The sequence below is a fragment of the Megalobrama amblycephala genome, linkage group LG17 (assembly GCF_018812025.1).
Source record: "Megalobrama amblycephala isolate DHTTF-2021 linkage group LG17, ASM1881202v1, whole genome shotgun sequence".
NCBI lineage: Eukaryota > Metazoa > Chordata > Actinopteri > Cypriniformes > Xenocyprididae > Megalobrama > Megalobrama amblycephala.
Window position 1 is genome coordinate 32,261,534 of NC_063060.1, and position 121,896 is coordinate 32,383,429.

The 121,896-nt window shown below is 37.3% G+C and overlaps 3 protein-coding genes across 7 annotated transcripts; all 3 read left to right on the forward strand.

Annotated features, from left to right (window-relative positions):
* The first annotated feature begins 4,263 nt into the window (after window positions 1–4,263).
* On the forward strand, window positions 4,264–30,872 carry palm1b (paralemmin 1b). Of its 3 annotated transcripts, none has more exons than XM_048163961.1 (7): window positions 4,264–4,403; window positions 18,623–18,668; window positions 22,205–22,285; window positions 28,357–28,478; window positions 28,580–28,652; window positions 28,757–28,778; window positions 29,148–30,872. In XM_048163961.1, the coding sequence occupies exons 2-7, from the start codon at window positions 18,624–18,626 to the stop codon at window positions 29,552–29,554; spliced, it is 750 nt and encodes a 249-aa protein (XP_048019918.1). In that variant the 5' UTR covers window positions 4,264–4,403; window position 18,623; the 3' UTR covers window positions 29,555–30,872. The 3 variants fall into 3 exon arrangements, with proteins under 3 accessions (XP_048019918.1, XP_048019920.1, XP_048019917.1); XM_048163963.1 differs by lacking the exon at window positions 4,264–4,403 and adding an exon at window positions 11,166–11,764 and having other exon boundaries at window positions 29,151–30,872; XM_048163960.1 differs by lacking the exon at window positions 4,264–4,403 and adding an exon at window positions 11,169–11,764.
* A 1,425-nt stretch (window positions 30,873–32,297) lies between these two features.
* ptbp1a (polypyrimidine tract binding protein 1a) lies at window positions 32,298–42,815 on the forward strand. 2 transcript variants are annotated; one of them, XM_048162880.1, is made up of 16 exons: window positions 32,298–32,418; window positions 33,739–33,792; window positions 34,445–34,472; window positions 36,288–36,354; window positions 36,754–36,926; window positions 37,025–37,171; window positions 37,282–37,437; window positions 37,561–37,671; window positions 37,763–37,943; window positions 38,047–38,127; window positions 38,226–38,380; window positions 39,304–39,337; window positions 40,008–40,100; window positions 40,173–40,389; window positions 40,469–40,546; window positions 40,630–42,815. In XM_048162880.1, the coding sequence occupies exons 1-16, from the start codon at window positions 32,411–32,413 to the stop codon at window positions 40,760–40,762; spliced, it is 1,716 nt and encodes a 571-aa protein (XP_048018837.1). In that variant the 5' UTR covers window positions 32,298–32,410; the 3' UTR covers window positions 40,763–42,815. The 2 variants fall into 2 exon arrangements, with proteins under 2 accessions (XP_048018837.1, XP_048018836.1); XM_048162879.1 differs by having other exon boundaries at window positions 32,300–32,418; window positions 34,442–34,472.
* Window positions 42,816–45,793: 2,978 nt separating this feature from the next.
* efna2a (ephrin-A2a) lies at window positions 45,794–121,485 on the forward strand. 2 transcript variants are annotated; one of them, XM_048163893.1, is made up of 4 exons: window positions 45,794–47,010; window positions 111,142–111,434; window positions 117,155–117,220; window positions 120,088–121,485. In XM_048163893.1, the coding sequence occupies exons 1-4, from the start codon at window positions 46,901–46,903 to the stop codon at window positions 120,204–120,206; spliced, it is 588 nt and encodes a 195-aa protein (XP_048019850.1). In that variant the 5' UTR covers window positions 45,794–46,900; the 3' UTR covers window positions 120,207–121,485. The 2 variants fall into 2 exon arrangements, with proteins under 2 accessions (XP_048019850.1, XP_048019851.1); XM_048163894.1 differs by having other exon boundaries at window positions 45,811–47,010; window positions 120,091–121,485.
* The last annotated feature ends 411 nt before the right edge of the window (window positions 121,486–121,896 follow it).

Genomic DNA, 121,896 nt, shown 5'->3' on the forward strand with positions numbered 1-121,896 from the left:
GATGGTTGTAGTGGTTATTAAACGGCCATTGTTCTACACCCCTTCCAGAACCGAGGGTAACACAGCAGTTGTCCACTCACATGGTAGAACATTTTACTTCATTGTGCCACAAAGTACCTCACAGTATTCTGGGAAGAAGCATCTCTGTGACCAGGAAGAAGTTCTTGCAGGATGTGGGATAACCATTAATCTAAAGATTAATCCACAAATGGAGAAGCTGGCACAAATTATATGAGCACAGATGGAAAGGCAAGAACAAGTTGTACAGTCCCTCATTTTGCTTCAATAACAAAAGGCCTCACTCATTCGATGTTCACTGTACAAGTGTATGTGAGAAAACATCTGAGAAGTGTATAGTTTTAGCTTCTCAAATGCTTCTTCACATTCAATACTAGTATATCCACCATATCAATTTCCTATTTATTAAAAGTGCATTGTCTGCATACTTCATATGAGAAGGTGATGAGAAACCTCACACTGCTTTCACTTGCACTTGTTCTTCAGAACAAATGAATAAAAATGTATTTAGAAGTGACAAGTTCAACACAAAAACTGAAATTACCATAATTTGGAAAATGCAACTTGACTCGGCCTACTCTCATTTACAAGTGTGTGCCAACTTGCATCTCAGTCATAATGTGCAGTGTAGGTTGATCTGAAGGGTGATTTGAGCATGAGTGAAATGATTTGAATTTGCTTGCAGATGCATGAAGATTCTAAATGGTAACGTCGCTATGAGCATGCCCTGCAGGCTGACGCTCTGACACAGTTACACTGTTCTTACAACAGATAATTGGTAAGACTGTATGTTTGCTTGTTTATGTGTTTATATTGTGCATTCACAGGAAGATAGAAAGAGTCAGCATGTATAGTTTGTTAATGGCCTAAACATCACTTCCATTAATGCTGCTGCTCAGACTGCCTTGATTGTTTCATCTGTAGTGCTTATTTCATTTCAATCAATCCATCAGTTTGTAAAGAGTGAGATATGTGGCCACTACTGACTCATCTACAGACTCATCTCATCTCAAGATGAGCCAGTGGGTTTCATCTAAGAAAATATGCATGGTTTTTTTTGTTTATTCAAAATGTCATTAAGTGAGTCATATAGCTGACTTTTATGCTGAAAAAAGGTTTGCTTGTCAAAATACATTTTCTCACATAAAAAAAAAAACAAAACAAAACAAACAACAACAACAACAAAAAAACATGGCCAATTTATATATTTTTCTTCTGCATTTCATTTGTGGGTCTCTATAGAAACCCTACCTTTAAAATAGAACAAATAGATTTTCCATATTTCTATGGTTGTTTTTGATGTTTTCTTCAAGAAAAATTATCTAAAAATATGTTTCTTGCAGTAAAATCTAAATTAATTGATTTTATTCAAGTCAAAAATATTATTTAGCATTACTGAATCAACCAAAATAAATTAGGTTACACCAACAAAACTAAATTTAAAGTGTTAGTTCACCCCAAAATGAAAATTGTGTCATTAATTACTCACCTTCATGTCTTTCCACACCCGTAAGACCTTCGATCATCTTTGGAACACAAATTAAGATATTTTTGATGAAATCTGATGGCTCAGTGAGGCCTGCACTGACAGCAAGACAATTAACACTTTCAATGCCCAGAAAGCTACTAAAGACGTATTTAAAACAGTTCATGTGACTACAGTGGTTCAACCTTAATGTTATGAAGCGACGAGAATACTTTTTGTCCAAATAACGACTTTATTCAACAATATCTAGTGATGGGCGATTTCAAAACACTGCTTCATGAAGCTTTGAAGCTTTACGAATCTTTTGTTTCGAATCAGTGGTTCGAAGCACACTTCAAACTGCCAAAGTCACACCCCCCAGTGGTGAACTATTGAAATTTCGAAACACTTGACGTAACAAAGCCTCGTTTACTGAAATCATGTGACTTTGGCAGTTTGATACATGCTCCAAACCACTGATTTGAAACAAAAGATTCATAAAGCTTCAAAGCTTGTTTTTTGGTGTGCAAAAAGTATTCTCGTCGCTTCATAACATTAAGGTTGAACCACTGTAGTGTTTAGTAGCTTTCTGGGCACTGAAAGTGTTAATTGTCTTGCTGGCAATGGAGGCCTCACCGAGCCATCGGATTTCATCAAAAATATCTTAGTTTGTGTTCCAAAGATGAACGGAGGTCTTACATGTGTGGAACGACATGAGGGTGAGAAATTAATGACAGAATTTTCATTTTTGGGTGAACTAACCCTTTAAGGGTTCTATCAGGAAGAAATAGCTCCTTAAGGTAACAACTGCAAGTCCCCACTTTTTTTTTTTTTTTTTTTTACAGTGGAGATTCTTGTACTGTTGCATGCTCTTTGATTTTACTGTCCTAAAATCTGCTGTTAGGTCTCCACTGAATGATTCCTACCCTCTCCTAGCTCAAAACCCAGGTGGTTTGAGTGGCACAGATGCTCAGAACGAAAATAGCAGGAAGCTGGTGAAAAAAAAAATTCCTACAGAGGCCAACAGTTTGTGCTCTCTGCATGACACACCACTCATTTTCACCACGAATACAAGGACAGTAGCAAAGGATGTCACATGTATTCTCTATAGTCCAGTCTGAGTTACAGAAAAGAGAAGTGAAAGCCTCCAGACTACATGATACCAAAATATCTTTAATTACATTCAACTATTTGTGCAGGCCTTTCTGTTTTTATGCATTACAAAACAGCAGCTTCACAACTCCCTTAACAGTAATACATCAATTATCAACCAAAACTACCATTCAATACCCCTGAACATATCCTTCAGCAGAAAACAAATCTCTCACATCTTAAAAAAAAAACTTTGAGCATTAGATTTAACTCAATTTATTGAGTATTAGAGCAAAATGGCGCTTGTTTGATCTTTGCATGTGATAGCCCTATGGCAAACCCCTGCTGCTGCAGTACTAACAGGCTTGAGATTGAGTCTTCAGTTCCTTTTTCTTCTACCTCTACTCCTCCCTTCTTAGAGCGGACACTAAACGAATTGGCCTTGTACAGTGGAGCTTGAGCGTTGACCTTCAAATGTCAGAAACAGACTGGTTCATATTTAAGTTATGAGAGGGATAACAAACATCTTTATTTCCTTGCATTTATGCTGGCTCATAAAAACAAATATGCATGCAGAACCAGTCAAATGTGGGTTCCAACAGCTACACTAAGCCTTTATGAGTTATAGTCTCCCAGAAGAACACATTTAAGGTGCTGTTCATTCACGTTTTAGTTATATCTTCCAATGCTAATTAATACCATTTCATCAGCAGTGGCCAATGAACAGTGTGCATTCACAAAACTGGTTTGGTCTACATGTGCAGACTAAAGAAAATGCAATTCTGTCCTCAAAGGTAATTCATGTTGTTTCATTGGAATCTCCCTGATGCAAGTCGAAGAAATTGTTCTACAGAACCTTTGCCATTAAGGATGTATTACATTTATGCTAATACTATTGTTATTGCATTTAATTTCACCACTGTGAACTCCCAGCTGAGGATGTTTTCAACACCTTGCTTTTGATCTCTCTGCAGCTTACAAAATGTAGGGTATTTACTCAGGGATTTTCTAAAGATTCAAAAGTATAGGCTATATGTGAACTGATGCACTCTTCCAGTTGAGAAAATATGGGTTTCATGAATGGAGCCTTTACGCCCTCTACAGGAGATTAAGTCATTGGTAGGACATAAAAATATCTAGGCCTATGATTCAAGATTGTTTTGAGGATATAAAAGAGGGAGTGAGATATCACTATTTTACTTGAATTTATTACCACAAGACACAATAAACATTAAATATACAATATTTAAATGTTGAACTATACAACATTTGAATATTCTTTAGGGAGTGTGTGCTATTTTACGTAAACACACAAACTTAACAGGCATAAGTAATAGAATATGTAAAGAGCAGATACACAAAATTGGTTGGTGACTCAAACCAAACGTCAAAAAACAAGTATGTTTTATGATTAAAAAAATATATATTAAAACAATTCCAACAACACTCCAGCAACAATCCATTTATCTATCTACTCCGAATGCGAAAATGGTTATTTAAAATGTATATTCTACTCCGTATCTACTTTCATGTGAATGTGCGACTGTATTCATTAGCCGCTAAGGGTCGTGGCCAATAGAGGGCGCTAGGGCTCCCGGCCTGAACCATTAAAACCATAAAACACACACACACACACACACACACAGACACACAGAGCTCTAGGGCGATAGAAATTCACGATATAAACATATTCAAGATATGGCACAAAATTTAGCCAGTCAGGGTGCTCGAATCTAATCCGAAAAGCTGCCCCCGTAGACTGTGACAAGGGCGGGGTGTGTGCACCAGTGTCTCACTAGTAAAGTTTTGATGGATGACTATTGTCAAGGTAAGACACGAGCAGCCCATTTTAAAATTGTCGAGTCCTTTATAATGGAGTCTCGCGGAAAAAGCAATGTTTTGGAGGAGTTTGCGAGGGTCAGTGGCGTTTATGTAGCTACATAGCCTACTCCTACTGTATCAAACTCTCCAAGCACAGACACGAACACTTGCTCTGACAAAGGAAGTGTTCACTGATGCTGTCTACTCACCTTCATATCATTGCATTTAGCTGTGTTTGTAATTCTGAACGGATCCGTATAGTAGCTATATGTAGTCAGGTCAAGGCGGCTGATATAGTGGTCTTTTGGCATGTCCATGTGGTCCTCTTTGGTATCGCACATTGACTTGTAATTACCGTATATATAAAAAAGCTCTAAACAAATTTAACATTTATTTTTTCCTCGCAGTTTTTGCTGTTGCAGTGTGAACATACATGCAGTGTGAATTAGGAAAAGTAAAAATGATTTTTAATTTGAAAAGCTTGCAGAAAATACAGAAGTGAGAAGCATCCTCAAACTTAAAGGATTAGTTCACTTTCAAATTAAAATTTCCTGATAATTTACTTCACCCCCATGTCATCCAAGATGTTCATATCTTTTTTTCTTCAGTCGAAAAGAAATTAAGGGTTTTTGATGAGAATATTCCAGGACTTTTCTCCATATAGTGGACTTCAATGGAGCCCCAACAGTTGAAGATCAAAATTACAGTTTACAGCGATCCCAGACGAGAAATAAGGGTCTTATCTAGAGAAACCATTGCTCATTTTCTAATTTTTTATTATTTTTTTATTTTATGTTTTAACCATAAATGTTAATCTTGAACTAGCTCTCTTCTTCTTCTCTATTTGAATTCCAGCAGTGTATACACTTCTAAGTGTATTACTGCCCTCCACAGGTCAAAGTTTGAACTAAATTGTCATATACAATATGCTAGTGCAAGTATATAACAATTAGTTCAAATTTTGACCTGTGGAGGGCAGTAATACACTCAGCAGTGTTCACACTGACGGAATTCTAATAGAGAAGAAGAGAGCTAGTTCAAGATCAGCATTTATTGTTAAAATTTATATAATTTTTAATTATTTTTTTTTAGAAAATGAGCGATGGTTTCTCTAGATAAGACCCTTATTTCTCATCTGGGATCGTGTAGAATGCTTTGAAGCTGCAATGAAACTGTAATTTTGACCTTCAACTGTTTGGGCTCCACTGAAGTCCACTATATGGAGAAACAATCCTGGAATGTTTTCATCAAAAACCTTAATTTCTTTTCGACTGAAGAAGGAAAGACATGAACATCTTGGATGACATGGGGGTAAGGAAATTATCAGGAAATTTTAATTTGAAAGTGAACTAATCCTTTAATCCAGAACTTGATAAAACTTTTATCATTATTTCAAATGTTTCAAGCCTCTCAAAATCTATAGTCATATTTTCCCCTATGTCAACTGTTTCTTTAACTTTTGCTGTTTAGTGAATCATACTGGGATGTTTTCTGAAATTGTTCATACAGAGAGGAAGGTGCTGGACTATTCCCACCCCATTACATGTCCAGAAAGGAGGAGCTGCAGCCTTACCTCTAGAAAATTTTACACCAGCCTCCACTAGCTGCTATTGGTAAATAACCAGAAGAAAGTACAGTAAACACTAAAACTATTTGTGCTACAATGATACGATAGCTAATAAATTAAAAGGGTCCTATTATGCCCCTTTTTACAAGATGTAATATAGGCCTTAGTCTCAGGCATAGCTTGTCATTTGAGCTAGGGGGGGACCAGGCTCGCCGGTGGAAAATTAATAGAAATGACCATTCTTTCTAAAGAAAGTATATAAAAGTAGGCTAAAAATGTAATAAAAAACCTGGTTTGATTCAGTGTTAAAACAATATAATAAAGAAAACCAATAGGATTTTTCCATTGGCTTTTGAATTATTGCAAAAAAAAAAAAAACTTTATGATGCATGTTACAAATTTTGTCCATCAAGATAATTGTCACAGATGAAGTGGACTAGTGCTTAGGTCAGGGGTTCCCAAACACATTCCTGGAATCTCCCCAGCACTGACTGCACATTTTGCATGTCTCCTTTATCTGACACACCCATTTCAGGTCTTGGAGTCTCGACTAATGAGCTGATGATCTGAATCAGGTGTGTTTGATTAAGGAGACATGGAAAACATGCAGTGTTGGGGAGGCTCCAGGAATGTGTTTGGGAACCCCTGGTGTAGATCATTTGTGATTAATGTCCCCGACAATATCTGTAGTCCCATTTAGCAACCTGTTAGCAACCTCAGACACGTAAAAGCTTTAAAAAATAACGAGTGGGGTATTACTTGTGTGTTTTATGTCATAGAATAAAACTTGAAAATATATTGAGCTTGTGTTCACCATAGGCCTTATTTCAGGCTTTTAACCAAAATCCCATTAAAAAAAAAAAAAAAAAAAACTTGTTTCTAGGTTTTGGCCCACAATAATACATCATCCCTCCAGCACTGTATATGGCGACTCTCGTCCTGCAGCTAAAAGAGACAGTCAATTGTTTGTTCACTGTGGAATGTGAATGTGCAATAGCTGGCTTGAAAAAAAATATTATTGTATGATTTAAGCTAAAAAAGTATGTTGTATGATTTAAGCTTTTATTTTACATTGTTGTTGGGTTTTATTTGTGATTTGGAATATGTTACTTCAAAGTAATCTTCTTGACCAACAGTTTTGGATCTTTTGATGTTTAACCATTCAAGTAAATTGGAAATCCAAACAATTTGCAGTCACACTCACTGCGGACCATTCGGAAGGGCTCATTCCTATGCCCTAATCCCTTCAAAGGGTTTACCCTCCGGAATGAGAGCTTCGAAGGGATGAAGGAACGGAACAGACTTCTGCGTCATCTCAAAGGTGCCGTCTTTTCAAAAGATGTAAGTCTAAGGTGTCCCCTGAATGTGTCTGTGAAGTTTCAGATCAAAATACCCCATAGATTTTTTTTAATTAATTTTTTTAACTGCCTAATTTGGGCCATCATTAACTATGCGCCGATTCAGGCTGCGCGGCCCCTTTAAATCTCTCGCTCCCTGCCCTCCCGAGCTCTCGAATATAAGTGCGGTTATACAGTGCATAAACAAAGTTCACACAGCTAATATAACCCTCAAATGGATCTTTACAAGATGTTCGTAATTCACGCTGCATGCATGCATCAATTCCTGTGAGTATAGTATTTATTTGGATGTTTACATTTGATTCTGAATGAGTTTGAGGCTATATGCTCTGTGGCTAACGGGCTAATACTACACTGTTGGAGAGATTTATAAAGAATGAAGTTGTGTTTATGAATTATACAGACTGCAAGTGTTTAAAAATGAAAATAGCGACGGCTCTTGTCTCCGCGAATACAGTAATAAACGATGGTAACTTTAACCACATTTAACAGTACATTAGCAACATGCTAACGAAACATTTAGAAAGACAGTTTACAAATATCACTAAAAATATCATGTAATCATGGATCATGTCAGTTATTATCGCTCCATCTGCCATTTTTCGCTATTGTTCTTGCTTGCTTACCTAGTCTGATGATTCAGCTGTGCACAGATCCAGACGTTAATACTGGCTGCCCTTGTGTAATCCCTTGAACATGAGATGGCATATGCAAATATTGAGGGCGTACATATTAATGATCCCGACTGTTACGTAACAGTCGGTGTTATGTTGAGATTCGCCTGTTTTCCGGAGGTCTTTTAAACAAATGAGATTTACATAAGAAAGAGAAAGCAATGGTGTTTGAGACTCACTGTATGTCTTTTCCATGTACTGAACTCTTGTTATTCAACTATGCCGAGGTAAATTCAATTTTTGATTCTAGGGCACCTTTAACATGACAATCAAGGAAGCGTACGCTGGTTAACCCCCCAAAAAACACGCATTTTGTTTAATATTAGTTTATTTATTTATTTACGTTAAATATAATGTATACTGTGTCTATGTATTTGAAGCATTTGAATGGACTGATAAATTCCATTGAAGTACAATATAATTTTGACCATAATAATGTACCAAATCTAACTCGTATAAATATTACAGTAGTATAGAAAAATACTATACATACATTTATTGGTAAAATCGAACTCCGTACCCATCTGTGACATCAAACAACTTCCCTGTGCAAAGTATCATGGGGGCTTGAAGTGTCCTTCATTCCGAAGGGCCCTTTGAAGTGGCCAGTTTTGAGCTCTTCGGTTTGGAATGGCCCTTCAATATGGCGGCCATGATTGTTTTCACTCCGAAGTGCCCTTCGGAGGTCGATATATCCTGTTTGGAACGCACCAATAGTTTGGGTCTGCTTAAAGGTGCAGTAAACGATTTCTGAAAAAAGCTGTTGAAAGTGGATTGGACCAAGCACCACAACAAACTTGTAACCAGTCAGCAATAGGAGGCATATCTGCTGATGATGGGGAGGAGAGAGAGTGAGCAAGAGGGAGATTTGAAGAAAGACTGTTGAAATAGAGATGGCTCAGAGACATTACAAAAGACAAAAGGTCAGCGGAATATTAATGGAAAAAGAAGGGCAAGAGCTTTAGGACCTACGTTAATGTTAGAAAAGCTTTCCAACGCTGGAGAGACCTAAGCGGAAAGCGGACGTCAAGGTTGCGTTGTTTCTGCTTCACCCGTGAGTAACATTGGTTTTGAGTGCGAACTCTTGCTCTTATACTTGTGTACTGTATGTAAATTTTTTTGTTCTTCCTTGTCATGCGTTCATCATCTTTACTTTATCATAGCAGAAGCGAAGCAAAATAAAGCTTTGTGAAAAATAAAGAGATATCCACTCTTGCATTGCATGTTTGTGCATTTCAGGGGTGGAACAATGAAGGGAGGGGTGTGTTTGTTTGGGTTGATTTCAAAATATCAACAATGATTCTCAGAAATTGCTTACTAATACTGCACCTGGAAAAATCTAACCCTTAGCATTTCAGTTCATCTCAGTGGCAGTTGTTTGGCTAGCACATCAAAAATGTATGTAGGATATTTAGAATACAATTTTTTGAATAGGTGTCAATGGAGAAAACTGCTTTTCTTCACATTTGAAAAAAAAAACGTATTGTGCTGCACTTTTACCTGCATATTGCTAAAACTGTTAACAATGGACTCGAGATGAACTTGAATCTATCTGGTTGTTCTCCTCCTAACATTGGGCTTCTTCAGAAGGATAACTAGAGACCAACAGAAGCTACTCACAACAGGACCAGTACAAGGTTGGCTAAAATTTAATTCTTATTATTATTTCTTCTGGTGTTCATGACTAACAGTATCTAACATTTCATGTTGTTATTGATTCCTCATAACCACTTTAAACTGTGAATGTAGCACTTTACAATAAGTAGTTGACATTAGTTAATGCATTAACTATCAATGAGCAATACATTAGTTACAGTATCTTTGTTAAAGGGTTAGTTCACCCAAAAATGAAAATTCTGTCATTAATGACACCCTCATGTCGTTCCAAACCTGTAAGACCTCCATTATTCTTTGGAACACAGTTCAAGATATTTTAGATTTAGTCCGAGAGCTTTCTGTCCCTCCATTGAAAATGTATGTACGGTATACTGTCCATGTCCAGAAAGGTAATAAAAACATCATTAAAGTAGTCCATGTGACATCAGTGGGTTAGTTAGAATTTTTTGAAGCATCTAAAATACATTTTGGTCCAAAAATAACAAAAACTACGACTTTATTCAGCATTGTCTTCTCTTCCGGGTCTGTTGTATATCCGCTTTCACTCCACAGTGACGCTGCTTCTTCTTCTTCTTTCCTGTTTTACGGCGGTTGGCATCCAGCTTATTGGTGCATTACCGCCCCCTTCTGCTCCGGACAGTGACGCTGATGACGTGTTATCTAGTGCGCCCGAGCTTCATTTACAGTCTGAGGGAGACGCACGCTGTTTTCAAGCTATTCTACATTGTTTGTATTTTGGTATTGCTATATTTTTTAAAATGATGCGTAGGTGTGCATGTCGCGGATGTCCTAATCGTGTCACTGTCCGGAGCAGAAGGGGGCGGTAATGCACCAATAAGCTGGATGCCAACCGCCGTAAAACAGGAAAGAAGAAGAAGAAGAAGCAGCGTCACTGTGGAGTGAAAGCGGATATACAATAGACCCGGAAGAGAAGACAATGCTGAATAAAGTTGTAGTTTTTGTTATTTTTGGACCAAAATGTATTTTAGATGCTTCAAAAAATTCTAACTAACCCACTGATGTCACATGGACTACTTTGATGATGTTTTTATTACCTTTCTGGACATGGACAGTATACCGTACATACATTTTCAATGGAGGGACAGAAAGCTCTCGGACTAAATCTAAAATATCTTAAACTGTGTTCCGAAGATGAACAAAGGTCTTACGGGTTTGGAACGACATGAGGGTGAGTCATTAATGACAGAATTTTCATTTTTGGGTGAACTAACCCTTTAATGATAATAAATAAAAGTGCAACTATTATTGTATTAGTAAATGTGCAAATTAATATTAACTAAGAAAAAGAAATGCTTTAGAAGTATTTTCATTGTTAGTTCATGTTAACTATAGTTAACTAATGTTAACGAATGACTTAATTGTAAAGTGCCACTGAGGAAAAAAAAAATCTCTGAATGCTTTTGGTATAATTTCACTTTATTCCTTATTATAGTATAGCTAATAACATATTTGGAAATACTGAGAATTTCTAACCTAAATTTCCAACAATGTTAACATAAATAAAAGGTGTAAAATAATAATAGTTAAAAAAGGAGAACAGGTTTATGAACATTTAAATAGTAGTAGTCTGTGAGGTAAACATGACATGAGCAATAACAGGAAAAAAACATCCCCAATACAATAACTTAAAACTAGAATTTTGTTGTAAACCCTCCATCAATCTATGCTTCGAGTCTGTGTTTACATGGTTTATTCAGCCCTTCAAGTGTCCGGAGGGAGGCGTATCCAAGCATCTCTTCTCGCTCTCACTAGGAGGAGGAGATGCCAGACATTGCCCTTAACACGCTCGCGGAATAACTGTCGCGCGGGAAACAAAGGCTTGGCTGCTGTGGAGTCAACAGTCGCGCGCTCCATCCTGAAGCCATGTGAGAGATCTGCTGCTGCAAAGGGACACCAGAACACATTCACCGTCGGGTTGAGCGCCGCTCCCCGGAAAACAGACCACACGTCCCCGCCAACAGCCGTATCTGCAACACGAGAGAATAACCGAATTAATGCCCATCATCAGATAGTAGTAGCTCAGTCATATTGATCGCCTGTATCGTTTACGCCTCCGAGCGGGGGTTTGGTTTTTTCTGAGCGGGCGCGAGAGAAACATTCGCTGTCGAAAGGGAACGGGTCTGACCATTGAGTAAGTATTCATTTCAGAACAATTGTTATTTTCCTGCGGGTTTTATTGTCTTTCGTTTCCTGACATTATGTTTTGTTGTTATACTGTAGGCTTGGCATTGCAATGGCGCTTTAAATCGTCTGAATGTCTTGTTACATTGCAATAACCGCGAAAATAACAGGACTGAAATGTAGCAATGCGATATAAGTGACATTTACCTCTTCGAAGAAAGTACATATGGCTTGATAAAATATATAAAGGTTGCGTTTTTAACATATGTTTACATAAATTGTAGCACAAGCCCAATAACACGCTGGTGCGTTTTGCAGCGCATCCCCGCGTTAAAGCGGTACGTGCTCGGGTGTGGGAGAACCACATCTAGTAATATACTGATGAAAATGGGTGGGATGATCCAATATGGCCGTGCAGACCTGAATTTAGCAGTATATGTTAAATATATTGGTATTCAATTGGATTTTGGTCATTTAATAGTTCGGAAATCTGAAAATAATTCCCCCGCGCGCGAAATCAAATACGCTTCACGTTGAGCTTCTCTTCTGACAGGCTTATGATGCGTTTTTTTCCCTGTCAAATCTTCTCCACACCCACCGCGTCCATCGTGCGCTCATTCCCCAGCTGGAAACGCTTTATTTTCGCCAAGGGCAAGAATGAGAACTATGAAGTATTTTGTATTATACACATTACGTAAAATAGTTTGTTGTTTATCTTGAATAACTGTGAAATTTATCGTTTGGTGTGGAGAACAACAAGACGCACATGAAGAAAGAATGGAAGAGTGTTGTCAATCCTATTACAAATCCAATGCCAAAGCTTTGTCAGTCAACTTTACGCTTCCATGAACATTTGAGGCACTAGGTCATTGGAGCCACCAAAGCAGGCTCCTGACAAAAAGAAGAAGAAAAAATCAATGAGATGCTTTTGAAATTGGGGTAGGTGCTCTATAAAGTGCATTAGAAATTGTTGAGAATTAGTGAATTAGAATTCTCAAGCTCAATTCTCAAGGAATGTCTTATGAATAGTTTAGAATAGTTTAATTTATAATTAAAACAAGGTCTGTGGGTATTAACTTGCAGAAGCATTCACATTGTTGTTTAATAAGGTGAGAGGTATTTCTTTAATGTGAATATTGTCATAAGGACTTCAGCGCTGCAACCCCTTGAAACTTATTAAAAATATTAAAGCTGGCATGAAATGGAAATTCAGCCTATCTATTTTCTAAATAAACATTACATATCTTATTGTAAACAATTCATCCATGCATATGTCTCATTTTAAAAAGTTTTTGACCTTTTAATGCTTAATCAAAATGTCTTAACTGGACCTTCCGGCGAAAACGACTTCTATCTGGTGACGTATGCATGACTTCTCCAGTCATTTAGTCCAATTTAACCCAGCCCCTGAAAACTTGGGTGAGAATTTTACGTCATCGTTCATTCTGAATGCATTAGTTCAGAAGCCAGGCCTGCATCTATCTGTTATATAATTTACAGCATAAATTGCATGTAGTCATATTTTAAACATGATTTTTTTGAAGCTACTGATGTGTTTTATAAGAAAATGCTACTGAAAACTTAAGTGTTTCAACTTTGTCTATAATGTCTGTGCCAGTTTTCAAACACAGCAACCCTTATCTGCCTGGGTCCCCAGCCCACATTCCTTGCTGAGAAGCATTTATAATTAGAGGCTATTGGAAATAGCCTCTAATTCATTTAGATTTTTTTTTAAATTAATATAAAGTTTTCCCCATCAATATATACTCAGTGGCACAAGTGTATTAAAATACTTTACATGTTCCTTAAATTATGAAATCTGGTGTTACGCAAGTGGTTATATGGTCACATGGGATCTGTCACTTCATGGGTGTGGCCATCCAGCAGCAAGGACTCCTGACAGCTGCCGTGATTTGACACGGTTAAAATTGGACAGCTCTGGACTATCACTGATATTTTAACCTCTCACCTATATCTCTTCTTTTTCTATCAGAACTCTGTAGCAGATAATAGCCTGTAACAGACTCTCCTCATTTACTCAAGCCCTTCCTGCTCACTCCAGCCATAATGAAAATATCTTAATGACTGCTACTAAACATGAGTGCACACTTAATGACTCACTTTTTCACAATTGTCCAATTTAGAGGAGACTTTTTACAATAACTAATGTCCATTTAAACATTTTTGAAAGAGGGGACTCTGTTTGCATATGGAAATCCACTTAAATTTTATGAATGCAGTCATCTCTAACTGTTAACCAGAAGGTTCCAGTGAGAGAAACCACTGAAGTGTTACCAGCCATTAAGTGTGACCTACATTCTATATGCTTGAAATATATATGCATGCGCTAACAGCTGTAGGAGGTACCCTCCCTTCCTTTTTTTCTCCCCATGGTTGGTTGGGCCCTGGCTCATGGCATGTCTCAAAAAAAGGGAGTGCATGAAACTATTGGTACTGTCCTTTACCAGACAAGCTGGACCTTCTCAAAATCCTCATGCTGAAGTTTCTCAAGTCTCCCTCCCACATTCCTTGCAATCAAATAGCACTTAGTATGGAACAGTGTTTTTGTCAGTCCAAGAGTTAGTTCGGGTGGCCTTTTTAGCTCTTAGAGGATAAGTTTTTATTTCTTGAACATGCATAATTTTGTGACATTTATAAAAAATGCCAAATGTCCCCTAATTTGTTTCTTAACTGCTACCAGAAACAGTTTTTTTTACAACGTAAACAGCGTAGGAGAATGACGGTATAGAAGTAATTGTTGAATAAAGTCGTTTTTTTGTTTGTTTGTTTGTTTTTGCGCACAAAAAGTATACTCATAACTTCATAACATTAAGGTTGAACCACTGTAGTCACGTTGACTATTTTTGTCTTCACTACTTTTCTGAGCCTTGAATGACGGTAATTACGTTGCTTTCTATGGGGGATAAAAAAAACCTCTTGGATTTAATCAAAAATATCATAAAGACCCCCTGTAGTGAAAATCAAGTTTTTAATGTTGTTCATATGTCTATCTGGTGTTTTTAAAATGCTTTAAGACAAACCGTATATATATTAGTCAACACCATTGCTGAGTATTTTCGCTTTAAAACTGCAGTAAACCAAACACCGTCTCAAACCCGCGGTTTGAAATCGCTGGTGTTTCTGACGTCACAAACTACCTTGTAACCAATCATGTCAACGTGCCGGCGGGCTTTAGCATATCATTAACTGACCGCGCAAGGGAGTCTCAAATGAAGGTTATCCCAGTATATTTTTCTGTTGATATGAAAAATCGGCTAGATTTGGCAATATGGCGGGTATATGATGTATATTACCTTCTTATGATGAACTGTATGCCTCTCTCCACTGACGTTCTGAGTTGTTCAAAGCATTTCTAAGGATACCGATTGTTAGAAGGTAGCTGTCTGACTCGTGAATGTAAATATGGTTTGTATAACATTAGCAACACATTATTAGCTGTTTGATAACACAGTCAAGCAAAAGGCTAATCATATTAATTACCGTTTTGTGTCCGACGTAAAAAGCGATAGCATTGTGCAGCTTTTACACCAGTAAGTGGATCTCATCTGAGCTTGTGCAAGTGAGTGAAGGCAGGCTAATTAGCATATTTATAGATCCGTGTATATTAAATGAGGCGAGGGTGTAGAGTTACATTCAAGCTATTTTAAGGCATTTAAGAATTTTTTTACAGAGGAAAAAAAAAAAAACGTTTAAATATGTAATTTTGGTGATCAGAGATGAGTTTTAAGGGATAAAATTATTGACTACAGGGGGACTTTAATTTGTCTTCCGAATGTGTTACGGGTTTGGAACAACATGACAGAAATTTAATTTTTGGGTGAACTGACCCTTTAATTTGCATCATATAACCTATAATTGCCTTCCCCATTCAGACGGTGATACAAACGGACATGTCCACATTTAAGTATTTCAATGGAAAGTTTTCCCTCTTACAGCAGATTTAGTTCACAAATAACTGACAATCATGAACTAAATATGATTTCATTGACAATAGTCAATATTAATATTCGTAAGTAAATTACTTTTCGCCCAATCAGTTGCTCGCACATTCAAGCTCCACTGATATCCCTGTTCTTGGCTCATTTCGGATCACTGAATCAGTGAGTTTTTGACTCTCAAGAACAGTTGCAATTGGATCAGTCCAATTCGCAAATGAATTGTTCAGTGTTATTTGTGAACCAATTCAGCAGGTTCAGTGTAAAGAAGCAACTCGTTCACGAATCGGACGTCAATCTTGCATTTCAGAAGGGGTGTCGATTTCTTCAGTTCAAAATAATGAGGAACAATACTCTTTTATGGAATGTAGTGACGTAAAACGTATGATATTATGCTTTGAAATGAAGTAAAAATAAAAGTTTCCCGAAATAAAAATAATCTGATAAAGTACAGATATTTCAGATGTAGTTAAGTACAGTAACAAAGTAGAAATACCTTTTTTTACTGTCCAGCACTGTTCAGGTGGTATGATTTGCTCGGGCCTTAAAATTGAGTTATGTATCCTACAAGCCATTAAAATCTAGGACTCTCAGGAGATATTTACATCACCATTACTGCATCTGAGGAATGAAGAATTGTTATTGGAACCTAATGCATAAATGGGACCTGACATTTTTGTCACCCCAAAGTTTATTGCATATACACAAAAAGGAAGCCTTTGGTCAATGTTGAGGCATGTTTTTTATGCATTCGATTTTCTCTATAGAAATCTAGCCACGATTATCTATTGGCTGCTCTTTGTCACTTTTGGCATTTTAAACACTTTTGTTGGCCAGTGAGTGAACCAGTGAAAAGGTCACAGCATGGCTTCAATGTGTTGCCCAGCAGTTGACTAGAGAGGGGAAACAAGCTGTAAGATAAGTGCACCCACACTGGAGACTTCACAGATTGGATAAAGCTGGCCAGCGTTGTGTTTTTCCTGGACTCCCAAGTGCTTTTCCAATGCTGTCAATGAGATGTGGCGAAAGGAAATGGCTGCATGGTGTTGAAACTTTTCAAAGAGTTTCTCCTCATTCTTCCATTCCTAAGCCACTGATGCAGTGTTGTTCTAATTTGCATAGAGTTTTAGAACGAGTTAAATTTATTGCTGATGAGTTGTAAACCCAACTAAAGAGCTGGTAAGATTATGAGCAAGTTATTGAGTGGAAGAGGATTATGAAACAATACCAACACACTATTATAAATTTGTGAAAATAATCTGAAGTGGCCATAACATTTAAATACAGTCAAGTCCAAAGGTTATGGAAATGATTAAAAATACTGGATAAAAAGGTTTTTATTCAGTAATCAATCCCTGTAAAAGAAAAATGAATTTCACTGCTCAAATGGTAGGGACCCTGTTAGACCTTGAGCAAATGCTTATGCGTGTTTTGTCAACTGTTATCTCTGAATCATTTGCTTAAAGCTTTTGTTACAGTCCATGTTGCTCCACTTTTCATGAGTGGGTTTGCTCCATGAATCATCTTCGGCGTGAGCTCAAGTGCTGCACTTGTCACTATCTGCACTAGTGATTTAAAATGCAGGTGTTAATGCAACATTGTGCGTTTTACACTGAGTAGTGGGTCTGGGTTGAGCTTGAGTTCAACAGTTATTCCATCAGTCAGCAGTTAATTCTTTGGTCTGAATGTACAGAAGTGAATCAATTAAGCTATTGCTTCAATTTCATCTTGAACGATCAGTTCCATTGAGTGATTCTTTAGGTCTGAATTTAGAGAGAGATAACATATCGACAAACATTCCCTGTGAGGGAGTGAACATGTGACTGGCTCTGCTCGGAAGGGCCATTGAGATCACTAATCAGCTGGATGACTCTCCCCTACAGCCATTTTCAGGAGAGAAGCTCTTTCTCTGTGGACCAGCGCAAAACCCTGCAGTAAAACAGGCTTTGACAAAAGACATCATTGTGCCAGGTTCAGCATGGCCTTCCACTACCCATCTCCCCATTCCATGGTTGACCTCTTTTTTTTATCCATGTGTCCCTTTTCCTTTGATATTTTGTTTCTACGTTTCCTCAATCCATGCATTGTATGTTTTGGCTTCCTCTCACAGGATGCCTGTCAATGTAGCAATGTAGTATATAACCACAAATGGATGGTCATGTTTGGACTGCTTGTATTGATGTTTTTGCTCAACCTTGCCCCTATATTACAAATGCAAATAGGAGATTTGGTTTCTCATTTGCAGTATGCATACCCATGTTAAAGTCAAACTGAACTAGTGAGATTATAAAGCGTTTGCCTTATAATCTCTCCAGCAACGTTGGTCTTCCCTCAGCTTTATGTTGGAGTTCTGGAATCAATTTAGGGAGGAATGCAAAGGACTGTTAACAGTTTTGAAATTTGCATGCCATTCATAACTTCTCCCTTCATTGCTGTTGGACTGGTGTGCTGGACACTGCTGTGAAAATGATTTGCAATATATATCGGTGCATATCTGGAGATCGATTTCTGAGAAGAGAAAAAGTGCTGCCCGCTTCTTTTATCGATTTCTATCGATCTGCTTTCCCTCGAAGGAGAGAAGTGCAAAACACTATTGACAGGCTGGACTCATATTTTACATGAGCGCAGCATGCGTAGACATAAGACAGGGTCCATCTGTAATGCTTTGTGAAAGTGTACAAGATGTTAGTTCATTTTGCAGGGAAAGGAACACAGTCTTCAATAGGAAATGATGTGTGTCTAAAGATCAGGCAGGGATCTGGCCATGCATTATTGAACAAAAAATATTATATTGAATTCTTTGAAGAAAGGCTATGGTTTCCGGTAAATGGGAAGTGATCCTCATCACTCCATTACTCCTGTTGTGTCTGCTGTTTTATCAAAAATGTAATTTCACTGCATTTTTTTTGCAGGATGTCGGAAGATTTGTCACAGCAAGATAGACTGCGGGCCATTGCTGTAAGTAAATAATTACACTAATTCTAATTTATTTATATTAGGACAACTAATCAAAAGTAATTGATAATAAAAAATAATGAATTTCATTTTCGATTAGTCAGGTCTGTGCACTAGGCAAGGCGTGGAGAATAAGTGACAACATTTCTGTCTGAAAAATGCATTTAAAAATCACAGAACTGCTGTGGGAAAAGTGCACGACCAAGGTTGTAGTAAGCATTGAAACAGATGTAGAATAATGAATAATACTGAATTGAATATACACTGCTATTCGATAAGTTTTCTTTTATTCAGCAGGGATGCATTCATTGTTCAAAAGTGACATTAAAGACATTTATAATGTTACAAAAGATTTCTATTTTAAATAAATGCTGTTCTTTTTAACTTTCTGCTCATTAAAGGATCCTGAAATTCAGCTTTGCCACCACAGGAATACGTTACATTTTAATATTTTAAATTGTAATAAATTTTTCACAGTATTATTGTTTTATTGTATCTTGGACCAAATATAGGCAGCCTTGGTTAGAATAAGAGACTTTTTATATGCCAACTTTTGTCTCTTGGTTGGCATAAAATTTTTTTGCCAACCCCTAACATTTGAACGGTAGTGTATACCAAAAATATATCATAGTATTGTCAAAATAAATGAATAAGCCCTTATTTTTGTGAACAAAATTCCTCATTACACAGCTTGGTTGTGTACAAACCCGATTCCAAAAAAGTTGGGACACTGTACAAATTGTGAATAAAAAAGGAATGCAATAATTTACAAATCTCATAAACTTATATTTTATTCACAATAGAATATAGATAACATATCAAATGTTGAAAGTGAGACATTTTGAAATGTCATGCCAAATATTGGCTCATTTTGGATTTCATGAGAGCTACACATTCCAAAAAAGTTGGGACAGGTAGCAATAAGAGGCTGGAAAAGTTAAATGTACATATAAGGAACAGCTGGAGGACCAATTTGCAACTTATTAGGTCAATTGGCAACATGATTGGGTATAAAAAGAGCCTCTCAGAGTGCCAGTGTCTCTCAGAAGTCAAGATGGGCAGAGGATCACCAATTCCCCCAATGCTGTGGCGAAAAATAGTGGAGCAATATCAGAAAGGAGTTTCTCAGAGAAAAATTGCAAAGAGTTTGAAGTTATTATCATCTACCGTGCATAATATCATCCAAAGATTCAGAGAATCTGGAACAATCTCTGTGCGTAAGGGTCAAGGCCGGAAAACCATACTGGATGCCCGTGATTTTCGGGCCCTTAGACGGCACTGCATCACATACAGGAATGCTACTGTAATGGAAATCACAACATGGGCTCAGGAATACTTCCAGAAAACATTGTCGGTGAACACAATCCACCGTGCCATTCGCCGTTGCCGGCTAAAACTCTATAGGTCAAAGAAGAAGCCATATCTAAACATGATCCAGAAGCGCAGGTGTTTTCTCTGGGCCAAGGCTCATTTAAAATGGACTGTGGCAAAGTGGAAAACTGTTCTGTGGTCAGACGAATTAAAATTTGAAGTTCTTTTTGGAAAACTGGGATGCCATGTCATCCGGACTAAAGAGGACAAGGACAACCCAAGTTGTTATCAGCGTTCAGTTCAGAAGCCTGCATCTCTGATGGTATGGGGTTGCATGAGTGCGTGTGGCATGGGCAGCTTACACATCTGGAAAGGCACCATCAATGCTGAAAGGTATATCCAAGTTCTAGAACAACATATATTCCCATCCAGATGTCGTCTCTTTCAGGGAAGACCTTGCATTTTCCAACATGACAATGCCAGACCACATACTGCATCAGTTACAACATCATGGCTGCGTAGAAGAAGGATCCGGGTACTGAAATGGCCAGCCTGCAGTCCAGATCTTTCACCCATAGAAAATATTTAGCGCATCATAAAAAGAGGAAGATGCGACAAAGAAGACCTAAGACAGTTGAGCAACTAGAAGCCTGTATTAGACAAGAATGGGAATACATTCCTATTCCTAAACTTAAGCAACTTGTCTCCTCAGTCCCCAGACGTTTGCAGACTGTTATAAAAAGAAGAGGGGATGCCACACAGCTGTAAACATGGCCTTGTCCCAACTTTTTTGAGATGTGTTGATGCCATGAAATTTAAAATCAACTTATTTTTCCCTTAAAATGATACATTTTCTCAGTTTAAACATTTGATATGTCTATGTTGTATTCTGAATAAAATATTGAAAATTGAAATCATTGCATTCTGTTTTTATTCACAATTTGTACAGTGTCCCAACTTTTTTGGAATCGGGTTTGTAAATAGTATGAGGACAAATGTCAGGATACAGATCTGATGCACAGAAGGCCTAAATGATGTTAGTCTCTTGAGGCATTATGCTCCTACAGTATGTCAATGACCATCTATAAAGGCTAATGCATGTCTAGCCATCAGCACTAAAGCACTCCTGTGTGTTTAATTATTGATGGGCTTAGCATTGTTTTGTGAACAACCAGACTAATGTTGCCTTCAACTCTTCCTCTTCATCCATCTTCTGAGAAGTGGAGACTTCCTGGATGAATGTGCATTGTCAAGAGTTTTATTGGGAGTTCTGCTTTTCAGTTTAATGAAACTCTGGCTACAGTATGTTCACATAGGTTAGCAGAATACAGCAATCAGTTCTGTTTAAAAGCACTTAATACGGCTTTATGTCATTGGAAGCCACTGTCTTCCATCTGAGCTTCTTCTTTTGGTTTTGTTGCCTGTGCATCACCCAAAGGCTGCACTATACATTCAGTCAAAAAAATATTCTACGCCTCGATTGGACTTGTTAAATCTAAACGTTTTGATTAAGATAGAACTTTCTCTTGTTATGAAAGCCAAAATGTTTTATATTTACTTCATTCACTTTCACTATGGCTACTACAGGTGTTGTTTAGAGCTACTGTGAAAATAGAAAAGGCCTCTCCTGTAAGCTGTTGTATGAACAGGACAATTCGAATCAGACCTGTTAGTAAGTGTATTTAATAAATATTATATATTTATATTTTAATAAATATATATGTAGTCAAATTTATACATCTGCATTAGGTTTGTAACATGGTTATTATAGTTAACTAAAACTAAAACCATTTAAAAAACATTTTTGTTGCTTGAAATAAAATAAACGTTAACTAAAATAAAAGAACATAAAATATTAAATAACTTATTTTATTTTGATCTAGTTCCCAAACTATTTTATGTACTAAAATAACTAAAACTAGAATAAAATTAACAAAAACTATATAGACATATTAAAAAATAATAAAAATGACAAAAGCACAACAAAATTACTAAAACGTTAAATGAAATGAAAAAGAAAATTGTAGATATAAAAATAAAAACGAATTAAAAATATTAATAAAACTAGTAATATCTCATGATACTGAAACAACATGAATATAACTATAATCCTATAATAATGGATTCTTACCATTTCTTTAAATCAGTTTTGTTAACTGAGATTCGCACAGAAGTTATTTGACAAGTTTGATATCTTTCAGCAGTTTAATATTTTGTCTGTTTTTTAGGAGAAGAGAAAGAGGGATGCTGAGATTGAGAACAAAAGAAGACAATTGGAGGATGACCGTAGACAACTTCAGCATCTCAAGGTATCAAGACATAACAGCTGATATGTTTTCAAAGCCGAGCAGGTGTGTGTTTGCCATTGTCACTGTGTCATCATTCAGACTGCTGTCAGAGGCTTTCACCCAGATGTTAAGGGTCAGAGTGCCGTGGCGTGTCTTTCTTATGTAATTAAATTTACTGTCCGTCTAGTCCCACACTTCATATTTCTATTTAAAGCCCTGGTGTTGAAATTCATAAAGTAAGAAAATGAGAATTTTGTGAGATTTTGAAGTTGCTGAAAGGAGAGGGGGAAGTTTTAACAGCAGTTTCCTGTTTGAGGGGACAAGGGAAAAAATCTGTATCCTCCCTTTAAGTAAAGTTCTGCCTTGTTTTGGTAAGTCTAAGTTTGTCTCTTACAAATTTTCAGTTTTAAAAGACTCATGTACATTCATGAGAACCTTTTACTTTTTATTACCATTTTTAATTAATGTATTTAAATGAATCCATTCTACCACAAGGTAGTTGTAAACCCTAATAAGTTGAGTCCAAGGGCATAGGTTTGATTTTGACAAGGGAGGTGTCACACCAAGTTGCAGGAATACACAAAGAAGATAAACATCAGGTTCAAAGGCTTTAATAATCCACACTAGAAAACCCAAATAACAGCAGGTAGACAAATGCAACCATAAGCACAAACAAGACTGGATAACTGAGGAGTGAACAAACAGCAACTTAAGTACAAGGCAAATGAATGAAATAATGATAAACACCTGTGCAGATCAAATTAATCACCATGACAACTGATAAGTGGCGGGAAATTAGACAAAGAAATCAGGAAACGGAATAAAAACAAACTGAAAGTCCATGATAATGAAACAGAAAACAAGATAACTAAAAGTCTGTGACAGAGAGGACTTAAAAGATTTTTGACCGTAATTTCATGTCATCTAAAGCCACTCATTACATCTGATTCTGATTATGCAAACAACATTACAATTTTCTGTACTTCATGATAGAGCATGTAAACAAGCATACGTTCTTAACTGGAAAAAAAAGTATTTACCATTATTCAAGGATTGACATAACATTTTTTTAGTCTATATTGACTTCAATTAATCTATTCTGTAATGTTATAAGTTAAATGTAAGTAATGATGACAAGGTAGCAGTTTAACTTTAAAGGGTTTGCCATTCCTACACTATTTATGTTGTATAGACAGAGCAGTGCTTTCGGGTTCTACGTCAGAATGCCGACTTAGTGTTGGCCGACACCGTACATGTGAGCACCACGACGCATGCGTGTGATGCTGACGCAGGAGCCGGTCAATAATGAGTCTGCGTTCAGAAGGAGTATAGGAGAATGACAGGGGAGAGTAGAAATTGTTGAATAAAGTCGTTATTTTTGTCTTGTTTTTGCACGCAAAAAGTATTTTCGTCGCTTCATAACGTTAAGGTTGAGCCACTGTAGTCACATGGACTATTTTAACAATGTCTTTACTACCTTTCTGGACCTTGAATGTGGTAATTATGTTGCTTTCAATGGGGGATATAAAAAAAACCTCTCTGATTTCATCAAAAATATCTTAATTTGTGTTCTGAAGATGAGCTAAGGTCATACGGGTTTGGAACGACATGAGGGTGAGTAATTAATAACAGAAATTTCATTTTTGATTGAACTAACCCTTTAACTTTACTCTATCCATAGTGCAACCGTTAGCTACCACGTAAATTGTAATTGGCACGGTGCGAACTGCTGTGTTTTTTGGGGGTCAGAGTGCTCTTAATGATGCAGTACATCACTTTATTTAAATATTAAAAATTAATTGCTCTATACAGGATTGCACACATTGCTGCATATAGTTGGACTCGTACAAAAATAATACCACTCAATCATTACTTAAGATCCACTAGAAGTAACTCTCAGTATCTTTGCATCACCACAAGTAATATCAACTTATTCTACTAACCCTAATCTAACAGTCTTCTACAGTCTACTAATACTCTAATGAGGGTTAGCTGACATGTAGTGGGCCATCGAAATAAAGTGTAACCGATTATGCTGCCAAATAAGTTAAAGAAAATGATAATTCTGTCATTAATTACTCACCCTCATGTCATTCCAAACCCACAAATGAAGATCTTTTTGATGAAATCTGACTGCATTCTGTCCCTCCATAGACTTGCCTTCATGCCTTCACAACTAGAACTTTGACGCTTCAAAAAGTTCAAGAGATTCGTAAAATGAATCCATATGAAACAAGCGGTTTAGTCCAAATTTTCTGAAGAGACACAATCGCTTTATATAATGAGTGGATTGAATGAGGTTCATCCCCCACGTTTGAGCTTCCAGAAGAGGTTTGTACTTGCACGTCATTCTGGTTGGGTTGAGCTGTATATGTTCCCTGATGTGAATTTTGTATGAGGATTTTTATTATTTGACAGCAGCCAAACAATCAGGAGGTTATAAAAATAGTTCATTAATGAGTGTATGTATCGCATATGTCATTCTTTTCATGATTACACAATTATCTCTGGATGCCTGCATACAATATTACCCCAGTTATTTTCATCATTCATACCAAACTATGAAAACTGCAAAATTTATGCAAATCCTTAAGTTCCCAAGTCTGCTGCAGAGGATCCATGGTCAAAAATAGTTTGCCTGCGTGCCTATCCTCATCTCCCAAATATCCGGCAAGGCGATTGTTTCCCTTTTGTTATCTGTCACAACGTGATATTTTTTGTTTGTTAGTTTTATACCTGCCATTGTTTTTTGTGCATAAGGGATTTTGCTCAATAGGGAACAATGGAACAGGCCTTAGTTTCCTACTGAGCGAGACTCAGATCCTTTGTCCTACCCTCTGTGCTGGGATTGTATTGCGTGTGCATGTGGATGGGTGTGAACATGTGGTGATGTCAGCATATCTGTCACCATGCCAGAATTCGCGGTCACAAAGCCAGAGCGGAGGGTGGGGGCTGAGGGACGAGAACGAGAGCAGGAGAGGGTCAGTTTGGACTGTTTCGAATATGGACAGTTATGTCACAAGATATTATATGAAACTGAGAAATTGTTGCTAATTCTGTGTGAAGGATTACCCAGCTTCATAAGAAAAGGGAGTAGGTTAGAGTTTTAAGGAAGCATAACGAATTGTAAGATCTAATGTTAAAGGGTGTTTTTTCCATTTGGTAATTTTCAGACTGCACACAAAAATGTCAGTAAGTGCCTCAGTCTTTTTGAGTTCATGTGACAGCTTTTTCATGGCTCTTTCTTTTTCTTTTTTTCAGAGTCTGCGAATCTGTTTTTCTTGTGATGATCATGACAGTTTTAAATGTCCATTAAGTAATATTTTTAGTTAATTTGTCTTTTTTTGGCAACTAGGAAAGAAATGTCTTGAGTATAGTAGTGATAAAGCAGGTACCAGTAGGATGAAATTACTGTAGAGAGCAATGGTACATGTCCCAGTGGGCTGGTTGAAGAGAATAAGTTCCAACATCCTCAGACCGGCCCATTTACAATACAGTGATGGATACTGTGCTGCTTGTTTTTTTTTTTTTTTTTTTTTTTTTTCCTCTCCATTCGCTTCCTTCTTGTCTAGCTGATGAGGTCTTTTGTCTGTCCATTGACCTTTTTCCTTATGCTTTTGTTATTTTTGTGGTCTTGACCTCACCTTCCCCCTCTTCCTTTCATCCCACTCTACTTTTTTCTTTCTTTTCATTTTCTCCAGAGGCCTGTCTGAATGAATCTTTCAGATGTTCAGCCTTGCAGAGCTCAGACACTACTGTCTGTACAGTAGACAGTGTAAGAACGAAAGAAGGATGAAAAAGGGACATCAAACCTGACAACATCCTCATATAATTGTATAAGTTTGTGATCCAAACTTATATATTTATTCTCATATAATGTCATCTTCCTATTTTTTGCTCAACAGGTGTTATCAAGCACTCTGTGATGTTTCTCTTCGGTTTTGCCTTATCATTGGCCTTTGGTTCACTGTTTGATGTTCAGCAGATGTTTGTTTTTATCTGCTGCAGCTTTGCTGTCTTTGCTGCACTAGAATAGAAACAGCACTGTTTGTATGCTAAACTAGTTTGTCTTGAATAAGCTTAATCTTATGCCATTAATCATTGGTGCTCATTTGTTTTGTTTTGTTTACATTTTTGCTTTCTTAATGTGGCATTTCCTAATGAGACATGATATTGTATGAAAACAAATGTAGGGCAGTCTTTGTTTTTATCCATATGACAGGTGACTGGATGGAACGGGTTGAGATTTCTAAGAACTCAATAGACATCCAGTGTGCCAGAATGCCTTGCATTGCTAATTGTGGTCCAGTGCCATTTCTAGTGCCACCTCTGCTTGTACCCAAAATATCATCCTTCCCTGTGCCAGAAAAAGTTCTTTGTTTCTTACCAACATGGACTAGAAGCTCTGTCATGAAGCCCTGTTTTAGCAGGCGCCTGTCAAAATGTTTCACTATCCAGAAATGTGCATAGTGTGCATTAGCTGGCATGGAGAATGCCCTAAAGTGAAAAACTAATGGACAGCTAATGGTCATGTGCTACACTAACCTTAATGGTCCAGATATGTTTACGTCAGCACAATCAATCAGACTGACATAATCTCATTTTCAAGAGCTCATTTTGTTAATATTGTGCATTTATGGACCATTATATATATTTATAGATGTACTACTGTTCAAAAGTTTGGGGTCAGTATGATTTTTTTTTTTTTTAATGATTTTGAAATAAGTCATTTAAACTCACCAAGGCTGTATTTATACAAATACAGTAAAAATGGTAATATGAAAGTACAAATGCAATTTCAAACAACTGTTTTCTTTTTGAATATATTTTAAAGGGAACCTGTTATGCCCCTTTTCACAAGATGTAATACAAGTCTCTGGTGTACCCAGAATGTGTCTGTGACGTTTCAGCTCAAAATACCCCACAGATAATTTATTATAGCTTGTCAAATTTACACCCTATTTGGGTGTGAGCAAAATCATGCCATTTTGTGTGTGTCCCTTTAAATGCAAATGAGCTGCTGCTACTAGCCCCCTTTCCAGAAGAGGGCGGAGCTTTAACAGCTCACATTTCAGATACTCAATCTGAAACTCAATTCCCAAAACGGAATTGGACACAATGCAACTGGACGTTTCTGAATGGTTAATGGATAAATTTATGTAGTTATTGTGGAGTAAAGTTGATTCAACTCATCGACTAGCATGTACCGTCATAAATCCAGCGTTGAACTGACCCTCGTTTGTGATGCAGTCCTGCGTAATATGATTTGCGCAAATATATAACACTTTACCGACTTTATTTGGCACATTTCCTTCATAAATAAAAATTCAACCACAGTGTCCTCAGTAGCTCAGATGCCGAGAGTCTATGGAGACTCTTATGTTCATTTGGTATATCCAACAACAGAACATTTGTAATGTTTTTGGCGCAGACATTGTATATCTCCAGCTGCTACAGCAAGGAAACAGAAATGGGCGTGTCATGGGCGAGGCTTCCCCCTACTCTTACGTAAGAATAGGGGGAAATCTAGAACCGCTTGTTTGGAGAGACTGTTTATGATTTATGGGGATTATAAAATAAGGAGTGGGTGGATTTTTACCATCATAGGCTGGTTGTTTACACACACTGTGGACACACATCAGTGTTCAAACACCTTATAAAAGTGATGTTTGCATAATAATTCCTCTTTAAAATGTAATTTATTCCTGTGATGGCATAGCTGAATTTTCTGCATCATTACTCCAGTCTTCAGTGTCACATGATTCTTCAGAAATCATTCTAATATGGCGATTTGATGCTCAAGAAACATTTATTATTATTTACAATGTTGAAAACAGTTGTGCTGCTTAATATTTTTGTGGAAACCTTGATACATTTTAGGATTGTTGATGAATAGAACTATTTAAAACAAATCTTTTGTAACAGTTCAAATGTTTTACTGTCACTTTTGATCAATTTAATGCATGATTACTGAATAAAATTGTTCATTTTTTTATCTTACTGACCCCAAACTTTTGTGCAGTAGTGTGTTGTTTAAGTGATGTTAACTTCTCTAAAAAGAAATCTCTAAGCTAAATGGCCTCTTTTGACAGTCAAAGGCATTGAGAGAGAGATGGCTGTTGGACGGAGCGCCATCCAGTGGAGAGGACGAGGCACAGAAACAACTACAAGAGGATGAAGCCAAGACCAAACTACTGGAACAGACCATCCTCAGGTTAAGACCAGCCATTTAGCATTTTTATACCTTCCAGACAAAAATCTAGCACACATTGCTGCATATAGTTAATGTTTACGTATAATTTTTTTTATTAACAGACTAGAACAGGAGATTGATGAGCTTGAGAGTGGCGTCCCTTTGAATAAAGGAGATAAACAGGGCAATGAAAATGTAAGATATTAAGTTTGCTCAATGTTTTGCATATCTGTTAAGTTTAGCTAAGGTTTTAAAGCAAATGATAATACTGACTTTCTGTCATATGTCTTCTCTGCTAGGCACCTGATGGTCCAGTGAAGGGTGAGTGCCAAAATACTTTGTCTATTTCAATATTTTGAGTTCTCCGTCATCTCTGTTTTTACACGGTATTGCACAAAATGGAATTTGACAAAAAAGGATTGCCTTGTTTCAAACAGTTATCAGTTTGTTTGCAATTATGGTCACTGTGTAATTTCACTGTTGTCATGTGAAAGAGCCCCCGGGTCGAACAGAGTTCAGTGAACGTTCATATTATAAGCTTATTAATAAAATACAGAATAGCAGCTCCTGAAAAATAAAAACTCTTATATAAATATTTAATCTGAATGTCCGTTTAACCTCAATAACTGATTATTCACATTTGACATAAACAGCAGCGAAAGCTAAATGAGTCTCGTTCTCTGTCCCCAGCAGTTGAGAATGGCATACAGCAGCCCAGTCCTAATGCAGATCAAAATAGCAAGAAACAGATCACAGGCATTGAGGCAAAGCTGCAGTGCACCAATCCTGATGTAGCCATTGAGAATGCCAGCGCAGAGCATCCCGTCACCATGGTGTTCATGGGCTACAAGAATGTAGAGGATGAGGCTGAGACCAAGAAGGCACTGGGCATAGAGGAGACAGTCAAAGCTGAATTTGTGGTCATTGAGGACGGCGAGAACAAAGGTGGAAACGAAGGGGCCAAAGAGGACCAGGCCCCGCCAAACGGCAGTGCCTCCAGTCCTGACAAAGCTCAGGATGAGGCCAAGAAGGAGGAATCAAAAGAAGAGGGCAATTCGAAAGAAAAGCAGCCGTGCAAGTGCTGCACAGTCATGTGAGTGCGGCTGCTCACCCTGAAGTTTTGACTCTGGCGGAAAACTGACCCCCTGACCATAGCGCAACAATGAATGAGTATACCCCGTATACTTATAATTAACTTTTGTTGTCTAGTATGTATTTCTTTTTTTATTTCTATTAATATTTTTCTATATTTCTGTCTTGACATTTATATATCTATATATACATATATTTTCATTATGTAATGAAGTCCAGTATTTTACTTGTTGAAGAACAGAAAAATGAGGACCACAACAGACAACAACATAGTTAAAAGAACATCTTTGTGGCCCTCACCCTTATTTTGTTTTAAGAAAAATAAGATGAACATCTCAATATATGAACTAGCTATTTATCTCCCGTATACATTTGTGTTTCTAAGATATTACTTTATTATTGAGAAGAAATTACTATATTGATATTACAATGTTATGCTTTTAATATATATTTTGAGCCTTTTGTTTTGTTTTTATTATGTTTTGGGGTTTTTTTTTTTTTTTTTTTGCCAAATCATCTCAGACCACTGTGAACACTGGTACATAGAGTGTAGTCTTCGTCCACAGTCATACATTCTGCATTACACCTCATAGTAGGCCAATATGTTTGTAAATATGATCCATTTATTTATGACTGTTCATGCCATGATAGAATACATTTAATCATTTTGTTTTAAATAGGCTGCTGTAATTACCCCCAGATCTTGATTATATCCACAGCAGCTGCTTTAACAGTAAATCACGTTTTATAGGCCAAATAATATTTACAAGATAGCCCATTTTAAACTCATTCTCTTTTCTACATGAAGGATAACATTGTTAAATATAATTGTAATCAATATTCATTTTTGAAAATGTTATAACATTGCAATGCCTCATATTACATATATGTAGTCCATATTGTCAAAATGCATTCTTACTGTATGTAAAATATATCTTAATATCATTTGAAAAAAAAAAATGCATTGTTTGAAGTTGAGGGTGTTAAATGGGTTGCTGTAAGATGCCCTCAATTTAACAAGAGTCCAAAATGAATGTTTCAATGTTCAGGCAGGTTGTTCACAATAATGAATCAATTTTTCGTGTTAATTCAAGTTAAATAGTCTGGGGTCTAAAACATGTTTCTCATTCCAAGACCAACAGCTTTGTAAATGTAGTTTTGCTGTCTTTATGATATTTCAATTTAATGAATTATTTCATGTGTTGTGGATATCAGATAATGTCATGAGTTATAGGTGCTTTATTGATATGGCCAATGCCTGTTATGGTCCAAGTGTTTAAAACAGGAACAATGACAATAAAACAAAAAAAGTGTTTGTTTACACTTATGTATCAGTAATTCTTTGATAATTATATTTTCCCTCACCTGCAATCAATGAAGTCTGACACAGTTACAAAGGGTAAGTCATTTGGAAAACAAATTGTTTAGATTTGCCAAGGGACATGATGATGATGATACTGTCAGTTACAAAGTTTCTGTGAAAAAGGCTCTGATATTACCGTCATTGTTTCAGATGTAATGACTTCAAATTCTGTATCAAACTCAATTCATGATTGCAGAATATTCAACAGACATCCTATCAAAAAAACACATTTCAAAGGGACCCACATGGGCCTCAGAAGCTTTCTAATATGTAAAGGTTGCCATCTGCAGGCTGATATCTAGTTTGGTTACCAGTGAAGCGGCAGTTTGTAGGCTAAAATGATGCTACTCACTACTACTGTCATTTTATATTCAGAGCTGGTGTGAGGGAGGGGGTGGGGGCGGAACATCCCAGGCCCTGTGATGAGGGGGCCCTACTGTGGTCTTAGCCCTCATCTGGGCTACTTATTGGGCCAGAAGAAGGGGAGGCCCACCCATTAAACTTTTTTCAAGGCACATACATTTTTGTGACAGTGCTGAGTATAGTAGCGCTACAAGATGGTAAGTGAATGACTCAAAGAGTCTGACTGAGTACATGGGTAATAATAACACTATAATACCTCAATGACAAAAATTGGCCAACTTTAAGGGACAGTTCACCCCAAAATGGAGATTCTGTCTTCATTTACTCACCCTTGTGCCCTTCCAAAACAGATAAAGTGCCATACGCTTTTTGAACATTCTTCTGCGTAACACAAAATAAGTTATTTTGAAGAATGTTGGTAACCAAATGGTTTTGGTGACCATTGACTTATGTGGATAAAACAAAACACTTAAACATTTCTCAAAATATTTACTTTTGTGTTCAACAGGAGAAGAATGAAATGCAGAAGAAAGAACATTTTCATTTTTGGATGAACATTCTAATCTCACACTAAACCATCCATGCATAGAACAATATTTAAAGGTGTTAGAAGTGGTTCAAGCTAATAAATTTATTTGTTCAGTGTCTTTAGGGTTTTGTCTAGTCGTGTTTAGATTTTAGATTAAATAGCGGTTGTTTAACCATTTATAAACATCCTTAATACTTGCAAGACTTAGCTTGTTCCACTCAAATCTTTAGTTTATTCAGGCATCATTATAATCCTACTGTTATTACCCTATTAAATGTCTTAGCAATGCGTCATGTAAAACTGAACAGCTTCGTCCTGGTCGTTGCTGATAATGGGTTCAAGCACAGTTCACTCTCCAACTACATTTCTCATGGTGGAAACAGGGAAAAGTTTTCGCAAACTTTTTTTGACCGCCTTTCCAGATTGACAGCTCTTCTGTCCAATCCTGTTGTCTAAGAACACTTGAGGTCCCGCCCACACTCGGCACTCCAGGGTCGATTGACTAATCAGAAAGCGACAATCCCCCCTCCGCCATTTTGTAAGGATATAAGAAATACTAGCAGGTCTACCTCCCGTCTACGACAACCTGTAGTTTTGTGTAGTGCCATGGACGGGTAAGTTGAAAACACCTTCATTCCAAGTTTGATAGTCCTTAAATACCTTTTTTTCGTTGGATGTTTGATTCGTGGTGGTGACATAATACATTATGCACGGTTAAAGTGTGTTAAATGACGTAAAGTGAAGTGGAAATGGTTATTTTTTTTACTCGTCTCTGCCGCTCTTAATGTCTCCCGTGCCGGAAGAGCCCAAAGTTGAACCAAACTGACCAGCAACCTGTTGCAAGTAGTCTAGCTGCAGTCCAGTTCATGAAACACATGCGAACTTAAGCTACAGTATTTTTTTTAAGCTTAACTGGCAAGACGAAAATGTCAAATGGCCATTGTAACGTACAGAAGCAATAGAACAGCCACTATTTGGCAACCAACGTGTCTCAGTTTCCGCATTGTTGTTGGGTGGCTAGCTAATTACCTGCTAGCCTGCTAAACCGATGCCAGTTCAACTTTATTGTTGCTTTACTAGTTTGTATGTTCGATGCACGTTAAATATTTTTCAATCAGTACTAAGCAAGTTTAACACATGTACAATGGTCCGATTACAGTAACAGTTTTAGATCATGAAGCGTTGAAGATGATGTTGCGTTTACACTGGCACAAAAATCCGAATTTTTTACTCTCATCTGACACAGATCGGAATTTGTTGCACACGTGTAACGTTAAACACAAAAATCAGCATTATATGTTTTTTTCCCCCACATCCGTTCTGAGCCACTTCCAAATGTGGGTTTTAATCAGATTCAAATCCGACATTGGACCGAGGTCTAAACGCGTATATCCGATTCCCATGGGAATTCCAAGCCACAACAAGGCGAGTGCGACATGATTGCCCACAAAGATGGCTTAATAATGTCGTATTATGAAGTAGACATTCATATATGAACTCGTAATATTGAGGTGGAAAATTTATTCAGGCGCATAGAAACTTGTTTTTAACCTCTGCCTCATGAATTTACTACTTCACTATGGAAGCTGTATTTCTCAGAAAGTGATAACTTGGCTGCTTTTGTAATTAAACTGGCAATTTAAGTCTATTCATTGTTCAGAACTGATCCTCAAGGTTTGAAACTATGTAACATTTTATACCTTTTTTATTATAAGTACATATTTATGTTTTGAGCTGAATCATTTATAGCCCTATGCTGATTATAAACAGAGATATTGGGCAGAATGACAGCCTACAATAAAAGTGAATGGTGACTGAAACCTGTCATTCAGCCTAATCTCCTTTGGTGAGAAAGGAAAAACGTACAGGTTTAAAACATGATAGTGAATGAATAACAGGATACTGACAGAATTCCATTTTTGTGTCTCCTGCAGCCGGTTAGAGACTGATCTGTATCCTCTGGGATCCAGTTACGTCACTGAAATAGAGTAAGTTTTGCATTTCTTTGCATTTATGCAAACATGGACTGGTTGTACAACATTATCACCTACCTAAACTAAAGAATTCAAGATATGTTCTCAAGAGAAGTGTGAAACGGATTGATAAATTTGATTGGCATAAAGAGTGGTTTAACAGGCCTGGTTTGTTTTACTGTTTGCTTTTATATCGGGTTACATCCTAGAAGGTGTGCCTGAATTGTTTCATACAACGGTCGTCTGTAGTTCCTGCTGGGCCCATATTTTATCTTTAACTAATGTAGATTATAGTCTTAAAATGACATTTTTGTATCAGTCAGAAGTTACACTTTCAGTACACCTATTGTTCTAAAGCCCTGTTCATGCAGAATGACTAGAGGATGCCAAGTCACTGTATCCAACTATATCTGCTCGCATTCAGTTCTGCCTCTATCCAGTCAACAACTGATGGGTAGAACCAACACTCTGTTTTCAAAATCTTTTCTGCAATAGTTAGTTTCACTTGGATGTATATGTCACAATACAGAAGAAAAGATCTGTCCCTGCTTCCGTTACATAACAGACTTTTAAGTATTGCAAAACCCTATCTATTGCTGAGTTCCTATCAAATGTGATTGAGCATCTGTTTTCTAATTTGTTTAATGTGTTTTGTTTTTTGTAGCAGTGTCCATGATATAACAGTCGGCACAAAGGTATGTCTTTTTTTTTTTTCTTTTTTTTTTTTTCTCTACCCTCCCCTAACTTTTTACAAAAGTGACCATGTCTGACTTGCAAATGAAGTTGGTTTTACTGTTTGTTGTGGGTATTTAGTAACAAATATATTAGTTTGGGTTGTAAATCTGGTTTTAGAGGTCGCGTGTTCCTCCTTCACTTTTTATTTTTCCAAATTGCTGAGACTGAGGGAGCTGCTCTACATTGCTGAGTCTGAAGTTCTTGTCCCATCTGCATCTGATCCTGCAACTGTAATTATTCTGGTCAAAGGGCACCTGCTGTTTAAACAATCACTGTGATAAGTGACCCAAAGGTGAAAGAAGTAGCCTACACTCTAATCTTGATGTTCTGTAGGCAATTCAACAATGGCGTCCTGGAGGATTTAGTTTCTACTTTCTTGCAAAATAGTTGTACAATAGTTATTTGGTTACAATATTGCTCTCTTCACACTCATTTGGATGTGTTTGTGTATAGAGGCTGCCTGCTGTCGTTTCCCCTGATGTCTTTCGCACACGTGAGGAGGAGTGGAGATGTAGTAGATGAAGTTGCAGTCCTGTCGGAGTCTGAGTGCTAATTACTGTGGCTGGAATGCTGTGGTTGCATTCCTGTCTCCCTGACCCCCTTATTCAACACAGACTGTGCTCTCACCCAGGAGGCTTGCACTTTGTCAATGGATGTAAACATGTTGGCACCTGCAAGTCTTGAGCTCCTAGAGACCAATGTGGGAGTCATGGTTCTCGGCTCCTTTTTTTCCCTTTCCTAAGCGAGCACTCAGCTGCAATGCACTGCTGTTAAAAATAGAGGAAGGAAATGCTGGAGTTGGGTGGATGTCTCGCTCGAAAACAATGGATGGTTTAACCAGAGAAGGCTTTCCTGTCATAGCTGTTTTATAAAAGTGATGTTGAAACCTGACTCCTGCAGGATTTAGCTGGGAGGAATGTGCAGTCCTCTTTTTGAAGAAATGCAGTGTCACGTAAATGCTATCAAGCTATTTTTCCCGTCCTTTGCAACGTTATTAATGGTGTTTATGCTGTAGGCTGCTTATTGAGCCTTTGGGCCGTGTTTAAGGTAAACTTTATCCAGGGTGTGGTAAAGTGCCCTTGAGGCTGTTTGTATTAGACCAAGAGGGGAAAATCAACCCAAGGACCACGCGTTCAGCTTTGTTAACAATACTTTCTTTTGGGCTGGAACAGAACACACATTGTGGTAATGGAGTGTAAAGGCTTTGGCTTATCCAGCACATGTGACCACTTCAGCAGAGACTTGCCATTTGAAGTGGTTTATTAAGAGAGTGATGCTGAATGATTTGCTCATTGCTCCATTGGCCAGCCAAGTGGCTCCAGCTTGGCCTTGAGTGAGAGACTTTGTGTTAGTGTTATGGCAGGACACAGCTGCCTCTGTTTGCATTTCTTTCTTTCTTTGTTCTGTTTTTACCAGCAGTAAACAGTGTAGTGATCTCTTGTGTACAGATGCCTGGGCCAAGAATAGTTGTAACCATTAGGCAATGAATAAATTTTTTTTTTTTTTTTGTCATTTTGGAAATATGTTCCAATTACATAATTTTGATGTGTAATCAGACTGTGGTTTGGTTCATGCTAATCTTTGTCACAGGACTTTCTATAATACTATGTCATATGACAATTTATGGGACCTTTTTGTCGTTCGTGCACTGTAGCTGATTCACATCTTGTTTTCACAGTGTGTTTAGGGTCTTCTGGTTTGGTGGTTTGAGTGTCATATTTTGCAAACCTTGTAAATGTGTCCTGCTTAATGAACCACTTCCCTTCTCTTTTCAGAGGGGATCTGACGAACTCTTTTCCTCCTGCATATCTAACGGACCTTATATAATGAGCTCTGGAGCAGGTAGGCATTTATGGCCATGTTTATACACTAATGTTCAAAAGTTTGAGGTCAGTATTTTTAAATAGAAAAATTCATAGAACTTTAAAATAAATGCTGTTCTTTGGAACTTTGTTCAAAGAATTCTGTAAAGGGGGGGGGGGAAATATATATACATTTCAATTTTAATGAAAATATTAAATGGCACATGTTAAGTGCCGAACCTTGGGGCCTGGTCCGTACGGATCAACTTCAATCCATTTAAACCTTAGACATAGTACATCCAACTTTACCTGTACATTTTAAAATGGAAAATGTTTCTTTTAAATGGGAGTAATATTTCACAATATAACTTGTGTATTTGGATTCTTAATGCATCTATTCAATCAATTTCTTTTTTTTTTTTTTTTTTTTCTTCTTCAGCAAATGGTAATGACAGCAAGAAGTTCAAAGGGGACATCAGGAGCCCTGGCATTCCTTCACGAGTCATTCACGTGCGCAAACTGCCAAATGACATAAATGAAGCAGAAGTCATTTCTTTGGGGCTTCCCTTTGGCAAAGTGACTAACCTTCTGATGCTGAAAGGAAAGAACCAGGTAAAGACCACTGCTGCCTTTCATTTCCTTCAAAATATGATTAGCACTCTTTTTATGTATATCATTGTGCCTTTCCTTATTGTGTTATCTCCTCACAGGCCTTCCTGGAGATGAACACTGAGGAGTCCGCACAGACCATGGTCAGCTACTACTCCTCTGTCACCCCCGTCATCCGCAACCATCCGATCTTCATGCAGTATTCCAATCACAAGGAGCTGAAGACTGACAACTCACCCAACCAAGTTGTGAGAACAAATTACATCACATTAGGCATTTTAATCAAGGGTAATTACTCAATATAAATAATTCTTTCAAGAATGATAATGCATACTTGTGCCCTGCCCCCTTCCCATAGAGAGCACAGGCAGCACTGCAGGCGGTGAATGCGGTCCAGACAGGAGGCATGTCTTTGAGCGCTGTTGATGGATCAGGCATGGGGAGCCAAAGCCCTGTGCTGAGAGTAATCGTTGAAAACCTCTTCTACCCAGTTACTCTTGATGTCCTTCACCAGGTATTGACTCTGTCCATCAAACAAAATTTAAAAATGTATTTGTAGCCCTTAATAAATTGTAATATATTATTAAATAATATTGTTGTTATTATTATTGCATTACTCGTTTTCTCACCCTCCCAGATCTTCTCAAAGTTTGGCACAGTTTTGAAGATCATAACCTTTACCAAAAACAACCAGTTCCAAGCACTGGTCCAGTACTCAGACGGAATGACTGCACAGCATGCAAAGCTGGTGAGTGGCATAGTGGATCAATATATTTCTGGATGAATGAGCAGCTAAATCCCTTCTGAACCCTGTAATCATTTGGCTTAACATTCAACAGTCTTTGGATGGACAGAACATCTACAATGCCTGCTGTACCCTTCGCATCAGTTTTTCTAAGCTCACCAGCCTGAATGTTAAGTACAACAATGATAAGAGCAGAGACTACACTCGTCCTGACCTACCTACAGGAGACAGTCAGCCCTCCCTTGATGCACAGACGATGGCTGCAGCTGCCTTGTGTAAAACTTTATCTAATTTTTTTTAAAAAATTTTTTGCCGTTTTAATAAATGGCATTTTAAACATGCATAAAATCACAAACTGCATTTTCTTTCCCCCCTCAGCTGCTCCTGGTATCATCTCTGCATCACCATATGCTGGGGCTCATGGTTTCCCACCAACATTTACCATTCAGCAGGCAGCAGGTCAGTCATAGCCGTCATAATAACTCTCTGTGGATTGCATTGGCACAGTTTCCCAGCATAGCATCCATGCTGTGTGTTGATGGCTGTCTTTTCCACAGGTCTGTCTCTGCAGGGCATGCCTGCCGGGGCTCTTGCATCACTTGGTATTCCCGGTGCTGCGGCAGCCGCCGCCGCTGCTGCTGGACGCCTGAGTTTTTCTGGTCTCACTGGAGGAGGAAACAGTGTCCTGCTAGTCAGCAACCTTAACCCTGAGGTTAGTGCCTTTTTCAGTAGTTTAGATTCACTTGGCCTTCAGTTCATTAGCCTACGGTTCTTGTTTCAACAAGCCAGACTCCATTTTGGTTGGTAGAATTGTAAAATAGAAGGAAACTAAATTTAGATGGCATCTGGTGATGAATTAACCAAATACTTCATATTTGTGTAGTTTTTCAAATCATGTACTGTTTATGATCATGTGGAGGCTCATTTGACTACTGTACAAACATGCATGTCAACCGTTTCTTAATATTTGTTGACTCTTGTCTGAAGCCATCTGAAACATTTCATTTCTAGTATTCCTTTAGAGCTATGAATATATATTGTCTCTTTATCTTTCCTGTATTTCATTGTTAATCTTCTCTCCTTTCTTTTTTTGCCTTAGTGTTCCTATAGTGAAGCATTTAATTTAGCAAGTTCTGCTGACTGGAACACTACATTTTTCTTTATGTATACTGACCTTGTTTTTTACTTCCTTTTTCTTGTTTCTCTCCCTCCCCATTCCCCTTCCCCCTTTTATTATTTTAATACTTTGACCTGGAATCTTTTGCCAACTGAATGCACCACTTTTTTTTTTTTTTTTTTTTTTAATATTTTAAATTCCCTACCTACCCAAACAATACGATTCCCTATTCACACCAATACTGGATACATAAACTATTTGTATTTCTACTGTGCAACCAACCAACACACAACAACATCCCCAACCCACCACCACTACATTGTCGGATATCCTCCTTTACTTCTACCCTTCCCCCACCTTTCCATCATGAACAATATCACCCACCTTCATGATCCTACCACCGTTTTTCGCCATTCCTGTGGAACTGCCTCGCTGTGGACATGTTCAACCTCCACTGTCCTGCCTCCGATCTTTTCCTGTCCCTTCCTCCCTACGCTGCCTTCCTCTGCTGTCTTAAGAGCGTTACGCCCCAATGCCTCTTTATTCTTTTCGGTATGTTATCATTGGCATCTCCTTTTTTATTACCTTTTTTGTTTGTCATATTTTAACTTCATCTAAGATGTGTACTTTGGTTTGTATGTGATGTGGGGTTTTAAAGGAAATGGCAATCAGCTGCAGCCTTTTGGGCTCCTTTTGCTGGATGCTAAATATCTATTGCAAATGGCTAAATTGTTAAATATTGTGGTCACATCAGTTGTCGTTTAGACTGATCTTAGCAAATTGCTGTCATGACTCTACAGTCAATGTGAGCCAATTTTGTAGCAGCTTTTTGCTTATTTTTAATGCCATAACCTCTCAATAAAACATATTTAATACGGCATTTAATAAGCTTTGTTCGATTCCCTGTATGTTAAAAGTGAGAATTTCCAGCAGTTCTAAACATAAAATTAAACCAATCAAGATCACTTTTGGAGTAAATATTTCCAAAAGTGACGTACTCTGTGGTTTTGAAGTAATTTTAAATTTTATAAATGTGGAAAGCCAAGTCACAGTAGAAATGTAGTCTGTTTGCACTAGTAATGCATGCCTTACTTGGCTATAACATTACATCATTGTATAGATATTTCACTGAAACATTGAGTGTTTGTTTGAGAAAATGGCAATTAGTTGTCCTGTCATACAGTAGTCACATCCTTACGTAGCTACCGTTATCTTTTGGTAGGTGTGTATGGTGACGTCATGAGAGTGAAGATCCTGTTCAACAAGAAGGAGAATGCATTGGTGCAGATGTCTGATGGAACCCAAGCCCAGCTAGGTATTTAAAACAGTCTTTAACTCTTTAGCAACTTTTCTAAGAAACCGTACCAACCTCTCTTGTCATTTTTAGCCATGAGCCATTTGAACGGGCAGAAACTGTATGGTAAGGCTTTGCGGGTCACTCTTTCCAAACACACCACGGTACAGCTGCCACGTGAAGGCCATGAGGATCAGGGGCTCACCAAGGACTACAGCAACTCTCCTCTTCACCGCTTCAAAAAGCCAGGCTCCAAGAACTACTCCAACATCTTCCCTCCTTCCTCTACTCTCCATCTCTCCAACATACCGTGAGTCCACCAAACTGACACCGATCTGTTTGACTTCTTTAGCACTGCTTTATTCAATGTAAATGTCTTCTCTTCTCAGTCCTTCTGTCACGGAGGATGATCTCAGAGGCTTGTTTCTGAGTTCAGGAGCTGTGGTTAAGGCCTTCAAGTTTTTCCAGTAAGACTTTTTACAGTTTTGGTTTCTATAGATTGTCATGATATTTCCTGGTTGTCTTAAAAATATTGTGTTAATCCTTTCAGGAAAGACCGTAAAATGGCTCTCATCCAATTGGGCTCTGTGGAGGAAGCGATCGAGTCTCTGATCAAGTTTCACAATCATGACCTGGGAGAGAACCATCACCTCAGAGTGTCCTTCTCCAAGTCCACCATCTGATGGAGGCTGTTTTTGTTTTAAAGAGGTTGAAAGACTGTCACTTTAGACCAAACTTTAAGCCTTCCACAATTTATATCACTGTGGGCAAATGTGTTCCACAACACACACTTCATCATTCCTTTATTATATCTATATTCACATATGTATGTGTATTTGTAATTCCACTTTAAACCAGTAGACCAGAGAAACTCTTCAACCCAATGTGATTTGGGTTTTAATAGTACGTTTTTCTCAGACGGTTTGTTTCATGATTTAGCTCATTGTTGGCACACATCGGTTTTGGATCATAGATGCTGCATAGTTTACACTTGTGCCTCTGCGGAAACCCGCACACCTTTCAGGTTGCACACGCAAAGCCTTGTTTCATTTGTTGAACTTGTAATTAACCTTTTCAAACCTACTCCCTGTTTACCTTTCCCAAAAAAAAAAAAAAAAAAAAAAAAAAGTTTGTGCCTTTACATGGTGCTTAAAGTATATCTTCTTAATGGCCTTTAGTAACATTTTGATGTTTTTGGCTTCTTTGCAAGAACCATTAACCTCAAACATTAAAAAAAAAAAAACAAGTGGTCCCCGTTTAAATTTGACTGGCGAGAATGTAATGTTTTCCTGTAAAAGGCAGCAGTTACTTCAGTTTATTAACAGGCTTTGTTTTTGTATCTGACTGTCACAGCTTATTTTGCATATAGTTATTCTAAATGTGGATCTGTTCCTTATGTACCGTATGTAATCTATAGTTTCATTCCTTTGTTTTTTTTTTTTTGTTTGTTTTTTATTTTAGTTGCAGACATATTTCTATACTGTAACTCAGATTTGGCAATTGGCCCACTGTGTTCTCTGTGTCTAGACTGTTCTCAGTTTAGTTTGGGGGGGCGGGACACTTTATAATTTCCCCATTTTTACCCCATTTCCTATATTATGAAACTGCTTGGAACCAAACCAGAGTTCACTGATTTTTACATAATTTGATTACACTGCATGTGGCAAAATGTCAAATTAGTTTTGCTGTTTTCTAGTTCAAAATTGTTTTAATCAAAGTGTAAATTTGGACCTTCAAAAACTTAAGTTTCTTTTGGGTCTCTTACTGTCACTTGCCTTTTATGTTCAAGAAAATTTAGCATTACAGAGTCTTAAAGTCCTACGTGACGTTTGTGTGAACCGAGACCCCTGTGACAAGACTTCGGACTGTTTTTGGCACTTCTTTGTGTTGGGAGACGTTAAGGCCACAGTCTTTCCGATACATCCTTTTCACGTCGTTTGTGGCATAAGTCTTGATGCTCAGACATTCCCTTTTACCTTTTGAGCTTGTATATGTACTATGGGGGAAATCTTTCCATTTTCAGTTTTTTTTTTTTTTTTAGCCTTTGCAATTTAGCAAAATACTTTTTGGGTTGTTTTTTTTTTTTTTGTTTTTTTTGTTTTTTTCTTCCTGAAGAGTAGCATGATGGACCAAAGCATCTTCCCTGTACTGCCAGCCAGTTTTTGATATTTCTTATTGAAGTGTATCTTACTGTGCAGCAATATTCTGTATTATCGACAGCTTTGATTTCAGTGGGCAGAGGCAAAAAGTTTAGAGGCCTTATCTTTATATTATTGCCTTTTGTTTACAAGAAGCGACGCAAAATCTATTAATATTACAAATTAGACAAGATATTGTAGGCTTATTTGGCCTAAAACATGGATCAAATCATTATTTCTGTTGTCAGAGAACAGAACCAAACAAAAGTCTTAAATCCTTTCTATTGCGTTATATAGTTATACTTGTTTTTCCCACTATGGATGTAATGTTGAGTGGGTGAGGGCTACTGTGTATATATATATTTTTTTTGTTATGTACAAGTAATTGATAAATCAGCATCATTTGTGTCAAACATGTATATTTTGATAAGATAATAGCAGACATTCAGCTCATTGTAGAGCCTTCCTTTTTTACACGATATTAAAGAGATTCCAACACGTGTCTGAACATGTAATTGCCCTCTTGAAAGCATATCCTTCTTTTGATATAGATGCTCATACTTTTCTGTCTTCAATAAATCTTTGTTTCTTGCTTTCATCTTTTTTTTGTCTTTTTTAATTTCTGAAATTATTAAACATCTTGAACTTTTCATGTTCTACATCTGTTTGCTCTGTCAGTCATGTGGTTAACAAGCTCTCTTTTCAATCTTCCTACATTTGGGAGATCTCTAATGACTCACTGGTTTCACTAACTTGTTTCTTACCATCTGTTTGCTGCTAGAGGATATAGAATGAGAAATCAGTCTATGAATCCCCTTTAATTTTGATGTGAAACTATGAATTCTTGGAGCTGCTTCAAGTGGCTCAATTAAAATTATTTTTAGGGCTGTGATATTCAAAGTTAGGTTATGCATGGAATATCTGGAGATACAATCTGCCAATCTAGATTGAACTATGACAAACACATTACCTACCCCATTACTAATTTAAGTGACTTTTCTAGGTCTTTGTATACATTGTTACAATATTCATACAGATTTTTCATATTGGATGCATTAAGTGCGAGCCATATGCAAGTGTACTTTTAAAGTAAAAACATTTTTATATGTATATCTTACCTATACAGTGTGTTCATGTATGTGAATAGTCTCTCTCGACTTAATGTTGTATTCTGCTTTTCGTACAGCAGGTGGCGCACTAGCTTAAGATTCAAAATTGGGTCATTCTTACGTTTTGCTGCCCTTTGGAAATTGATAGTTGTGGAAAACGAGGTTTTAACTGGTATAATATATATATATATAAATATATTTTTGTCCTATAAAGGAACATATGGATTGTTTTTAAAGTCATAGCTCAAGCTCAATGATTTTTAATGTGTAACCCAGTTATTTAAAGGGTTAGTTAACGCAAAAATGAAAATTCTGTCATTAATTACTCACCCTCATGTCTTAATTACTCACCTATACATCTTCGGAACACAAATTAAGATATTTTTGATAAAATCCGATGGCTCAGTTAGGCCTGCATTTCAAAACACTGCTTCATGAAGCTTTACGAATCTTTTGTTTCCAATCAGTGGATCGGAGCGTGTATCAAAAGTCACGTGAACCATTGAAATTTCGAAACGTTTCAAAATACTTATGACGTAACAAAGCCTAGTTGACTGAAATCACGTGACTGGCAGTTTGATACACTCCGAACCACTGATTCGAAACAAAAGATTCATAAAGCTTCATGAAGCAGTGTTTTGAAATCGGCCATCACTAGATATTGTTGAATAAAGTATTTTTTTGTTTTTTTTTTAAGTATTAAAAAGTATTTCAAAAAGTATTCTCGTCGCTTCATAACATTAAAGTTGAACCACTGTATCACATGAACTGTTTTAAATATGTCTTTATTACATTTCTGGGCATCAAAATTGTAAATTAACTTGATATAATTTTCATTTTTGGGTGAACTAACTAATTAAATTTAGGAGGGTTGTGGCTTTAAAAAAAAGTTTAGCCAACATACTGTTGACGTCACAGGATTTAGACCAACAAGGGTTGTGTTCTGATAAAGTCTTTAGCTTTATTTTTTCATTCAGCATTCTAATTTCCTTCTCTACAAATCTTTTCTTGCCAATCTGACTATCTCTCCCCCATCTCTTTCTCATTTTCTAAAAGTATTGCCTCCTTTTCTCAGAGTCAGGATCCTTGGTATTCCTCTGCTGCACATCCCTGCAATCAAGATAAACATAAAATATGCAAATGTATTTCATACCCAAATAAATAAGTTCAGATCCAAAATTCAGATGTTCACCTCTTTAGCATCATGAGGCATCAGGACTAAATAGAGGCAAAGAGTGGGTAAAATTAGCAGTGTAGCTAACATTTGGTTTTCATTTACATTTTTTAAAAACCATAACATTTACTGGAAACTCAAAAGGCATCATGGGAGTTTTAGTGTGCATAGAATTGAGAGGCAACCCATTTTTCATGGCTCAGAGGATTGCTTTATTGGATCAGGTGAAGCAGCTCCTTTAAAGATGAGGCACTTCTTACCAAACTGATATTTAAATAATGTGCCTCACATGCTATTTGCTGCTTGAAATTACAGTAAATTAGTAAGATAATGAGAGCAAGGGATATGTAGTTCATTAAATTGGTTTGATGCATTTAACATTGAATACGGCTCTATCAGCTTTCAATGGGACTGAAAAGCTATAAACATGAAATTGGCATTTCTTATGTTGTTTTCATTGAAGAACCTAGTTAACAAAATTAAAGGATTAGTTCACTTTCAAATTAAAATTTCCTGATAATTACTCAACCCCATGTCATCCAAGATGTTCAGTCAAAAAGAAATTAAGGTTTTTGATGAAAACATTCCAGGATTTTTCTCCATATAGTGGACTTCAATGGAGCCCAAATGGTTGAAGGTCAAAATGACAGTTTACAACGATCCCAGACGATAAATAAGGGTCTTATCTAGAGAAACCACTGCTCATTTTCAAAAAGATTTTTTTTTTTAATTTTATGCGTTTTAACCATAAATGCTCATCTTGAACTAGCTCTCTTCTTCTTCTCTATTAGAATTCCAGCAGTATAGACACTGCTAAGTGTATTACTGCCCTCCACAGGTCAAAGTTTGAACTAAATTATCATATACAATATGCTAGTGCAAGTATATAACAATTAGTTCAAACTTTGACCTGTGGAGGGCAGTAATACACTTAGAAGTGTCTACACTGACGTAATTCTAATAGAGAAGAAGAAGAGAGCTAGTTCAAGATGAGCATTTATTGTTAAAACTTAGGCTATATAATTTTTATTTATTTATTTTTTTAGAAAATGAGCGATGGTTTCCCTAGATAAGACCCTTATTTCTCATCTGGGATCGTGTAGAATGCTTTGAAGCTGCGCTGAAATTGTAATTTTGACCTTCAACCGTTTGGGCTCCATTGAAGTCCACTATGGAGAAAAATCCTGGAATGTTTTCATCAAAAAACTTAATTTCTTTTCGACTGAAGAAGGAAAGACATGAACATCTTGGATGACAAGGGGGTGAGTGAATTATCAGGAAATTTTAATTCGAAAGTGAACTAATCCTTTAATTGTTTATTTTAATCTACATTCCTAGTTTTTGGTAATAAGTTTTAATTCAAGCAACTTTAAACCTGAAATCTAATGGTTTTGGGCAATGGTTGATAACTACTACTGTTGTTAAGAGACTAGGAAATTATTTGATAAAAGAAAAATAATGCTTTTTACCCTAAAATGCTTTAGAAAACTATTTAAAGACGCATATAAGCAGTCTTGAGATGACAGTAAATGGCAGAGGTGAGTTTGAAGAGAGCTCGTCCAGGCCCCGCCCCCTCCTGAAGGTACACCGCTGATGATAACTGTCGCACACGAATCAGATTCAGGATGATGAACCGATGAATTATGAAGAAGTGCGCGAGTCAGATGCTTTAGAAAGCTTGCACGATTTAGTTGCTCGAAGCTAAACGTATACCAGATCCGACAAGCTGATTCAAAGTGTGAGCAAAGGCGGAGATGTTTAAGCCAGAATGGGGCAAAATTGCCTTTGTTCCTCCAGGACAGAGAGGACTCGTGCAAGCGGCTTGAGATGTGCGTAGGATCTCTGCTTTTCAACTGGAGCGAGCTAGAAACAACACGATTCCGCCAACAACTAACAGATAACTTGTGCGAATAAGATGGAGCACTGATAAACGCGAATCAGAAAGGCGTGTGTTACAGACGGGGATGTGTTTCATGTGTGCTTCTCGTGCAGACCACATGGGGTAGAGGTATCTGGAAGTTACAGCGCTGCAAACGGGGAGCATCACTGTAGGAGGCTCGAGACGCGCATTACACTGTCCCGCGTTCATATGATGGACGGATTTCTGACAGAGCGATAGAAAATGACCGTGGACCACCTTGGAGCCCTCTGGCAGCATAAGAAGCAACTGTAATGGATTTTCCCCTAAAAAAACATCCACTGTTTATGAAGTAAGCTACAGAAAGTGATGCTGCTCGTTCTGTCTGAAGGAATGAAAATCGCTCTGGATTACAAGCCTAGTTATGATGTTCAAAACTACGAATATACATTCACTCAAGCAAGCGGGTATTTGAAAATTTGTCTGTGAAATTAGCGATCGAGAATCTTCTTTTGGAGGTGAAGACTAGTATAATAACTCAAATGGAGTTGCCACTGGTGGTTTTTACGGTAGTGTGTTGGGTCTCCGTATGGTCGGACGACAGGATCATCTCAGACAGACATGCGGTCTACTGGAACAGTTCAAACTCCAGGTGAGTGTAGCTATGGCAAGCTGTGTTAATATTAAAATATTAGACCACTTTTAAATAAACTTTTCCTGATAATTTACTCACCCCCATGTCATTCAAGATGTTTTTCTTTCATCAGTCGAAAAGAAATGAAGGTTTTTGATGAAAACATTCCAGGATTATTCTCCTTATAGTGGACTTTAATGGCCACCAGACGGTTGAAGGTCAAAATTACAGTTTCAGTGCGGCTTCAAAGGGCTTTAAACGATACCAGACGAGGAATAAGGGTCTTATCTAGCGAAACGATCGGTCATTTTCGAAAAAAATACAAATGTATATGCTTTATAAACACAAAATATTGCATTGAACGTACTTCCGCATTCTTCAAAACGCTTACGCTGAATGTTCTACGCCTTCCCTATTCTACTTACGGAAAAAAACGAAACTGGCGCCGAGTTCGTTCCGTAAGTAGAATAGGGAAGGCGTAGGACATTCAGCGTAAGCGTTTTGAAGAATGCGGAAGTACGTTCAATGCGATATTTTGTGTTTATAAAGCATATACAGTTGTATTTTTTTAGAAAATGACAGATCGTTTCACTAGATAAGACCCTTATTCCTCATCTGGTATCGTTTAAAGCCCTTTGAAGCTGCATTGAAACTGTAATTTCAACCGTTTGGAAGCCATTGAAGTCCACTATAAGGAGAATAATCCTGGAATGTTTTCATCAAAAACCTTAATTTCTTCTCAACTGACGAAAGAAAGACATGAACATCTTGGATGACATGGGGGTGAGTAAATTATCAGGAAAAGTTTATTTAAAAGTGGACTAATCCTATATTAGGATATAAGTCCTATATGTCCTATATTATGTTATTGTACCATTTCTTTTATATTGCGTGTTAGTATTTTTTAATTTGCTAACTTTTTACCGCTGAATTAAAATCTGAATGTTTCATACAGGCGTTTCATATCCGATTATTCCAGTTGTTGCTACCTGTTTTAGTTTGACTAAAGAGTAAACGTAAATATCTGAGACAATATCTATCCCGAATTGTTAGCTACTAGTGACATTTTCACACCAGCTATAATTTGCATTTTTATTTGTCATATGTAATGATGACTAGTCAGAGTGGCTGGCTACTTTAAGGTTAAATCTTCGCAGCAAGATTAAAAATGTTATTAGTAATGTGATACATGCTAGTAGGAAAACTGATACAATAGATATTAAGTATTTAAATAGTGTCTAACCGAATAATTTGCTAACTAAACAAGTTATAGTACTTTTTTAATAATTACTTGTAAAACTGGAGTGCCAGCAATAATGGGAATACTCACTAGTTGACTTTGAATAGTTGTTTTTTTCCTATCCTATGGAACAACATGCAATTTATTACTAGTACTGTTGGGATAGTGACTACTAGCAAATTACCACTATTATCTAATAAATAAGCACTAGCAACTGTTGAATAATTGATTAGGTTCTAGTCATAAATGAATTCATTACTGGTCATTAAATTAAGTACAACTTAGTTTGAAGTAATAATTGTTAAAATGGCTTGCCATTCTCTGTTCAAACCCCAGGCCATGAATCAGTACTGCTGTAAGGCACAAGGGATGAAGATGGGCCATTTTTTGAATTTTATGAATTACAAGGTGTAAGTTAAATTATTGTGTAGATTGTAGAATATGCATCTTCCATCAAATATTTGTGACTGAGTATGAGTTTAAACACTGCTTATCCTCTTGGAAAATTACACAGGGTTGAAGAAAAAAACAGGTAGTGATCATATTTGCTAGCATCTCCATATCATATAGATTTAACAAGTGTTGCTATTCTGTCAGAGCCACTGTATCATTTTCAAAATGAGTAACAACAGAATAGCAACACTTGTTAAATCTTTATGATATGAAGATGACAAATATACTGAATATCATGGTATTTTCAGAAGATTTTGCACAAGCTGAATAAAAAAAAACTGCACTTTATTATCATGATGTATTTTTGTCAATCAAGAGAGCAGCAACCCCAGACGCTTTCACATGTTGTCAGGGTTTGAAATCATAAGTTCCATGTAAAGTTCATTGACATTGCTCATTCCTCCCTATTTCAAGGGTATCTGTGAGCAGGGTTCTCTTGCTGGCTCGGAGGGTTTGCTCAGGGGATGTCAGCCTAATGGCTTTTGACATGCAGCTCCTCAGGTAGAGCTTGGCTAGATAAATAAACACGGCGAAGGTGCTCTCACGGCTGAATTAACAAAGTTAAGAGTGGCTGTCTTGCAGTACATCAGTAGTCTGCCGAGGTTTAAAATATTAAAGAGGCTCAGAGGAAGATTTCTTCTCGAGCTGGGTGCATGCTCTTCCACCTCAATGAAATGTAGGGCTGGATTTGAATTTTTTTGCATTGAATAAGCCACCTTGATGCGTTCAATCTGCATTAATCCTTATTTAGCAGGATACTTTACTTTTTTCCACTCTTAAGACGATAAATGTGCAGTGTTAGAGTCTCAAATCTATTTCCCCTATTTATGATTTTTTTTTTTTTTTAAACGGTATAGGTTTGCTTACATTAAGCTCTTAAAAATAAATGTTCCAAAATGGGGGTTTTGTAACATACTATTGAAGAACCATTTTTGGTTCCCCAAAAAACAAACAAGTAAATAGTTCTTAAAAGAACCAATTTTTTCCTTAATGTGAAAAAGAAATCTTGAAATCTTTTTCACTTTAAAGAGCTTTTTGTAGAATGGAAAGGTTCGTTTATTCATGGAACCATAGTTGCCATTAAAAGGCTTTTATTATTTTTATATGCTGCAATAGTTTTCAGAATTGAAAAAAAAAAGCATTTCTTAGACTTAAATAGCCTGTAACCCTTTTGCTGGTGCTCACAAAGAACATGTTTTTCTACTATTTTCCAGCTACCCTATCAAAAAGAGCCGCATTTGCGCCCCACCAAGGGATTGTACGAGAAACAATCCAAAAAAAAAAAAAAAAAAGAACACTCAGGGGTCAGCTTTACTTTTCAGCCCATCCTGACCTCCCTTCTAGTCCTCTTGCAGTATTGTAGTCACAATCGAGGTGAGCCTTTTGCAGGGCAATTCACCTTGAGCATTAAAAGCTTGCCATGAATCATATTTTCTCTCTCTTAAGCTCCCTGTCAGGGGTTTTCTATTGAAGCCCACACTGAAAAGAAGATGGACATCCCCTCAATGCCAATATGGTTGGCCTCTTGGGGGTCCAAATGAAAAAAAGGGAAGATGCCCAGCTCTGTAACCCAAGAGGATGGACTAATCTAATCCTGTGGTTTATCCTTCAAAAGGCCCTCTCTTCTTGAAAGCTTTGAGGTTCTTAACAGAAGTCCCGGCTCATAGCCCCTCGCTCAAGTTGTGCTGCGGTTGGCTGGGGACAGCTCAGTGCTGGATGTTGTCTCGGCCTTCGCAAAGGAAAGAAGGGGAAAAAAACAAGTGGAGCTGAGGAATCCAGTGCTCACAGTGATTCATAGATGGCTGCTGTCATTATTCCCTTGACAGCTCACACTGCTTTTTTTCTGAGACACTCTGCGGCTGCCTTTTGGGCCCTGCAGTAGTGCTTTCTGTTGAAGTCCTGGCACAGCAAAGCAACTGAGGGTTTTTATTTGCATGCAGGTTCATCTCTAAATTGTTACCATTATGGAAACAATGAATATGTGAAAAGGTCTAGATGGAAGCCACGAATAGCCCTGGCTCTGAGAAAGGCTATGAATATCTTAAAGTAAATTGCCTGTGCGACATACAATGCGTGGACGAGTCCAGTTTGCAAGTCATTATATCAGCTTATTGTTATTCGTGATTGAATTTAATTACACATAACCTCTCGTCTGATTGTTTGCTGTTAGATGGAGTTGCACAACCATGTCTAATGATTTTGACGATCTACAGCTGTGTTGATGATGTAACGGCTTTGAAATACCCGTCTTTACAACGGGGAGAATCTCAAGCACTCCGGCTCGGATTTATATCCGATACCCTTCAGTTTGTCTGTCGTATTTAGGTGGAATTTAATGAATTTAATAAAATGAAACTCATTTATTTCATTCGTCCTTACGCTGAGATAGCGCTCGTATACTCAGAAGCGTTTCAAATTTCCTCTTGTCAGACAAAGCAGGTAGAAGCTCAAGTAGCTGTTTGAACAGTATAGAGGCCTGATGCTCATGTTCTGATTTGTCATTCCCGTCTATCTCGGGAAAATGTATTTTCAAGATGTTTTCACCCAGCTGTCTCTGGGTCTATGAGGCCACATTGCTGAAATCTTTCACCAGATGAATTATGTTTTCAAAACACAGCACAATCCTGTCAGGAAACGGGCGGCTTTTGAAAACTGGAATGGTTGTTAGTTAAGTTTCCGTTCTCTCTCTGTTGGAAGGTCTCTTTTTGATTTTACTGCACTCTCCAGGTGCTTCACCGCTGACTCGTCGGCATATGGGAATATGTCTTGAAATATGTAGGTTCACTGGTTAAAGATTCATCCCCTTTGGTTTTATCATTTGGTTGCTGCGCTTTAGAGTGTTTTTAGGCCATCCTTAAAAATATTCTTGTTTGCCGTAACCCGACCGACCCTGTCAATTTAGGACCGACTCAAATTTTTTTTTTTTTTTTTTGCTTTAAGTCCGACCGACTTGCCGGTTGTAAATTTGAGTTAAGACCGACCAATTTTGTTTTTTTACTCTTCAAACAACTAATACAAAAGCAATAAAATAATATTAATTATATTTAAGTAAGTATTGTAAATATATAAATAGCCTAGGCCTACATACAAACGAAGGCTACGTTCTTTCTTTTAAATAAAAACCGTCATCTATGTTTACACTATTGGTTAACGGATGTCACAGTATGGCCGGTGCGTTCGCTTCGTCTCAACCCGTTGAGAGACGAGACGTGCTGACAGATAAAATAATTACATGATTGTGATAGCCTACGTATATTTCTCTGATTTCTTCAAGCCGTCGTATTTACCATGTTTACTATGGTAATAGCGCGCATAGTCTTGGTGATCAGAATCCACATCGGATCACAAACATAAGTTATTTAAAACACTTGCTGCTGTCTGAAAGTGAGTTTTGAGCTAAAATGATTTTAAAAGTCTTTAATGCTGGTGTTAGCTGGTAACCTACATGTAATCATCGGCGCCTCCGTCTCCACACACGGATAAACTCCGCCTTTGCTCGTAACCACTCCCTCCTCAAGCCCGAGCTGGCCCGCTTTGGACCAAGTTATTCGGCGAGCCGAAAAAACCGGGCCGTTGGCCCCCAGGAAGCCCCGATGAGGCACGATCAAGCCCCGGAAGTGACAGTGGAAACGCGACTGGCCCTGGCACGCACTAGCACGCCCGCTTTAGGCCCGACAGTGGAAACACGGCTGCCCCCGAAGGCACGGGTTGAAAGACCCAGTCAGTGACGTCAAGATATGCTAATTTGTTTAAATTCATACCTACGTAATCACCATCACCAAAATTGTACTTTTTTTTTTTACATTGAAACTTGAAAAAAAAAAATATATAGACCGACCTACCGACCCTTTTTTTTTTTTTTTTTTTTTTTTTTTACTATTACTGCAAACCAAAATATTTTTAAGGATGGCCTTAGTTTTAGCCCTGATTGTTCTGTCATTTTCATCCAAATAATTCAACATTAGCAGTGGGGTACATATTTATCTTTGTATGGTAAAAGTGTTTTAGTGCTTAAGTTTTCAAGCCCTGTTAGACCCTAATTACATCTCAGTATCTATTGTGTACGAATGTAGTTTTATGGTTTTCCCAAGGCTTAAACATTTCAGCATGTGGAGCAACTGTGTTTGTTTATCTGAGGAAAACAGAATAAAACATGTACTTTGAGATAGACATGGTCTAAATCACACTGTTACATAAAAGTGATGCTCTTAAACGTTTAAAAATAGCACAAGGTGCAGCTTTAACCCTGGGGCTACGGTAAGACCTGTGGCAAACCACTACATTAATGCGTGTTTTTCCACTTTCCACAAGCAATCTTTGGGGAAAAAAGACTGTCCTTTTTCCAGTAAACTTTCATAAATCTTTCTCTTTAAATACATAGCTAGGGCTGTGGATGTTGCTTTTGCTGTATATCTTGCTTTCAGTGCTTGCACAGTATGCTATATCTGTCTTGGGGATACAACTCAAGGAATTTTTCAAGCTGTCTGAGCACTTGCGGCACTGTGGAACTGAAGCTCGGCATTGTTTTAGGGTGTGCAGGTTCAGACCTGACACATGCTTGTTCAGCAGTCATTGAATAGACCAACTGTATGTGAAATGTGAAAATCAGATTGTAGGATTCCTGTGCTGATGGAATGAGATTTCTTCTTTTGTCATTTATTTTTAATTATCACTTCTCTTATGCAGCTTTTACACCTGAGAGCACAAAAGCTAAAAAGGCAATGTTCACAACAAAAAGGTGCATTTACACAGTCTAATGCTGCACAAAGGATGCAAAAATGCAATCACACAGGAATTTACAACAGCAGAAATAATAATAATATTATGAAATGTAATGTTTTTCAAGTATTGAATTGATAATATAGAAGAAAATATTAAATGAAATAAAAAATATAAAATAAATACTAATAAATGGTATAGTTTTAGGTATAGTTCACCTAAAATTGAAAATTCTCTCATCAATTATGTATCACCGATATGTAGAGTTTTAATTAATTTTTTTAACTGCCTATTTTGGGGCATCATTAACTATACACTCATTTTGGCAGTGCGCCGCCCCTTTAATTCACCTGCTCCCTGCCACACGAGCTCTTGACTATGTTGCAGTGCATTTACAAAGTTCACACAACTAATATAACCCTCAAATGGATCTTTACAAGATGTTCGTCATGCATGCTGTATGCATGCTTCGAATTATGTGAGTAAAGTATTTATTTTGATGTTTACGTTTGATTCTGTTTGAGTTTGAGGCTGTGCTCTGTGGCTAACGGCTAATGCTACACTGTTGGAGAGATTTATAAAGAATGAAGTTGTGTTTATGAATTATACAGACTGCAAGTGTTTAAAAATGAAAATAGCGACGGCTCTTGTCTCCGTGAATGCAGTAAGAAACGATGGTAACTTTAACCACATTTAACAGTACATTAGCAACATGCTAATGAAACATTTAGAAAGACAATTTACAAATATCACTAAAAATATCATGTTATCATGGATCATGTCAGTTATTATTGCTCCATCTGCCATTTTTCGCTGTTGTTCTTGCTTGCTTACCTTGTCTGTGCACAGATCCAGACGTTAATACTGCCTTTCTTTGTCTAATGCCTTGAACATGGGCTGGCATATATGCAAATATTGGGGTCATACATATTAATGATCCCGACTGTTACGTAACAGTCGGTGTTATGTTGAGATCCGCGTGTTTTCCGGAAGTCTTTTAAACAAATGAGATTTACATAAGAAGGAGGAAGCAATGGGGTTTGAAACTCAATGTATGTCTTTTCCATGTACTGAACTCTTGTTATTTAACTATGCCGAGGTAAATTCAAATTTTGATTCTAGGGCACCTTTAAGATTTTTTAGGTAGGTTGAGTATTCATGTACAGAAACGGTAATCAAATGTAAAATAACACTGCACTTTATAAATAAAATGTACATTACAAATATATTTACAAAAGCTATTCAATCATGATCAGCGAGTGAATTTTCTCTTTGTCCTTTGTTGTTTGATTAACATTACACAGACGGCAGCAGGATTATTAGGCTGCTGTCACTTTAAGAATGAATGCACGGATCCAATACACTGTTACACATGCGTTTTCTTTCTCAACTGTTTACATTCACTTAAGACAAAACCAACTGCGTTTACAAGGATATTGTGACATAATTTTGTGTGTATATTTGTCCGTTCAAGTGCAAGATGCGAAAAAAACTCAATTCAGTATTTGCACACTATATGAGAGGCGGCTTTCTGTGTGTGTGCTTCGGATGTGTACGCAGCACAGAAAACAGAGCGTGATTCTTCTTGCACTTCAGTGGTTTAAAATCACATTAAAATGCACACAAAAGAATCGAGGTCAAACTCTAAAATTACCACACACACAAAAAAGTCCCATAAAAGTAGTCCATGTGATATATTTTTCAAATAAATTCAGTCTTGGTGAGTATAAGAGACTCGTTTCAAAAACAGTAAAAAAAAAAGAAAGAAAGAAAAAGAAAAGAAAAAGAAACATTAGATATACTATGTCAGGTTTGAATGGAGCACCTAAAGGGACATGGAAATTTGCGTCCTCTTGCAAAATGGTTGCATTCCCCGAGAAACTTTGCAAACTTTGCAAAAGTTTTGTGAGAGAACGCAAAGGTATTGCGAGTGAACTTAGAGTTTCTCAGGGGAGCACAAAACTTTTGTGAGCATTGAAATATATTTGTTCCTCCCATCTCATTTTTTCCCATCACCATGTCCCTTTAGGGGTTCCGTAGGTTTGACATCAGATGAACTTCCTTTATGACTGTTGTGTGCTTTTTTGACATTTTAGAGCTTCATTATATCCAAAAAGGAGCAAGAATGTTTCTCAAAAAATCACTTTTTATTCCACAGTAAAGAGAAAGTCATGCAGGTTCGGAAAAACGACATAACGAGCATTTTAGCTTAAAGCTGAACAGTGTCTGTCTCTTTGCATTCCCAGCTAATTAAGTGCACTCAATAAATTGTGATAATGTCCTTCACCTCGTTTTAGGTGAAGAGCGGGATTCATGATAAGGGGATCCAATCACTAAATCGGGGATTGAGTGTTTGCAGCTCATCAGAACTCGCTGATTAATGACATCTTAACGGCACTTTGCGCGATCAGCATCATATAATGAAGAGTCTATATATTTTGCTAGATGTCCTCAGGCAGTTCTGCACAGCACACAAGATATGTTCTTCTGTCCAGCCATTGTGTTACTTTACATGTATTAAGGCACAAAAAAAACAAGGTTACAATGCAGTTTTCACCCAAGAACGTTTGTGATTTAGAGTTTCCTGACATAGATGATCCGCTGTGAGTTAGGTAGCGTGAAGTTCTCATTTCTGTAGCCTTAAACCAAGCTATAACTCTCCATTGTGCTCAGCACCGGAAAGTGGTTGTCCTATATCAAGCCCATCGCTGTCTGTGTTTCTCAGCCCCTCGCAGACATGCCCATAGTGGCTCTTAATTAAGAATGTTGTCACAGAATAAAACTTCAACAGATTGGTTATTGATTGAACCTCCTTTCTTGGCAACAGTCTCCAAATCCCCCATGACTTTTTGCCAGCGGCAGCTATTACACATGAGCAGTAGGTACTGCATGTTTAACTCCACCATTATTCTCCAAAGCCATTTTGCTTGCTATATTTCGGTTATGTGTGGTTATTTATCAGTGCCTTCTAACTGAGGATTAAAATGGGTTGTAGCATAATTCCTAAATACATTACACACAGCTCTGCTTCGGTCTGTGCGTTTAAAGGCAGTTTAAGATAATAACTGAGATAAAAGCCAGATACTAAACCTGTTTGCAGTCCTTAGGCCTAGATTTCAGGATGTGGGATAAAATCCCTCCCTAAGGCTTGGTCTCACATATGATTAGGATATTACACTAGTATGAGATAAGATATAATTTAACATTTGTGTTCTAGACCTCGGCTAACCCCAGATCACCTTAATGATTAGCACTTTGATACACTTTTGAGCAAAATTGCTAAAAAGCACCATAAAAGTATCATAAAAGGAGTCTATGTGCCTTGTGCACTTTATTTATTTACTTATGTACATTTATATTTATTTATGTATATGTCTTCTAAAGCCAAAACTCATTTATTACTCATTATTATCATTACACTTTTATGACACTTTGCAGTAGAGCTGCACGATTCTGGATAAATTGAGAATCACTTTTTTTTCCGTATAAAATAGAGATCACGATTCTCTGGATAGACAACTAAACAAAATAGCATGTAATTTACTAGAGGTTCTGACAAAATGTTAATTGCAGCAGTCTATTTTTTAAAAAAATAATTAAATTCATTTTTTAAAATCGGTTTGAATTAATTATTCAATGACTCACTCATAAAGACTTAATTTGTTTCATTACTGGAAGAATCAGTGTTTTTGAACGAATCTCCTTAATGAATGATTCAATGACAATTACATTTTTAGTAGTCACTTGTCTCCACCTACTGGTGTAATGATGGTGTAAAGTTACTTTCAAAAGGTGATTTACTCTGTTTTGATTGCTACCATAGACCAGTGTTTATATCCGAAATATAAACTTCTTTTCCCTGTAGTTCTGTAGTAATTAGAAATATTGTAACACAGAAATAATGAGACTGAGTGGCTGAAAAGACAGTTTGTGAAGCTGTACATCATGACAACTGCTCTCTCATGACATCTGTGTTTTAACATTTGATATTTTCCATATTAATATATTTCGTTCTGAGTTGTAGTTTAATGGTATTTTACCATTTTAATGTATTTTAGAAATATTGTTCTCAAAAACATAAAATATAATGACATGAGTTAACTACATTGGTGAGACATATTTAAAAAGACAATAGCTAAGTAAACTGTATAAAGTTTGCATGTGTGCGGGAGGAGAAACTAAAGCCCTGAGGTTTCAAGAATTAGTGAAGGACAGTTTTTGACCCCTTTTGCATCTTTTTGATTTTAATGTCAAATGTACTGCTAAGAATATCAATGAAGTGAATGGCGTAGACAGCAAGGGATGGCATTGCTAATTTTAACGCCTTGAGGAATATTTTATGCATCATATCAGAAAGAGCTGCATAGTAGTTGATTGATTGGATACACTTCAGACATGCCAGTGTGGAGATTTCACACAAACATGCAAGTCGTGTGTATGTTCATGTGTCTGTTGAAGTATTTATTAATAGTTAACCTTCTAATCTGCTTTTCATATTTATTTTGCTAAGGTTTAGTAGTTAAGGAGCTAGTTCAGAAAGGAACAATTAAGGAACTGTTCAGATCCCTAGTTTGTAGCCTGTGGTCAGAAGCGCAGTATTTTGCAGTAAAGCGACTGGACTAGAAGGTTCTCTCACCCCAGGCAGAATGCTCCAATGCCACACAGGGTGCCAGACACATTCTCGCCCATGGGACATCTTTGTCTGCTCAGATTAATCACAGTGATGTTCTCTAATGGACCATAAGAGCTGGTTCCAATGGAAGCTTGTTTCCGCCATGGAAAAAAAACATGTAAAAGATAATTGCGACTTTTTATCTTACAATTTTGACTTTTTTCCTCACAATTGCGAGTTTACATCTGCTTTTTGCATTCCTAATAATAAACTCGCAATTGTGCGTTATGATGTCAGAATTCCGAGATATAAACTTGCAATTGCGAGTTACAAAGTCCGAACTGCGGGATATAAACTTACGATTTTTACTTTTTTTATTGCAGTTGCAAATCTGACTTTATTTTTTAGAATTGCGACTTTGAATCTCACAATTCTGACTTTATAACACAATTGCGACTTTATATATCACAATTCTGACTTTATAACACAATTGCGACTTTATATCTCGCAATTCTTACTTTATAACTGGCAATTGCGACTTTATATCACGCAATTCTTACTTTATAACACAATTGTGACTTTATATCTCACAGTTCTGACTTTATAACACAATTGTGACTTTATATCTCACAGTTCTGACTTTATAACACAATTGCGACTTTATATCTCGCAATTCTTACTTTATAACTTGCAATTGCGACTTTATAACAGACAATTGTGAGAAAAAAGTCAGAATTATGAGATAAAAAGTCGCAATTACCTTTTTTATTTTTTGTTCAGTGGCGGAAACAAGCTTCCATAGTTTCCTGTAATGCACTCAGTGACCAAGTAATATTTTATTCACCCTTTTCCAGACTGTTTTGAACATTTCTCTAGCAATACATGGCAACATCTCTGCAGCCATTTTTTTTACATTTTTCCTCCACTAAGCATGTGTCTCTATACCCCCCTGAGAACTAATTAATTTTCTGAAATCTTACTTATCTCAGTCTGTTTTCTAATATAAGGGGATGTAGGCATAAAGTTGTTGTAGGAAACGGTATGTGCATTTGGAGATGCATTGGCTGCAAAATACAACTTTAGTATTTTTTATTTTCTATCCATTTAGTTTTATTTATTTTGCAGACAAATGACATGAACCGTTAGCCAAAGCATCATCCGCCCAGTGGTTCCTGTTGTACAATTAAATGAAAGGATGCAGATTGTGTTGTTTTTGTTGAGTGTATTGCATTACCAGTAGTTAAGTGCAGATGAAACAGATTAACTAGCCTTACTGGTCTCAGAGGGTAGGTCAACAGCAATTAGTCAACAGCATTGTAAATAAACAGTTCCCGTCATTTTTATTCGGCCATGAATCATACCCCTTTGTGCTTTGCATCAATTTTTTTGTGGGTTTATGTGTGTGTACCTGTGTTTGTCGCTCACACTGTGTTGGCTCTGAGCTCCCCTGTCCCTTTCTGCTCACGTTGGGGGAGTCTCATGGTGCTCACTTTAATTCTGAAAGGCAGGCCCGTATAAATAATTCATTTCCCCTTTGCTAGCCTTATTTCTGCATGTGGTACAAGTGTTACTGCCAGTCTGCAGGGGAGGGTTTTGGGGAAATGAAATAAGGCTACAAAGAAAGTAAAAACAGGGGTTGGCAGTCACTTTTCCTCTCCTCCTGCTTCACTCTTTCTCTCTACTCCTTTTCCTCCTTTCTCTCGCGCCGTATGCATTTTCTATTGTTTACACATTGTCTTTGTTCCACATATCACCACTGTGCAGATTGTTTTTTCCGGAGCCAAGAGCGATCAAACACTCAAATACGTTGACGAAAGAAATCATCAGAGCCTTACAACCAGTGAACGTTTTAGAAACCCCCGTTTGAAGAATATGAAATGCCAAGTTGACATTTGAGGAGCCATCAAGTTATTGTTGTTAAAAATAGAGACTGCCCTCAACTCTGTCCGGCTTGGTCACCCGAAAAGTTGTGCATTAAAAAGGTGAAGAGAATATTCAGTTTAACCTTGCAGGGATAGTCCACCTAAAAATGAAAATCGTTTATTCATTCTCACGTCCTTCCAATTTTGTATGAGTCTTTCTTCTGTGGAACACAAAAGGAGATGCTTTGGAAAAAATGTCTGTGCTTTTATTCATACAATGAAAGTCAATGGGTTTTAGTTGAAACATTCTTCAAAATATCTTCTAAGTTTCACATAAGAAAGAAAGTCATACAGGTTTGGAATTACGTGATGATGAGTAATATTGACAGGTTTTTTTCCTATCCCTTTAAAGGGATAGTTCACCCAAAAATGAAAATTTGATGTTTATCTGCTTACCCCCAGAGCATCCAAGATCTAGGTGTCTTTGTTTCTTCAGTAGAACACAAATTATGATTTTTCTGACAACATCAGTGATGTCTCGCGCTCATTGAAGTATATGCGCCACTGCCGTTGTCAGAGCCTTTAAGGAAACAATTGTAAAAGAAAGCAACTGTTCTGTGTTTAGAGGGAAAAACGTGCATCTAATCAAACTCTACAAATTAGACGGATACAACATGGAGAGACATGCGCTCATCTTCAAAAACCATCAACAAAATTCTCTAAGGTAAAGAAAATATGACACAGACTACATTAAATTAATTTTCATACTTGTTGTTTATGCACAGCTACAGTTCCTTCCACAGCATTATGTTTTGTTAGCTCTCATTGTTCCAATACAATTTTAATATTTTAAGTAGTTTTGTATGTGTTCCTGTAGCTCAGGGACTAGAAACACCAAGGTCAAGGGTTTGACTCTCAGTAAACATACGCACTGATAAAATGTGTGCCTTGAATGCTCTGTAAGTCACTTTGGATAAAAGCATCTGGTAAGTGAGGGAATGCTGGCACTCTTTTCCTCTATGGAATGAAGCAGACACTAGTGTAGCCCAAGTCTATATATGTCATCCAACACCTGCTTGTAAGGTTTAGTCCACCTCTGTTCCACCTCAACCTGAAATCTCTCTGACATAGAGCTCAGTTAGTACTGTACCTGTAGAAGTGTTGCTCAAATCATACATTCCCTGTTTGGGAATTGTAAAAGGCCTCCCTTTCGAAAATGTATCCCCTTGAAATCTGCTTGCAGCAATATGTAATAGTTTCTGTATTCTAAGTCCATGCTGACTGTTAAAGCAGTGCTTCTAAAATAGTGGGTCACATTGTAAAAACAGATCAGGTCTGTTCTGTTCTTAGAGGGGAAAAAACAAAGCTAGTTGTAAGCTAGATATTTTACTTTATAACTTGTTAAATATGGATATTTTACTTACACAAACACATCGCTTCACCTTTATTAACCCCCTGGAGTATGTTAAAAATGGATGGATGCACTTTTTTCAACGAGCTTCAAACTCGTTGGTCCCATTCACTGCCATTATAAAGCTTTGATGTGTCAGGATATTTATTAACAGTGCTTCCCACACATAGAATTTACTTGGGCGGGCCGCCCTGGTATAATAACGGCCGCCCAAGTATATTTGGAGACACATTTTTGCTTTTATTATTTTTATCCTCTTATACTTTTATATCCGCGCAAGATAATGAAACCATCCGCGATCGATTAACTAATCGTTTCGTATCTTCTTGTTATGTGTGCGTCAGAACTGTTTACTCCCGCTGACATTCCCACGGGCGCTGCAAAGTCACAAGAGGGCGCTGTTGCGCGTTCTACAAGCTCGCGCAACAGCGCTTCAGACTGCTTCAAAGTGATTCTCAATCAATGAAAAGCGCAGATTTATGCCAAGCGATTATTAATGAACTCAAGTTGATGAATTATTACAATGTCTACTTCATAGCCTTTATATAAAATGTTTTATACGGTTGTTTTAGAATCTGAAGGATCAGCCTACAATAGTACAGACATTTCAAAATAAGAGTCCCGGTGTATTGTGGGCTTGTTTATAATTATAATTCACACGCTAAGTTTTTTCTTTTTCTTTTGGGCATTATTGGTATTTTGGTTACACAATAAATTGTATTTAATTTGATTTCCATTTAATTCATAGTAAATTATTGTAGTCTCCCCCACAGAAAGAAAAGACTAAGAACATTATTTGACATATATTATTCATTATATAAATTTTACTATTAAAATCTGTGTCCCATTCACTGAGAGAGACACTATATGACAGCATGGAGAACATAGGAAAAGGATAACCATTTAAATGCTATAATTTACAATGCATAATAATGCATAATATTAGTATGTAATTAAATGTAATAGTATGCTATGTAATTAAATTAATTTCAATTAATAAAAATACTGTTAAAAATCACACATTTGTTTGTCACATGTAGTTTTTGTGCAATGGGTAATAGGAGGATTTTTCACCCGGCTACCACCGCAAGTATATTTCAAACCTGTGGGAAGCACTGATTAATATAACTCTGATTGTGTTCATCAGAAAGAAGAAAGTCATATACACCTAGGGTGGCTTGAGGGTGAGTAAAGCTTGGGGTATTTTTTGTTTTAAAGTGAACTAATCCTTTAATCGACCATCGATAACTGATAAGTTGTAGGGGGAGACAGGGGGCAATTGTAATATCTCAAATTACACAAATCAGAAATGAGACAGAACCATGAAACTCATTTTGCATGTGCTTGTGGAGATCCCTCTCTGCATGCCAAAGGACAAGCTTCTAAATCATATTTGGTAAAGTTTTTCTACAAAGACTCATTTTTGAGGTAAAAATATTTTTTTCCATCTACAGTTTTTTCCTCATACTGTCTTAACCATTAATGTCTATGAATCAAATCTTGATATCTTTGTCAAACATTAGTTTCGTTGTTTCTAGCTAGCAGGGTAACTTGTCACGGGGTGGTATAATTGCCCCCGACACCATCAAAATAGTGTCCAGCTTAGTAAGGACATCAAAATAGATTATTTTTTCCAATAATTTAAGAAAAGTGTTTTTGCCTCTTAATCTTTGGATCCATTTTACTGAGTAGGCCTGTACACTCTCTGTTCACAGCATGCCTTGGTTCAGACCAAGGAAAACAGCAAGGGGAGTTAATTAATTGTTCTGAATAATATGGATGTAGTGGATATTAAATAGTTTTAACTATATCCATATTCTCTGGGGTTTATTTTGGTCATTGGTATTTATATGAAGGTATTACATGTGTTGTTACAATGGCCCCAATGTAACATTTGACTTCTAATGTTTCAATCAATATTGTGACTCTAACATTGCTAGTAAAAACATTTGGTGACTGTTAACAAGTAGGACACACAAGTTACTGACAAAATTGTATGCAAATATTACAAATGGTTTTTGAGTAATGACGACATTACCAAAATTTGTTAGAATTGCCCCCGGTCTCCCCCTATTGATTAAATTATTATTGACAATTAATCGATCGTCGATCAATCGTTAGCATCCCTACTTGACTCGCATTGTTATTCCTTTTTGACACTTTTAAGTGTCAACAAGAAGCCACTTTCCCAAAAAACTGTCTTGGAATAGGCAATGAGATTGTTCCCTCCAGTCCACACAATGCACTGCATTTTTTCATGTGCTGTTTACAGTATGTGACTTTATAACCAAACCTCTTCCCTGGACACCCCTCTAAACAGAGCCTGTAGTTCTTGAAGCTTGAAGAAAAGTGCTTTTTCCCCTTGAACCCACAAAATTACTGTCTCGTTATGGTCTATTTGTGTTGGATAGATTTCCTCAGCGCTAATCTCTGCCACAGAGGACACTGATGCAGCACGGTGATAGCGATGCATTATATCCAGACCCAATCCTGCACTACCTCATCTCCTTAGAGGGCTATTTCACTTCTCCTCTACCCAAGTTTAATGTCGCTACATACAATTATACAAGCCTCTCTCATGCACACAATGCTCTGCCCTGCAATTTCAGGCCCTTTTCTGATATGGGTTATTATGCAGGCTTAGAGGTGACTTGCAAAAACTTCTGCCGGTAAACAGGGCTTGAGAGGCAATACAGCGCGCAGGTTCTTCGCTCATCGTTGACATTCTAGAGTCTGGCAGGGAGTGTGGGTGGACCGCTGGGCCACAGGATATAGTTTCCATGACTGCTCAAGCTCACATTTCATAATTCAGATTTGGAAACTGCTACATGACATGGCACTGTTTTCTCAAGCAGTGCTGCTGGTGGTCTCGGTATGCGTGGGGACGTTTTATAAACAGAGGTTATTGTAAGAACATGGTCGTTCTGTTAGTAATCTTGAAGTTTTACAGAGCTCAAACATTCATCTTGATTACTGACTGGCACTGACTGATTTTATTGTGTTTTCTGTGTTATGCTACCTGTTTCTCTTGATGTTGCAGTCTGGGAGTGTGGAGAAGACTAGGAGTGCCACTTAAATTGATTCCTTCATTTTAATTTCATTTTTAAGTATTTTCAAATTGACAAATAGAATGCAATTCAGAAGTTTGGGGTCAGTAACATTTTTATTATTATTATTTTGAAAGAAATAGTTTTCTTCAGCAAGGATGCATTAAATTGATCAAACGTGACAAAAGACATTGTTACAAAAGATTTCTATTTTAAATAAATGCTGTTCTTTTTAACTTTCTAAGAATCCTAAAAAAAAATATATAGTACTTTCTAGGGCTGCAAGATACATCGTTTTAGCTTTGAAATGCACACATCCACGATAGTCACGTGATCTCAGGATTTGCGATGTGTAGTATAGGGATCGTTAATCCGTACGGACCAGACACCATGGTTCAAAACGCAGGTGATTCTCTGATCAATTGCAAAGTTTGACCATAATACAATGAAAGTTTATCATTTGGATGTGTTTAAGGTCCTGTCTGTTTAAACATTCAAGTGATTTTAAACCGTTTGAGCGCACAAAGACGTGCAAGAGAACTCAATTCTGTGTGCTCAAACACAAAGAGCCATGCAGATGCATGTTAACACCGAATGCTGTTCTTTTCCATATCTATTTGTGCCTGAACGGACACATGCATGCAAAAAAAAGATCAGGTGAAAAAAAGATTACTTTGGTGAAGTAAACAATTGAGAAAGAAAGCCGGATGTTTAACAGTATTTTGGATCCGCGCATTCGGTCTTAAAGTGACAGCAGCCTAATATTCATGCTGCTTTCTGCATCTTGAATGTTAATCAAACAAAAGACAAAGATTAATTATATTTAATTTATACAGTGTAGACTATTCAGTTACTTTACATTTGATTATTCAATTTCTGTAGCTGAATACTGTTAGACTTACCTGAAAAATATAAAGCACAATTTATTTCATTTGTATCTTTGTTGCATTATATTTATCTATGCTTGTAATTTGTTCATTATTTTATATGAACAAATCATCCTAAAATGATTCATTCTTTGCAAATAGAGCTATTCAAGTCATCTGGTGAATTTTTGTCATTTTGCAATATATATTGTAGAAAAATAAAATATCGCAATGTCAGTTTTTTCCAATATCGTGCAGCCATAGTAATTTCCACAAAAATGCAGCAACTACAGTATTTCTAACTTTGATAATAATTAGAAAAGTTTCTTAAATCAGCATATTAGAATGGTTTCTGAAGGATCATGTGACACTGAAGAATGGAGTAATGATGCTGAAAATTCAGCTTTGACATCACTGGAATAAATTACATTTTAAAATTTACTGAAATTTATATATTTATTTATATTTATTTTAAATGTCAGTACTACTACAATTAAGCAATACTTTAAATATTACTGTTTTTACTTATTTTTGATAAAATAAATGCAGCCTTGATGGGATTTTTCAAAAACACTGAAAAAATCTTACCGACCCCAAACTTTTGAGCGATAGACATATTTAGTATATGTAATACATGAATAAATCAGTTTTTAATAATTGACAATTAAACAAACATATTTTAAACTTTTAAATGTAACAAAAAATTAATAAGTGAGTTTTAAAATGGACACATAAATTGACATTTTTAGACAAAATGCTAGTTGAATTTAATAATAAAATAATACATTAAAGTTTTTTTGGTAACACTTTGGTATGGTGAACACATATTCACTATTAACTACAACTTTTGTCTCAATAAACGGTTAATTTACTGCTTTTTAATAGTTAGTAAAGTAGTTGTTGTAGTGAGAATTGTTCCTCATACTAAAGTATTACTGTTTTCTTTTCTTTTCTTTTTTTTACTTAAATTTTTAATATCAATTAAATAAGCAGTAATAAGCATCTAATGTTAATTGGTTTCTTATGAGCCACAAGTCCTCCCATACACTGTAAAGTGAAAGTGATGTGTGGCCAATACTTGGAATTTGTGCTCTGCATATTATCCATCCAAGTACACACACACGCTATGAATACACACCCGGAGCAGTGGGCAGCCATTTTTGCTGCGGCGCCTGGGGAGTGATTGGGGATTAGGTGCCTTGCTGATGAGAGTGGAAGAGAGCACTGTTCATTCACTCCTCCTCATCTACATTTCCTACTAAGACTTAAACCCACAAATTTCAGCTTACAAGCCTGACTCGCTAACCATTAGGCCACAACTGCCCGCCGTAAAAGAAGCGTTTTCTACATTTTCTGTGGATAGACAGTGATTGAAGAGACCTCTGCTTCTGGACTAACCATCTTGTCTTCAAGGACTTAAAGGTTTTTTTTGTACCACTTTAACAAGAACAATCCATTGCCATTTCTTCTGAAAATAAGTATTGACTCTTCTGAATTGAAGAACGTGCTCTAGTCAGCAGATTACAGGAACCAAGTATGGTCAAGAAGGGTTGGAGAGGATCTTTAAGGAGTGTGTATTTCAGTTGAGGATGAGCTTGATAAGCTCTCTTCCTGCTCCTCCACTTATCTTTTTTTTTTTTTTTTTTTTTTTATGAAGGAAAAAGCAATCACTTTCTATTTGCAATGCATTCAGCCTAACTGATTAAACATGAGAGGGCTCACAACATCTGTCATTTCAACCAATCAGGACTTATGTTTATATAGCCGTTTAGATGTCTTTTGACAGAAAGACTGTTTGTCATGAACCTTATTAAATCCTCTCAGCACCCTTTGCAAACGGAGCACGTTTTCCGAGTTTGTCAAAATGATCTGAGAAGATTTCAGACCACAGTGTTTGTGCTGATTCATGGCATTCATCAGTCAGCCACTGTAATGAGCTTCTCGAATCAATATCAATAAGCGGAGGATGAGAAATGTGATGAGGACGAGAAGGGCCGATTTAACACTGCCTTCTGCCTTCTCATCACTCTCAGTCCTCCATTTATTGTATTGGATTGGAATCATCTGTCCATCACGGCTTAGTGTATCACTGACACCAGCCTTAACTGACTCTCGTATCTTTTTCTGAGGTAAAGTACACGGGATTGAGTGCTCTTCAGCCTCATTATATCTCTGAAAAGAGTTTTCATACAAATAAAGCAGGTGTGTTCTCTTAACAAAGATATCTCTCTGTGCCTATAGAATAAATACCCAGAATATAGAGGAGACGATTTTTGGCAAAACTGACAAATATCTCTTCTTTCCTCTGGCCTGTCTAGCAAAATGCTGACCAATGACACTTCTGTATTATTAATAGAACAGTAAACATATTGATTAACGGTCTGCGCCTGAATAATTGGCAAACGCCTCTTGATATTGCTTTTCTGACATGGCCTTGATGATGATTTTTGAGGTATTCAAACCACATTGCAGCACAGTACATGCTGAGTTTCTTGGTTGTTTTAGTAAATGTCATACTTTATGGCAACATGCTGTGTGGAGCAAGACAGCACAACTCAACACGTGGCCCTCGAGCCTTTGCTTTGGAGTTTGCTACACATCAACAGCGACAATCACAAACATGTCATCTTACTGTGTTAATAAGTAGGAGGTCGGTATGACAATATAAAAAAAAAAAATGGTAGAAATGTTTCAAGTGGCAGAGATTGTGCTGAACCATGTAATGTATTGTATTCTTCAAGCTGTCGCAGAACAAACACTTCAAATGTGAAGCTTTTGTTGATTAGAATGAGAGTGATTTAGTTTTCACTTTCAGCCCATGTCCAGTGTAAACACAAAGAAAATGTAGGTTGTTTACAGCAGGGGGTTTTAAGATGGGGTCCGTGGCCTGCTAGGGGGTACATACAAAATATAAGAGAAAAGAAAAACATTTTACAGAATGTATTTTTGTAGGACTGTCAAAGTGAACTGTAAATCTGTTCTGGGTTGATATTTATTTTAAGAAGTGCTATACAAATCAGTTTTATATCAAATTTATTTGGGCAAAATTTGGGGTTAGTCATTTTTTTATTTTTTTAAAGAAATTATTTTATTCAGGGTGCATTAAAATGATCAAAAGTGTCAGTTAATAAGACATTTATAATGTTACAGAAGACGTCAATTTCAAATAATAATAGCTTTCTATTCTTGAGCAGCAAATCAGCATATAAGAATGATTTCTGAAGGATCATGTGACACTGGAGACTGGAGTAATGATGCTGAATATTCAGCTTTGACATTGCAGGAATAAATCAAACTGAAAAATATATTACGATAGAAAAATAATATTTCACAATATTACTGTTTTAATGTATTTCTGATCAAATAAATGCAGCCTTGGTGAGCATAAGAGACTTCTTCCAAAAATCTTACTGACCCCCAACTTTTGAACGGGAGAGTATATCTAACATTAATGTAATAGTGGGTAGTGAAAAGTTATTGCAAAAGTCAATATTTTCCAGATCATATTTTAACAATTTGTTTTAGCTTGAGTGCAGTAACAATACACTGTGAAGCCGAACAGTGAAATTAATTAAATGAAATGAGTTTGTTTCACTCAAATAATAAATAATGTACTTAATGTAATGTAAGCAATAATGTACAAGAGGCTGTGCTGTACAGCACTAGCCTCGAGCACCTTACTGCTTTATAAATGGTTACCACACAATACAAATATTAAAGCCAAACAATATGTATTAATGCAACTTTCATGAAGTAAAATCACTAAAACCGAAAAGAATTGTCCCTGACCGTGAACAGTAACAGAAATTACATTATTACGCCATTAGATGGCGGCAAAGACTGTCTTTATGAGTGTGTCAGTCAGTAGCGAAGACTTTTATATTGAAAAGGCTGAATTGTTGTGAACACGGAACAAGACGCAACTGACAAATGCTTTGACTAGCGCTGTCAGTCACGGGAAAACCTGTTAACTGTTAAAAGAACAAGATATTGCAGCGGACATTTGAAATTTTTTTTTATTATGAACATAGGACTGACCTGAAGGAAAATGCTAAATCTGATTGCAGGTAATAAACTCGCTCACTCGATGTCTTTCTCACCGTACAGTTTACGTTGCTAAGAGTTGTTGCTAAGGGTGTTGTGTTGTGTAGTGATTCACAGAACCGATGGGTGAACGGTCATAGCCGTGTTTTATTGTGAATACAAAACACAGCTATTGAGAATCAAGGACAGGAACTAACCGTTTTATAAAAGGAAAATAAATGTTGCAATTAAGTGTTATTTTGTGTGTTTTTGCACAAGATTAACACAGGGAGACATAAGTTAGTGTTTAATGTTGTGTTATTGGAATTGTAATATAATTTAGTCTGGTGCAACTTCACACATCCAACAAGGTGCATGGAGTTATTTTGGAACAAAACCAGCAACACTTGTTGCGTGGAGGGATCATAAACAAAAAACTGGAGCTAAAAGATCAAGACTTTATTTTGCCAACGCGTTTCGGCACACAGGCCTTCGTCAGGGCTAAATGGTTACAGGTGTAGGTTCCTTTTAGTACAAACAGAGACAAAATTCAAACTTACAATGAACCAATGAAAAAATTGCCTATAATAGAATCCACCTATCACAAAACCTATAATAAATGATCATGCAACAACCAAAGGTCATCAAAAAAAAAAAAAAAAAAAAATGGTAGTTTTAGTAAACATGTACAATATCAACCCCTATTACATATACATAAAATTACATATAATATCATCCACCAGTCACAAAACTTATAATAAATTTAAAAAATAAATAAATAAAAAAAGGAAACATGTACAATGCACACCTTTATACCAAACTATAACAATATTTCTATAAGAAATCTTTTAAGACCAATTCTTCATTAATCCCAGTAGGATCCCTTCTTTTTCTAATTAAGTCAATGTTACCTCCTCTTAGTGGATTTTTTATATGCTCAATGCCAAAATATAAAAAGGAAGACATAGGATGATTACATTCTTTAAAATATTTTGCTACTGGTTTTGTTATATCACCTCTTTTGATGGAACTCCTGTGTTCTGTAATGTGATCCCTTTAATGACGAGTTGTTTTTTACAAGGACACTGGATTAAGTATATAACATTTTTACTTTTAATATGTATATTGTTTTTATAAACAGGGTGTTCAAAACATTTAATATTCCAGGTGTATTGGCAATTGATGCAATTACCACATTTAAAATTTCCCAGAGGAATTTTTCCTGTAAGGGTCTTAATTGTAGGTTTATTTGGGGAACAGGCCCTAACTAATTTATCCTTAATATTTCTGTCTCTTTTGTGAGCAATAAGTGGAGGGTTTTGAAATGTACCTTTTAGAGAAGGATCGTCTTGTAAATTATGCTAATATTTTTTCACCACCTTGCTTATATTGAAGGTTTTAGGAGCATATGTGGTGCAGTATATAATACCTGACCTTGAAGATGTCTTTGTTAGAATTTAGACAATCTTCACGACTTGTACTTTTTTTCTGCATGTGAGAGCCACTTTTCATTATTGCCTTTCTCTTTAAATTTTGATAACATTTGACATCTTTCCATTTCATATTCTTCGCTGTTTTCACAAATACGTTTTATTCTTGTAAGTTGACTTATTGGTAAACCTCTTTTTAAAGAGACCAGATGAAAACTTTGACCATATAACAATGTGTTCCTATCTGTTAGTTTTGTATATAGAGATGAAGTGAGATTTTTTTCCTCTTCTCCTTACCATTTTTTTTTTTTTTTTGATGACCTTTGGTTGATGCATGATCATTTATTATAAGTTTTGTGATTAGTGGATGCTATTATATGCAATTTTTTCATTGGTTCATTGTAAGTTTGAATTTTGTCTCTGTTTGTACTTAACCCACACACACCTGTAACCTTTTAGCAATGACGAAGGCCTGTGTGCTGAAACGCGTTTGCAAAATAAAGTATTGATCTTTCAGCTCCAGTGTGTTATTGGGATTTACAGGGATTCTGTTATGTTACATTTGTAGGGTTGCCATTGTGGTGAAGAGTAAAGCCTGTGGTTAGGTTGAGGATGGGCTGCAAAACTGTTAAGACCATATATACTGTATGTTGTTTGATTATATACATGCAATAATGATAGACACTTTGATAGTTATAATTGCATGTGTTATTTGTTATATAAAAGCCAAATTATTATTATTTTTTTTCATGTTTGAAAACCCTTGTGTTACAGTTGCCAAGCAATGTTACAACTTGGAGCACATATTTAATGAGGTGCAGTCACAGGTGTGTTTAAAAATGCTTTTTTATATAACCATTTAAAACATGACTCACTTAATCAGTTTTGTAATGTATGACAGTTTTGAGTATGTTAAGTGTTACATAATTTGCATTTGTTTTGCCCTGATGCCAGACTTAATTTGCATCCATCAAGTTAAAAACAAAAAAGGCTACAGATGAAGTGCCATTGATTTTATACTCTATTTAATTCTCTGGACAGTCAGACAATAGGCATTAATTTATGGTTATGTAACACAACATTATAAAAAATATACTGTGTGTAGATAGATAGATAGATAGATAGATAGATAGATAGATAGATAGATAGATACATAGATAGATACATAGATTGATTGATAGACATACAAACAGACAGACAATAAAACTGAAACACTGGCTAATATAGTGTTGGAGGTTTCACGCTTATATCCATGGTCTGGTGGCCAATCTTCACTGATTTTACATTCCATCAGTAAGAGCAGAGTGTGAAGGTTGAATTAGCAGAACAATAGCAAATATTAAAATATTTCAATCCACACAAAATAATGGGAGACATATCAGAGTTCAAATGAGGATAAATTGTTTATGCGCATCTCAATGGCTCATGTGACCAGGACAGCAAGTCTTTATGGTGTATAGAGAGCCATGGTATCCAGGGTAATGTCAGCATTCCACCAAGTAGGATGAACTGCATCCAACTGTCAACGCATGAGGAAGCTGTCTGAAAGCGATGTCCAGGTACTAACCCGGATTGAATCCAAAAAAAAAAACATAAAACCACAGCTGCCCAACTCACTGCAGAATTAAATGTGCACCACGGCTCTGTTTCCACCAAAATGGCTCCAGTTAGTATTCATGATCGGGCTGCTATAGCCAAACCTTTGGTTCACTTGTGCCAATGCCAAATGTGGTTTCAATAGTGCTGTGGGCTGTGGACAATGTGAATGTATTGTTCTCTGAGGAGTCCATCTTCATTGTCTTTCCCACATCAATGGGAGTTATGGTGTGGAGAAGCCGTAGAAGTGGCTTAACACCCAGACTTTTGTTTCTCCAGAGTGAAGCACGGGATGGATCGGTGATGGTTTGGACTGCAATATCATGTGCTTTATGGGTGTGTCACTGCCAAGGACTACCGAACCATTCTAAAGGACCATGTGCACCTAATGGTTCAAACATTGTACCCTGAAGGGGGTGCCGTGTATCAGCATGATAATGCACCAGTACACACAGCAAGATTTGTGACAGAATGGTTAGATGAACATGAAACTGAAGTTGAACATCTCCCACTTTTGAGCCACTTTGGGGTATTTTGGAGAAGCAAGTCAGAAAACATTTTAGAAAAGGAAACAATTCTCACTTTTAACTAGTTGCTTATTAGCTTGCAGATTGGCTGTTTATTAGTATACGGGGCTGTGGAATGCTCGAATCTGATTGGTTGACCAACGTTCCAAGGTGTGCAATTATTTTCAGGGAAACGCACAGCTAAGTAGTATTTTATTAGCACATACCACCACACATAGTCTACATACCTCATTAATAAAAATGAATTACTATAAAATTAGACGTCTGGCTCTTTTGGATAAAGACCTGAGTTGTGCCCCTGAGTTTTCCAAATTTAAGTAACCGTGAAGTAAACTGTGGATAAACAAATATTTAATATTATTTTTGGAAGGAAAGATGTTTTTCCTCCAAAGCAGGGGGCAGCAATAGTAAACACACCAGCAGGCACGTGGAGGGGATCAGAGAGCACGCTGATTGCCCATTGGTGTATTGTGTGGCGAGTATATTCACGGCTCCAAAACTGGAACGAGTGGCCCCTCCTGGCAAATGGTGGGTCAGGTCCCAACAGAGAATGCTTTCCTCTCTGAGTGGGCCTTGTTTCCCCTGGCAACATCACAATCCAGGAGGTCACAAAGGGCTGGGGGAAAGAGGCTTTAGGGTTCAGTTCTGATGGTTATTTCTCCCCTTGTCTGTCAGATGCTGAATGAGACGGGGAGCTGGGATTACACTGGACAATTCCTCCCTCTCTCACTCCTTCCTCTTGTAATGTGCGTTAGAGCAGCACTGAGAGAAAACGTACACGATCTGCGCTTTTTGTTTCCGCCTTCTCGCTCCCTGCTGAGCATGGACCTCCACCAATTCTCAGAGCTGTAGTGTGGAAAGGGGGCGAGAGACTCTTCTGTTCTCACTCATTTCAATCCTCTCATTCACTAACACAGAAACAAATAGACACAGAACAAGATTTTATTGGCTATTAGAGGAGTTTGGATGACTCGAGACAGGAGTGATGGATAAAACGATGGCAGACTGCAGAACTCCAATATAAAGTTTGCTTGAAACTTTGAAGTTAAGTGAGCGTGAGCTAATGCGGTCTGAGAACAAAACAACAGATATAACAAATGATCCACCCTTTGAGCCTTTTCTGTTTGAATTCGACAGCATGCAGGGGTGTTCATTAAGTGCAAATAAATGAAATCCTCTGAAATCTCACTCTCCGCTTTTGTTGAGGCGATGAAACACAAAAGCTAATGCTAAAAATTGAAAAAAAAAATTGCAATAGAAGCTGATGATGAATAATTCATGAGATATAAAGTCACCATTTTGTGTTCCTGTTTATACTTGTTCCTCTGGAGAATGAGAAACAAACATGAATGCAAAATGCATGTCAGTTTGCTTATTGGGATCACTTACATTTATTGTTGGAGTGTTTGTTTTGTCATTTTGTTTGACCTCCCTGGGGAGAGATGAGCTTGTAATTCTCTGATAACATATCACTGAACTTAACTCTCATGAGGTTTGTTCTCAGAGCTTTTAGAGACCTTTGCATGACAAATGAGTCATATAAAATAAAATAATTTGATGTTTATTTGTAATTTCGTCTTGCTGACATACTCTACTCTGAAGATGACAACGGGTATCCCACACTATTTAACCATCGTTCTCAGCAAATGAAAATACTGCTAATGATGATTGTCAAAGCAGAAATTTTCGGTGGTCTGTGTAATGTTCTGTCTGTGTTGGTCTGTGTTGAACCAGGGAAAATGATTTAGGAGATTTAATCTCATTGTTCTGCTGATGTCTCCAGGAGGTTTAGAAATGAAGCGTGATGCCTGCAGGGAGAAACGACTAGAAGTTTTGGCCATAATTGTCCTTGCTTTGGATTAAAAGAGCTGCTTTTTGTAGATTTCCCACCAGCTTCTCTCTGTAGACAGGGTCTCTGTAGACATTCTTTGCTTATTGAACCATAGATCAGAGAGCTCAACCTGGATAGAGTGATACAGTTCTGCTTTAAAACACACAACAAAAACTGTGAGCATTTACACGGGGACATCAGATGTAATGAATTTTAGTGCAAAATACTGCAATGGCTATATTTTGTAAGGTAACACTTTATTTTAGTGCCGTAGTTACACATTACTACATGTACTTATATAGTTATAACAGTAAATTATGCATAATTACAAGTAACTAAACATTAACCCTAACTGTCTCTATAGTAAGTACACGTAGTTATTTAATAGTACTCAGTACTTATTTGACTAATTACAATGTAACTACGGCACTGTAAAATAAAGTATAACCGGCAGATGATGTTTTTTATCTAAAGCCTAGTGCACACTCTAAGATTTATAATAGTATTTTATGACTGTTGTTTGTCAGTCTGCATGAACATGATCCCTGCTGTAAGCCCTGTCACATTGTGGGATCTCAGTTGTCATTAATGTCAGACTGTACAGCAGTCAAGACACATTGAAAACACGTTTTAATCTTTTTGAAAAGAAAACTGGAAAAAACTGAAGACGATATGTGTGGAGCAAGTGGTGGTTTGTTGTTGTCTCACTAACTGCGTCATCAGGTTTGGCGCTCCTATTGGTTTTTGATTTGACGGTTTTCATAAGAGAAGTCACACTACTGTGTGTCAAATCTTCTGACAATGATCCTAGGATCCTAGGAATCTTTTAGTATTCAGAAAATTTGTCTAAGGCCAAATCGTGGCCAAAATCAAACAGTGTGAACCCAGCTTAAAGCAACTTAAATTTTTGTTGAAGGTATATGTTTGTGCATTCTCTTGAAATCAAACCTATAGGGCCCTATTTTAACAATCTGAGCATATGGTCTGAGGCACATGGCACAGGTGCACTTAGGGCGTGTCCAAATCCACTTTTGATAGTTTAAAGATGGCGCAACAGGTGCATGGTCCAAAAGGGTTGTACCTAGTTTCTAAATGAGTCATGGGTGTTTACGTGCAATAAACCAATCAGAGTCTCATCTTCCATTCCTGTTAAAAGCCATGTGCACTTGCACCATGGCAGATTCGATATTTATATGGCGGAATTTGCAAGCGGAAAGACTGAACACTTCTCCAGACAGGAATCATTTTATTTTTAATATTTAAAAATGTTTGTGTGCTGCTGTGTGTGTAACAACCAGAGTGTACGCGCGTTGTACACTCACCTATAGCGCATATTACTAACGCGCCCTTTAAATAACAAAAAAATAAAAAATACTGCGCCATTGACTTTGAATCAGGTTTTTGTTGGTCAATGGTGCAGTCGTTTTCAGTTGCCTCAAAATAGCAACATGCTAACAATGCACCTGAACACACCTCGTTTTCAGACCAGCACGCCCATGAGCGAACAGATGAGCGCGAGTGCGTTTGCTATTTAAACAACGTTGTCCTGGACGTGAAAATGATAACTGCGTTGGGCTGCACTTATACACTACATACTTAACCATGTAGTGTATCAGAGTCTGGAAGCCCCTCCCCCTCTGCTGCGTAATGAAAGCTGCAACAGTCGAGTCGAATGCATGAAGTGTGCAATGTTCCACACTCTTTTTTTTTCAGTTAATGAAGTGCATCATCTGCATATTTGAAGTGCACTTTTTCTTTTTGCAATTTTCAGTGTGAACACACTACTCACACTATTTATACTACAAAATGGAATAGCAAAGTGCATAAGTATGCAAATTAGGATGCACTTTTGTGTTTCTAGTGCAATGCAGTACTCTTTTGACCTATTAGGGTTGGTTTTGCAATTAGTGGCATTAACAAAATGTTGTTTTGGCATTATAAACATTAAAAGATGCTATTTATGGCACATTTCTAGCATGAAATTAAATTAGATGGAGAAATAAAGTGGCGGGGTGGGGGACGAAGGGAGCAAGACATTACAATTATATTGATAGCTGTATTTCACATGCAACTTAAAAGTATGATGCAATATTTATTACATGCCTTTCTGGAATATTTTATTTTGGTGAGTTATGGCATTCTGCGGTCAAATGTTATTAAAACTGCAGAACTGTATATTTGCCCGATATCTTTGGCAACCATTAAGTCTCCTAAAACTGTGCTAGTTTCATGTCTCTTGTATCTCTCCACTGCCTCTTCTCATATCATGAAGTAATTGAAACTCAAATCAATATGTCATGTCCATTTTTTTATTTTTTATTTGGTAAGTAGCCATGTAATAAGTGGGATAATGTACATTCAGCTTGTCATGATCTCAAAATAAACCACTCTCAGCTTCGTGTCAGGGTCATGATCACCCTGTCAAGGTTTGTTTCGCGATAATGACCAGCTCGCTGTACATTATCCCTTAATAACCGCTCTTTGTTATGTGATCAAATAACACATCTTGTAGCATGAAATGGAAACTATGGAAAGACTCAACATCAAAATCTAACTATCAAATGAAAAAATCTCAGGGAACAAGAATTATTATGCAGACTTGATATGTTGAATATGCTTTTTGAAAAACTTTGATAATCAGTATTTTTTAGAAGCTGAGTGTAAACAGAAATAATACACTTTACTAAGAGTAAATATCTGAGAAATGTCAGGCAAGTTGGTCAAAATTGCCTTTGGCAACAAGGTCAGCTACTTGAACATAGTGTAAATAGACTCTGCCTATTTTTTTTAACCTTTTTGACACATTTTGCTAGGCTTATACGATGTAGCACAAATATTCAAGCCACATGGCAGTGAGCCTGCAGGCAGAGACATGTCTTTTGCACAGTGCTCCCATCAGTTGATCTACAGCTAGAGTGTGTTTATCGACCAAAGATTTTTATTTATTTATATATTTATATATCGCAATCATCTACTGGACTTTTACACTTTAAAAAATGGTGTCAAGGTCACCTAAAATACAAGTTTGACCAGATAACCGAAATGACATATTGATTTGTTTTGCATGCAGCACCCGTTCTGCACAACACATCAGTTCTTGTGTGATTTCATCTACATTTGTTTGAGGGACTGTCAGAACCTTCCCACAAAGTATTTCATGTTTCTGTCGAGGGCATCAGCGCAATGGTCTTCCGGACATGAAGTCTGACAGAATGCTGAATACCTCACATGAGTTACTGTGTCTCTTACTGATTTCATCTCGCCATTACACTCTCGTCCATTTTGTTGTGAAGGTTAGGGAGTTGGCTGTAGTCCCGTAAAGCTGTACGGGAGCAAGCAGCAATCTTTCCCGAGGCCTTTCAGACATAAAGAACAAAATGTCAGAAGGATTTGAACAGTTCTGTCAATAACACAAGCTCTCTCTGAATTCTGTTTTGTCATTCTGCATCCACACTTGTTCCAATACCATTAGTGCATTAAATGAGTGGGGTGTCACTTTATTACTATTCCATTATTTCATTCATCCAAGTGTAAAGACAAACAACACAGGAACTGATATACTGATCTGATAATGGAAAAGAGGTCAATCCTCAATATGTTATTCCAGCATGCCATAGCTCAGAAATCAGAGCCCCCTTTCAGCTTATGATGTTGACAGCATCCTACTTATGAGCAGGATGGTACAGTGACACCTGTTTTGGAGGTTTTTTTTCTTTTCTCTCTCTCTCTCTCTGCGTGGTTGTGTTCCCTTGAGTGTTCTAAGCCCCAGCTGGTGCGAGTCTCTCATCTGAGAGATGATTAATGAACAGGCATACAGAAGGCTGCCCAAAGAGCTCTTCAGGACCCCTCCAGACCGCACCACAGATCTGCTTGTAAATCATCAGTTACCGGTAGCATCCTGCTGTCAGTGCTTTAGTTTTAATGTGTTTAATGTGTCATTCGTGCATGTGGGAAATCATTGTTCGTGGAGGTGATGGATTTGTTCTGCCTTTTTTATGAATTATTGTTAATAGTTATGGTTTGTGGAAACCTGTAAATGGATAGTTCTCCCAAAGATAGTTCTCCCAAAGTAATTTAATCATCCTTGTTTCAAACCCGTGTGGAACAAAAAAGGGACTTTTAAAAAAAAAAAAATGTTCATGCTCCTCTTCAAAAAATGAAAGTGAATGGGGAAAGGCTGTCAAACTCCAAAAATTAATAAAAAAGCACTATAAAGAGCAGTTCAAAATCTATGGAAGCTTGTTTCTGCCACTGAATAAAACATAAAAAAGGTAATTGTGACTTTATTTCACAATTCTTACTTATGTTCACGCAATTGCTAGTTATAAAGTCAGAGTTGTGAGTTATAAAGTCACAATTGTGAGTTTTAAAGTCAGAATTGCGAGTTATAAAGTCCGAATTGCGTGATATAAAGTCAGAATTGCGTGATATAAAGTCAGAATTCTGATATAAAGTCAGAATTCTGACTTTTTTTCTCAGAATTGTTTATAATGTGCAATTCTGACTTTATAATACACAATAGCGAGTTATAGTCACAATTGTGAGATATAAACTCACAATTACGAGTTATAAAGTCAGAATTGCGTGATATAATGTCGCAATTCTGACTTTTTTCGCAGAATTGTTTATATTTCGCAATTTTGACTTTATAATACACAATTGTGAGTTTTAAAGTCAGAATTGCGAGATATAAACTCACAATTGAGTTATAAAGTCTGACTTTCTTCTCATAATTGTGTTTATATTTCGCAATTCTGACTTTATAACACACAACTGCGAGTTATAAAGTCAGAATTGTGAGATATAAACTCGCAATTCAGAGAAAAAGGCCAGTCTTTTTTTTCCTTCAGAATTGGACTTTATAATTTGCAATTGAAGAAAAGTCAGAATTGCGAGATATAAACATGCAATTGACTTTTTATCACACAATTCTGACTTTATAACTTGCAATTGCGAGTTTATATCTCGCAATACTGACTTTATAACGCAATTGCGGCTTTATATCACACAATTCTGACTTTATAACTCACAATCACGACTTCATATCATGCAATTTTGAGAAAGAAGTCAGAAAAAAAGTGTGAGATAAAAAGTTGCAATTATCCTTTTTTTAATTCTGTGGTGGAAACAACCTTCCATAATAATCTTCTGGTCCGTTTCCGGCTTTAGTTTTCACTGCCTGACAGACCCAGTCCCTGTTCACTTTCATTATATGGGAAAAGTAGGGCTGGATTTTGACACACATTTAAATCTGATTGGATTCATTTTTGATTCACAAGCTCTTAATCCAATTTAATTCCAATTTTAAATTGTTTCCATCGCCGGAAGGAATGATAACTTGAAATTGATTCAGTAACTGTTATGCAGGACATAGTGAGCTCATTAGTGATTCGTCAGACTGATTCAAATGGTAACTCTTAAGTTTGTGAGTCTTTGAATAATTTTTTTAATAGAATGGCTCAAAAGAGTCATTTGTTTGTGAATCTGACTACCCTGGTTGTGCTGCAGCTACAGTGATTTTTTTTTTTTTACCACTAAAAAGAACCAGTTCATGAGAGCCATATGTTTATGAATCTAAAAATACGGGTAAGTAAATGATGACATAAATTTCAGTTTTGATTGAAGTATTACTTTAAAAGCAACAGGACTAGGTGAGATAAGGATGAAGCTCACATTGCCTCTTTATTGCAGATGATCATAGAGCTGTTGGAGGTGTGCGCCAACAGTGAGACAGGGAAGCAGCGTGGATGTGCAAATAAAGTACTTGTCAGACGTTGACTGCTAAACACAAATTCATGACTTATGAAATGACATAGTACAGCATTTATTACTTAAAAGCATCCAGAATCTGCTGTCACAGACAGACTCACACATTTAACATGGTGGATTACTTTTTGAGAGCTAAATCAAGTACTATACTTGCAGAGCGCTTAGAATGAGCATAAAGCGATTCTACAAAGGCAGAACAGAGAGAGCCATCCGGCAAATTCCCTCGATATAAAGGCGTCTTGTTAGACATCATTAAGAGTATAAAGGTCTAAAAACATAAAAGGGCTGAGTTAATTCTGTATGAAGGAGAGGCAAGAGCTCATGGGAACGCTGGTTATGTTAACGTCATTATACTATCCCAGTTTCATCAAATGGCTACTTTGATGCATCTGGTTCTTGCTTAGGATCAATTTTACAGAGTTAATGTGCAAATATGAATCTGATATCTACAGTATTTATTACTAGTGTTTCAAGTGTACGAGTACTGTATGCATGTCTATTAGTGCATACAACACAAATAATGTACACGTAAAGTGTATTTAATTTTTTATAGATTCTGAGAAGTTGTGTGTATTGAGCATGAATATTATTTTGACATTTATCAGCAGGTAGGCAAACTCAGTGTGCCCCCAGTTTCAAGATTCACATTTCCTCTGAATTGTTCACTTTCTTCCTGTTTCGGTATTTCTCATATGTTTTCCTGTGTTCTGGAGTGTAATTGTCCATCTGTTTGACTTGATCATGTGGGGGATTCAGTGTGACTCCTCTCATGCAATTTATTACAAGTGACATTTAAAAAGCTAGAATTTCATTTGCAAGAATCCTATAAATGTTAACACAAAGTCGAGCAGAGTCACTAAAGGTGCCCTACAGCAGTTATGTAAGACAGTCAAGTCCCTAATGACTCAGTAAAAGTCACTGAATCACTGAGTCACTGCGCATTACAATGTGTGGGTAAATGTTTGTGTAAGATCACAATGCGTTCTAACTTGAAGAAAGAGATTTTGTACGAGCATATATTAGTGCTAGCAAAGTTAACTTTGTATTTAATGTTACTTAATGAAGTTTTTACCTGCATTTATTCAATAGTGAATTGCAGGTTTCTGCACCACTAATGGCACCAAATGGAGTAGCAATCTGTTTGTTGCCTGACTTGTCTAGAGATAATAATAAATACATAGTTCAGGCATTACAAATGTATTAGTTTACTACTAGGGGTGTGACGAGACAGGTATCGAGACTCGAGATTGAGTTCACGAGATGAGACGAGACAAGATTTTTACACACTATATTTAAGAAATCCTCAATGGCGAAATACATGACTAAAAAATATTCTGCAGGTGTATTTGAAATGTTTTAACTAATCATCTTGTAATGAATGTCATTTCAGTTCTACTTTCTGAGTATGAATTATCATATGCAGTAAAAGACAACAATACTCAAGCACTGTAAAAGGTTTTGCTACTAACTCAACTGACTGACTTCTCTTCTGTATGATTTCAGTCTCTTCAGATCTTACTGTATTTATGAGCTTCTACAACCTTTGACCTCCTAACTGAACTCCTTTCCACAAACTGATCATAGAAATAAAAACAGTATAAATAAAAATGGTAACACTTTACAATAAGGTCTCATTTATTAACATTAATGTATTAACCAACATCAACTAACAATGAGCAATATATTTGCTACAGTATTTATTAATCTTTATGTTAGTTAATAAAAATAGTCATTCATTGTTAGTTCAGGATAGTTCACAGTGCTTTAACTAATGTTAACAAATGAAACCTTATTGTTTGTGCTTAATAAGATTAAGAGAAAACTGTTATTCATTTTTATGGTAACACTTTACATTAAGTGCAACCATAATCGCACTCTCTCTATATTCAAAGTGCAAATAAGACCAAATTTTTCTTTGATACAGAGCTAAGAGATGGTTACAACTACACCGCCCAGCCTAAAATAGGTTTCATATTGAGAGATATTTGCATTCATCAGGGAGCCGCTTTCAAAATGCGGGGTATGATCGCGTTTGAATGCGCTCGCATTTACTTTCACTTTCAGCAATCGCGCGTAACTCTGTAAATATGGAGCGGTGGCAATCGTTATCCACCTGAATTAAATGTTTTTTTATTTAAATACAAAGCAAAACGAGAGGCGTAATGTAAACGTAGCGGTGGCATATTCTTTCCTAATCATCCTGACACTCTGTCATGGCAAGTTGCCATTGGCAACATCACGAGACTACTTTTCGCCTCGACGAGAAATCTCGTCACATATTAGTCTCGCGAGATCTCGTAACACGAGATCTCGTCACACTCCTATTTACTACATGAAAATAAGTTGTTTGGTTAAGTTATAACTTTATTAATTTGATAATCTGCCCCTGTAATCATAATTTGTGTGAAAAGGAACAAATTATTAAGCGTTATTGCCATTTTACTGCAACTAGAGTTAATTTGAGCTAAAAACTGCAGTGAATTGTATTTATAAGTACGTTTGTGAAGGCACATTTTCCCAGTGAGCCTATGTTGCATAAAATAGCGGAAATAGACAACTGTGACCACACATATTTGATAGATTCTGGCACTTTGGTGTTCTTACCCTACCTACTATGAAACCGGTATAATGCATAGCCTTTTGTGGATTAGTACTTTCATTAGCATTCCTAAAAGGAAAAGTTTAAGGGCACCAAGTCATGCATAGTTTAACATTTTACCTATAATTTAAATTATAGTAGGACAACGTACCTTTTGCCCAACAGAACCATTAGACCATTATAAGGGTGAGGCACAAAATGGTGTCTTAGATCAAGATGACAGATTTCGTGTTATGTGCTAATGTGGAGATCTTTGCCCCTAGCACTTAGCTCCATGAATGTGAACTCTTGACAGCTGTTGCCAGTAAAAACACTACACTCACACAACAGTAACGGGACAGTTCCCCCAAGCATAATGGTCTGCAGGGGTAGAGATATATTACAGTAAGTCTCATCAATGTTAATAAGCTCCAGAGGGGCTCTCAATAACAATTAGTTTCATCATCTGATCCCCAAGCTCTGTGACACACTCATGAGAAACTTTGACACTGCCATATGCCGACAACTACAGATTTGTGTGTGTATGATGTACTGGGTGAAAATACCATGATCATTAGTTGACGATAATGTTATTCTTCACAGTGTCAGCAGGGTAATAAACAAGATTAATCTTTCCTACTGATTTTGTCTAACCATGATGATCATTTACAGTTTTAGATAAACAGCACAATGAAGCAGAAAACACTGCATATACAGAAGTGAGAAACCACCAGTAAAATACTTATATTGTGCATTTAATACATTTTTTTTATTGCAAATATTATCAACATAAAAGTTTGAGTGAAAAGTTTAATTGAAAAAATGTATGGTATTATGATATTTTACCTTTTTGTTTTAAAAGGGATCCTTGATTATGATTTCACTTTTTAAACTTTAGTTAGTGTGTAATGTTGCTGTTTGACCATAAACATCTGCAAAGTTATGACGCTCAAAGTTCAATGCAAAGGGAGATATTTTCTTTTACAGAAATCACTTTTTAAGGACTACAACAAACTGCTGGTAGGGACTACAACAAGCTTCTTCCCGGGTTGGTGACATCACAAACCCCAAAATTTACATAAACCCCGCCCCGGGAACATGCAACAGAGGGGATGAGGCCATGTTGGGCTGCTTTAGAGAAAAGGACGTGTGAGTGTTGTTCCCATGCCGTCATTTTAAGCCGCTTCACAACGAGGGTCAATTCAACACTGGATTTGCACAAAAGATTAACATGACGGCACATGCTACTCGATGAGTTGAATCAACTCCACAGCAACTACATAAATTTATCCACTAACCGTTCAGAAACATCTAGTTGCATTCTAATAGTTGTAACTTCTTCCTGAGTCTCTCCATCAGTGCACAATGAACAATGTAAGGCTGAACATTGTTACTGACAATTGTCATTTTGGCTGCGTGAGATTCTCCAGCTTTGTTGTTGTTGAGCAACCGAAGCACGAGCTGTTAAAGCTCCGCCCTATTCTGGAAAGCAAGCCAGGAGCAGCAGCTCATTTGCATTTAAAGGACACACACAAAAATAGCTCGTTTTTTTCTCACACCGAAATTGGGGTAAATTCGACAAGCTATAATAAATTATCTGTGGGGTATTTTGAGCTGAACATTCACAGACACAGAGACTTATAAGACATCTTGTGAAAAGGGGTATAATAGGTCCCCTTTAATGTTTGTCCATTGTATCCAAGCATGTTTTGTGAATGTTTCAGAACATCTCACTATCTGTACAAAAGTGTCACATGATCATTGATTATAAGTCACATGATCATTGTCACAAAGTTACTTATGTGATCAGTCACTAAAAAATAATTAGACTTTCTAATTTGGCAATATTTTGCATGCAAAAAGGTCCATGGTCAATTGTAAATGGCAAACCAAGCTGCTTTCTGTTGGTCAACATGGAATGTCCAACTTGAACCTTTTACAAAGTCTGTGTTTGAAAATCTTTCAGCCTTGCATGAAATTCCAATCGTGTGGATTCCTATTTAAATGATCTGTTTTATACACATGTATCAAATATAAAATTTCCCTTTTTAATTTGAATTCATTTATTGAAGTTCATGATACATATTGATTTCATATGGGTTAATTTATTTTCAAGCACCGTTTGATGCGCCACAGCCCCAAGGGCTAATTACTACAATGAATCCATTCATTCTCCATTAACACAAGAATGAGCTTTTGTTTTTCCTAACAATAGTAGAGAAAAAGCATCTGGAAAGGGGGGAAGACCATCGGGCATTGATATTTCAAAATGTCCTCAGCACAAACTGACTACACTTACTCAGCCACAGGCTATCTCAGATGACTTCACATTTCTGAATATGGGGTTGAAAAATGCTGCAGTTGTGTTGTGTTCCCTCTGTGTTGTTGACAGGTGTGGGAGGGTGGGAACTCTTGGGGGACAGTGCAGACACCCTGGATAACTCTAATTGGCCCCAGGTGAATAGTTGTGTCAGCGGTAGAGGAGCGTGGGAGATGAAGAGGGCCTTATGGAAGGGCTGCGCACTGATCAGTGAGATGGAGAGAGGAGGATCGATCACAATTACAGATTCACTCATATCCCAAGTGTTTGTTAATGACTTTGTGTGATTATGATGGCTGAGAGGTGGATCGTAGGTGGAGTAGTCTTCAGCTACAGCCAGTGATTGGTTTGACATGTCACTGGCCATAGTTAATCATTATGCCACTTCATAGGATGAGTATGAGTTATGAATAGTGTGCTCTGTCACAAATGAGGCCTGATTCACTCTGCATATATAAGCAGTGTGAAGGCAAAGCTGCAATCTAACTAACAGCATCTTTGATGCACGACAGAGCTGTGGCTTTATCAGTAAAAATGTCAATTAATGGTCAATATTGCTCACATAAAATGAGAAAAAGCACTTAGAGTAAAGACATTTATAATGTTACAAAAGATTTCTATTTCAAATAAATGTTGTTTTTCTGAACTTACTATTCATACAGAAATCCTGAAAAAAGATATCACTGTTTCCACAAAAATATTAGGAAACACAAATGTTTTCATCATTGATAATAATGTGACATTTTTCTTGGTCACTAAGTCAGCATATTAGAAATCAGAATTTATGAAGGATCATGTGACACTGAAGACTAGAGTAATGATGCTAAAAATGCAGCTTTTAAATTACATTTTAAAATATATTCAAGTAGAAAACAGTTATTTTAAATTGTGATATTTCATAATGTTACTATTTCTACTGTTTGTTTGTTTTTTTATCAAATAAATGCAGCTTTGTTGAGACTTTTCAAAAACATTAAAGGGGACATATAATGCCCCTTTTACAAGATGTAATATAAGTCTCTGGTGTTCCCAGACTGTGTCTGTGAAGTTTCAGCTCAAAATACCACACAGATCATTTATTATAGCTTGTCAAATTTGCCCCTATTTTGGTGTGAGCAAAAACACACCGTGTTTCTGTCCCTTTAAATGCAAATGAGCTGCTGCCTCTTTCCAGAAGAGGGCGGAGCTTTAACAGCTCATGCTTCAGATACTCAACAACAACAAAGCTGTAGAATCTCACGCAGCCAAAATGACGGTAACGGTGTTCAGCCTTACATTGTTCAAACCGGAATCGGACACTGATGGAGAGACTCAGGAAGAAGTTACAACTTTTAGAATGCATCTGGATGTTTCTGAACAGTTAGTGGATAAATTTATGTAGTTGCTGTGGAGTTGATTCAACTCATCATGTGCCATCGTGTTAATCTTTTGTGCAAATCCAGTGTTGAATTGACCCTCATTTGTGAAGCAGTCTGGCATAAAATGACGGCAACAACACTCTACTACAACAACTCTTCCTCTTCTCTAAAGCAGCCCAACATGGCCTCACTCTTTGTTGGATGTTTCAGGGGCAGGGTTTATGTAAATTTTAGGGTTAGTGATGTCACTAGCCCAGGAAGAAGCTTGTTGTAGTCCCTACCAGCCATTTGTTGTAGTCCTTAAACAGAGAATTCTTTAAAAGAAAATATCTCCCTTTGCATTGAACTTTGAGCGTCGTAACTTCGCATATGTTGTTTATGCTCTAGCAGCAACATTACACACTAACTAAAGTTGAAAAAGTGAAATCACAATCAATCACCCCTTAAAAAAATCTTACTTATGAGTATATTAGAGTACATTATAATGTTGTGTAATTTAATTTAGTTTATCTTAATTGTTTATTTTTAAGAGACAGTTTAGAATTTTAATGTCTGCCATTTACTGTTTTACCAAACGTAATTGAGTAGTTAGTGGCAGTATTTTATGTCACATCATAAAAGCCTATTGCAGAAGATTGTTCATAAATAATTTTAGTGCAGTTTCTATGTGTTTTCTCCAGGGTTTTTAGCAATGCAGAGTCTCGCTGCTTATGCGAACAGTGCGAAGACTGTGACCTGTTAATGTGGGTGCCAGAATGCATACACGCTGCTTATGTGTTGGTGTGAAACACGATTTAACAGAAGACGAGAATGAGCTTCTCGCTTGAGCATTGATTTTGGGGAGATAGTCAGCAAAATCAATTTGCCTTTTTTTCTTTTTTCAAAGATCATTTATGTGCCAGAGGTAGAGTGTAAAGTTGTTAAAAGCTGTGAGAGAAGAAGGAAATGAGTAATATTGTCAAGCTGGAGGAACTTCCTGAAGGTTGGCTAAGATCAACTGACAAGCCTCGCAGGGGAATAAAATCAAAGCTCGGTTCAACATCAGCTTCAGTTAGCCTAACGTTCTTTAAAATGCACAGAGCAGCCAGGCATCTCATTTGGAGGAGACTAACCCTTCTATCTCTTTTATCAGCAAGTTTAACCTACACAACAATTAACATGCCACTTTCCTTATGATGACTAGCATCTCTGGCTGCTTTGATGTGGAAATGAGCGGAGGTCGTTTTTTTTTTTTTCTCCTTCCCCATCGCAGAGTATGTTTACATAACGCAGAGCGCTGGGAGCCAATGAGAGGCAGCGTGCCAGTGCTGCCAAGAGAGGACCGATAGATCTCAGTGTCTGATCTCCGCTTAGCCATGGGCACTGAGAGGCGGTGGGAGAACCCGGGAATACATTATCCACTCAGGGAATTTTAAAGAGGGGGAGAAAGGTGGAGGATGGAAGAGAGTGAGAGATAGGTGGGGGGAGGGCGGTTGTTGGGATGGGAAGGAAGAGGGAAGATTCCCACAGACCACTTGGCCGGATTCATCCACCCAACCCCCTCACTCTCTCTTTCTTTCTTTGCCTTTCACTTCCTCACTGTATGAATTGCTCCATCCAAGTGCTCACTAATGTACTGTACTTTTGTCCTCAATCCGCAGTTTGCTTTTGCTTTATTTATTTACCCTAACAGGAACGCTGCTATCCGCTCAAGGTCAAACTCACTTAAGTACCTCCATCTGTATTACGTAACCCCAGTAAATATTCTCTTTGTTTCTCTTGCCTGACTCGAATACTAAAGCGTATACTAAGTTGTGCATGCTGATTTGGAAAGTTAGGGAGGAATCTCATCTTGCACAGCTGATTGAAGTTTAGCATTGCATCTAATTAATTTTATTTAAATATTTCATACACATAGTCTGATTACTGGTGCGGGCGGATACTTGCACAATTAGCCACGGCTTCATTAATTAGCCTGCTGAGAAGACCAGCATTGAACAACGTTCGTTTTCATTTGGGTACAAGTTGAATGGTAGGCCTACAGGTTTGGTGTTGGTTGTTGGTGGTTGACAAAAGTAGCCTTGCTGGTTGGTCAGGGTTTATAAATTCCAAAAACATTCATGGTTGGTCAGAGTTTATTTGGTTAGCATAGCCCAGTTTGTGGTAGATCCCTGAACTACACCATCTGGCAGCAAAAAAAAAAAAAAAAAACTAATGTTGCAAGCAACACATAAATTGTTAATATTTGATGCTCTAGTAGTTTTTTGCCAGTAGTTTTTTTTCTCTTCTTAGTATGGTCGAGGATCAGAAATGGCACATTTTAAATCTCATACTTGCAGGCCTCTGTATCAGCAGAGATACTGCCATTAAGATGAATGGAAGTGCTAACAGATAGCTTTCTTTTAGAATTAGACCTCACTGGATAAACTAGCATTACATGCTGGAGAACAGTGTGCAACATAACATAAACTAGTGACCAAGGTTTTCAGCAGCACTCTTTTGTTTTATTTATGGTAGTTATATTAAAATATGTTTTCATACATATTTTATGAAAACCTTGAGTTAATTTAGTAGAGGCTATTTGCAGCCAGCAGTGTTATTTCTATGTATTCTTAGTTCAATAAATAATATTTAGAGATTTGTGAGAACAAAGTTAATAAAAATCATTAGACTGTGTGCATCCATACACAAATGTTTTTGTTGTTGTTGTTGTTGTTTTAATGAAATGTATATCAGCTGTAGTTTAGGCTATGACCTGTGGTTTATCTGTACATAGGTGTTGACTCTTGTCTTCTAAATCACTTGAAACAAAGAGAAATCCTGGAGTGAGAATAGTGTGGCTGGCTGGAAAGTGCCGTAGTGGGATGAAAATAAGTGGCTCAAAGTGCAATACTTATCCCAGACCTCGATCATTTGCTGGACACAGACCAAACCTCAGACACAGCACAGCACCAGGGAAATCAATCGATGTGACAAACTGCTCGCCATCTGTTTAGGAGAGTCTTCCTCCTTTGAAACCACCTGCCGAAAGGGCATTGATCTCAGAGACTTGGGCAAGATATCATTAACATTATTTGTGGATTATGCCAAGCATTAACATTATTCAAAAAACAGTCCCTTTTGGTTCTTTTTTAAGAGTGGTAGCATGGTATTTTGGACATGGTATTGTTGTATTATTATGTTTGTTTGTTTTTTTACACATTTTTCTGTAGTTTTACCATATATTGTTTGACTTGGTACTATTCAATTACCATAGTATTTTGGGCAGGGTGCCATTGTATTGTTTTTTAGACAAATTTTTTTTTTTTAACATAAAACACTTTTCCACCGCAGGAACTCCCCCAGGAACTAGGAACTTTGGGGTAGTACTCAAAGTACTAGGAACCAGGGTCTAAATGAAGTTCTGGGTAAAAATTTCCCCCTCAAAAAGACCCTGTTCGCTAGGTAGTACTTTTTCAAAGTTCCGGAACTTTCGGGGGCGGGACTTGGGCGCTGAACATGCTGATTGGTTGAGTTCGCGCAGCATTTTATTTCAACCACCATTTTTAAAAGTCTGTTGCGGTGTGTGCAGTAAGAGTTGTTTGCTATTAGAATTAACAATGGAGTTTAAAAACTATGACAGATGAACCGACGACAAGGTTCAGGCTTTATTAAGCTTATATGCGGAGGACGAAATCCAGCGGGAACTACGTCGCTGTACTTGAATGAGACCCAGAAGTATTATACCATGGCACTTGTTACTGTATTTTTGTAAAGCCCTGTCATCCTGCGTTCCTCACCTCTAATGTAGCGGGACATACCATCAATTTCTGTCATTCTTTCAAATCAAAGCCTCAGTGTGTCTCTCAGTCATCTATCCATTGAGTGACAAAAGAAATGAAGAGTGAAGGAAAAGGAAACGAGCTCAGCGGGCATTATCAGAGTGTGTCATAATTAAATCAGTGTTATTTAATGCTATTCAGTTATCCTTCAGAGGCTGCTGAAAAATCCCGAGAATATATCAGCATTACAGAATTACCCGTCCTCCTTTGCTGAGCTCTTATGCCTATCTGTCACTGTCCTGTTTTCAAGTAGCACACAGCAGCACTTCTTCCTCACAGGTGTGAGTTAGGAGATAGCAGGACACCACTTAATTCAGATGTTTCCCCTCACAGTTATCTTGCTGTGATCAATGCAACATGACAGTGCTGCTTTTATCAGGGGTATTTATAGGCCAGACCCTGGTGGTCCGTCCCTTCCCCTGACACTGCAAACTCATTAAGGGCCAATCAAAGAGCTTCCACACCTAAGATCTAGTCTCATGGTAAGTGAAAAACCGTGTCTGTATCTTTGCGAGCCTGTCTGTCACCTGACTGGCCTCACAGTGTGATCATGAGGAGGATCTGGAAGGACTGAAAGGACTCAGTTCATACCGCAGAGTGTTAGTCAGGCATGAATTGCTTCGAACTGATTGAACGCTTCATTGAAGAAGATAATTCCTGACATGTCACCCTCACGGCTCATCCCTACAGAGTCAAATGTTTGTTGCTTGAAAATAATTCCTGCTGCTTTGTTTACTTAATGCCTATTACATATGCAGGTTTTAGATACAATAGCTCATTCACAAAACAAGTCAACCAGTTAATTAAAAAACAACAAAGACTCTGACAGTTTACATTTTAGAGTCGCCCGTAAAGTGCTAAATATTACATATGTTAGCTTCGGCTAATCCACACTGTACACTGAAGTGGCTAACAGGTCTGTTGCCATATATGTGGTTATCACAAATTGGTTGCGACGCTACTGTCACCGCATGCAAAACATCCACTCTTTTTACGCTTCTCTTTATAGGCTGTTAAACGGGAGGAGAAGGATCGCCCCTTTTTGAGTCTAATTAGCTAATGGCAGAGAACAAGGGAGCGAGGGGCTAAAGGAAGGAAAATAGGATGAGGAAAACAGCAGAGCTAGCAGAGCTAATTAATGAACTTCAAAAGAAAATATTAAAAAGTGAGTAAAACCAGGAGCAACAGTTTGATTAAGTGAATAATTTAGCAGAAGTGCTTACCCTGGTGCCCACGTTCTTATTTTTGGGGTGAAAAAAGGGAAAGATATCCACCACCAGGCTTTGTGTCTACATTGTTGTTAGCATCAGTTTTAGCCCAAGGGGCTCAGTAGCTGTTCAGCAGTTAGCCTTACATCCCGCAAATCTCTTCTGACCGATGGCTAAACTGTTGGGAGAGAAATTTAAATTCACACCAGCTAATGCTCGAAAGTCACCTACTATGTGCTAACTAATGTGAAATTATGTTTGTTGAGCTTTTATTTGAATGACTGTCTTTCGTTGACCTTGATAAAACTACATATGAAAGTCAGCGGGTTTCTTTGTTGTTGAGTCACCTCTTTGACAGCTATTCCCCTGCGCTTGCGTGGGAAACATCAAAAATTGATGTTTGTAAGAGGACTCTTTTATTTTGAGCTGATGCCCCAAGACATAGGCCTTCATTCTGTACTTTTGGATTTCAGTAAGCAGTCCTCTCATTCAAACAAAAGGAAACAAAGCATTGGCCCTTTAATGTAAGTCATGGGGAAGCTAGTAGAGCCGCTGTTAAGGTGATTGAGGTGAAGCTACTAAATGAAACTAAGAAGTGACTGATAAATTATTTTGTTGAGGAAACTCAATAATTGATCTAGAACATGTTGTTTTGTAACATAACTATAGAACATATACATAACATAATGAATGACATAACCATAAATTCAGTACTGTTCAATACAGTACCTTTTGTTCATTTAGTTACCTTGTTAACTCTGTGTATTTAAGCCCTAAAGGCTGATTTATACTTCAGCTTCGGACCTACGCCGGAGCCTCTGCTTCATGGTCTGTTTACATTTACTTCTGCGTCGTTGTCCGCGTCGACGTGCATGCAGACCACTAGTAGGCAGTGTCCGCGGTCATGTTGAGTATCAAAACAAAAGCCGAAGAAGAAGTAGCTCGTCATGTACGTTGTCATAAAAGCTTACAAACAGAAACCGCAAAGAAGCGGCAAATAGGTAATGACTTTTGTTGCAGTTTGACTTCATGTGTCCTCTGAAACAGTGTTTTTTCATTCATAGTGAAGTTGAAAGTGCTCGCTCTTCTCCTATTGCTCCGCGCCAGTTTTTTGACCCGGGGGAGGGGTTCTAGCAGACCAATCAAAGCGCTTGCGGTCCGCGTAGAACTGACGCGTTGTTACATTTTTGAAGAGGTGCACGTCAGGCTACGTCGTAGGCTACGCGTGCTACGCACAGCCTACGCCGTAGCTATGGCATACACTCGACGCAGAAGTATAAATCAGTCTTTAAGGTGATGATACACGGGGCAACTTTTTGAGTAATGTTGCTGGGCAATGTTGACATCAACAGGCAACCTGGTGATCAGAGCAACTAATTAGGGCAACGGACAGTTGGCAGCAACTAATCAGAGAGGAGCAAATCTATTGCCAACCCAATAAATACTTTATTATTAAACACTTGTTAGGCACTTTATTTAAACTTTTCAAATATTTTCTTAATTTTTATTAAATATAAATGCCTTTCCCATCTGATTTGTGATGGGAAAAGGGAGAAGAGTGAGTTTTTTGCAAAAGGTGGATTCGAACCCGAGTCAATCGCATCAAAACCTATTTTCAAATGCCATACTCCCAACGGCCTATGCCACTGCAGACGTTACATAGAGCATGTGTTTTTAGCATTTAACTAAAAATATTCGATGGCCAAATTACAGCCTAGGTACATTACATTGGACATCCGTTGGTATTTTAAGCATTAAATGAGATAAATTCCCTGTGCCGTGCGATTATTACAGCCACCAGCAACACCTGACAGTAACATGACAACATAATGAGACTGTCATCCAAAAAAAACGACCACCATTTCTCCTATTTCCATTTAGCAAAACTAATTTTTTAATTAACGACTACACCCACCCCACCCTTAAACCTAACCTTAGTGATTTATAGAGTTACGTAACAGTCGGGCTCATTAATATGTACAACCCCAATATTTGCATATGCCAGCCCATGATTGAGGCATTACACAAGGGCAGCCAGTATTAACGTCTGGATCTGTGCACAGCTGAATCATCAGACTAGGTAAGCAAGCAAGAACAATAGCAAAAAATGGCAGATGGAGTGATAATAACTGACATGATCCATGATAACATGATATTTTTAGTGATATTTGTAAACTGTCTTTCTAAATGTTTCGTTAGCATGTTGCTAATGTACTGTTAAATGTGGTTAAAGTTACCATCGTTTCTTACTGTATTCACGGAGACAAGAGCCGTCGTTATTTTCATTATTAAACACTTGCAGTCTGTATAACGCATAAACACAACTTCATTCTTTATAAATCTCTCCAACAGTGTAGCATTAGCCGTTAGCCACGGAGCATAGCCTCAAACTCATTCAGAATCAAATGTAAACATCCAAATAAATACCATACTTACGTGATTAGATATGCTGCATGACGAACACTTTGTAAAGATCCATTTTGAGGGTTATATTAGCTGTGTGAACTTTGTTTATGCAATGATAGAGTCGAGAGCTCGGGAGGGGGCGGAGCGTGAGCAATTAAAGGGGCCGCAGCCTGAATCGGTGCATTTCTAATTATGCCTCAAAATAGGCAGTTAAAAAAATTTATTAAAAAAATCTATGGGGTATTTTGAGCTGCAACTTCACAGACACATTCAGGGGACACCTTAGACTTATATTACATCTTGTAAAAAAAACGTTCAATGGCACCTTTAAAATGAAAGTGTCCTGTTGTTGATAGGGGCGCCACTTTAGTAAATGCTCCTATGGGTCGCATTTCAGGGAAGTGACAAACGACCTATATGGTCGTATTGGTTGGAGAACATGTTGGTTATGTAACAATAACATAACATGACATATACTTGAAATTCAGTACTTCAGCTCAGAAAAAGCTTTCTGCATATATTATCTTATATGTAGATAAATTGTCATGTTATGTCATGTTTTATGTTATGTTTTGTCATGTAACATAACATAACCCTTCAGCTCAGAAGTCCCTTTCTGCTTAGATTAACTTGTATTTAGAAAAAATTTTATGCTGTGTTTCATTATGCTGAAATTGTTAGTAATGTAGTTTTTGTATTCTGCTTGTATAAGGAGTACAAAAGAAAAAAATGCCATCTGGAGTCTCAAGGCAGCGATTTGTTCATTTGCTTTAAAATTAGGCTGTTGCAGGAGCCTGTTTTTCCCTTGAGTATGTACCTATTTCAAGAGCTCTACGAGGGTCAAGGTTTGGTCAGTGGAGGAGAAAAATATCGTCCTCGTTTAAACAAGAGCAACTGCCACTTTAGAGCGCTGTACTAGCAATTTAGATATTAGCCAAACCTCCCACAAACTGCTGTAGTTATAGCTCCAACACTCTAGAGACAGAGTCCCCATCTACAATAAACAGAGATAACTAGCAAAATTATTCATGCTTTAATAGGGCGGTTGACGTGACACGTTACAGCCTGCGGTGTGACATGCTATACTTCATCTGAATCTATTTTAAACAGTACTTTTTTTTTTCATATTAATTGAGACATTGCATGGAGTATTTGTTTACACATGGGGCCCTATTTTAACGATCTAAGCGCATGGTCTAAAGTGCACAGCTCAAGTGCACTTAGGGCTTGTCTGAATCCACTTTTGCTTGTTTAATGACGGGAAAAAGGGTTGTCCCTATTCTCTTAATGAGTAATGGGTGTGTTTTGGGCGTAATGTGCAATAAACCAATCAGAGTCTCATCTCCTATTCCCTTTAAAAGCCAGTTGCACTCACGCCATGGCGGATTCGCTATTTACATGGCGGAATTTGCAAGTGGAAAAAACTGAACGCTTCTCTAGCAAGGAAACGGATCTGCTCGTGCACGAGGTTAAACCGTGTGAGCAGACCATCTACGGGACAAGCCAGATTCCACCGAAGCATTTTTATCTTTTTGCACACAATAATAATCTTCTACATTGTAATCCTTTTTTTTTTTAAATATTTGGCATGTTTGTGTGCTGCTGCGCATTCCTGTGTGTGTGATAAGCAGAGTGTATGCACTTTGTGCACCAGCCTATCTAACGCGCTCTTTAAATAACAAAAAAAAATAGCTGTTTCAGCTGGTCAAAGGCGCAGTCTATTTCAGTTGCCTCTAAATAGCAACACGCCAACAATGTGCCTGAACACACCTTGCTTTCAGACCAGTTTAAACAACGTGGCACAAGATGTGAAAATGATAACTGCGTTAGGCTGAAACTAGCAAAAAACACTTGCGTCATGCCTGGCGCCGTATTGTGCCGGGTGTAAGATGGAGTTATACTGTGTGAGTGTGTGTTCAGCCGAAAGACTAATTTATAGATTAAAATTTTATTTAAAAATGTTTAACTAAAAGCACAAATCTAAAATTATTATATTATATTATAGGCCTGTTATATATGTCAACAGTGATTTATGCTGTTTTTGTGTGTGTTTGTTGCTATTGTTGCTGCTGCTATTGAAGGACTCTATAGATTTAATTTAGCTGTTTAGGTCCTTAAAGCACTCAGTATTCCGATCACTTTCTATACCACCTCTCAAGTTTGTAGCCTTGTGCCTCTGTGTTAAATTGACCGTTCTGTCTCAGACCAGTCATGCATTTCAGTGGTGAGGACAGCTTTCCACAGGAGCCCTCCTGATTAGAGCCAGTCAAAGGAGAGTCGATGGAGGGTGAAAGCAGAGCAAAGTACTGTTTAGAGCGTATACACATTCATCTGGAATTTTTTGAGGGTGTTTGGACCATGCCGTATGGTCGCTCTTTTATGTGTGCAGCCAACCCATGTTCAGCACGCTCTCATTTGCAGCAGAAGGGGGGCTGGGTGGGTCAGTTGTCTCGCAAGAGATGGATCTCCCAAGAGCTCTGGTCTGAAACCGATTTTTCAGCTATGTTTATGGGACAAAAAAGAGAAATGGGGAAAGCGGTGAATTGTGTCTAACTGGCAGGACTGCTGAACACATGCTGTATTTGTTGATTAATTCTCTGAAAAAGGCAACAGATGGTAATGTTTTGCATCTGTCAGAGCAATTACAGAATCAATCAACCTACCCCGACCTTCACTTCAAATAGTCCTAATTTATTTATCATCAGTGGCATAGGGGTTGCATATCAAAATTTGTTATGTTTATTGAAGTACGTTTACCTCATGAGAGTGATAAAGATTATGTTATTGAAGATGTAGCCATATCGCAGATACAGCCATATTTACTTCATATCTCATTACATTATCTCACCTATAAAGGGGGTTTCCATCCGTATAAATTTTCAGTGTTTTCCAGTTAAGGTGCAAGGCAGTTACTAAATCATGTGGTAGATATTGCTGCTTTATACAATCACGGTTTCAGTTGGCACATTAGCTTGCTCTTTTGGTCTGCTCCAGAACTCACAGCACATGTCAGTTTCTGGACGTTTTTCATTGATTTTCTGGTTTGTGTTGGATTTTGGTTTGTAATTATTTTTAAAATATGTTTAGGTCTTCTATTATTATTATTATTATTTTATATTGCTATTACTAATAGTATAAATTTGTGAGTGTGCATTCACAAACAGATTTGTGTTTACAGGAAAATAAAATTCTGTAATGGTAAAAATGAATTTTCTTTTTTGCAAATACACACTACTTAAACTTAGAGAGCCATGAAGACCCAGTTCTTGTTCAGCTGTTTCTTTTCTCAGAAAAAAAATTCTATATACAATATATGTGAATTGATAACCTGTTTTTCCAAAAAATTTTGTCTATTTTATTTCAGATGTATTATTACTCTTACATTGTTGAAATCTGTGATTATTTCATAATTTTAAGAATTAAATTAAGAATAAGAATTGCTTTACAAACACCTCAAATTCTCAGAAAGAGAATCATTAAGAACAGTGTTGGGGAAAGTAATGCATTACAATATTGCGTTACTCCCCATGACTTACAAGGTACTTTTTATGGAAAGTAATGCGTTACATTACTTTTGCGTTACTTTTTCTCTCCTAGACTGGGCTTGCTTGTTTTTTTTTTTGTTTTTTGTTTTTTTAATAACATTAAAAAAATCACATATGTAATGTTTAACTAAAGTCATTTTTGCTTATTAGTATGGTAGAATTGGGTCATCAAAGGTCAGCAGCAAAGACATTGGTTAATAAAGTAAGGTTAAATACATAAAGTATATTTGTTTAATTTAATAAATGTAATTATTGCAGGTTTGTGCAATGTTCTGAGATTGCATTTCACTGTTTTTATTCATTTTGAGGAATACTGACTTTGTTTTTGTGCAAGTGAGATGAGTAAATGCTCACATTTAGTCTAGAACTACAATAACAGTCATGTTCACACACAACACCACTGCACTTACTCCCGATTTCTCTCAACATGGCGACAGGAGAGATGTCAGTCAATACATGGGAAAACAAAGTAACTTGCATTACTCATTTGTAGGGTTGGGTATCGTTTGAATTTGAATGATTCCGATTCTGATTTCGATTCCTTGTTTCGATTCCGGTTCCTAACGATTCTCGATTCCGATTCTTTTAAGAGGCAGGGTCAAAAAAAGTTTAAGATATTTTAAATGAGCTAGCTAACCAAAGGTCTTTCTGAAGGAAATAGTCTGACCTTCTCCATCAATTTTAATTCTATGAACTTTTTACTTTTTATGAACTTTACTATGAATTTCTCACAAGGCTGTTTTCAACTACAACATAAATATCAAATCTATGAACTTGAATATAAATATTATAAATTATGAATATATTTTCACAGGGGTACATTTTCCTCAAGAGAGCTTTATTTTTGAAAACCTCATGAAAACACATTTACACATGAGTGTATGATGCTGCAGGTACTTGAACATGTTACCGCTGCATTTTGCCGAGATTTCGTTCTGTTTAGAAAAGCGAAGCCACACTTTGGACCGCCGACGCACGCTATCCATGTTCGACTCGCTCGGTTATGCCAACACTTCCGGTGGACGCTTCTTCGTTGGTGTTCAGCGGTTTCTTCTTTCAGTTGACGAACTGAGAAAATCGAAATTTCAACTTTTGAACGATTTCGGGAAAATCGCAAAGCTAGTCCCGGTTCCAATCAATACTCGATACTCGATACCCAAGCCTACTCATTTGAAAAAGTAACTTGGATATTTTGTTGTAAATTTAAAAGGAATGCGTTACTTTACTAGTTAGTTGAAAAAGTAATCTGATTGCATAACTCAAGTTACTTGTAATGCGTTACCGTCAACACTGATTAAGAATCACTATATTCCTTTACAATTTCCCTCCCTGCATCTCTGCATCTGGGTTTATCTTTAGAAATTGAGTAATTTCGGATTCAATATTAAAATTTGCCAGCAACAGTTTGGTCGCAGGGTCTCGTTTATGGGCCATGTTCGGGTTTCAGCTCGTCTGTATGGATCTGTGCTTAGACTACTCAACAGTCACCTTCACCGTGCTAGTCTTCTGAGTGTAGAGGCAATCAGGATAGTCATTCTCTATCCTTCCTCACAAAGTCACAATCATGTTGTAAAGTAGGTGATGATGGCTGTCAGATGAGCTGCGTGTGGGGGCACGGCCTCATTGGAGTCCTGTCAGTGGAGAGAAGAGGCCCTTTCACTCAGTTTTCATCCACTGTGGGAATTCAAGAGTCTTTTCTAGTTTTAGGCACGAGTGTAAATCCACTCCACGACAGCTCTGAGCCCTGTTTCTTAGGTGGCTTCATCTGTAGGACTCTCACGCAGAGGCTGTGTCTCCTCTGTGGACAGCTGTCCAGCATCATTAGGCTTCCTCCATCGAGGAGACACGTGCCCACTGTGGCTCACCTCTGCAGGTGAAGTGAGACGAGACTCAAAATCTCTCAGTTCCCTTCAGCAGAAAGCCTTTGTTCACACTGTACACAAATCCGATTTGGTTTTCAAATCCGATCTGATCCGTCTGCACTGTCATTTTGCAAGTGATAAAATCTGATCCATTTGTTCAGAGCGTGTAGTCAATATCCGCTGTATCACTATCTGTTTGCTACAGTATGTAAGCGTCAGCACAAACCTAAGAGACTCTCATTTAAAACGACTGAGAATGACTGTCAGTGTAAAAGGAGAGGACATAAAACTGGAAATTGTACCTCTGCTCCACGATGTCCATCATGACATCTCGCTGTGATGCTGAACTCACAAGGCACATCAGAGAACATAAGCAGTAGAAGTGTTTTATGCATATTGTGTGCTTAAAACTGCTGACTCTATTGCTCATTCACTATTCACTACATAATGAATGTCACACAGTTCGATATATGATGAAGCAGTGAGTGTATTTGAACTTCAAAAGTGCATACTTTGTATTCTGTTACATGCATGTCATGTACTGAATAAGAAAAAAAACTACTTGACACCTGATCTGACCATGAGACTGGATTTTTAATGGGATTTCAAACCACGTATTGGATCAGGTTTGTAAAAATCGATTCAGAAATGGGTTTGCAAACACATTTTATGTTTTTTTTTTTATTTATTTACTTTTTGATGCAGACTAGACTACAAAATAATAATAATAATGAAGTCAAAGAGACTATCAATGATACAGTTAAACAAAATAGTGTGAAATATTATTAAAATTTAAAATACCTGTTTTCTACTTTAATATTTTTTAAAATGTAATTTATTCCTGGAAAGCTGAATTTTCAGCATCATTACTTTAGTCTTCAAAATCACATGATCCTTCAGAAATCATTCTAATATGCTGATGTATATTTTTGTGGAAACACCCTTTTTTCATGATTCTTTGCTGAATAGAAAGTTAAAAAGAACAGCTTTTATTTGAAGTAGAAATCTCTTGAAATAATGTACAAAAGTCTTTTCTGTCACTTCTGATCAGTTTAATGCATCCTTGCTGAATAAAAGTAAAAACTGCCCGTTTGAACGCTAGTCTATGCAACATAGGCATAGCTTTGGATTTGTACTAAGCAGTAATTTGCTTTGTTCTTTTTTTCCATTGATGGATTTTCTTATCCTTTATTACCGTACACTCTTAAAGGATTCATCAACGACCCAAATGACTCTTGACAATTTACAGACAAAAAGTACTATAATTGTCACTCTTCATGTCATAATACATTTTGTAGTCTAACAATAAGACACTTTCGGACTGCTTCTGTTTGGCTTGATGCCCTAAAATGTTCTCATTCCATGAGAAAAGAATAAAAAGTTATGCATTTTTCATGTCCTGCCCTCTGTAATAAGTCACACAGGAGCCAAAGCTTCGGGTCCTGCCTCCAGTATCATGCAAAAGAGCGGACAAATCTCCTCGTTGTGACTTCCATACGTGAAAGCTCATAATTTCACGTTTAAAATGATTACGGCCCCTGCGAGGCTGCACAGGCTCCCCGCTGGCATGTCGCTCCCTATTCGGTGCAGTAGCCAGCCGTGCAAACCGAGCTGCCTAACAATGAGCCAGATATTAGGACCGACACTGCCTGTGGTAAGATGCCACACTCCCGATCCAGTAATTGTATCCAAAAGTATTATTTCTTCCCATGGAGATGCTGCAGTATCCCTGCTGTGTTTCTGTCTGAGCAGAGGGGAATAATGAGGCCGGCTGTATGCTGCAAGGAGGCTGTGGACGGCCTTCATCATCAGGATGGGTCGCTCCCTCCAGAGCCTAGGAGCCTGGCTGCAGATCTCTGCCATTGTGACCAGAGGCAGAGTTACGATCCAGACGCCATCTATCATACAGCAGCTTGCTAAAGCAGTCAATGGCCCTGATTAATCACCTCGGCCGAGCATTGCTATAGGAGGACTGATTGAGTCTGGATATTAGGGCTTTATTTTTTTTTACGCCCTCCATCAGTGCCACATAATAGATTAGATTGCATAGTGCCTGAATTCAGTCACTCACTGTGATGTGTGCTGCAAAGTCATTGAGAATCCTGCTAGAAAATGTCAGTAATTCGTCAATGAAATATTAAGTGTGTCCACGATAAAAGAAATGAAAGATCTTAAAATAAACAAGTTCTTTGAAATGCTCTCTTTGTAGTCATGTTGGTTTTGTATGGTTTTGAAAAGCTTTTATAACATTTTCTAGGAAAGTTTCAATTAACGACTTTAAAAATGTCATGTGGTGTGAGCAAGTAAAGAGTAGTAACATATTTTCCTTAAATCATGAGTACATGTGACACATTATAATGATTATTTAAAAAAATATATATTCAATAATATTGACTTTTATTATAAAATATTTTGTTTGTTTATATTTGTTTTTAAATATTTAATATTTTAAGTATTCAAAAGTATTTTTTCTGTTTTTCATTATTTATTCATAAATATCATTTTGCCTTGTCATAATCAGTGTTGGGGGTAATGCATTACAAGTAACTTGAGTTACGTAATCAGATTACTTTTTCAGGTAACTAGTAAAGTAACACATTACTTTTACAATTTACAACAAAATATCTGAGTTACTTTTCCAAATAAGTAACGCAAGTTATTGTAGTTCTAGACTAAATGTGAACATGCATTTACTCATCTCACTTGCACATAACCATTCAGTATTCCTCAAAATGAATAAAAAACTTAAAACGCAAACTCATATAAACTCAAACAAATATACTTTATGTATTTAATCTCACTTTATTAACCAATGTCTTTGCTGCTGACATTCAATGATCTAATTCAACCACACAGATAAGCAAAAAATTACTTTAGATTAGATTTAGCTGCGTTCCAGTTCGTTTTTTAAATGCCCTTCCCCTCGCTAACTTACACGCCTACACGTCTCGTTGACTCGGATGTACGTCATTGCTTACGTTGCATGAGTGCCCACTAGTGTTGTCAAAAGTACCGGTACTTCGGTACCAAGTCGGTACTGAAATTTTGAAAATGGGACGATACCCGCATTTCTGTAGTACCGGTAGTACCGAGATTCCGGGTATATTCGGTACCCACTGATAAGGCTGTTGGCAGTATTTACTTGAATATGACACGAGTGAAGCACAAAGCTTTGTTTAGCTACAAAAGAAATAATAGGTTAGCAATTAAATGTGACATCGCAGCCATGGAAATGACAGAGGTACGTGAGTCCATACATTTAAGCTTTGTATTCTGTTTTGCGAATCGCGATCTGGTCTCCTGCTTAGCAGAGAATTTCATTAGTTATTCCACAATATTACAATATTAACAATATTCCATTAGTTATTCCACATGGAATCTCTGTTTCGTTTCCCAAATCTTCACTCACGCAGGGGATTATAAACGTTCCTTTCTTTCGCATTTAGGCCTATTATAGGCTATTATAGGCTATTCGCATTATTTACTGTGGTAAAGTAGAAAAACACCGTAGGACAGAAACCTTTTTGCTTGCACGTCAGTTTCTATTTAACACAGTTTGTGCTTGTTATTAGACTTTATAAGGCGCGTCAAATTTATTTGTATATAGCGCGTTTCACACACGCCGGTGATTTTTACTTTCGCTTTCTCTGGCAGCGCTAAATCCAACATAGCCAGAATAATTGCCCCTGCGGAGGATAAAACTCGCTCTTCAGACCTTTTACAAGTGTCAGTTGCTTGTAACATCAGGAGATAACATGAAGATATTATTAAAGAGAAATTGTCTCTTTCCTGCTCGTGTCCCACATCACTCTCAAAGCGCAGAGCGGTAGGCTATATCAAAGACTATAATAACGGGACATTGGCTATATGACGCATCTTTGTGTGGAAATAAAAAACGAATGTTTTTTAAAATAATATTTAACTTTCTTATTATTTAGGTTACCATTATTTACCTATATTTATTTCATAGATTTACAGGCTAGTATATTGTTTCACTGACGGAATAGCTAAAATAAACACGCACGTTTGTTACCCCTGTTGAAAAAATGAGCATATGTTGGTAAGGTAGGTTTTGAAGCTGGTATGCTGGTTTGAGCTGGATTATGCTGGTCCTATGCTGGACCATGCTGGTCCAGGACCATCTTAGGACCAGCATGGACCAGCACTTGACCAGCATACACCAGCTCAAACCAGCATACGAGCTTCATAACACACCAGCATGTCGTTTTTTCAACAGTACAAAATGGATGTTTGAGCATTTATTTATTTATTTTATATTTCAAAATTTATTTCATTGAGGCAGCCTATAGGCTACACACAAACATACACACATGCTCCAAATCATATATGTTTTTAAAATTGGCTATATAAAATAGTAAAATAGTTCCAACAGATTTTGCTGTGGTACCGAAATTGGTACCGAGAACCGTAAAATTTTCATGGTATCGGTACCGACTACTGGAATTTTGGTACCGTGACAACACTAGTGCCCACTACTGGCGGAACCTTTGCAATGGGCTGAACTGGAACGTCCTACGCCCTTGATCACTTGGAATCTGCAATGGAGCTGATTTATTATTTATTTTTTCTCCTTACAAAATTGTTTAATGCAGTATTCTATATGTATATATGTGTGTTTTAAATATTTAAAAAATAATTATTATATCACAGAGTTGTTTGTGGTGGATAAATTAAATGCGATATGCGGTGACGTCACAATCGTGTTGCATTGTGGGTTATGGAGCTGCCTGAAGTGTACATATGAAGTAGACTCACTCCCTCTGTCAAAATCGAGGGAGCGAGGGTCTGTCCATATAAACTTCCCTCGTCCACTTCACGAAGTGGAACGCACTTCAAAATGGCGGCAGGGATTCTCCTGAGGGGAAGTGTTTAGGGAAGTTCGCGAGTGCGTGTCTAAAACTGAAGTGGAACGCAGCCTTAGAAAGAAGAGTGTTGAACTTCTTTCTCCTGTATCCTATTCTTCATCAGTCCAGAATGGCAGCACAGCTGAAAGGTTTGTTTGAGCTGCGCCCTCTACTGTACAGGCGTAAATATGCATTTCCTTCAGCTGGAGGCTTATTCATTTTACTTTTGGTATGAAAGGGCCTTTACATTTGCCAAAAATAGAATTTTTTTGTTGTTATTAAAAAATAAACAAGCAAGCCCAGCCCAGGTGAGAACAAGTAACGCAAAAGTAATGTAATGCATTACTTTCCATAAAAAGTAACTAATGCAATTAGATACTTTTTTTAGGGAGTCACACAATATTGTAATGCATTACTTTTACATTACAGCAACTTTCCCCAACACTGGTCATAATGTCATGAGGTCAAATAATCTGAATTTTTGTGAAGTTTCTAAACGTAATTTCAGGACGAGTGAACTCATCTAATCTTTCAATTAAGTGGTGGAGCATATAAGCAGCCGTTCACCTTGTTCCGGCATCAGCTGTTTTGGCATCCCAACTCCACCAATATAATTTAGGTATTTTGCAATACCATACTCATCTTCCAAGCATTAGTAGTCCCACTGGGGGGTATATCTAAGCTTGAGTCGAAGCTGCTTCGTCAAGCCTCTCCACTGCGGACAGCAAGCCAAATATGTTTAACTTTAATAGCTTAAAGATTACATGGGCAAACAAACTCGTGAAAAGACACTTATTGACCTTGACACACAGACATGAGGTCTTCTCTGTTATATCACTTCCTGTTTAGTTTAGTTTTTTTAGTTTTTTTTACAAGCGTGTTGATTGCACTACATGATTTTCATGTGATGGCATAGTTTTAAAAAATCATAATAATAAGCAGTGAATCAGTTTTGTTAAAATATTTTTTCTAAGAAATAATAATAAAATATCATGCCAAACCACTTCATTTACTTTTTATGTATTTCTTTTTTTTTTAATAAGACTTTTTCTTCATCCTGAGGTAAAGAGAAAAAAATCCAAATGAATTTTAATGCTTATCATATCAGAGGTGAATTAAAGTTGGTGTATGATTTGTTGTTCAGTCAGTCAGTGTTTTGATTGTGATGTATCAGCCTTATGAATTACCCTTGAACTAGCAGCCATGTTGACATCATGAAGGCTGGATTTGGCTCTCTCATCCAGCATGGGGAAACTTGTTTAGAATGGCAGCACTCTCTCTCGCTGTCCCTTTCTCTTTCTCTTTTGGCAGCGTCAGTACATCCTCGCTCCTCTTGACATAACAAGGTCCGGTTCCCAAGCCCCTGCATCAGATGCGGGCAGCAGATAGCCCCAGCGATAAGTGGCTTTTCTCCTCTCTTTTATCTCGCATGGAAGAGCTTTGCCTTGGAGCTTTGCATTCACAACATTGTGGCAGCCCTTTGCTTTTCCATATCATTAAAAGCCCCCAGTGTCTAGCAGGGCTGGCATGATGGCAAAAGGCCTGCTTGTGGCAAGAACACAATAAGTGGGACTGGAAAGCCTCCAGAATCACATCGTACCGAGCCGCGGCAATGCCTCACAATGTGTAACGCAAGTGTGTGTAATGCCAGAGTTTCGCAACCCACCACCTTTGGATTTAGTGTGTGCGTGCATGTGCCTCAAGTGATCCTTTGGTACAAAGACTCAGGGAAAAAAAGTATGCAAGACTTCCTGTGAGGCTTAAAGAAATGCTCACATGCTGCCATCTTGACTATTAATAGCAAAATCTGCAAATTTACTAAAAATGTACTTGCTTGCGTGTTTGTGCGTGTGTATGTATGAAATGTTTATAGAAATGCTTTCTGTTTTGTTTTTTCCAAACAAAGTCGCTTTGAATTCTCAAACATGGTTTACATAGAAATATATTGTTTTAACCACTGATGGCTGATACTTTAGTCGAAATCCATTCATCTGCCAACCACCATAGATGATGACCTTTGTCCCTTACCTATAACTCTATGTCTTTCTGTCTTATGTCATTGTGTATTTGTAGCAGCATAAATTCAACATGATTGATGAAAGTGGTTATAGTACCTCTGAAGTATTTTCTGGAATCTCCTATTTCCGTAACCACCATAGACATTGAGGGGGACAAGTCCACCCCATAATAATTAGAAATGGCAAAATTCTCCCCCCCAACATTTGATATTATTGATGCTGCTCTGCTCTACTCCATTATGCACCACTCTGTTTGTTGTTAGTATGACAGAAAAAAAAAGTTTTAAAAGCTACATTTTTAGGCTGGTCTGCCTCAGCAGTCTAACAGCACTCATCACTGTCAGAATGAGTGAGTTGGCCAATCAAATCAAAGAAGGCGGGGCTTACTGTTCACAGAAGACGAGCGCGAATTCTAATAAAACGCTTTCGTTTTAGTAGAGAAAGAGTATTTGGCGTGTAAGTAGATAAACATGTAATATTTGTCGACTGTTTTATGATTGAATTATTCAGCGACCGACAGTAATATCCAGCGATGCTGTATAATTCAGTTGTTGAATAATTCAATCATAAAACAGTTGTCAAATATTACATGTTTAGCTACTTAATCGATACGTACTCTTTCACTACTAAAACAAAAGCGTTTTATTGTAATTTGCGCTTGTACTCAACATTTTTATGAAATTAAAAATTTGAAAACATGCTATTATTTGATTAATATGATATGATTCATGAAAACATTTGCATTTTTGACATATTAGACATATGTCAACCCCCCACAAGACATGGTTACGGCCTTGTTCTATTGTACTGAAATCTCTAAAAATAAAAGAAGATGAAAATTGAGAATAATTATTTTCTTGTTTTGAAATAAAAAGAAACACAAAGATGTTTTTCTCCTATGGGATTGAATTATTTATGCATTAGAGGGTTAAAAATAATTAGACGTTTTTCTACCAGCACATTTATGTCCTTCTCAAAGCTTTAATGTGTGTGTGCAACGTTTCAAATTTTCTCAAATGATGTTTACCATAATATGAATGTTCAGCTCCGGTATTTCAAAATATTGTTGCATATTTCTCCAGTTATGACAGTTTAGATCCGTTGAGCTCTCTGTCTAAAAGCAGCTTCAGATACTGAATGTGAAGATCTTCTGAATATCAAAGTTGTTAGAGACAAAGGGAAGACGACAGCAGGTGAATGAGGAGCAGCATGCTGTGAGGAACTGAAGAGAGTTTGTTTAGAATTCTCCATGATGCTCCGCCTATTTGGGAAAGCAGGAAAGTGTGTGTGCGTGTGCGTATGTATGTACATGAGAAAGAGAGATCTTTTGATATTTCTGAGCACGAGCGTCAGTCTGTTTATGATTCAGCTGTCTCCTCATCATGTCTGTTAACACTCGCACCACCACCCACCCGAACCGCCGTCAAAAAAAAAAAGAAGAAAAAAATCCATTTATTGTGCAATCTCGTGTTTGCCATTGGAACCAATCAGCGGTTATTTTTAATGAGGTTATGGAAGCCACTGTAAATTCACAGATCGATATTTCACCACGAACCATAAACAAGTTCCTGATGTGCTTCGGGAGAGTTTGAGAAGGTCAGACTCAACAGGAGAAATGTGTTCCTGGAAAGATAGTGAAGGATGGGTTTCACGCACACACACACAAGGTTGTGATCCCTCAACATATGCTGGGATGTTCTGCTCAAACTGATATATGTCCCCTCGGTAATCTGTTCATGCTTGATTAGAAAGAAATATCTCTGCAGCGTTTACGTTGAAGGTCAGGAGCTCCAAACTTTCAGGAGATTTATTCCTTTTGATAGTATAAACAAGTGATTAGACAAACAAGTCTCTTGGACTTGTTTGAAAGGACCTAAAATACATTTGTCCGCTTAATGTAAACGTGGCTGAGGAGAGATGAAATTGAGGTAACAGTTTGGGAGTGTGGCTAATCTACAACAGGTGGACCTGATTTCGACTGTGAGAGCTGAATTACAGTAACGTATCCAGAGATGTTCCGCAGCATGGAAGTAATTTACTGCACGTTTAATGGTACTCGGGTATTTGTGTGTGTGTGTGAATGTGAGTGCAAACATCTGAAAGAGTCATTAACTGAGGGCAAAACAAGCAGCCTTTAAGATAGCACTTGATGTGGGCTGCACTGTGAGGAAATCACCGTGCCAATAGTTTGTCTTGTTAAAGGACAGACAGGCAGGTGCTGGAGAGGGCAGCTTGTCTAGATGAGAGGACAGGACCTTATACTGAACACTGAAGGCAAATGGACCAGTGCTTGACGGTGCTTCCTCGCTTACAGAGGTGTGAGTGCTTTCTGCTGTTTTCACTTAGATACATGTTGTTCTATAAAAAAGGAAGGTTTATAGAGTAGTTCACATGTGGCACAAGGACACTTTTAGAAAATATTGTTTAAATTTCAGTTATTCGGTACAGTTTGAAATTTAGATTTTTAAAAAAATCATTGTCTTTATTTTATTTTCCAGTACAAATTTTCAAACGTTCATAAAGTAAAATTAGGGATGCACCGATATGAACATTTTGGCCAATACCGATAACCTATAATTCTTTGTATTTGAAAGCAAATAACCGATATTATTTATATATATATATATATATATATATATATATATATATATATATATATATATATATATATACATATATCAATTCAAAATTACAAAAACAAAAGTCTCACCATTAAAAGCTACCGATTTTCCGGGGTAACCACTGTATTTCTGCTGTTCCATTAGCGCCCTCTGCTGTCAGAGAGTGAATGCGCACTTTCATTAAGCGTGCTTTCTCCTTCACTTGTTCCACCATGTGCTTCTCATACACGTTGGGCTTGTTTAAATCTGAGTGCACGTGTCCCTTTGACGCAGAATACAGCGGTGTTGTGCATTTTATATGGTTGATGGAGAAAGTATTCTGTTAAAATGTATCATAAAAATTTGAATAATTCGTAATAATTATTCACGGTATTTTGAAGTGCCCACGATAACAATATTGTGCATATTCATTATTGTGATATTTCGTATTACCGAATATTGGCATGTCTAATGACAAGATTTGTGCTGCACATGTTGCACTTAAATGTATTTTCTGTATGACTCCAATCTTATTGCAAGCAATTCAAAACCATCATGGTGAACAGTGTGCATCTGAAGTGTCTCAGTTGAAAGAAATAATCCATTATTTATCAACTTTAAAATATATAAAATATATTTTCTTATTGGGACGATAACTATAACATTAAAAATTAACATATATTGGCCGATACCGATATGGTGGCCGATATATATTGTGCATCCCTAAACAAAATGCATGCATGGTCATGGATGCATCTCACAAAAACATGCTTTGGTCATATTTCAACCTAATAGAAAAAAATGCACACATACACATACTATATTATATATTAATGTTTTCTCATCTCTTGTTTGCTTGTTAAGGCTGCATTTATTTGATTAAAATTATAGCATAAACAGTTTGTATGTATGTATTTGCTAAATATATATTTCATAAAGGAAATTAAGCATATTTTGTACAATTATGATGACCTTATTGTAATGTGTCAAAAGTTTTACATCTGAGTTTGCAAGCTTTGTTATTCTTTTAAAATTCACTACTGTAATACAAACATGAAAAATCAACATGCTTTTATTTGTATTGATTAAAAACAGTACAGTAAATGCTGCCATGATGTATAAACACTTTACAATATTTTTTTTTTCATTGCATTAATGGAATTTTTTGGATTATAATAATAATAATGCAATAATTCTTGATGGTACAATAATTTGAATAATTTTTATTATGTAGTTTCTTTTTTTTCTGAGATTCACCCATAAATATGCCAAACAGAATTGCTTTAAGGCAGAGAGACATGTTTTCAGAAAATATGTCTTTAAAAAGTGTCGTGACTTGTTCCAGTTGGCACATTTGTTACTTGTTTTAAGCATAAAAACCTCAATACATTCATTATTTTATTATTTATTTGTCAACAGCCATTTGTTTTGCAGTCAAAGGCATATACTCACAGGACTCTGACATCACAGTACTGTCACACACATTCACAGCCTCTGTAGGTCACACTGACTTTCAAACTGATTCACTCATGCTATCTTTTGCCTCTCCACCCGTTCTTTTTCTCCCTCTCCTTTTTCTTTTCTTACGCTCTGAGAGCTGCATTCTCATGAAACGCACACTATATAGAGAGAAAATCAAATGCAAAGCATGAAAAATTCTTCTTGGTGCCAATGTGGTTCAAAGCTTGGATTAAGGGTGGAATTTAATATGAAGTTTATGATTTATATGACAAGCTCCCTGGAATCAACTCGCTGACTAAATTTGTGGTTTTTGTGAACATCATCAACATTTTCATTGATAAATGTTGCTACTGCACTAACCCAAAGAAATGAACAAAGGCAAAACTAAGAGGTCTATTTTAGGCCCTAGTCAAAGATGTTTTTTCAAGCATCCCCCTTTTCTCATTACAGTATTACAGCGAGAGTTTGGTTTTCCGTGTGTTCTGGTTTGCCATTCTCTCTCTGCATAATGGTGACCTAGATAGAAAATATGCATTGTGGTTATTCATTCCAGCTTATTCTGTTGTGTTCCCTGTGATTTTCTGCCCAACAGATTTAGCCTTTCTGTGTTAAACATCGTTTTTGCTGCTGTATGGTTTGAATGGAGGCCAAATAAAAAGCTGAACTCAAGATTATTTCAATTGTCCCTGTTACGGGAGTCATGTCAGTCATCCTGATCTAATGCGCTGACTCTCTGTTGCAGGTTCTGGCAGGGTGAATACACGGTGGCCGTGAGCATCAACGACTACCTGGACGTGTACTGTCCGTACTACGAGAGCCCCCAGCCACACAGTCGCATGGAGCGCTACATTCTTTTCATGGTGAACCATGATGGTTACCTCACCTGTGAGCACCGCATGAGGGGCTTCAAACGGTGGGAGTGTAACCGGCCCCAGAGTCCCGACGGACCCCTGCGCTTCTCCGAGAAGTTTCAGCTCTTCACCCCTTTCTCACTTGGTTTCGAGTTCCGACCTGGTCATGAGTACTATTACATATGTAAGTGTGTGCATTTTCAGTGTGTGCAGTAGTGGCATGTGGTAAACTTCTAAAATGAGAAGTCAAAGTCGACTCAATGTTGCAGTGGTTCTCAACCTTTTTGACTCCCCGTTGTCCAGTATTCAAAGGCCTAACACTTCTTAGTTTCACTGGAAAAGGATTTTTCAAAGTATTTATTACTCTTTATTACTTTAATTTATTTTAAAATTAGGCTACCACATTTCAGTGTTATTTTGGTATTAATTATTATTTTACTTCTATAGTTTTCATTACTTTTTGAGTTTAAACTCTTTTTTAATCATTTTGTTATGTGCTTTGGTCTTTTTATTTGTTTTTTTGGTAACACTTTACAATAAGGTTCATTTGTTAACATTGGTTAATGTATTAACTTACATGAACTAACAATGAGCAATACATTTGTTACAGTATTTATTAATCTGGTAACACTTTAGTATAGGGAACACATATAAACTATTAACTATGACTTTTCCCTCAGTAAACTCCTAATTTACTGCTTATTAATAATTAGTAAGTTAGTTGTTAAGTTTAGGTATTGGGTAGGATTAAGAATGTAGAATAAGGTCATGCAGAATAAGGCATTAATATGTGCTTAATAAGTACTAATAAATAGCCAATATTCTAGTAATATGCATGCTAATAAACAACTAGTTAAAAGATCCTAAAATAAAGTGTTACCATTAATCTTTGTTAATGTTAGTTAATAAAAATGTTCATGTTCATGTTAAGTTCACAGTGCATTAACTAATGTTAGTTACTTTTGATTTAAGTATTAATAAATGTTGAAATTAAGATTAATAAATGCTGCAGAAGTATTGTTCATTATTAGTTCATGTTAACTAATGAAACCTTATTGTAAAGTGTTACCTTTTTTTCTTTTCTTTTTCACTTATTCACTTATTTCACTTATTAACTTATTTCAATTAGTTGCCCAGGCAGTGGTTTTTAGGTTTTTATCTAGTATTTATGTTTTATTTTTCCTCTTCTTTATATCAATTAACAAAAATGTTTTTAATAGATTTACTTTTTGTTAATTATTACAACACTGCCTCATATATCCAAGTTTTCAAGATAGTGGGAACCTTGGTTCTTCAAAGAAAAAACAGTTGTTGAGGAGGTGGATCAAAATAAGAAATATCTTGATCTTTAGTTGTTTATGCTCTTGTTTGTGCTTGTTTTGTCTTATTTTAAATAATTTAGTAATCTTTGAGGTTTTTCTAGGGCCCCCTGGTTGAGAACTACTTCTGTGTGGCTTATTTATGTAGTACAATAAAGCTCCATTTACATTTGATGTTTACACAGTTTTGCAGTTAAAGACATATGGAACATCATTATACTGTACGTTTTATATAATACCATTATAATTTTTATTGATGTCATAATACTTGATATATTACTTATTAAATCCAAGTTTCATTAAGTCAATGAATTAAAAATGAATTACTTTAACAAAACATAAGCATATTTTGTGTAGTAATTATTGGCAACTAGCTGTTATTTATTATTTATATACCTTTTTTGAACCAGTAGTCAACAAATGCTTTGTAAATAGGTTTAATTATGGTCTTAAAAACAGAGGTACATCTTTAATTATATATGAGCGATTACTATACGTAATTTCAAATTTATTTTGAGTTGAACAAGAATTGTTTTCTTTGTAATTAGTTTGTTTCCACCAGCTTGACCCATTCATATGGATTTGTGGACCGGCTGTGAACATGACAAGCAGGCATTATCGCATTGACAGGGTCAATCAGCCAATCACAGAGACTCATTTCACGTTCAGCACTCTTTAGAATCTCTGAGAACACAATGAGCTCCAGGGAAGCAAAAGAGACACTGCCTAATGCTGAAACCTCATCCGCTGGTGGACCTGAGAAAAATGAGCATTTTACGCACAGTTTGAGCTTTTATTTCACACTATTTGTTTTGCTATTTCTTTTCTGTCATTTGTATTTTTTTCTTGCATCCTCGGGCAAAGAAATAGAAATGGAGAAATAGAGATGCTTTAATCTCAAAAGGATTTCCTAAATGAGAAAATTCCAATAGCTCATTCCCATTATCCTCACAGAGCTTTAAGCTGGTGTGTTCAAATGGAAAACTTGTCCTACAAGCATTTGTTTTACTGTCCTCCAATGAAGACAATTTGGTGTGGCTAAAACAAATTAAAAGTAGACATTAAACAAAAAACATTTTTTTTTACTTCAACCGCCTAGCTGTTTTAATAAGATAACATGAAAGACTTGTATCAGGAAGATGCCGGGAGAAAACAGGGAGCGGCAAGCAAATCAATAATTTATATGGTAATTACAATTCCTGACATGGGAGGCTGTGGCGTGGGCAGATGTGGCTGGGCCGGGAGCCACCTGTGTACAGTACAGAGAGCCTGGTGACTTTGAGCTCTCGCCGGCTTTGTGTCGCAGAGCCGCACTGTCCATCAGCAGCCATCCGCACAGCGGCCGGACGGGCCTTTCTTTCTCCCATGGAGATTGCCACAGATCCTACATGCTTTTCATTTGACTGCTGATTATTCCCTGATTGACAGCTCAGACTGAAAGGGAGCGAAGCGGGCGCGGAGGGGGCGTCGTTCTGAGTCAACATCCCCTCCACCCAAGCCCCCCTAAATCAGCAGGGCGTAGCGCTGCTTATCATACACGCCGCAGTGTTGTCTCCGTGCACGAGAGTGAGGGAGCGATGCCACAATAAGCAGGCAAAAAAAAGTTCAAAGATACCCTTCAACTCTGTGTTTCTGCCCCCAAACTGATTTATAATGCATCAGCCTCACAGCTCCCAGCCAGGCCTTGCATTGTGAAGGCTTTTGTTTCAGGCTGAAGGGGCAGGGCTGGAAAAGGCCTTCGGACACCCCCGCTCCCCCACCAAGACGGCCCCATTCAGCACCCGAGCCGCTCCCTGAGAGGATTGTTTAGATACCGGCAGCTCTATGGGCGTCACGGTCCCTTGAGGGATTGATGCTTTGAGGCAGGGTCGGTGGGGTCAGCGATGAGAGATGGATCTTAGAGGTTATCATGGGGAAGTGGGGGCCGATTTCGATTGTCTGCTGGTAAAAGAACACGTCCATCAGACCTGGTCAAACTTAACCCCCGGACTTCCATCTCTCCGCCTGTATTGATCGGCTGTGATGACATCTTGACAGGCGTCTTCTACACAGCTGCCGGCGGTTGAGGTTGGGTGCTCTCCAATGAACCTAGGATCCGGTGTGGTGGACATGCCACAAGAATACACAATGACCTGGGATGGGCAATGGGGTGGTGGGGGAGGGGTGTTCAGGTTGAAGATGACAAACTCTAAACCAGGGTTGGATGTTTTTTAGGGATCGACAGAAAATTTGGGTTGAAGACATGTAACAATACTCTAATAGTGGTTAAGGAAAAAAAAAAGATGCATCGGCAACTTAATATGTAAATATTATGTTAATAAAGGATTTTCCAGATAATTTGAATATTGATAATTTGATAATATTGATAATTTGAAAAAATATTTGAATATTTCTTAATGAAGTTTCAGCTTTAATATGGTGATAAAACTATATACTATACTATTTTTAGAAAACAACATATAGTCTCTCTATCATACTTTATTAGTTTTATATATATATATATATATATATATATATATATATATGTAGAGAGAGAGAGAGAAACATAAGAAGTTTGTGGTCAGTAAGATTTTTTTAATGTTTTTGAAAGTCTCTCACTAAGGCTGTATTTATTTGACCAAAAATAAGAATATTACAATTTAAAATAAATACAAAGTTCTGTCATGAAACTCTAGATGGTGCAGGTTAATAGGTCCTTTAATTCAACCTGATCATAATCACATTGTTATCTATAGGGCACAGCTGATTGGTTCCTGCTGTATCAGTAGCCAATGAGCTTGCGTGCTCAACCTTCAAATACTTGGTTTAGCAGTGCAGCGCGCTTTCAGAAACCCTCCACCTTCCCCAGCTCCACCTGTATAGATCTGCTACGGATAATTAATTTACGCCAGTGGTCGGCAATAGGCAGCCAGCGGGCCAAAACTGGCCTGCCAGCAATGATATCTGGCCCGCGCCCACAGCCAGATTATTTTGATAGTGGCTGGTTCTGAAATAGATCTTCGTCTCGTGGTGCCGTCTAATATTATCACCGTGTCAACACCAGATGCGACTTTTTTCAGCTAAAAGCTGTCTACACTGAACGCGACAAACCGACTGTTGCAAAGCACTTGGACTACGTCAGAAACAGAAAAGGGAATCTGTTCACCTTCGGGAATGTGTTGTGTCGCGTTACTCGCGTCGCACCGCGCCGCATCCTGTGTAGACTGATTAGCTCAATACCAGTTACAAAAGACACAGTAACAGTCTGCCACAGGCAATTCTAGTTGCATTTTTCATCAGTTAATTTAAATTATCCTTTGACTATGTTCTGGCCCACCATCTAGTGGCGAATTTTTTTTTTGGAACACGAGTGTTTACCACCGGCACTCGCTGTGTCGTGTTTTTTGGATTCATTATGTCGGACTCACCGCAGGTAACTCATAATCTGCAGTTGTTACTCCTGTCTCCTGACAAAAACATTGCATGCGGCGCCTGTGGAGTGTGAAAAGTTACTGGAGCGCGCAGCCGCACTCGTCTCTCACAAGGAATGTCATGTCAGTGATTGACAAGCCAGAGGGCCAATCCGCGCACGTCTCTCACAAGGAACGTCACGGCAGTGATTGACAAGCCAGAGGGCCAATCGTTTACGCGATGATCGCGTAAACGATTGGCTGATGTTTTTAAGGCCCTACCTCGTGCACAGATGATGTATATTAATATTATTACTTTCAGTGCACCTAATAAATAGTCTTTTATCAGTTAGTAAAGACAGTTTCAAGTAATATTGCAACAATGTATAAAACAAAACATCCTCTTTAGCACCTTTAATTGCCGACCCCTGGTTTACGCTATATTGTACAGCTATTTTGACCAGTTTAAGTCATCCTAGCCAAATAAAAGTATTAACTTAAAAAAAGTCTTACTGACCCCAAATATTTAAACTTTTGGCATTTCTTACTTGTATTCAGATGAGAATCTAGACCACTCCGACTGTGACTCATACTACACCAGCTTGAGCAGTACATTTAAATATGCTTTTTTCTTCATTTACTGGGTTTTCTTTGTGGATATAAGACTGTGGCCAAGTTCAAGTAAATGGTTTCACTCTCCCCTTCTTTCACACAAGACCCTTATAAGGAAATAAGCAGGAGATTTGTTGTGTCTGGAGTACAGAGATGAATGAAGTAATCTGTCAGAAAGCTTGTGTCTGGGGAGCAGAGATGAACGGTGTTGCTGATGTTCTGGTGGAGCCGATCTGATGGTAGACTGCTGGCTGACTCAATAGTGATTCTTTGCTCTCAGGTCACTGAGTGCTATGTGGGGTAATTTGCTATGGGAACACTGTGTGTCGCAGGCCATTGTATGTAACGACACCAAGCTGGTGAAGGTCATAGCAATTTCCCAGAATTGAAGAAAATCTCAGACTTTGTTCTTGATTTGGTTGTCAAGGGGTCAAAATCACTCTCAGGCTTGAGAGACATTCACAAGTATCACCTCACAACAGCAGGAGGATCTTAAAACAGTTTGATTCATTATCTTGCCAAATGATTCTGTTTGTCACAAGCACATTTAGCTCATTATTTCTCTCCTACTTTCTTTTTAACAGCCTCTCCTCATCCTAACCACGCTGGCAAGCCGTGTTTAAAGTTGAAGGTGTATGTGAAGCCTACAAGTAAGTCATGCTTTAACTGTTTCGCCCTGTCGGCGTAGAAATAATATCCCCTCATGTCTACAGGCCAGCCTTCTGTTAGGCATAACAGGAATGCAAATAAGCAGTGTTTGATACATTTTCCAGGAACATTTTGTTAATGAGATGTCATATTTATTTTCAAGCTGCAAGAATGTGTTCAAATGCAGTCTGCATCCATCCAAAGAGCAGCTAAGGTCTAATTGGAACGATTTGAACTATTATGGATTTTTTGTCCTAAGGATTTTACCTTCATCACTCACCAATGGAAACTTAAAGGGATAGTTCTCCCAAAAATGAAAATTCAGTCATTTACAGATGATGTATGACTTTCTTTTTTTCTGTGGAACTTATAGTAAAAGAAGATATTTTGAGACATGTCTCAGTTCTCCACCCCCCCATACGATGCAAGTCATTGGTCACCACAACCAGTCTAGTTACCAACATTATTTAAAATATCTTATTTAGTGTTATGCATAAGAAAGAAAGTCATACTATACCATGTATTGTTGGCAAATGCACGTCTGATATTGATATTACATTCATAGTTGAACCTTTCTTGTTTTCCCTTTTTAAAAATAACTAATCAAAATAACATTTCTACCTGACTATAGTATATATTATAACTCTATTGTGAGATTACAGTATACTGTATAATTGTTTTGTGGCTAAAAGTTTTATTTGGTAAGAAGGAAAGCAAATAAAGTACGATGGAAACACATTTATTAAATTCTTAGATATGCATAGAAAAAGACTAGACAAGAATAATTGGCTGAATAAATCACTCAAAAAAGAAAAGGAAACAGTGAGTGTTTTTCCATTTTTGTGTGTGTGTGCCAATTTTCCCAGATATGAGTTTTGTTCTTTTGAACACAAGATAAAAATGCTGCCTTATTCACAAATCATTTTTATGAAATTCAAAATTTGCAGCTTGCATCAAAACATACACTGCAGATTAAAGGTTTGAGATCAGTAAAAAAATAATTAAATTATGAATTAGAAATTAATACTTTTCTCTGCAAGGACACATTAAATTAATCAAAAGTAAAGACTTTTACATTGTTTAAAAAAAAAATCTATTTCAAATAAATGCTGTTCTTTTGAACTCTCTATTCATCAAAGAATCCTGAAACATTGATAATAATCAGAAATGTTTCTTGAGCATCAAATCAGCATATTAGAATGATTTCTGAAGGATCATGCAACACTAAAGACTGGAATAATGATGCTGAAAATTCAGCTTTGTCATCACAGGAATAAATTACTTTTTAAAATATATTAAAATAGAAAACATGTATTTTAAAATTGTAATAATATTTCACAATACTAGTGTTTTTGCTGTATTTTCAATCAATAATGCAGCCTTGGTGAGCATAAGAGACTTCTTTTAGAAACGTTTGAAAAAAATCGTATCAATCCCAAACTTTTGAATTGTATTCCAGGGCTGCGTTCCACTTCGCTTTTAGACACACACTCGCGTACTTTCCTAAGTACTTCCCCTCGGGGGAATCCCTGCCGCCATTTTGAAGTGCGTTCCACTTAATGAAGTGGACGAGTGAAGCTTATATATCGGGCACTCATGCAACTTAAGCAATAACGAATGAAACGCAGACCGGGTGTCCAAACTCGTTCCTGCCTCAACACACCTACCTGGAAGTTTCTAGTATACCTAGTAAGACCTTAAATGGTTAGTTCACCCAAAAATGAAAAATCTAACCCTCATGTCGTTCCACACCCATAAGACCTTCGTTCATTTTCAGAACACAAATTAAGTTATTTTTCATACAATCCGATGGCTCAGTGAGGCCTGCATTGCCAGCAAAACAATTAACACTTTCAGTGTCCAGAAAGCCACTAAAGATGTATTTAAAACAGTTCATGTGACTACAGTGGTTCAACCTTAATGTTATCAAGTGACGAGAATACTTTTTGTGCGCCAAAAAAACAAAATAACTTTATTCAACAATATCTAGTGATGGACGATTTCAGAACACTGCTTCTTGAAGCAGTCAGTGGTTCGGAGCGCGTATCAAACTGCCAAAGTCACGCCCCCCAGTGGTGAACCATTGAAATTTCGAAACACTTATGACATAACGAAGCCTCATGTACTGAAATCTCATGACTTTGGCAGTTTGATATGCGATCTGAATTTTTGAATCGAAACAAAAGATTCGTAAATCTTCGAAGCTTCATGAAGCAGTGTTTTGAAATCGTCCATCACTACATATTGTCGAATAAAGTTGTTATTTTGTTTTTTTGGCACACAAAAAGTATTCTCGTCTCTTTATAATATTACGGTTGAACCACTATAGTCACATGAACTGTTTTAAATACATCTTTAGTAGCTTTCTGGGCATTAAAAGCGTTAATTGTCTTGCTGGCAATGAAGGCCTCACTGAGCCATCGGATTTGATCAAAAACGTCTTGCGTTCCGAAGATTAACAAAGGTCTTACGGGTGTGGAACGACATGAGGGTGAGCAATTAATGACACAATTTTAATTTTTGGGAGAACTAACCCTTTAATTAGCTGGTTCAGGTGTGTTTAATTGAGGTTGGAGCGGAACTCTACCAGACAGTGGCCCTCTAGGAGCAGCATTGGACACCCCTGGTTTAGAACAACAGCGTTCAAGCTCCAATTGGAAATCCAGTGTTTATTTTAAATTCAATGGCACAGATATGTCAGGTTCGTGTAATCTATGAAAACTGTGCGCGAAATGTGAACCAGATCCTCCGCCTCAGTAATTAAACTCTAATTAGGTCAGTGCTGTGGGCCCCTGCTGCTTTGAGTAAAGGTATGCATTTCCTAGCGCTTCCTCTCCGTGTGCTGTCTCCCTGTGTTTGTGTGTTTCAGATGGTTCGGGCTACGAGTCTCCAGAGCCCTTCCTGACTGATCAGAGCCAGCGCTGCAGGGCAGACGGCCCGTGCCTAGCTGTGCTGCTGCTGCTGGCCTTTCTGCTGGGCCGCATTTAAGAAGCTCCGCCGCTGCCCAGACTGCCTACCGCTCTCCCTCCATCCATACTCCCTCAGGGAAGCCCTCTCATCCAGCCCCCCGGTTCACAGGCTAATGCGCAGTCATCCTCTTTTTTTATCGAACGAGCTCCTCGCAGCTGATCCGAGGACAGAGACGTTCACCCTGCTTAGCGGCTGATGTAAAGCAGTTGTGAGACTTAAACACCTGGAGTCTGTCGTGGAATGTGACCTTTTATATATGCTGTCATGTAATCGAGGCTTGTATTCATGTGCCATTTTGTCACATTTCAGGGCGTTGCGGTTTACAAAAGATTTCAAACACTTATTTGATTAGCTATAATACCCCCCACATCGTCTTTATTCCATCCTCAGCCCCTGTCTACCCAGAAATAAAGGGATTTTTCTCCCTAATAACAAATGACACCAAAGGACTCTCTTCAGAGTTTTAGTTTTATTTTCCTTTTGAAGGGAGAGAAGAAATGTGTTTTGTGGTAGCCAGCAGCTAGGGACTTAGTGTTAGACATTCACATGCATGTGAAACACTGTGAAACAGAAACTGATCTTCTTACAATAGTAACGATATATTTTTATTAGCAAAAACGAAACAAAAGTAGACCTTCTAGCCACTCTTCTAGTGTACGGCTCAGCTGGTGGAGTTTGGATGAGACGCAGCCAAATGTCAGTGCTCACTGCTGGCCTTCGCCTCAAAACTACGTGTCTGCTGGTGGGACAAGGACACTGAATCTCCGAGATGAGAATAATTGCTTTGGTGCAAACCCAAATGCCGCTTAATAATAAAACTCTGCATTGGTTTTTCTTTCCAGCTCCGTGGGACAAACAAGCAATGAAACGCAGTGTGTGTGTTTCAAAAAATGATCTGTGAGGATCAGGGACTAGCCACTTTTAATTCACCGACGCACGCACTGCGGGCATGGACGAAAAGGAAATGGATTTTTTGTATTCTATTTCATGTTATTTTTGTAGCATTTAAAAGCAACATTAATTATTCATGTGATACGAGGAACGGTTTTAGCGTCTTGAGTGCCGATACTGTGTGTGAGTCAGCAGTCGGACGTATTCAGATGGGCCCACTCTCTCACTCTTACTGTTGTTATTGTGATCTTGTCAAACTGTATTCAGTATTTAAAGAGACAGAAAGCATTTCTTTCCATCTGATTTGATTGTGTCCTCTTTTTCATGTGACGTTTTGTACAGCCAACATGTTCTGTCGAACTGAAGAAACATGCAGAAATGAAAAATAAAGCATTTTTGTCTACGAGATGCACAAGATGCATTGTCTGAAGTTGACAGTTGACATTTTGAGATGTTATATGAAATATTTTAGAATGGGATGATCTCTGCAGACATTGATGCTTAAGGAGCTAAAAGGTCTTTTTGATATTTTTTCTCCTCCCAAAACTGAATGGTGACAAAAACCAAGACAGCACTTACATAAAAACTTATTTTTTTGACTTTACACTGCTACATTTTCCTGATCCGTAAAGCTCAATGTGTAAATTATCTAAAGGTTGATTTTTAAGTAACTTTTATGCAACTAAATTGTGCAACATTATAGAAATGTATGTATACTTACAAGAATACTTGATATTACGACTTATATTTTGAGATTTAAAAAAAAAAAAAAAACTTTCGACATCCTGTGTATGATTAAATCAGCAAATTATCAATA

What these genes read in the sequence shown, in the direction of transcription:
- palm1b (XM_048163961.1), top strand. Translation starts at nt 18,624, where the DNA reads ATGTCGGAAGATTTGTCACAGCAAGATAGACTGCGGGCCATTGCT. An exon ending in ATAGACTGCGGGCCATTGCT is followed by an intron (nt 18,669 to 22,204) that starts GTAAGTAAATAA and finishes TCTGTTTTTTAG; the next exon opens with GAGAAGAGAAAGAGGGATGC. An exon ending in CTGGAACAGACCATCCTCAG is followed by an intron (nt 28,479 to 28,579) that starts GTTAAGACCAGC and finishes TTTTATTAACAG; the next exon opens with ACTAGAACAGGAGATTGATG.
- ptbp1a (XM_048162879.1), top strand. An exon ending in TATAATGAGCTCTGGAGCAG is followed by an intron (nt 36,355 to 36,753) that starts GTAGGCATTTAT and finishes TTTCTTCTTCAG; the next exon opens with CAAATGGTAATGACAGCAAG. An exon ending in CTCCATCTCTCCAACATACC is followed by an intron (nt 40,390 to 40,468) that starts GTGAGTCCACCA and finishes TTCTCTTCTCAG; the next exon opens with TCCTTCTGTCACGGAGGATG.
- efna2a (XM_048163893.1), top strand. Translation starts at nt 46,901, where the DNA reads ATGGAGTTGCCACTGGTGGTTTTTACGGTAGTGTGTTGGGTCTCCGTA. An exon ending in TGGAACAGTTCAAACTCCAG is followed by an intron (nt 47,011 to 111,141) that starts GTGAGTGTAGCT and finishes TCTCTGTTGCAG; the next exon opens with GTTCTGGCAGGGTGAATACA. An exon ending in TCATGAGTACTATTACATAT is followed by an intron (nt 111,435 to 117,154) that starts GTAAGTGTGTGC and finishes TCTTTTTAACAG; the next exon opens with CCTCTCCTCATCCTAACCAC.